Genomic DNA, 131,672 nt, shown 5'->3' on the forward strand with positions numbered 1-131,672 from the left:
GGGAAGAAGCCAGAAATGCCTCCCCTACACTTCACATCACTCTCAGTCCCTGAGTAAGGCAAGTCATCAGGCCAGTAATCCTTTCAAGAATCCCACAGATCTGCAGAATGCCTCAAGAGTACCTCACAAACCCTTGAGTCAAATGCCTTCTTGAAATCAACATAGGGTGCAAATGGCCCTTGTTGAAACTCGGGTCAAAGTTCCTTAAGGATGCAAAATACTAGGGCATAAACCGGTATTGCTCAGGTCTATGAAACTTTAGCAGATGAGATAAAATTTGCATCATCAGCAGATGAGTGAGACCTTGCCTAGCACATGAGTAGTTCATGTAATACTAATAGTAGTTATTGCAGTCCTGTCGTTGCCCTTTCCCCTCCCAGATAGGGACAACCAGCCCCCTCTTCCAGTCAAGACGAATGGCACCGGACTGCCATATGGCAGACAGCACCACATGCAACCCATGGATCATGGCTTCACTCCCGGCTTTCAGCATCTCCACAGTGATATTACACACCCCAGCTGCATTTCCACACTTCAGCTTCCTCACAGCCTACTGTTGGATCAGCAGCCACCATCTGCAACCCAGCCAGAGGGAGGTGTTCCCTTGGGGGCTAAGCTGTGTGCAACTGCCCAAAGTACTTGGTCCAACGAGCCCGGTACACAGTTGCATCTGATACGTACTATGTAACCATCAGACGTTTGGATAGTATTCATCTGAGAAGTAGACTTGGAACGGAGCTTTTTCAGAGCTCGGAAGTCAAGTCATTTGCATTTAGACAACCCTTGACATCCACGGTCAGAACTCTGACATATCTCTCCTTATCCCTTCTCAGAAGAGTTCTAGTCCTGTATTGCTCTGAGTTCCCAGCCAGCCTGGCAGCACAACTCTCCTCTATATTCTCCAATGGGTCCCTTGAGGCAACTTCACTTCTAAACTTTGGAGGCTCTCCAGTGCACTCCTTGGTAGCAACTCGTGTTGTCACAACGTGGCGACCACGAATCGCTCGTGTGCCAGCAGCCTTAGGCCACTCAGCGGGGGCTGAAAAATCCCCACATGTGGCATGAGGCGGGGTGTGAACCCACTTTGTCCTGGATGTGGCACCATCACGCTGTCCACTCAGCCACTGCCTTCCCAACTGCATACTCCTAAGCACATGCCTGGTCCTTCAGTTTTTCAAGATGGAATGCTGGAGGGTTGCATCTTGAGAATTTCTTGGACCTGATGTGTATCCTCAGTTTTGTAAAAAGTCTGGTCGGTCACACAAAACTCAACACAGGAAAGCCCTATAGTTCTGGAGGATCCTCCAACAAGTACTAACAAGGATGTCCTCGATCTCCTTTGTCATACTACCACCAATGCTATACCAAGTTCAGTGGAAAGCCTCATGTCTGCGGAACCAGGAACTAACAATGCTCTGCCTTCTGGACTTAACAAAGTTCAAAAAGAAAGAACTGTTTACCTTTCTGGTGCCAGAGTCATGGAGACCAACACATAACTCATAGCCAGCTCCCTCTGTGCCAGCACATGCATTGAAGTCATCCATGACAATGAGTGTGTTATGCAGGGGGCATTGGTCGGCTACAGAGTCGAGCTTGGGATAGAACATCTCCTCAAGTTCATGCATTTTGGTTGGGATATACACTGCATTAAGGAGATATGAAGCCTAAGGTATGCTTCAACCTGCCCAGCATCATATGCTTTTCAACCGGAGTAATCCCAACAACACAGAACTGCATTCAGTAAAAAAATGGAGACGTGGTGTCTTAACAGGTAGGCAGTGGTTGAGTGGTTAGCGTGTTGGGCTCACATTCACCACGCCATGGACAACATCATTTCGAATCCCTAGGCTGCCACCTGGGATTTTTCAGTCACCACTGAGTGGCCTAAGACTACCCACATGCTGTCCAGAAGACCACCCATCAACCCGGACTCTAGAAGAAACCGTCCAGTGAATCAAGAATGAGTTCCGGGGGGCAGCATGAGCCAATCATAACTGGCGCCACTATAAAAGAAATTGCCTGTGCCATGACGGGCTTGGGCCAACCATCTGGCCCCTGAAGAAAGCCTACCGGCGCTATAGGCGGGGATGTAAAAAAAAAAATAATGATAAAAAAAAAAATTAGGGCATGAGCAGATGCAGCACTACACACTAAGCCAAGACTTTATTGAAAAATGTAAGTAATTGCTGTGTGGTGCTATGCACAGGCCTCTTATATAATATCCATTTTATTATCATTATTATTATTATTGTATGTGGTGAGGATGTCGAGGTTACCAGAAGTTTCACATACCTTGGTAGCATAGTGCATAGCAATGGTGGGTCTTGCCAGGAAGTCACTAAATGGATTAGCCTGGCTCATGGTGTTATGAACTCACTCAGCACCAGTATATGACTTTGTCGATATCTGTGTAGGTGGACAGAGACTTAAATCTTTAACCTGTGTGCTTTAGTACTGCCATTTATGTCCAAACATGTTTAGTGTTGCAGGGTCAGTATGGCTTGACATGTGGCAATCCTCCAAACAGTGTACCTCAGGCAATATTTGACATAGGGTGTATGACTCATGCATACAGCAGAATACCAAGGGAGGTGGTGCTCTGGTGTCTAAGATGGAGAGGAATGCCTGGGAGACTCATTGATGTAGTGAAGGATATGTACAGAGTCAAGAACAGTAGTGAACACAATATATGGTGACAGAAGAGTGTGGAATCGAGGTGGAGTTACATCAAGGATCAGCACTTAGTCTGTTCCTGTTTGTAGTGGTAATGAATGATCTAAGCAAGATGACTGCAAGAGAAGATACCTGGGATTAGCCTGAGATGAGAATGTTGCGATGGTAGACAACCTGGTGTTAATGGCATGCTTAGGAGAAGACCTACAAAGAAGAATATCAGAGTGGCAGGAGTGCTTGGAGACGGGAGGCCTGAAAGTAAATGAGAGGAAGGCAGAAACGATAGTTAGCAGTAAGAAAGGAGGAGAGCAAATTGCAATAAAGGATAGACATGGAAGACGGATAATCAAGGTAGATAAATTCAAGTATCTTGAAGTGATGGTGGACTGCACAGGAAGAACAGAATTGGAAGTGAGAAGTAAGAGCAGGATGGGAAAAATGGAGAGAAGTCAGCAGTGTGATTTACAACAAAAAGATGCCACTAAAGATACAAGTAAAAATTCATACAGCTATAGTAAGATCAGTGCTGCTGTATGGGACAGAAGCCTGGGCAATGAGGAATGAGGAGGAAAGGACAGAGATGAGAATGCTGCGATGGCTGATGGGAGTGTCACTGAGAGGAAGGAGTAACGACATCAGAATGGAGGCAGAAGTTAACCCTCTCGCGCACCGTATGTTTCCAATAAGTTTCTGTTTCACTCATCATGCATTTCTAAAGCCCGACTGGCCTTTTTTTGCCGCCGCGATACTCCACATTCCCGGACGTATTTTACCCTCACAGATATATCGTACCCCAATAAATTTGGTATCAATGGCTTCATAAAGACTTGTACTAGAACATGCACAAATAAAAATAGAGGAAAATATATATGTATAAACAATACAAACTTGTTTCAAGTCTCCGTATAAAGTATTGTAGACAATAAATCCTAAGTACCAACTCTTCCCCACTCGCTAGCTCGAAATTTTGTGGGCCAACTTTTTTAGCCGAATATATGTTTCGAAGCTGAATTTAGTGAGGATTCTTATGGTATCCTCAACATACACCTATTAGTTCCCGAGTTACCCCGAGAAAACTGTATTCTTTTCCTTTCCCGTCAGAGTAGGCTAACAGTTAAAAATCGCTCAAAGCTCCTCATCTACGCTTCTTAGAAAGGTTGCCATATGTTACCATTAAGAAACTTATCCCAACAAATGGAGCTCCCATATTTGATGCACTTTCACAGAAAACTTAAGTTTTAATAATTTTTTAACTTTTATGACGCGTTTCGTGTCATTGTGCGCCAGGACCTTTTACCCTTTGATGACGCTAAACGCGTCATCGTGCGCGAGAGGGTTAAGTGTCAATTATGGAGAAAGCAAGAGAGGCATGCTTGAGGTGGTATGGCCATGTGACCAGGATGGAGGAGGTTAACCATGTAAAGATGACATGGAGGAGTCAGGTGGAGGGAAGGAGAATGAGAGGAAGACAGGGTCAACAGGTGGAGAGATGAATTTGAGAGACATGAGGCAGTTGTGTCTGAAGGAAGAGGATGCAGAAGACAGAAGCTATTGGCGACAACATATAAAATACAGCCACCGATTAATTATTAATTAAAAGAAAGAAAAAGTAAGTATAAATTCATGCTGCAACCAGCTATCCAGTAGCACAGGACAACGGATACAAGATCTATAGGCACCAACGAACAAAAAAGGCATCCACACTCACACACAAATATTTGTTTTCCATGGTAAACACAGACTTCATACTTCATAAATAAACTCTTTTATATTAATACAGTTTAGATGCAAATTGTCTGATGTTTATTTTAGGCTTTCGTGAAATGGGAGATTTTTCTCTCAAGTAGACAGCAGGAGTCAGGGCTGGATGCCAGTTGTCATGAAAAGGTTTATTTTGTAACCAAAAATACCCAGTAACAATGATTGCATGAAAAATACTACTACGCCAGCACTCTCCTTTTCATGGGTCCTGAGGTATATAATAATGGGCCGTGACTTTCTGTTGCATCATTCAGCCTGAAAGAGAGGCAGCAGGAATGTACGTGTGCTGTGATGGCTCCAAAATTTGTGCCATTAACACGTAATCATACTCAAAGTTGTTGCTGTGCATGTGATTGCAAAATGAAAATATAAATCTCCTGATGGACACAGTGAAGTCTGTTGAGGACCGTAGGACAATGGGCAAGAAGAAAAGGCTGAAGCGACGCATTTGGGTTTGCCCCTGGTTGCCCCACAGGACATTTTAATATTTTAAATGGCCGAAATGGAGCAAGAGGACTCCACATCCAGCAAGAAAAATTAGCTGGCCAACACTGCCAAGTGGTTGGCGGACGGTCGCCGTCTAAAAATATTTAGTCTTGTTCCATGCTGCCAGCATCCCGATAATGTGTTAGCCAATATTTCTGAGCCGACAGTCGTCACGAACATCCTTCATTAGACGAAGACAGTCATCACGACAGTCCCTCATTAATTATTCTTAAGTAGTCGGCACTGACAAATGTGCTGACATGAAACTGTCAAAATTTTAAAAATGGCCCCGACAGTCATCACAACTGTCTCAGGACAAGCCAAGATTGTCGGGGACTGCCTTGATGATTGTCCCCGACCTCCCTCGGACCTCAACCAGAAATGACTGTTGGTCCAGATCCTTGATGACTCTTGTCGAGGGAGTTTAGAATGGAATATTTTTTCGCACTAACCCTTACAACCACACACTCCCCTCCCGACATCTGCTCAGCATCAGGCAACCGTTTCTAGACCTCTTTCAGGATATGTGCAACCCTTTCACATTAACATCCAAGACCTCATGTACCTTAGAGTCGTGGGTTGTTGTGGCCCAGAGTCGGCACAGTGTGAATAGGGGTTTAGTGGTGTTGCTAAGGGTTGGGAAGGTGGAATGTGTCGCTGATGCCTGTCATCACCATCACCATGGACACTCCCAGGCCCCAAAATAACCCAGCCTGCCTGCCCTGCTGCTGGGGAAGGTCAGCTCAGGTGACAGTACAGTGTTGGAGCTCTGTCACTCAGGTTAAACAAGATGCACGCCACCCCCATCTTGGCTGTGTGGTTGTTCCCACAGAAACACCAGCTGGGCAGCAACCACCATCTCCTTTGGCTCGCCAGCCAAACACTTAGCACCTCAACGCTAAGCTGGTAACCTGAGTGACCTCTTGATACCACTCCACCTGCATCCCACCATCAGCTGTCACCTGACCCAGCAACTGACCTGAAGACCGCCCTTGCCCCTCTCCTGGCACCACCACACTGCACTCAACCTCCCCCCCACCACCACACACACACACACACACCCCAAGCACCATCCCCAACCCTCCCACAGATTTGTCAGACTCCCATTCCCCTTTTTGTACTTTTTTTTATTACGAATTTGCATTCAAATGTATCTGTAAATTGTATATTTTCAGCCTTACAGCTGCCAAACCTCAGTAAACCCTATATTATTATTATTATTATTATTATTATTATTATCAAAGAGTTGAGGACCCAGTAGTTCAACTTCAAATTAAATAATACTGTGTTACTCTACTGCCCCTACCTTCAAAACAGGAGGTGGGATTCAGAGAGAGATGGCAGCCAGAGGGTCAGTCATATAATAAAATACATATTGCCACAATTCCTATCAATGAACAATTTATTTTTACAGTTTATACAATTGCTTTAATATATATGTATATATAACTTTGGTAAAAGACTATCACAACTTTAAGGAACTTTCTAATATTATACACACAATCAATTCAAGCACTAATTTGGAAAAGTTTTATACACAAAAATCTGTGATAAAGCAGCAATTGATTTCACTACATACATCAGTAGCTATATATATATATATATATATATATATATATATATATATATATATATATATATATATATATATATATATATATATATATATATATATATATATATATATATATATATATATATATATATATATATATATATATATATATATATATATATATATATATATATATACACACACACAGTAAACCCTCAGATTAACAGACCCGCTTATAACGGACAGGGTCAGATGGTCAGAAATCCACAGGGGCCCACTGAGAATAGTTTTTGAACCACCTGCCCCTGGTAACTACAATAGCTTCTGCTGGCCACCTGACCCCCATCCCTTTATCTGCTGCCCCATCCTTCGGTTACCGTAGTCTTTTTTAGCTCACCTGATGAAGTATTTTCCTCTTCGTAGTCTCCATTCAAATGAAGAACGTATTTATACCACAAGAAAGTTTTATGCATTAATCCAGGATGTAAATGTAATAGGAAATACCCAAGTGTTTGTGAGTGTCGGTACTGACACAAATTAAGGGGGTTGAGGGGGGCTAGGCCCCCAGTTAGTTAGGTTAGGTTAAGTTAGGTTTGGTTAGTTAATTTATTCGGCATGTGGTGGGGCGTGGAAATACGCAGCGCAGGACAGGACATGGAGGCAGCGTGCATGGTCCAATTCGCGGGTTGGTGTTTCAAGAAATACCTCCTTGCAGAGTAAGTCACTCTGATGTCCATCACGCATGCGCACTGTGGGAATATACGGCAGGAAAACATTAATTTGCCTGGTTTTGTTCTAGTTTGTCCACTTGTGATCTTTGTGAGCGGTGAGTGAAATGTATAAACTGTAAGCAAGTTGAACATCTCTCTCTGCGAGTTATTTTGTGGCTGTAGCTACGGGCTGCGGCGGGTGTAACACAGGCATTAAAGTTACTTGTTTAATGATTTGTGACAGAAACAGTTAACAGATTATTTCATAACCCCAAAAACTACCAAAAAATAAAAAGTTTCTTCTGCAAGTGTGAGATCGGTGCACTTGTAAAATTTTACCCATGCCTATAACAATACGCCCCCACCCCGCAGAGCCCCACTGCCAACCTGGCAGCCTCAGTGCCTTACAGTCTCTCTCTCTCTCTCTCTCTCTCTCTCTCTCTCTCTCTCTCTCTATATATATATATATATACAGTAAAACCCCGATTATCCGAAAGCGGATTATCCGAAAAACCGGATTATCTGAAATTGATCTGGATAATGCAATTAAAAAATTTTTTTTTTTCTATACTAAAACGTTATAAAACATCAAAAATAAATAAAAGTAACTACATATGTACTATATTAACACATTTAAAATTGATAAGAACAGTTAAAATGAATATGCTTTCTAATACGTATTGCCGAAATAGCTTGTAACGAATAGATCAATGTATTAGACAAAAAACATTAAACAAACTCTCAACAACACCATGTCCGCACCTTCGCCCCAGCAAGGACGTAGGTGCGGCGAACGAACAAACTACTGCACGACTACTCTCACACCGTACTCTCAAGACAACGACACAAACACGACTCCCCTCTCCACTCCATGCCACATTCCCCTTCCAACATACGAGTTGCGCGATAATATGAGTCATCATACTGTGTCTCCACCTGCACGATGCATCAAGGTCACACTTGCAAGCTTGCACAACCATTCACAATCGCACTCTGCAACATTCACAATTCAGATCTGCAACGCTCACAAGTATCAACATACACTGGTCCAGACAAGGAGACACACAGACAAACATACAATAAAACATTTACATCACATGTTTTAAGCGTACTACTTTGTTTAGCGTAGCGTGTGTTTGTTTGGTTTCATTGTTTACATCATCAGTCGGCGGCGATCAAAATGGCGGCCATAAATCCGGATTATCCGAAAAATCGGCTTATCCGAAAGAGGCTTCCCCCCTTCCATTTCGGATAATCGGGGTTTTACTGTATATACTGTACCCTCCCCAGTTTCGCGCTATCTGAGTTTCGCGATCCTCGAGTTTCACGCTTAGTCCTAAATTCTTACCATCCCGACTTTCGTGCATTATCACCCCAAGTTCCGCGCTGCTCTGACACGTACGGGTCGCATCTATTTACCATCGGCGTCACGCGCACTGCCTTAAAAAAGTAGTGTCATATTGGCCATTGGCAGTGAGACTCCCAACGAATCACAAGCGTGTTTTCAGAACTGTCAGCCAATCATAAGGCAGCCACCTTCAACTGCGGCTTCAACACGACATGTTCTCTCTTCCCATTTTCTTCCTTTTTCCAAGGTACGTATTTTGAGATAACAAGGGAGCAAAGGGGGAAAAAAAGTCAGCTTCTCCAGGGGTCGGTATAAATAAGCATCTTTTCAGTGTTTACAATACCCCAAAATTTCGTGATCCTCGAGTTTAGCACTATACTTTCAAAACAAAGCAAGTGCAAAGCTCGGGAGGGTACTGTATGTATGTATGTATGTATGTATGTATGTATGTATATATATATATATATATATATATATATATATATATATATATATATATATATATATATATATATATATATATATATATATATATATATATATATATATACATACATACATACATATACATACAGTAAACCCCCGTGATATCATGGTTCAGTTTTCGTGATCCCGGTATTTCGCGTTTTTTTTCTCTAAGACCTATTGATTTTGATATCGTGTATATTTCCGACATTTTGCGGCATTCCGCAGCATTGTTTATGAGTTTAAATCTCGTGTGTCACGATAGAATGGTCGTATGTACCGATTCAGCCAATCAGACCGTCGGTATTGTTTTCTCAGCCGCTGATTGGCTGTTGTGTTCTAGAAGCATCTCGCTGTTTCGCATCTCGCAGGGAGAGAAGCTGTTCACCTTGTTCTGTCTCAGTTCCACATGTCTCCCTACAGTGTACAGTGTGTTTCTATTGTTTTAAAAGTGTGTTTAAAGACCTTAAAATGCTTTTAAAAGTACCGTAAAAGTTATAAAAACATGCCTAGGGTGTATTTAAATAGTTTCTATTTCGCGGATTTTCACTTATCACAGGTGGGTCTGGAACGTAACCCCTGCGATGGAGGGGGGATTACTGTATATATATATATATATATATATATATATATATATATATATATATATATATATATATATATATATATATATATATATATATATATATATATATATATATATACAGTGGACCCTTGACTTAACATGATTTCATTTAAAAATAGATTTCTGACACATTTTTTATACAACACAGTTACCTTCTATTTAAAGGTAAAGTTGGGTGCATAATATGCACCCAACATAATACACATAATATACAGCCACACACAGCTGTAGCATATGCACTTCATATGCTACAGCTGTGTGTGGCTGTGTTACTGATCTCTGAACCATTGAGCCTTTGAGCCTGTGGTAGGTAACAACCAATTACCCCGGGACACATACCAATATGAAATCCGGCATGACCACAGTTTACCTTCTCCAGGTTAGCATGAATTAAATTTGGAGCATAATAAAAACACTTTGTGTGGTGGTGAGACAAGTCAGTCAAATTGAAAACTGAAAAAAAAAAAGTGTTGAAAATGTAAAATAAACACAGTAACATGTGCAGTGACACCAACAAAGTCGTGCCAAGTGAGACTGAGTCCTTCCTGGCCCCTGATTGGCTACACATCAACACGGCCAATGATTGGGTGTGTCAGATTCTCGGTGAATGAGTCCCTCTTGGCCCTTCATTGAGTCTGGGCAAGAGCAGTGAAGTGTGGGGCAATCACCAATGGCCTGATTACGTGCTGGAGTTTCGATTCTCAGTTAAATACCCTCCTCGTTTTGGGCTTATGGCTGCATCTATGGGAACATTGGGACCTCACACACCATACACTCTATCCCCCTTGCTCAAGATGGGACAGTAACCTCTCCTGCAGTGGTAAATCTTTTTAGGCTGAACAAGGATTGAACCTCAGCCTGCCGGGATAGTCAGCTGAGCATGCTTTAATTGATTACATCACAGGCAGGTGTTTGTATTTTTCTAGTTCAAATTACCTAGTCGTGATGAGCAGAAAATGAGCTATGCTGTGGGGTCCGATGTGTATCTCAGTCAGTCAAACTCTGTCAATTAAGGCCATTCAACATCTCAGAGCATATATGTTGAAAACTATTTCTTTATACTTTTTGAGTGCCTTATTTTTTTTTTCATAGCCACTTATTTCCTTCTTATCCCATACAAATGGATCTTCTCTATCAATTTTGTCCAATTTTGTCTACTCTCATCACTACCCTAAATACTGCAATCATGTAACCTCGTCATTTTTCAAAGGATGGAAGCCCCAATTTTTCCAGTCATTCTTTGTGCAATAGATCCATCAGACCAGGGACCATCTTGGTTGCTTCTCTATATTCTTTCAATCATATTTATATAGTTTTTCTTGTTCAAATGGGATTAAATGCCAGTCTTATATTTATCAAGGCCATAATGACCTTTGTTCAGTTCATTGACATTTTTGTATATCAATAAATATATCTTTAGTAATAAGTGCCTCTTTTCAGCACCACATCAATGGATCACATTGGAATAACATCTCGATTTAGAACAAAATACATTAAGAATGAATTCTTTTGCTTCTTATATCATTTTAAATTGAGGTTATACTCTCATATATATATATATATATATATATATATATATATATATATATATAGATATATACATATATATATATATATATATATATATATATATATATATATATATATATATATATATCCTTGATTCAAAATTATATAGGAAGCATGATGTATATACCATAAAATATACATGTAGACTTGCTTTACGAGTGTTTAAATTTACGAGCAAAAAAATGCCTTGGTTTACGAGCAGTGACTTGGCATATGAGCATCCTGTTTGTACAAGTCAAAGACACGAGCGTGGGTTCACTTTGTTCACAGGGAAGCGAGAGCCCTGAGTGGAAAACAATGGGAATGGGGTCTCAGTCTGCAGTGTACACTCACAGAGGTAGCACTCAAGAACTAGCGTCCGCTTACATTTGTGCTCTAGTGTGCAATCTTTGTGTTTTCAGCACTTGTGTGCGTACGTTTTGGTTTGCAAGCAAAATTCCGGAATGAATTAAGCTCATAAACAAAGGAATGACTATATATATATATATATATATATATATATATATATATATATATATATATATATATATATATATATATATATATATATATATATATATATATATATATATATATATATATATATATATATATATATATATATATATATATATATATATATATATATATATATATATATATATATATATATATATATATATATATATATATATATATATATATATGCCTTAATCATAAAATTTATACATAGTCAAACAGGTCTGGCAGGAAGCCAGCTGGCCCCCTGTTCTGTCACATAGTTCTGATCCTTAACCCCTTCACTACGGCCGGGCGAAAACAGCGCCCCGCGCCGTATCCGAGATCGCCGCGCGCGCCAAATTTCAAATGTCGCTATTGAATCTAACAAGTTTTCAGCCATAAACTCAACATAATCATCATGTATTATATATGAAAACATGCAGAATTAAATGGTGCACATAAAGAAACTCACTATGGCTGGGCCAAAACAGCGCTCCACACCGTATCTGGGATTGCCACGCACACCAAATATCAAATGTCACTATTGAATATAACAAGCTTTCAGCCATAAACTCAACATAATCATCACGTATTATATATGAAAACATGAAGAATTAAATGGTACACGTAAAGAAACTCACTACGGCCGGGCGAAAACAGAGCTCCACATTGTACCCATGATCGCCGCGCACACCAAACTTCAAATGTTGCTATTGAATATAACAAGTTTTCAGCCATAAACTCAACATAATCATCATGTATTATATATGAAAACATGCAGAATTAAATGGTGCACATAAAGAAGCATAAATTAATTGATAATTTATGTAAGCATAAATATAAAGATAAAATAACTCGTATATTGGGTAAAGCATGCCAGGATACAGCATGCGCGTCGTCAGATATGGTATGGGGCACGCAAGTACACAGTATATGCATCCTCATGTTGAAGGGGTTAAGAAATGACCCCACAGTTGAGCTAACAATCAGATCAATGTATTGCTCTGAAAAATATATGTATATGTATAACTACATAAAATATATTCTATTAACTTTCATCTCAAACCATACACCAGCTTGTGACTTGCACATTAAATATTTAAAAAAAAATATATATAAGCCAGACAAACTACTTTCCTTCAGTCCTGACTCCCATTGCCGGCACTACCATACCCACTCCTAACCCGGAGTAACAGACGATAAAATCTTACAAAATACAAAGTGATCACAGTATTCATATGAATATTAGTATTACTGCATATTTTACACTATGAAAGATATCAAAATATATACCTTGTTCTGAAGAAGCAATATTAATGGATTGTAAAGTTAAACTTTCAAGTATATAAATATATCCATGGGGTAAGCAGTAATTTGTACTCTATGTCAACGATTGCTGGTCCCTTCAAAATTAGAGGCAATACAATAATATCATACTATAGTGTTAGTTGGGGATCAGTATCATGTTCACAACACACCCATTCTTAAGTTGCTATCAAGGGAAGTCCTCTGGCAGGATGATGTATGCTATACACAGAGTATGTTTGACCTAACTGGAATGTAGCAAACAATTCAGTAAACATGTCCCATACCAGTGTGGTGTATCAAAGCTTAAAAAGGTACAACTTAACAAAACCTACATGTTGAGTACCTGTTAACTCTCCAAGGACCCGTTAGGATTGAGCGTACCAACATAGGATGGTGGAGTCCCCTCTGGTGAGTCATGGGTGACTGGGGTGCTGGAGAGGATGGGCCCTACTGGTCTCTGCCCTGAAGACTGAGAACTGCTAAGGAGGCCTGGGCTGTCTGCATACTCATGGTCTGCCTGGGCGTGCCACACTGGGATCTCATCACGGTACATTCTTCGCTGCAGCACTATTTTTGTTCGCTGTCCCACCCCTTCAAAGTAGGTCACCTCCTGCCAATACAGACATTTGGGCTCTATAGTGGCTGCTGCAGTTAACCTTACCATCACCATCTGGATCCTAAGCAACTTAATTTAATAAAACCTAATCCAAGCCTAGCTTTATTACTGCCAACACAGAGCTGGGGTATACAGAATCTTCCTCCACTTACAAACTGATTCGGTTCTGGGCAGTTGTTTGTAAGTCCAACATAAATACACACACAGGATTGTACAGTACGTGTGAACATTGAGTAACATTGAAGTGTCCACAGTGTATACATATACATGAATGCAGGAAAAATACTTACTGTACACTAGTAAACAAAACGTGTTATAAATAAAATGTTTAGAATAATGATTGATGTACAAATGGGTGATGTTCACCATCTTTTCACTTTGCTCTGCTTTCATTATTTGTGTCCACTTTTGTTTCCATTGTGATGGCCTGGCACTTCTTAGCACCACCACCACTGCTTTTGCATTTAAAACTAGGCATATTGGGGGTATAATAATCACAAAGTTATACCTTAACATTCACAGATTTTATATCCATGTTTACAAATATCAATGGGGCAACCCCTGAGTGGGGTTCCGATTGCTGCGAATGGAAGTGGTGAGGATGAAAAGTCAGAGTGGAGAACAGCCACGAGTGGAGTGCTACAGGGCTCGGTGCTGACACCATTTATGTTTTAATATGCATTAATGATATGCAGGAAAGTGTCAAGCTATATAAGTATGTTTGCAGATGATGCCAAACTCCTAAGAAGTATAAAGGAAAAAGAAGATTGTGAAAGGCTACAAAATGATTTAATGAAATACATGAATGGAGTAAGCAGTGGGATATGGAATTCAATACAAAGAAATGTCATACAGTGAGAATGGGAAAGAGTAAGAACAGACCCATGGCAACATATAAGATGGGTGAGATAGATATAGATGCAGTAAACAATGAAATGAACCTTGGAGTGATTGTTCAAGATACATTGACCATTTATAAACACATAAATGGAACATTTGGAGACACATATAATTTGTTGCAAAACATTAGAATGGCATTTCATCATATGGATAAGGATATGATGAAAAAATCATAACAGCAATGATAAGATCAAGATTGGAATATGCAGCATTGGTTTGGTCCCCCACAGGAAAAAAAGATATACGGAAGCTGGAAAGGATACAGAGGATAGCAACCCAAATGGTACCAGAGCTAATGAGTGCCATATGAGAACAGATTGGAGGAATGGAATTGACGACACTTGAGGAGAAGAGACCAAGAGGAGACTTAACAGCTTTGTATATGTGGGGTGGTGGCGAGGTGTGCCGTGAGCCGTGAGCACTTTGGCTGGCCACAAAAGTGTTAAAGAAAACCTGCAGATACTCTAATATCCACGGGCTACCCTGCACCTATTTAAATACATGGATGTTATGGCTTGACTGTAATTCATTTCCACACATCAGGTGAATTTTCCATTATGTGTAGTTATGTATATGATATGACCAGTACTAATTTGAATACTGCAAATAAACTGGCAAACACACACTATCTGCTCAAGTCTTACTTCATTCTGGAAGACAGATGCAAGCTGCTGAATAGTGCGATGGTCAGATAAGCTGCCGTGGATGATTGATATGTCCTCCTTCTTCAGCATGACAAGAGTGCGGATAGTGTCTTCATCTGAAACATACAAACATGTCCTTTTTGAGTGGCTGAGTTTTTTTTTTTACTCATTATGAAGGAAATGGATGCTGTATGCTGGATATGAAACAGTAATGTGATTAAAGAGAGCAGGTATGCAGGTTAAAAGGAAGAAAGAAAAGAAAAAAAGGAAAGAAGGAAAAGAAAGGGATGTAAAGAAGATAGAGATGAAGGAAGGAAGGAATGAAAGGGAAGGAAGTAAAGAAAAAATAGGAAGGGAGAGAAGGGTGGAAGGTATGGAGGAAGGAGTATGACTTACCTCCATCAGCATCCTGCAGTACTGTGTGGTTGTACTCCATGCGGAAGGTGAAGGCCTCCAGGATGAAGGCCACCACCACAGACATCACCACCATCATCACCAAGTAGAAGATCATAAAGTACAGCCTCGACCACTCACTTGTAACAGCCACATATCCTATCGTCAACAAAACACAAAATAAAAATGTTTACAAGAGGATATTTGTATTCCATCATGTGTCATAAGAGTTGAATAAAAGGGCAGTATAGCCCCTACAATTCATAAGATTAGGGTTAGGGACTGGGTGGATCCTCCTCAACTGTCTCTTTGGCTAGAGCACTTGCTGAAATGGTCACATTTTAATAATGATAATATTAATAACATTAATAATTATAACAACAAAATAAAAAAAGACTAAATAGTCACTATAGTGTAATGTATATGAGTATCATGAGGAGCAGAAGTCCTGACTGTGTTCATGCACTTGAGCACACTATGATCAGCTGGGGCAGCAGCAGGGAAAAAAATACTGCCTTTCACTTCTCCTCACTGTGATGAAACAAAACACACAGGAAGCTAGTTGTTTCTGCATAATGATGAAGTAGGATTCAAGTAATCAATGACACTTTTAATGTATGTATTGGATCAGTAGTTTTTATGAATTCAAGGTGGAACACATGATGGTTTGAGCATAAATGCCTGCGTGTCAGACCCACCTGGGCTTTAGGGCTTAATTAATGGCAGCTTTAGATTTGTGAGCCTACAATATTATAGTATTATCATTATGCAGTAAAAAAATTCAACTTTTCAATATCACAAAATTTTGAGTGACTGCTGCCCCACAAATATACTTTCATCTATGTTTGGGAGACACTTGTTCCTGTTCTCCAGCCTCCTCTGGCTGTGTATGTGGTCCATTTTCATTGATGGACCATAAGGTAAGGTGTCCAATAAGTATGCAACGGTCCAATACGTATGCATCAGGCATTTAAAAATATTTCCACAAAATGTGACAACACTTTAAATTTCAAACTGTCTCATACTAATCCTTAACCCATAAACTGCTACTGGGCTGTGGCAAGCTATCCTTATGGTGCGGCAGTGTTAAAAAAAGGTCGTGATTACAGTATCGATTAAGAAAGCATTCAAGTGTCTTAGGAGGATGACACTGCATCTGCATGCAATATAAAGGTGTAGTAGGTCTCTTTATTTTCGAAGAATTGCTTTCCAGAGTTGTATTTCGGCACGAATGGAAGCTCCTCTGTCAGCGTGGGAGGGAGGGGAAGAGGATAGGGAGGGATGGATGGGAGGGACTAGTTGCCATGGAGATGGGAGAGACAGCAGCGTTGTCAACGGCAGCAACACAAGTGGCGGTGTGGTAATTCATGTCATGCAAACGCGCGCGCGTGTGTGTGTGTGTGTGTGTGTGTGTGTGTGTGTGTGTGTGTGTGTAAAGACACACACAACACATATATATACACATATATATATATATATATATATATATATATATATATATATATATATATATATATATATATATATATATATATATAAAAGTCATTTATAAGTGGCGAAAATGAAAAACGTAAATTAATACCAACGAACCTAATAAACGCAGGTATATATTTTCTATTGTGTATGTTGTGTGCACGTTGTCTGTAGGTGTATAGCAAACTTGGTGCTGGACTGCGAGGCACTGAAGCTGCTAGGTTGGCAGTGGAGTCCTGCGAGGGGGCTGTATTGTTATGGGAATGGGCAAAATTTTACAAGTGCTCCAATCTCGAACTGGTAGACAAACCTCTTTTTTTTTTTCTTTTTTTTCTTTTTTTCGGTGTGTTACGAAATAATCCAATAACTGTTTCTGTTACATATCATTAAATGATCGACTTTTCAATGCCTGTTGTACACCCGTTGCAGCCCGCAGCTGCAGCCGCAAAATAACTCGCAGAGAAAGATGTTCAACATGCTTACTGTTCCTATGTTTCACTCACTGCTCACAAAGATCACAAGTGGACAAACTAGAACAAAACCAGACATATTAGTGTTTTTCCTGCCGTGTATTCCCCCAGTGTGCATGCGTGGTGGAAAGCAGAGCGACTTATTTCTGTGAGGAGATATTTCTCGCGACACCGACCCGCGAATTGTACCATGCACACCGCCGCAATGTCCCGTCCTGCACTGTATATTTCCGCGCCCCACACCGACTGCCAAATAAATTTACTAACCAAACATAACTAACCCTAACCTACCTAACTGGGGGATTACCCCCCTCTACCCCCTAAAGCTGTGTCAGTACCGACACACAAACACTTGGCTATTTTCAATATACATTTACGTCCTGGATTGATGCATACGACCTTCTTGTGGTATAAATACATTCTTCATTTGAATAGAAACCATGAGAAGGAAAATATTTCATCAGGTGGGCTGAAAAAGACTACGGTAACCGAAGAATGGGGCAGCAGATAAAGGCAGGGGGGCGAGGTGGCTAGCTGACGCTATTGTAGTTACCGGAAGCGGGTGGTTCAAAAACTATTCTCGGTCGGTCCTCGTGGATTTCTGACCATATGACCTTGTCCGTTATATCCGAAATCCGTTATTAGCGGGTCCGTTATACCGAGGGTTTACTGTGTATATGTATATATCTATATCTATATCTATATCTACATATTTCAAACTTGAATGTGCTTCAATGTTTGATGAACACATATGTAAAGTAAGAATGTTAAAAGTTAAGTGCAAAATGGAGAAACATGTACTTGTAAATATCAAATAATAATCTATCTCCTCAATATCTCGTCAATATTATCCATATATTGTTTGTGTTTATGGATCAAACAAGTTAAACAGTTTTATGAAGGTCTGTTTTACCTCACTGATCCCTGTCTACTAAGGAAACGCAGCGTGTCTTGCATGTGTTGTCAGGTTTGGTGCACAACCGTCCACAAGTTTGTTTAGGAGCAAGCATTAAGTCTTAATTTTCTTCCTGACTGGTGTTGTTTTATATGAAGTAGAGGTAAGTACTACGGTTATACACTGTTACTTTAGAAAAGAGTTGCCGTTGTTGCTGTAAAAGTGATCGCCACCTTGTTTACGTTTGCGAAGAGGTTTGCAGTTTAATTTAAGTGCCATTGCTGCACTAAAACTTCACTAGCCAGTGACCCAAAGCTGAACCTTGACCTTATAAGACACAGGGTGATTTTAAGGGACATTTTTTTGGGGAAAAAAATGCGTCTTATAAGCCATCAAATACAGTACTTTCTTCTTTCATTCTTAGCCTACGTAATTGATCCATATCAAAGTAAATACTTTCCTCTTCCATGCTTAGCCTACAACACTGATCCATATCAAAGAAATAAACCGTATTTTGCGGCGTATAACATGCTCCAGCCTAAGACTACCCACATGTTGTCCTGAAGACCACCCATCAACCCGGACTCTAGAGGAAATTGTCCAAGTGAATCAAGAAGGAGTTCTGGGGGACAGCATGAGCCAAGAAAAGATGGCGCCACTATAAACGCTTGCGCCACAACAGGCTGGGGCCGACCATCAGGCCCCACTACGAAGGCCTACCGGCGGCATAGGCGAAGACGAAAAAAAAATAAATAAATAAATTAAAAAATACCGCGCACCATAAACTTTAAGACAACAATTTTGGAGAAAAAAAAATTCAGTGCTTAAAATGCTCAGAAATATGTACTCGTACAGTTAAATGGCGATAGGCTTTTCCCTAGTTCTCTTCTACATACTTCCTTCCTTTCTTCTCCCTCTCCATCCCAATATTTTTCTCCTTCTCATTTCTTTCTTCTTTTCCTTTCCCCTCCCTCACAGTTTTTCTCTTTTAATCTCTTTCCCTCTCACTCACATCTTTTTCTCTCTTTCCTCACCTTTACTCTCTCTCTCTCTCTCTCTCTCTCTCTCTCTCTCTCTCTCTCTCTCTCTCTCTCTCTCTCTCTCTCTCTCTCTCTCTCTCTCTCTCTTCTTTTCCCATCCCATTTCCTCCACTCATTCCCTTGTTTCCTCCTTTCTCACACTCTCTTATCTATAGCCTTATCTCTCACTCTCTTCCTCCTTCCCCATTAGATTATATGAACACACACACACACACACACACACACACACAGAAGGGGAAATGAGATGGGTGTGGGGAGGGAGGGGCAGAAGGGAGAGTCAGGTCATGTCCTGACCCAAGCCCTGACCTGACTCTCTGCCCCTCCCTCCCCACACTGTTCTCCTTTCTCCTTGTTTTCATCCTCTCTATCTCTCCCTGTTTCCTCCACTCCTTTTCCTTGTTCTCCCTTCTTACATCCTCTATCTGTATTTTTCATCACTCACTCTGTCCCTCTGCTCCTTCCTTTCCCCTTCCCTGTATTTACCTAGTTGTGATATAAAGGAAGTGAGCTACACTCATATGAGAATAGCACAGAGAAGTTTTGTGGCACCCTAGGAGTCACGCCACAAAAAACGGTACTTTCTTCTTTCATGCTTAGCCTACGACATTAATCCATATAAAAGAAAATGTTTTCTTGATAAGCCAATATAATTTCCATCCATATGAAATAGATTGAGTGATAAAAAAATAACCAGGTACTTTCTTTCTGGCACGGAGGGAGGCATTCATCATTCATGTCATTAGAAAGGGATGCAGTGCTTGCCTCATCTTCTCCCATGACTGACTGACAGCGACTGCGGGACAGTGCGGGTTCCTGGGCTGAGCGGCGCGTGACTCATTATTGTGTGCGAGAGGCTGTGTTACCAACGTACAGAACGCCTCCCTTCCGAATTCCAAACAAATTGTTATTTTCCTCATCTGCTTTTTTTATGCCTGAACTTTGATGTTATTGTGTTTGTAACTATATTTACAATGTAACAGAGAAGAGACAGTGAGTAGGATCGTGATTTCAGTGACCGAATAAGCTTCCCATACAAATGTCTTTATCACTCTTGACAGATGACAAACTAATGACAGGATCTGCAGGACTAAGATGAAAAATGAAACATGAAATGCTGTGCTAACCAGATAAAAAGGATTCGAGGGTGTACAAGGCTCAACAATTTTACAGAAGCAATGTAGAAATCGTGCTTCCAAAAAGTGTACAGCATGTTCCTGAAGAAGCCGCCTGAGAAGCGTACAGCTGTTTACGGGTTAAGCATTCCTCTTAAATATAAACAAGTTTGATATTTAAAATGTTGTCACATTCTGTGGATACATTTCTAAATGCCTGATGCATATGTACTGGGCTGGTGCATACCTATTGGACACTTTCCCTTAATAAACATCATAATTATGAGATAACGTCTAAGGTTAAGGAAGAATTTCTAATCATTGCTTACAAATTGACCACCAGATGAGTAGTACAAGGCCTCACCTTCCATGATAATGAACCAGTTATTGACAACAGTGAGCTCAAAGAGGGTAACACCAGCCATGAATATATTATCAAAGTTGTTGAGGAAGTAGTAGTCCAGGTAGAGAGTGGTGTTGTCATCCTTGTAGAACTGTTCCACGGTGGTGTTCCTGAGGGTGACAAAGGGGGCTTTGCATTAGTGTTCACGAATCTGTATATATCATTTCCACTAATATTCATATCAGGGGAATAAATTGTACAGGTAACTCTCGATTTACGCGAGTATTGCGTTCTTGAGTCGAAGAATCAAAAAAAAAAAAAATCAAACAACAAGAGTAGGTTTATGTCGAAAAAAATACCGTTATTTTTTTTTTATTTAGCGCACCCTTTTTCGAAAAAATGCCTGAAAGGTTAATGTAGATCTATTATCAATTTAAGGTCAGGCAGTGAGAGAGAGAGAGAGAGAGAGAGAGAGAGAGAGAGAGAGAGAGAGAGAGAGAGAGAGAGAGAGAGAGAGAGAGAGAGAGAGAGAGAGAGAGAGAATATCCATATCATCAAAGAGATACACCATCAGCACTCAGTCTCAGCCTCACTGTCAGGTGAGGAAGAAGGTGACAGGGACACCATGTACGGCTAAGGTTGGTGGTAGCTCTGCAGTGCCCACTGTACCTGATGTTGCAAATTTTGGCACCGTAAGTACCGGTACCCCGGTTAGTCATGGCGCGAGATGAACTTGTATTGTTGTTGTGCGTGCGCATGAAGTGTGAAGAACTGCTGTGAGCTGGAAGGTGGCGCTAAAGTATTGCATCAGACATCTATGGACCCCCAGTTAAATCATCACGCATAAGAAAAAAAAAAAAAATAAATTGTATTTGCCAGCATAAAAGAAAGCCCTGGATTCTTAGTAGGAATCACCTATAAATAAAGGGTTATCTTAAATCATTCAATCAATAGGGGCATATGTTGAGGAGCATGTCAGCTATCAACACGCCTGTCATCTATCAACTTGCCACAAACTCTGTGGGTGTCCAAGTGGCCTCTTCAATATGGTGAGGTATCTGTGTCATACTAAAATTAACCTACCATAAAAGGAAACAGGCTTGCAGCTATTTTCTGTGGTTTGTCATCTTCAGAAAATTGTTGTGAATAACTAATCTATTTTTCCTGAAGGCTGTTATATTATATTTCGGAGAAAGACGGGAGGCGAGTGTTGTGTACAGCAGAATTATTTCATGTATAGCTGATGAGTGATGCTATTTATATTTTATGGTGCTTTATGCATGTATATATCACCCTTTCCTTAGGAATGGTCAAATCCTCAGCAGGCAGAACATGGGTGTTTGGAGTGGTGTTGTGAAAACTCCTTTGCGGCAGTATTTGTGCAATTGACAGAGGCAGGTTGCCTCACCAACCATACAATTGCATACCCAAGGGTTCCTCTGAGCAAGACTCCATGCATAAGTAAGTCTATCATAAGTAACTCATGGCAGGTTCCATCCACTTACTCGAGCCGGACTCAGGTGGGTGCCTTCTTATTCTCCTTCACACAGGATTGTCTCTTACAAATATAACCTGATGAGTACATTTGACCTCTGGGTATTGTGTCATATACCCATATAGTCATAGCTGGTGTTTACAGACTATGCAAGTAACAGGCCCCAATTCAGCATCATAGAGTAACTGCCAATTTGACACAAACATATCAATTTGCCCCTTGAAGTAAAAATTTTAGTGTCTATATCTCACAACCAAATGGTAGGACAGGGAGCACAAATAATATGAAGATCCTGATCTTGGTCCAGCTATACAGTGCAATGTCGTTTCTTTATTAAAACTGCAAAAATCAAGAGTTTTTTTTTTTTTTTTTTTTTTTTTAAAGTTGTTGCTTATTGCGCCGGTAGGCATCTTCCTGGTGGGGCCTGATGGTCGGCCCAAGGCTTCTTCCAGGTGGGGCCTGATGGTCGGCCCAGCCCGTTCTGGCGCAGGCGAGTGTTTATAGTGGCGCCATCTTGCAGTGGCTCATGCTGCCCCCCGGAACTCGTTCTTGATTCGCTTGGACAGCTTCCTCTAGAGTCCGGGTTGATGGGTGGTCTTCAGGACAGCATGTGGGTAGTTTTAAGCCACTCAGCAGTGACTGAAAAATCCGAGTGGTAGCGTGGGGATTCGAACCCGCGTCGTCCATCACGCGGTGAATGTGGGCCCAGTACGCTACCAGTTCGGCCACCGCCTACCTAACTGTATTACTGTATTCTTTAGCATGCACAAGAAAATATTTGTAACTAATGAATGATACTGCTAAAGGGAATAATAGGATACTTACACACAGCAGTTTTTCATGTCATACTTTGAGAAGAGCTCCATGCCCACCACAGCAAAGAAATAGTAAGTGATGATGATGATGATGACTGCTGAGGTGATGCGGGGCAGAAGGAGGACCAGTGTTTGGAAGACATCACGGTACCTCTGTCTTACCTTAAACAGCCGTAGAAGCCTGTAGGTTCAAGGTGATAATATTTAGTATGGATCATACAAAATCATAGGGAAACAGTGAGAAGAATAGAAGAAGAAAAGAAGAGAAAGTATAAAGAAAAATGTCACAGAGTAGCAGCATAAGAACAAGGGAGAATAAAAAAGGAGCAAAAGAAAACACAAGGGAAAAATATGAAAGTAATAAACATGGAAGTGAACCACAAAAGGACATTATTGCAAAGGCAATACTTTCCAAACTACCACAACAACCTTAAAAAAAAAATATATATATATATATATATATATATATATATATCTATATATATATATATATATATATATATATATATATATATATATATATATATATATATATATATATATATATATATATATATATATATATATATATATATATATATATATATATATATATATATATATATATATATATATATATATATATATATATATATATATATATATATATATATATATATATATATATATATATATATATATATATATATATATATATATATATATATATATATATATATATATATATATATATATATATATATATATATATATATATATATATATATAAAGCTTATATATCTTTAAGTCCCAATCAACAAATGCAAATCCTTAACTTTGATTCTGCATTTGTAAACTCCAATGCAACACAACACAAAGAATGTTATGGTTGAGTTAATAGCATTAAAAATATTAAAGTTTTGATTTCACAGGACGTGATCATAATTTATTATTCTGCCAGCTTGTTTTGCTTTGACCATTTATATAACATTACTCAGCCACATGTTTACATGTTTATTAGGCTTCACCAAATGTTTTGTACTAAATATACTGATAGGTACTGAGTATTCTTTTTACTTCTTTTTTTTCTCAATGCATTGAGAAAAATAAGAAGCTTTCATTTGTCTTGTACTATTCCAATGATTTAGCATAAGGCTCCATTCCTTTGCCTGAAAATATAAATGAATCTTCAACACACCTCATAGGCCTCAGGATGACAACATAGAAGAAAGAGTCGGCAAACGTCTCCGCCACAGTCCCCCCAATGGCCAGGATGGTGATGATAAAGTCAAACACGTTCCAACCAGAGCTGAAGTAATTCTGGATCCCAAGGCCAATGGTCTTGAGGAGTGCCTCCACGCCATACACTGTGAGGGAGATGAGGTTAGCACCAAGAATAGTGTCGGTAATACTGCAGAGGTTGCAAAAAATATCTTCATGTTCAACAACGAGGGAGTGAAAATGGAGAAGTAGTAAAACTTTCCTCAACCTCAACCACAGAGAGGAACTGAAAAGTAATCTAATGGGAGTAGATATAAAAATTCCCTTCCTTTCATACCCAAAAGTGCAGACAAGGAGCACAACAAGGAGTAGCAACAAAGGTATCTCTTATTACACCCACAAAGAGCATGTCATAAGATTAACGTGAGTTCTGATGAAAATTACATCCCTTTTATACCACAAATAGGAACAAAAGGGAAAAAAAGGAGGAAGCATGATATTTCCTCTATTCTACCCATAAATAGGAAGAATAAAAATAGGGTGGTTGCAAAAATTTCCTCCATTTCACCCACAAATAAGAACAAACATATCAAACGTAGCAGTGAATATGTCTACCTTTTCATGCCACAAAGAAAAACAGACAAGGAGCAAAACGTCACCTTTGTAAACAGGCCGCCTAAGACATTATTTTCTAACTTACAGGAAATCAGAAAAGAACTGTCATCATCTCATTTAGATTAAGGTTTAGGCAGAAATGAAAAGGCCAATTCTACAACACTTAAACCATGAATGACGAAGGCAATTATACAAAAAACTCGATGTAGACAAAAACCTGGAAATCGCTGAAAAATGACTTAGGCGATTGTTTTACGAGGGTGACGAAAAGAGAGGTAAGTAGCAATGAAAATGTCCACCTTTTCATGCCACAAATAGAAATAGGCAATGAACAAAAGAAACATACATACCAGTGAAAATGCCTGCTCTTTCATCCCACTAATGGAAACAGATAAAGAACGAAAGAGAGGAAGGTAACAGTGAAAACTCTCTCTTTTTCAGCCCACAAATAAATAAAGACAAGGAGCAGAAGAACAATTAATAGAGGTGATAATTTCCCCTTTCACTCTGGAATACGAAATGAACAGACCAAAACAGGAACAGAAAATATTCCTCAATAGTACCCCTCAAAAAGGAAGACAAAAGATGAGAATGAGAGGAAAGTGGAAGTGAAAATTGCTCTCTTTAACTCGGTAGCAGCTGGGATCATGTTTCTTAATGGTCCCTCAAGTGAGAAAAATGAGAAAAAATCATCACTCACACAAACCATTTCATAATATATATCAAAGCATTTGTAATCAGTTTATGTATCATCTATTTTGGGGGTTTATATGATGGCACAAATTTGGCCCGTCGCTGCTACATGGTGAAGCCACAAATTTGGCTCGTCGCTGCTATCGGGTTAACTCACAAAGAGGAACAAAGACCAAAAGAGAGCTAAACAAAAGTGAAACTCCCTCCTTTTCACCTCACAAGGAACAAATAAGTTGCAAAAGAAAGATAAACAAACTCACAGGCAACCACAGCTATCTGATCCCAGGTAACTTCCAGATCGTGGCTGACAGGAGTCTCAGTGGAGGAGAGAATAATAGTGCGCGTGATCAGCACCACTGCATTGAGGAAAATGACGAAATCTGTGAGGAGAAGAAAGGGAAGCTAATATAATATCATAAAATGTAAGCTCTGCATCACCTCACTTTCCAATTTTTCTTTCCCTTTACTCAATGTTCAGGACACTACAGTTAGGTGAGTTTGTCAATTTGCACACTATAATACTCCTTTTTTTGAGAAAGTTTAAGTCATGGAAGGGATCAGACTTCAAAAGAGATTTTCAGCATTTCCATTTGACTCAAATGAAAAATTATGGGCTTATATAAAACATTACAAAAAAACTTTCAATCTTAAAAGGACTCTGCATTACCAACATTCTAATGATCTATTAATACAGAAAGAGGGGAGTCAACTCACAAATAAAGACGTCAAACCACTTCCAAGTAACCAGGCTGCGAATGAGGTAGCAACAGCAGCGAATGGGACCCGGCAATTCATTGAACCAAGGGAGAGGTGGCTTCTGGGGTCTCCAATAGTACCCACAGATGTCATAAATGTTGTAGAATTCTGAGAGGCTGAGCAAGCCACTATTGGAGCGGTTTAGAGCCTTGAAGATGAGGTACGCATCCCTGTCACCTAAAGAAATGATAAGGTAGATGAGGCACAATAATCAGCCAGGCAAAAAACAGCAACATTTATTATTTTCCCAATAGGGAGATGGACCAAGTGATAATTAAAAGGTGTAAAAAAATTACTGCTCCACTGCAAAACAAAATAATCAGCCAGGCAAAAACTGCAGCATTTTTTATTTTCCCAATTGGGAGACTGACAAAGTGATAAATAAAAGGTACATGTATAGGGTGCAGGAGTATGTCAGGGAGAGAGGTGAAAGATCCTTGAGAAACCTTGAGCAGGCAAGGTGGGAGTGTCTGGATAGAGAGAGATGGAAACTCTTCTGCCGTGGCCATCCACTGGTGGGAGCTCCTAGGAACAGGTGTCAAAGATGGATGGATGAATGAATGAATGAATATATATATATATGAATATATATATATATATATTTATATATATATATATATATATCTATATATATATATATATATATATATATATATATATATATATATATATATATATATATATATATATATATATATATATATGTTTCCATTTAGTAAGCAAGTAAAAGTTTGCCCAATATTAAGCGATATTATTTTAGTTTCATAGGTGTTCTGATACTTTTCCAGCCATTTTACTTTATATTTAGATTGGTCCTGGTGTGTCTCCTTGAAAAATCTGAACCCTTTCCAAACCTCTAAGCATGGAAACCAAAACACACACACTGCAGGCAGGGAGACAGACTGGGGGCTGCTGGGGCCTTTCTCAATTATCCATTGCCAAGACTAGGCATTAGTACAGGTGAATAGACAGCAGACGTGCGTAAAATGTCATTGATTATACTTCATTACAGAGTTTCTGTAATCAAAATCATGATCCATTACTTAAGCCATCTCTTTCAAGCAATCATAATTGTTACTGATTACTTTAACACTGCAATCGTAATCATAATTTCCTTCAAGAATACAAGTCTGATTACAAATTTCTGGGAAACAGGTGTTTGTTTAGCTACACAAATATTCATGAAGCAGATTATGTGTTTTAGTAATATACACACATCATCATCAATACAAAAAGAAAACCGAAATGACAGGTCCTCACTGGGAAGCCTCCGTATGACACACATATTGAAAGTGTGAGTTGCTGAACAGCCTCCTTCCCTCCACGTGTAAATCCAAGTGTTACTGACGGGTACAGGCAGTTTCAACTACTGATTCACTTACAGTTTTGCAACCATTCCTGTTCTAGTATCACTGTAATTTAATTTTCTTTTTAATATAACTAATATTTCTTATGGAATAAATACTTTATCAAAGTAAGCATTGCTATAAATTAAAATAGGTAATAATTTATGAGGTAATGGAACCTTCTCTTTCTGCCTTCTGACGGGGGTGAACAGGTCACCAGGCGCTGCACTGATGGTGCTGGTGCTTGGCATCATCAGGTGTGGCTTGGCATATTTAATTTTCTTCATGAGTATTATATTAGGAATTTTTTTCAACCTTGAATTTGAAAAACCTTGATTTCTTTAATGTTATTTTAATATAATTCTGAGCAGGTTCTTTTTATTCAAAGAAATTTATTCCATATGCTAGACTTTGATATACTTAGGTTAGAATATTACCTGGGCAGATCTCAGGTGGCATAATGAAATAATGAGATGGTTAGGGACAAAGTTTAAATCAATAACTGCTAATTAGCATAAACAAAGCAACAACTTAATGACTTTAACACAGATCACTTTTTCCTGAGCATAGCAATCAATCAATGGGGGCATACGCCGGGGGACACGTTGCCTTACCCACCCTCTCCTGAGTACAAGTTGCCACAACTTAACACAACAATCTTCTTTATGCAGGCAGTTTCCATTAAAATTATTTGAAAATAAGATAATATTAGTCCTAGGAAATTGTTACTTCAATGGCTGTTAACAAATATATTATGTTAAAAAGATATTACAGGTAGTCCTCGAGTTTGGACGGGGTTTGGGACTGACAGGCCGGGACTGAGATCTTTCTTTTGATCAAAACAGGTATTATTAAAAGTGGAGAGAGAAAGATGATCTTACTGTGTACTTGTGAGAAATATACCCACCTGTGCCAGGTCTAAAGAACCTCAGGAGACCTCGAAAGTGTCTAAAAGGGATGTGGGAGGGCTGGGAGCAGGTCACCAGGAGGCGGAAGGCATACTGGCATGCCCTGCGTTTGTGCACTAGCAGCTTGCGGAACTTCTCCTTCTCAATGTCACTGAATACGACAAACACCACAGCAAGCATCTGTGAGGTGGTGGTGATGGTGAGAGCTGACAACATCGGTAGAACTGGTGGTTATAGTGGATTGTAATAATGGTGATGGTGACTACATGAAGTGAGAGGCCGACAAAACGGTGAGGGTGGCATTGGTGGTTATAGCACGGGCACAAAAACACAGGTGGTTGTGGTAAAGTTGTGATGGTTAGGCGTGATCAGCAATGACAGTAATGGTGACGGTACAGGCTTCTTAAATCAACCATTTCTGCAATGTTTTCACTGGTCAAGCCACAGGTGCATTCAACTAACTGATATCAAAAGGACTGATAAAACTGTAGCTTGCAACATTTACCCTCTGTTAGCATAACTAAAACAAAGTTACTAGGACACATTTCATAAGCTACTCAAAATTCTGACATTCATGGCAATTCCTTGAGACAATGCACAGCATAGATGTTTCTAGAGCAATGACTGGATAAAAGCAAAAGCGGTCTCTCTCTCTCTCTCTCTCTCTCTCTCTCTCTCTCTCTCTCTCTCTCTCTCTCTCTCTCTCTCTCTCTCTCTCTATATATATATATATATATATATATAAAAAAAAAAAATTCCGAATCAAGACTTAAAAGCTCACACGTGTTGCTTTCACCGACCCACACATCTAGTCTCCACACTCAAACAATCCATGCTTAATCTTGAGGCACTCCATATGAACACCAAAACTTTGCCCAGTCCCACACACACAAAAGCATCATAAACCAGTAACATAAGAAAGGATAAAGGCAATAATAAGAGTGGACAGGTGAGTGGATAAGCCCCATAACAAATAAATAAAAAATAACAGTTCCCTACTTACTCTTTGTCACCCTAACCTCCCTCAGGACTTTAACACATTATTTAGAAGGTCCCTCAGCCTGCAAAGAGGAAGGCAAGGATCTTATCTGTAATCATTTTTTTCTCTTTATGATATGTAGGAAGCAAAGAAAAATGGTAAGTATTGGTTGTACTAAAAATAGTGTGTGTATTTACCTAGTTGTAATTTTACAGGGCCTGGGCTTACGCTCGTGTGGTCCCATCTCCATATCTATACTTGTCCAGTTTTTCCTTAAAGTTGTGCACACTTTTTGCCGATACTACATCCTCACTTAGTCTGTTCCAAGCCTCTATGCTTCTTTGCAGGAAGCTATATTTTTTTTGTCTCTCAGACATCTTCCTTTTCTCAATTTTTTACTGTGTCCTCGTGTGTTGCTGGTGTTTCTTACTTCTCTTAGTAACAACTCCTTGTTATCTACTTCTTCCATTTTATTCCATAATTTATAAATTTGTATTAGGTCTCCCCTTTCTCTTCTTTGTTCCAATGTTGGCAGGTTCATTTCCTTTAACCTTTCTTCATATGACAGTTACTCCAGTTCTGGAACCATCTTCGTTGCCATCTTTTGTATTCTTTCTATTTTTTTCACACGTTTCTTATGGGGAGACCACACAGTTTCCGCATACTCCAACTTTGGTCTGATCATAGTGGTAATCATCTTTTTCATCATATCCTTATCCATGTAGTGGAATGCTATTCCTATATTTCTTACCATTCTATATGTATCTCCGAATATCCTATTTACATGACTCTCTGACTGTTGATTATCTTGTATTATCACTCCCAGATCTCTCTTCTTGAACTTTTAATATTTCTCCATCTCCCATTCTGTGTCCATTTTGGTCTCCCCTCACTCTTTCCCATTTCCATTATATGACATTTCTTCACATTAAACTCCATCTCCCATTTCTTACTCCAATCCCAAATCTTATTTAGGTCCTCTTACAAAATTTCAGTCATTACTATTTCTTATGTGTCTCAGCAATTTTGCATCGTCTGCAAGCAAAGTTATGTAACTATTTACTTTCTCCAGCATATCATTCATATATACATACTAGGAAAAGTATTGGTGCCAGTACCAATCCTTGAGGCACTCCACTATCTACATTTCTCCATTTCAACTTCATGTCCTTTACCACTGTTCTCATTTCTCTTCCCTTTAACCCCTTCAACACGAGGATGCACATACTGCGTCCTTGCGTGCCCCGTACCATATCTGAGGACACGCATGCTGCGTCCTGGCTCGCTTTAGCCAATATACGAGTTATTTTATCTCTATATTTATGCTTACATCTCAAAATTATCAATTAATTTATGTTTCCTTATGTGCATCATTTAATTCTGCATGTTTTCATATATAATACATGATGATTATGTTGAGTTTATGGCCCAAGACTTGTCATATTCAATAGCGACATTTGAAATTTGGCGAGTGCGGCAATCCCGGATATTGCGTGGGGCGCTGTTTTGGCCCAGCCGTAGTGAGTTTCTTTATGTGCACCATTTAATTCTGCATGTTCTCATATATAATACATGATGATTATGTTGAGTTTATGGCTGAAAACTTGTTATATTCAATAGCGACGTTTGAAATTTGGCGTGTGTGGTGATCCCGGATACGGCGCGGAGCGCTGTTTTGGCCCGGCCATAGTGAAGTGGTTAAGTAACTTTCAATCCAATATTCATTTTCCCTTTCAATCCTCTCTATTTTCCAGCTCCCATAATAGTCTTGTATGTAGAACTTTGTTGAAAGCCTCTTGCAAGTCCAAATACACGCAGTCTACCCATTCATCCCTCCTCTGTGTTGTGTCCGTCACTCGAGTAAAAGCTCAGTAAGTTTGTTACACATGAACACCCTTGTCTAAAGTCATACTGTTTTTCTGTATTTATATTATGTTCTAGAAATTTTGTCCATTGTTTCTTTATCACTTTTTCACATACAGTATTTTACAAACTATACTGGTCAATGATAATGGTCTATAGTTTAGAGGTTCTTCCTTTTTCCCGCTTTTATATATAGGGACCACCTCAGCCCTTCGCCATTCCTTAGGTACTTTACCAGTTAATACTGAGCACTTTATGATATCATATACCGGTCCAGCCAGCTGATTTCTGCATTCTTTCAAAATAAAACCTGAAACTCCATCCGGTCCTATTGCTTTTCTCTCTTCCAGCTCCTCCATAATTTTATATATCTCTTCTTTAGTTACTATTACTTCCTCCATTTGAACATTTATCTTATCATCTTGTGGTTCATTAAATAATGATTCTTTTGTAAAAACTTGTTGAAACCTCTTGTCTAGTAGCTCAGTCATGTCTTTAGGATCTTCAATTATCTTATTCCCATCTTTCAGTCTTTCTATTTTTCCTTTAGTTTGATTTTTCCATTTATAAATCTATACAACTTAGGTTCCTCCTTACACTTTTCAACAGTATCCTTTTCGTAACCTTTCTCTTCTTCCCTCCTTATTTTCACATATTCAATTCTTGCTATCTTAAAGTCTTCTTTATTCCTTTGGTTCTTATTTCTTTTCATTTTTTTACACGCTTTGTCCCTATGCTCTTATTGAAGGTCCATAGGTAACTGGAATAATAAACAGTGAAAATGTAGTGCCGGGACGTAGTATTAAGTATGGGTAAGTAATGTTAAGTTAATGTAAGTAGCATTTAAGTTAATGTAAGAATTATTAGTAACATTGAATTATTATTGCGTGATGCTCACACCCCCGAGACAGACGGACAGACAGACAGACATACATGTTGACGCCTGCAGGAAGTAGGTGATCGGTTCCATACGAGATAATGGGCATAATTTTAATACAAGATAGTAACTTCTAGTTAGAATTTTTCACCTTGCTATTCAGGGGAACCATTATACCAATATCATGCGACGAGTAAAGTACCGTAGACGGTTGTTGCAAGGTTGAACAAATCAGGGTTCAAATTAAATCTGGGGAGGGATGTGAACCGCGGGCAGCGGCTGCGTAGGGAACCCCACCCAGCAAACACTAACAGACACGCCTTGGCTCTTCCCCTGGACAGGTGCGTCTCCCTGAGGTGAAGTAATTCCTGTTCATATTTATAGATATATTTTCTCATTATTGTATTTGTGCGGTGCAAACACTAACAGACACGCCTTGGCTCTTCCCCCGGACAGGAAAGTGAGTGGAGATAAAGGGTCTGTCACGTGCGTCTCTCGGGTGTGTTCGGTCAGATACACGTATTGACTACGTAGGGTGTTTAGCCCACGGAGTAGTAGGACTGTGCAGTATTTCTCTTTAATGGGTGTTTAGCCCACGGAGTAGTAGGGCTGTGCAGTATTTCTCTTTAACGAGGATGTAACCTCCTGGTTCGTCCCCTTTGTCTGCTGGTTAGGCTGTATTATACCAAGGATATAGGAGATTGTAAGAAGATTGTTTATGCCCATGTGAGCACCAGTGAACTATTTTTCGTGCCACGTTTGTGAATAATATCACCCTCGCTAGGTGAAGGAGACTGTAAACCCGTGTAACATCCAAACAAGCCTAACGCCCATTATTGTATTCTGGTGAATGAGTTAAGAGGATCAAGGGATTAATTCGGCCATTATTGACTACTGTAATTAAGTCTTCAACGCTACCAAAAGGATATTTTTCTTGCCTGATGTAATTAGTTCAACGCTACCACAAGTGAAGGAAGAATAAAGGTCTTAAATCAATGATTGTGAATATCTTCTGACCAACTATTTAGGAGAAATAGGGAAAAACAGATCTTCGAGGATTTGTAGGAGCCTTGCCCAGGAAAACCGTATATCTGTGTGGAAAAGTTTTGTCGATTTGTGTATTCCCTTTGTTTACAAGGCAGTTTCAGTATGTAACTCCCATAACTAGCAGTGGTTCCCTATTAACATTAGTTCATCACAAATAATAAAACCGATCATGTAAAAAGTCCAGGCTTTGGGGGCTAGAAAAATATGCATTTTTCCCACTTTTGCAGGGGTTCTGCATCCCTAACCCCTATGATTGTGGAGGGTCATCTGTAGATCTGAGCAGTTATAAAACCAAGATCAATTCACTTACGAGGTTCATGATGAAGTAAAGGCTGATGGCCAGGAAAACTATGAAGAAGGCAGCACTGCCACGGTGCTGGGCATAGGCTGGCATCATCACATCTGGAAAGCTAAAAAGAAAAGTAACTTTGAGACAGGGTCATTGTTACAAGTGGGTTTGGGTGGCTTTAGCCCAAACTTTTTTGTCTAGGACTGAATATCTATCTACATCTCTGTTACCCTACTCTCTTACTCAACTTCCCTCAAAAGGGTCACCATGGCAGCAGCTTCTCCAGCTCTCTTTGTTCCAGCACTCCTTAGGACACTTATAATTCGCCAACCAACTTTCCTTAATACTCGTCTACTCTGTTGATCCAACTCAGTAGAGGTCTCCTCCTAACATCCCCTCCCACAATCCAGCCCTTACGCAACTCTTAACAGTCATCCTAATTAATTTTCATTAAAGGTCCAAACTATCAAAGAGAACCATGCTTCACTCATTCAACCACTTTCAACCACTCTGCAATCCACACCCTCAGCTATTACCCCAAATACCAAACCTCCTATACAGTATATTCTTTCATTGATTTATTCATTTCATCCTGACACACAGCTTGCACCTCTCAGAAAGCTCATTTCCACTCCGTGTATTCATGATTGCTGGGCTACATTCCATGTCCATATCACTAATGCATGTGAAAGAACTGAGACAATAATCCTGTTTCTCATAACTTCTTTACCCCCATGCTCACATTTCTCCCTTTGATTACTCTCTCTAAATCACCTATTACCTGTCTACCCTTCACTGCTCTGTCCCTTGACCTTCCCCTTCATGCTTACACAGAAACGTCCTTAACCTCTTCAATCTAGTGATGTATCTATACATCATACTATAATTAGACTACCAGAATAGCAAACGAGCTTGTAGTTGTTTTCTGGGATTTGTCATCTTCTGAAAATTGTTGTGAATAACTAATCTACTTATGATGAAGCCTGTTATAATATATTTTGGAGAAAGAAGGGAGGTGAGTGTTACGTGGCTGCACTTCTACATTTATCAGTTGTGGCTTTGCCAATCTTTGGGCTAACCCGTCCCCTGAATGTCTAGCAATGTCCCTGCTGTGAGATTTGTTCAAGTACAAAATAATCTAACTACATGTTACATCCCAACTGTCCTCACCCCAAAAAAGGGGAGCTGATATTTTTTACCTTCAAGACAATCTCATTACATCTTCACTGCTGGAAATCTAGAAAAAAGGATATTTGGATATTTATTCACCTTCTATAAACTCACGTGCAGCTTGCCTGTTTTGACTTAATATATATAAGGTGGTATCCATGAACCAAACAGATTTGGTAGAGTAAGTTCACTAATTTCATGCACCATCCCAATAAGTACTCATAACAGGGAAAAAAAAAAAAAAAAAAAAAAAAAAAAACTGAAAAACCAGTTATAAAATAACTAATAATCAAGATACACACCATTTATTAACAAATGTGCTTCAGGTGTAAGAAAAACCTGCCCTCGCTCGCTGGCCAGGATTTGTGCTCACTACTTATCACTGCACACTACTGCATTCAGTGGTTGGTAGCAGCCCTTGTCTCACCCTGCATACCACCTCCCCCACTATGCCAGAACACAAATGATCACAATAATTGAATGACACACTGAGACTGATTTTCCTGTGTCTGCAGCCATGGAGGAAGGGAGTGTGCTATCAGGTACCTTTATCCACATCCTCTATGAGTACACTAAGCCTTTGTATGAGGCACTGTTGAATACCAGTAAATCTAGGATGAGTGCGAACAATGACAGGAGTAGGTGGTGATGCATGCTGTGTGGTGGCACAAGGTGTGTGGGGTGAGGTGCAAGATCCAGGCCCAGGTGAACTGCACCAGCACAAACAAACACTGACACTTCCTGTTTGCTTCATTACAGTGGTCAGAAAGCATTATACAATGTTATGTTTTAATTAGAATTTTTTTTAAAGAAATAATCAAGGAACTTCACAGAGAAAGTCTGGAAGTAGGTCTGAAGATGAATATGAAGAAAGCAAAGGTGATGTTTGTCTGGTCAGGGCAGTCAAGGTAGTGCTCTGCTACTGGTAACATGTAACCCAGTACAACCAGCCGCATGGTTGGGTAGTCGGCAACTAAACCGGCGACCCCACAGGTTTTGTTGGAATAGTGCAGCAGGCCATCAAGGAAAAGGAGGTATACAAGAAATGGCAGAAGACAATGGAGGAGGAAGATAGTAGAGAGGTGTTTAAAGAAAAGAAGAAAAAGGCAAGAAAAGAGGTAGTGGAGGCAAAAGAGAAAGCAACAGAAGAGCAGGTGAGGGAGAGAAAAGGGAGAAATAAAAAAAATGAGATGTTTAAAATTGCAAAACAAATGAAAAGAGAGAGATGTAGTTGGGGCAAAGTTTGTAAAAAAGGAAAGAGGAAACATCTTGGTGGAAAAAGAAAAGACATTGGAAAGATGGACTAAATATTTTAGTGAACTGTTAAATGAGGAAAATGAATACAGGTAACTCTCGATTTACACGAGTTTGGTTTACGTGTTTTTTAAATAACACGGGGTCCAGAATCCAAATAAATGTTTAATTTACAAGTTTTTTTCCCTTATACGAGATATTTTAAGGAGTGGCCATCAGATGTCTCACGCAACTGGACTCACACGGTACAGCGGCCACACAGCTGAGCTCAGTTTTTCCCGCGCACCACTTGAACAACAATACAATACCCACGCTACTCAACAATAGGGGTGGGCAGGTACCGGTACCAGTACCGGTACTAATGGTACCAGCTATACGGTACGTACGGTACCGGTACCAGTACTAGCCAGTCGCTCATGGTGTCTCTCATTTCTTCCTCACATGAGTGAGGCTGAGACTGAGTGCCTAAGTGGATATCTCGGTGATGTGGATACTCTCTCTCTCTCTCTCTCTCTCTCTCTCTCTCTCTCTCTCTCTGTCCACTGAATGAAGTGAATATTTATTTTTCGATAGAAACCTACGTCTTGTTTGATTTACATTGTTTTTGATTTATGCGACCTCTTCAAGGACACAATACTCACGTAAATCAAGAGTTACCTGTATACGTAAAATGAAACTGAAAAAGTAGAAGGCCCACAAGAAAAAATTATGGAAGAGGAAGTAAAAGAAGCACTTAAGGAAATGAAAAATGGTAGAGCAGCAGGACCTTCAGGGCTAACAGTAGATTTAATAAAAGCAGCAGGAAAGGAAGGAGTGGTGGAATTAACAAGAGTGTTAAACGATGTATTAACCCCTCCAGGACCAGCAGCGGTGGTAATCTGTTCCTCGCTCGGTAAAGTGGCTGTAGCCGCCTCTGGTCCTAAAAGGGGTTAAAAAAGGGAGGGATACCAGAAGACTGGAAAGGAAGCTACACTATACCCATTTTTAAAGGGAAAGGAGATGCTTTGAAATGTGGTAACTGTAGGGGGATAAGGTTGCTGGAGCATGGCATGAAGGTATATGAAAAAGTCCTGGAGAAGAGGCTGAGAAGGATAATAAGAATTGATAAATGTCAGTTTGGCTTTTGCCCCGGGAGATCAACAATTGAAGCAATATATACTATGAGAGGGCTTCAGGAAAGGTTTATGGAGAAGAGGAGGAGATTGCATCATATTTTTGTAGATCTAGAGAAGGCATTTGACAGAGTACCAAGGGAAATTATAAGATGGGCATTGAGAAGGCAAAGAGTACCAGAAAGATTGGTTGCATCGGTGATGGGACTATATGAAGGAACAAAATCGAGAATGTAAACAGTGGTGGGAACATCAGAGGAGTTCGAAATTGGAGTGTGGGTTCACCAGGGATCTGCCCTTAGCCCGCTCCTGTTTATAACAGTAATGGAGGAGGCAAAAAAGGAAGCGAGAGAAGAGGCACCATGGGAGCTGCTGTATGCAGATGACTTGGTAGTAAATGCAGAGACAGAAGAAGTGAAAGAAAAGTTTAATAAATGGAAGGACGGCATGAAGGAGAGAGGTTTGAAAATTAATATTGAAAAAACAAAGTACATGGTGACTGGAAAACAAGCAAGAGAAAAGATTAAATCGGGAAAATATCCATGTGGATGCTGTGAGCAGGGAGTAGGTGTAAATTCAGTCTTGTGCACATGTTGCAGGCAGTGGTGCCACCTTAGATGCTCAGGCCTCAGAAATGTAAGAGGAGTGCAGAATTTTACATGCCCAGCTTGCATAAGGAGACAGCAAGGACAAGAAACTGAGAGGGATGAACTAGAGGTGAATGGAGGAAAGCTGGATGAGGTAGAACATTTCTGTTATTTGGGAGATGTTCTGGACTGTGAGGCGGGAGTGGGGAGGACAGCGAGAGCGAGAGTAGCGGCAGCGTGGTTAAAGTGGAGGGAGGTGGCTAGTCTACTCGTGAATTGTAGCATCCCTCTAAAGAGTAAACATGGTAAATATGGCAACATCATGAAAAGCAAATGCCACTTATCCTGGAAGAAAAAGACGTGCAATCAGCGTGCATCCTGCCACTCCTAACATACAGGCCAAGAACTTGGCACTACAAGAGAGATTTAGAAAGCTAAAAAGACCACAAAGCAGCAAGCAGAGAAAAATACCGAGTAAAGCAGAGCAAATATTATGGATTAGGTGACAAATAAAGACTAAAGGAAGGAAAAAATAGACTTGGGCAGGCCATATCATGTTTATAAGTGATAACAAATGGACAACGAAAATCAGAGACTGGCAACCCAGAAAATGTAGATGTCATAGATGTCGTAGGTAAGTATAAATAGGTAAACACACACACACACACACACACACACACACACACACACACACACACACAGTGCTATGGAATAGACTGGAGGAGGAGGTGGTTTGTACGAGAAACATTTATGATTTTAAGGAAAAATTGGATAAGAGTGGATATGGAGACGGGACAGCGCGAGCACAGCTCTTTTCCCGTATGTCACAACTAGGTAAATACACACACACACACACACACACACACACACACATTAACAGATTTAACTGTGATTCTGATTCTGTTCAATAAGGCACAGGGCACCAGGGTCGGTGCGTAACACATAACACTACGGTCCTGGAAAATTGTTCTCATTAAGCGATCCCACCAGGAACACAATACTTGCTTAAACTGAGAGGTACCTGAACTTATAGTTAGGAGATGCATTTCCGAGCGTATAGTACCTGTGTACACATGTTCGGCTCGATGAAGTTTCATTCGGAACTTTGGGAACATACTCTAGGGATCCAGAATTTACGCTTATCCAGCACCTTTGAGTTCCCATGGTCGCTGGTTACTTGGGGTTTTACTGTATAGCACTTATAAATGGAGTGAGTCTTAAATGACTGGGTGTCTTCAATGCCGGTGCATCCACAATGGCGGTGTGTCTTTGACGGTGGTGTGTCTTTGACCCCAGCAAAGATGGTAGTTTCAGCTGAAGATGCTGATGATAATGGATAATGATATTTGAAAACGCCATAGGGTGAGTGAGTCAGTGACCGTGGTGCTGAGCGGAGGTGTTGAATCAAGGGCTGTGAAGGTGCAGGAGGAGCTGGGATCAGCTATTGACACGCTTAAATGTGCTGAGCATGCTGAATCCAGCTGGGCTGAGGTGGCAAAGAGAGGCAAGAAAGTCAAGAAGAATCTCTTAGTTGTAAAAGCTTCTACCCAGGAAAAGAAAGCAACAGACATGAAGGATGAAGTCTCCCAGGCATTGAATGGCATTCAAATAACTGACTCAAGATTTACAAACAGAGGTAACATTGTCATGAACTTTGATAATGAGAACACAAGGGCTGAGGCTGCTCAAAAACTGGAGTCTGTTGAGCAAATTAGTACCAAGAGTGTTGGAAAGATGAAACCAAAGATCATGATATGCAATGTGCATAAAGAGGCCAAGGAAAAGATAAAGGAGACCATTTAGACCGCAATGAGTTCTTACACACAATTGAGGATGTCGAGAATAAGATTGAGCTGATTTTCAGTAAGCCTGCAGCTGGTGGCACAATGCACTACATAATGAGGTGTGACCCAACTGTGAGAGAGCTGATTCACAAGAATCACAAGTTAAAATTAGAATGGGGAATATACACAGTGAGAGACAGATACCATGCAATTATATGCTATCATTGTCAGAGATATGGCCATCTTGAGGCCAACTGTACTGCCAAGACCAATGGAGACGCCCCAAATTGTTTCAAATGCACTGGCAATCATAAATCACAGGAGTGCACCATGGCTGAGAAGAAATGCATAAATTGTGTGAGGTACAAGAAGCCTGAAATCAACCACTCAGCGAATGACCAGTGTTGTGTGGTTCTCCAGACTGAAATTGAGAGAATTCGTAACATGACCGATCATGGCTATTAATTAGTGTCTGTACTCAAAGATAAATTGTGTGTGATGAATGTTCAGTGTGCTGGAAATAATTGTTGGATATTTAATTGTGATACTATAATGAAAATAGCAGACATGAACACTGAACTAATTGTTATATGTGATATTATTCGTGAAAGAAATTAAGACACTCACTAACTACGATGTTTGAGAATAAGTGCATCGAAGACTATTATTGAGGCTAACGTTGAAATTGTTGACGGCCCTCGAAGAGCACTGCATCAGCGGCAGAGCAGGGCCTGAAACCTCATCAACGGTAAACGATAAACGGTAATGATGTAAATCACCTTATATTGGGAAATTCATCAACACTGCCCATGCACTGGGAGGATGACAATTATCCTCTACTCCAAAGCACATGGGTTAATCTTGCATTGTGACATTTTTTTTGCCTCAGCTAAACTTTTTATTGTTATTTTTTCTGATATGAGTACTGACTGTCATGATGTGTACAAATTGGCAAACATACCCTATCTCCTCTGTGGTCAAAACTCTTATGGTGCAATGGCTTACTTGGCAGTGGTGAGGAGGACATAGAGGGATACAAAGGACTGGCGAAAGGTGGAGAAATAAGGGTCCTTCTGGTTGGGGCTGAAGAGGTAGAACCCGAGGGTAGCAAAAATTATCAGGATGAAGAACAGGATGGTTAGCACTTCCAGAATGGGAGGCACTGACTGTAGGATCTGCCGTAGGAACCTGGAAACCATGGGATCGAGTAATAATATAAATGGAGATGATTGCTTCTCCTGGTTAATCAACTAACATTACCTGATCTCTGCTTTGGATCCTATCACAGGAAGGCACCTTGGATCTGCCATAGTAATCTGGAAACCATGGGAAGAGGCAATAATACAGCTTAACCCCTTCCCAGCAGAGGTTCTATATATAGACTCTTCATAAGTGGGGCTATTTGGCAGTACGTGTATATGTAGAGCTTCACCCTCATGTGACTACGCTAGTTTGTAAAAAGATTTATATATAAACACTCTTCTTATTCACACAATTATTCATATAATTTGGTATTTGGCATCTTAGGGTTGCTCCTTTAATTGGGAACCGCTTTAATTTGTCAGTCATCCTCTGAGCATTATTACCTAAAGATGCAGCTTTGACTTGAGGAAATGAATACTTCAGATACATAAAAAATAAAAAAATAAAATAAAAAAAAATAAATGGAGAAAGGGAGGGAAACCACAACCAGGTTACAAGTCCTTTGCATTGCCACAGCAATGAGTATGAGAGACTGACTCTTTCACATGCATATACATATTATAACTCATTTATGGCAAGAATTATAGAAAACATCTTTATAGAGATTCATATGTAGCTTTCACTTTGCAACAGGGTCTATATATGTAGTGCGGCAACTAAGCCTGATGAACAAGCCTCCCATAACCCACTTAGCCAGTGGGGTACCTCTTTGGCCGACTCGATAGGGAGTGGCTCTCTCGTCACGCTGGTCGCGGGTTCAATCCCAGGCAGCTGGCGAATACCCTCTCCTGGTCTTGATTAATTTCTCGTGTGTTTTGATACACGCAGAGGTCGTGTTGGATAATAGAAAAAGAGAAAATACAGCTCTTGGGGCATGACATATATAGATGTCAGTCTGCAATGAGTCAAGTGTGGGAAAACTACAGTATACATATTCATATGGACTACTTGCAGCAGTATATATATATATTATATATATATATATATATATATATATATATATATATATATATATATATATATATATATATATATATATATATATATATATATATATATATATATATATATATATACAGTCGTCCCTCAAATGGTACGGTTTGGTATAGTACAGTTTCGGTTTTATACGGATTGTCATGGAAGAATTTTTGTAATATTTTTAAATTTCCCGCTCATCGCACCAAGTAGCCATGGCGTGAGTGGCATCACTGTTCAGCCAAAACACCTGCTGACAGCACTCGTAAGCATTCGAGAAAGATGTTCACCTTGCAGAAGAATTCAGATTTAGGAGAAGTTACGTTTTGGGATAAGTTACATTGCGGTAGGGAGAGCACACCACGTGAATGAGAGCAGTGTTCGCTGTAACAATCATAGTGTAAAAGAAATTCTTGCTGCAGTAACTGCCAGTGCTCCAAGAGCGCTGCAGAGTGGAGATAAAGGCCGTGCTTTTAAGCCTCGTCGTTGCTATGGTAACGGCGTCTCACTTGCACCAAAATGGCATACGCTGATTTTCCTGGCGACATTTAACATGCATTCTAGCTGTCCTGGCTGATGAACTCCTTACAACAGAAGATGAAAAGGAAGCTGCAGTGGTTATGGTGGCACAGAGAGGTGAAATGCAATGGAAACACTTATATGTGTTTGTTTGGGCCGCCACATTTGCCGATGACGTCATCACAACACGAAGACGCTCCACCTCTCAAGGCCGGGAGCCAGCAGACGTGCCGAGTTGGCAACTCGTGCTGCCGTGTCACGCATTTGAGAGCACTCGGGACGTTTTGAGAGTCACGATTCCCTCTCTCAAACGCAGCCCAGGAGTGTTTCTAGGGGGGCACTAATTTTATATGGATTTTCGAATAGTACGGGGGTCCTGGGTCCCTAACCCCCATACTATTTGAGGGATGACTGTATTTTATTTGATGGTACACCTTTCCTCCCTCCTGCCAGGGTGGGGTTAATGGGAATTATTACTCCCAACTTTATCAGCTAACACCACCTCATTCCTGTGGTTCCTACTAAAGGGAACCACTACTCACCTAGGATGTACTATAGGAACCTGTAAGTCTTGGGGAAGGAGAATTATATAATGAAACACACACCTTGGTAAGGGGATGAGTGCCACCAGCACCAAGCCACAGTTGCCAACACGGCATAATTGAGCATGGTTTCCTTTCTCCTAGAGAGCATCACTTTTTTCCCTTCTGTAAATCTACATAAGGTCTAGTAAACAGTTAAACAGTCAACATGCAGTTGGTTCCAAAAACACTTACAGTTGCATGTAATCCAATCTTTAATGCTTCCTTTCTTGAATGAAAAAAATGTCACTTATGCCCTTACTGCACCAGAAGTCTCAAATAAAAATAATTACTCTAGGTTCATCAGCTAACACCCCGTCATTCCTGCTTTGCAAGGATGACAACGCTGGAGTTAAACATTGATCATTGTTTTTGAGCAAATCTTTTCTGATATTATTCTGTTCTCTTCACAGAAGCAGCAATTTGTGGGCAGTTCTTTTTGTGTGTTTGCCTATGCTCAGGCTTTAGTCTCTATTAACATAAAAAAAAGCACTCACCTGCGTACTCCCCCAAGGTATCTGCTGTCCACCAGGAAGATTGGGCGAAGGGCTCGGGTTACACGAAAGTGCGTCTTGTTCTTTATTATTACAACTATGGCATCAATGAGCATCACAATCCAAGTTACCAGCTGCAATGGAAGTTAATGATACACTGAGCCAGAAGAAAAGTTAAGACCCAAATAGCCACTTTAGCTGAAGATGAGCTATAGTTTGGTGAGCAGCACAATTCAAGTGATCATCTACAATGGAAGCTAAAGTCCATTCACATTCACCCTGCAATTTACTTTCACTTTTCTTTTCTTTTTCAACTATCAGTAGATGACTTAAAAGGTATTTCTTTGTATGATTGCATAGGCAGAATAATTTTGCACCTGATTTCTTAACACAGGTTACAGAATGATATAACATAGGAATTGGCAACAAAAAGGAGCACAAATCCACACCTTAACAACAGATCGCTTGTGGGTGAGAAAGGTGCGTGGTCCCAGCCAGCGCAACTGCATCACAATGGAAATGCCGATCAGGAACAGTCCAAAGAGCTCAACAGAGGCATGAACTCCTACTGGAACCCCCTGGATGAGGAAAAAGACAGGGATGGAGAGAGGAAACATTTTTTTTCAAACTAATCTGGAAACACTAAAGCAGTTCCTTAATTATTCCAAAGCAAAGGATCCTGCCATGTGGGACTAGAGATGGGAAGGAGGCCATCATGGAGACTTGCTTAAAGAGACCACTGGGGTTGGCACTGTAGGGTTGGCAAGGCGATGAGCCCCTTTGGCATATGCCCCTACTGAGTGACTCGAAGGTCAATGTATTTCTCTTTTATTTGAACTTAGGTAATGAATTATTTTATTTATAAGAATACACATAAACAAGTTATTTAACCTGGTAGCAGCGGGGATCATGTTTCTTAATGGTCCCTCCAAGCGAGAAAAATGAGAAAAAAATCACCCCTCACACAAACCGTTTCATAATATATATCAAAGCATTTGTGATCAGATTATGTATCATCTATTTTGGGGGGTGTATATCATGGCACAAGTTTGGCCAGTCACTGCTACACGGTAAAGCCACAAATCTGGCCTGTCACTGCTACACGGTAAAGACACAAATTTGGCCAGTCACTGCTACACGGTAAAGCCACAAATTTGGCCCATCGCTGCTACACGGTAAAGCCACAAATTTGGCCTGTCACTGCTACACGGTAAAGCCACAAATTTGGCCCGTCGCTGCTGCCAGGTTAAATACTCTTAGACGTATGATTATAATAATTGTCTGACACTAATTTTTTTCATTTATCAGACTTTGATTGATTTTTTAACTCTACCCCTTAAATGTGGCTCAAGTTATACCATTCCCACCTCAAGGCACAATAGATGCATGTAGAGGAGACCCTCCATTTAGTACATCTCCTTAAGGATCTTATAATGTGAGACCTAAATTTAGGACACATTTTCCATATGACACAGTTACCTTCCCTACGATGCAACTTATATTAAGGCCATAATTAAAAAAAACACTTCATGTGGTAGTGAGGCCAGTCAGTCAAACAAATAAACAAGTGATGAAAATGTAGAATAAACAAAATAACATACACAAAGCCCAAGCGTGCATCAGGCAAGAGACTGAATCCCTAAATGAATTGGGAGCATGACCGTGGCACCAGCTTCTTGGTGACTCAATCTTTCTTTCCTGAAGACTTATTGGCAGATGGCTAGTAGTGGAGTGGATAATAGCAGATTTTCACCCATATCGTGCAACTGATGATACAAGCACTAAATTTGGCACAATGGTAGACCTCTGCATACTTGTTAATTTTGCCCGATTAGCCATGGGAAAATCCAAGATGGCGGCCATTTGGTCAAGGATGTAATGCACCAATTTTCATCATCTTGGTGTTGACCTCTATGGTTTGTGGTGTGGCAATTTCATTATTGCCAATCAATTTACCATGCAAGCAATATTTGTTGTGCTTTTTCCCACAGAGTGGTGAAAAGATCAACACTCGACCCTGAAATGGCAGGAGATGCACATTCTCTCAAGAAAAACTGGCAAACCAACTGGTCTAAGTGTTGCCTTTGTCAACAGGACAAGAATGAAAATCTCATCTCACCGAAGTCAAATCCCGCATCACTATCCGATGACGGTTACAGTCACTGGCGTAGAATATCCCCAGGTTTTATTCCCTCAACCAGATGCCTATGAATTTCGACCCAGTCAGACCGGATGATGGCAACGGGATTGAAAGTACACTGAGAGGAAGAGGTGCACACTATCACAACACCTGCAAACTCCAGTTCAATACCAGCAGGTTGCAGAGAGCTGAGAAACACCCGACACAAGACACAAGAGAGAAAGAGGACAAACTAAACTGACCAGATTTTAAACCTGGGTCATGTAAAGTGGATTGCCACATGTCACCACAGCCCCCAAATTACTCAAATTAAGGGTCACGCAGGTTGGACAACACTGGCCTGTGTGACCCAATGACACTAAACAAGCTTTAGCATAAAGAGACGTACTAAAGTCTGCAGTTGACACTGGCCTTGAGCTGACTCCCTTACTGATACAAAGTACCACCTAGTCCCAAATAATTTCCATTAAAATAACTCCATTATGACTGAATTCCATTTAACAGGAATTTTTTGGTACCTGTCTCACATCAAATAGAGGGCCGACTGCACACTGAACACTTGTGTAAGAGTCAGCCCCATCCAAGTCTTTGATATGTTAGATGAGGAATAAATTGAGCCTCCTATGAAGGCTGCATTCATGTAGAAGTCAACCTCTAAACTTTCCCTAAAAATAATTGATAAATCTGGCTTTAATACAAGAGTGTGAAGTACCTTTATCAAACATTACAGATCATGAATGGCAATTTGATAAAATTAAAAACTTACCGGAAAAACAGCAGGCTGCTCAATGGTGGCAAGGGAGAGGAGGAGCAGGGCAGCAAACAAATCAAGTGAATAGAACCAGTGGTTGTGAGTCACTAAGTACGCAGGCAGGGCAGCACGGTCCCTGGGGTGGCTGTTGAACTTGTCATTGTTCTCTCCCTCCTGTTAACACAGCATCATAAAATAGTATTATTGGCTGGTTCTTTCACTTTGCTTTCTGTGATTTCCCTCCCTTTTATGACTCACTGCAGTGGGTACAAGATGAGTATATTCAGGCTCAAGGAGATTATTTTTTTTTACAGCTAAGGAGACAGTTCAAGGGCATATAAAAAAAATAAACAAAAAAGCCCGCTACTCACTCCTCCCGAACAGAGGTCAAAGGAGTGTCCAAAACAAGAGGTCAATTTCAGGAGGAGAGGTGTCCTGATACCCTCCTCTTGAAAGAGTTCAAGTCGTAGGCAGGAGGAAATACAGATGAAAGAAGGTTGTTCCAGAGTTTACCAGCGTGAGGGATGAAGGAGTGAAGATGCTGGTTGACTCTTGCATAAGGGGTTTGGACAGTATAGGGATGAGCATGAGTAGAAAGTCGTGTGCAGCGGGGCCGTGGGAGGAGGGTAGGCATGCAGTTAGCAAGTTCAGAAGGGCAGTCAGCATGAAAATATTGATAGGAGATAGAAAAAGCGGCAACATGGCGGCGGAATTTGAGAGGTAAAAAGACTATCAGTATGAGGAGGAGAGCTGATGAGATGAAGAGCCTTTGACTCCACTCTGCCAAGGAGAGCTGTGTGAGTAGACCCCTCCCCACACATGAGATGCATACTCCATACGAGGGCAGACAAGGCCCCTGTAAATGGATAGCAGCTGTGCGGGGGATAAGAACTGGCGGAGACGGTACAGAACGCCCAGCCTCGAGGAAGCTGATTTAGTAAGAGATGAGATATGAAGTTTCCAGTTGAGATTTTGAGTTAAGGATGGACCGAGGATGTTTAGTGTTGAGGAAGGTGATAGCTGAGTGTTGTCAAAGAATAGTGGATAGGTGTTTGGAAGATTGTGTCGAGTAGACAGGTGGAGAAACTGTGTTTTTGAGGCGTTGAAGGACACCAGGTTCCTCTTGCCCCAATCGGAAATAATAGTAAGGTCTGAGGCTAAGCATTCTGTTGCCTCCAGCCTTGAATCATTAAGTTCCTGTATGGTGGGTCTTCTATTAAAAGAAGTTGAGTAATGCAGAGTGGAGTCACTGGCGTAAGAATGGATAGGACAGTTCGTTTTGGAAAGAAGATCATCAATGAACAACAGAGAGTGGGAGATAGGACAGAACCCTGTGGGACACCACTGTTAATAGGTTTAGGGGAAGAACAGTGACCGTCTACCACGGCAGAAATAGAACGGTGAGAAAGGAAACTGGAGATAAAGGTACAGAGAGAAGGATAGAAACCGTAGGAGGGTAGTTTGGAAAGCAAAGATTTGTGCCAGACCCTATCAAAAGCTTTTGATATGTCCAGCGCAATAGCAAAGGTTTCACCGAAACGGCTAAGAGAGGATGACCAAGAGTCAGTTAGGAAGGCAAGGAGATCACCAGTAGAACGCCCCTTGCGGAACCCATACTGGCGATCAGATAGAAGGTCAGAAGTGGAAAGGTGCTTTTGAATCTTCCAGTTAAGGATTGATTCAAAAGCTTTAGATAGACAAGAAAGTAGAGCTACAGGACGGTAGTTTGAGGGATTGGAACGGTCACCCTTCTTAGGCACAGGCTGTATGAAGGCATACTTCCAGCAGGAAGGAAAGGTAGATGTTGACAGGCAGAGGCGAAAGAGTTTGACCAGGCAGGGTGACAGCACGGAGGCACAGTTTCTAAGGACAATAGGAGGCACTCCATCAGGTCCATAAGCCTTCTGAGGATTGAGGCCAGAGAGGGCATAGAAAACATCATTTTGAAGAATCTTTATAACAGGCATAAAAGAGTCAGAGGGGGGATGAGTAGGAGGAATATGCCCAGAATCGTCCAGAGTGGAGTTTTTAGAAAAAGTTTGAGAGGAGAGTTCAGCCTTAGAGATAGATGAGACGGCAGTGTTGCCGTCAGGACTGAGGAGTGGAGGGAAAGATGAAGAAGTGAAGTTGGAGATGTTTTTGGCTAGATGCCAGAAGTCACAGGAAGAATTAGAGAAAGCAAGGTTTTGGCATTTTCTATTAATGAAAGAGTTTTTGGTTAGTCGGAGAATAGATTTGGCACGATTCCGGGCAGAAATGTAATGTTCGTAGTTAGCATTAATTTGAAGGCTCTGGTACCTTTTGTGAGCTGCCTCTCTATCATTGACAGCACGAGAACAAGCGTGATTAAACCAAGGCTTTTTAGCGTGAGGAGTAGAGAAAGTACATGGAATGTATGCCTCCATTCCAGAGACAATCACCTCTGTGATGCGCTGAGCACACACAGAGGGGTCTCCATCCTGGAAGCAGTAATCATTCCACAGGAAATCGGAGAAGTACATCCTCAGGTCGTCCCACCGAGCTGAAGCAAAATGCCAGAAGCATCGCCTCTTCGGTGGGTCAAGAGGGTGTACAGGAGCGATAGGACAGGATACAGAAATAAGATTGTGATCAGAGGAGCCCAACGGAGAGAACAGTTTGACAGAATAAGCAGAAGGGTTTGAGGTAAGGAAAAGGTCTAGAATGTTGGGCCTGTCTCCAAGACGGTCAGGAATACGTGTAGGGTGCTGGACCAACTGCTCTAGGTCGTTGAAGATAGCAAAGTTGTAGGCTTGTTCACCAGGCTGGTCAGTGAAAGAGGATGAAAGCCAAAGCTGGTGGTGAACATTGAAATCTCCTAGGATGGAGATTTCAGCGAAGGGAGAGTGGGTCAAGATGTGCTCCACTTTAGAGTTCAAATAGTCAAAGAATTTTACATAGTTAGTAGAGTTAGGTGAGAGGTAAACAGCACGGATGTATTTAGTAATAGAATGACAATGAAGTCTTAGCCAGACGGTGGAAAATTCTGAAGAATCAAGGTCGTGGGCACGAGAGCAAGTGATGTTGTTGCGCACGTAGGCGCAAAATCCAGCTTTGGATTGAAATTTAGGATAGAGATAGTAGGAGGGAACAGAGTAGAGATTGCTGTCAGTAGCCTCAGAAACCTGTGTTTCGGTGAGGAAGAGATAGGCAAAAACTGGTTTATATTTAAAAATAGGGCACTGGATAAATGGAACAAATTGAGATGTGCAGTTAGTGAAATACGATTAAATGCTTCAAATGTATGCTACACAGATTTATGGATGAGTAAGGCATATTTTGAAAGGACAGGCTTTTTATAAGGATGGTCTTTCCATAAGGGCACATAAGGGAACTATGTGAGAGTTTTTGTGTTGGTGTGGACTCACAACAGGGGTGTGTGATGGCACCATGGCTGTTCAATGTGTATATGGATGGATGGATTTGAAAAACAAAGCTAGGGGAGAAGAGTTAGGCCCAAGACTGAAAGTGAGAGGTATGGAGCAGTCTTTGGTGATGGGTCTTTTTGTAGATGATAGTGTTGTTTGAAAGTAAATACTGGCAGGAGTAAAGTCATGGTATAGGAGAAGTCAAGAGAGCAGACTATTGATTTTGCAAAGCTATAGAGTTAAGCCAGACAGCATGGCAGATTGTTAAGATCTAGACTGGGAAAGAGATGATGGAGATGTGATTGGGTCTATTTATTTATTTATTTATTTTATTTTATTTATTTTACTTTATTTATTTATTTATTTTTATTTATTTATTTATTTATTTATTTTTATTTTTTGCCTTGGGAACCAGTAGGCTTTCTTGGCAGTGCCTGATGGTTGGCCCCAGCCTGTTATGCCGCAGGCAGGTGTTAATAGAGGCCCCATCTTGCTTGGCTCATGCTGCCCTCTGAAACTCATCTTTGATCCTCTCTTTAGAGAGAATCTAGAGTCCGGGTTGATAGGTGGTCTTCAGGAAAGCATGTGGGTCATCTTAGGCCCCTCAGCAGTGACTGAAAAATCCCACCTGTGGCGGCAGGCAGGACTCAAACCAGAGTTCTCCTGGACGCAGCACCAGCACACTGCCTCTATGTAAGCATGGAGGGAAAGGTGAGGGAGGAGGCAGTGAAAGACTGACAGGTAATAGGTGCACTGGAGAGAAATATGAAAGGAAGAAGTGTGAGCATGGGGTTCAATAAGAGTATGAGAAATAGAATTATCCTCCAAGCTCTGTCATATACAGAAGACATGGACATGAAATGTAGCACAACAAGATGGATATGTGCAGTGGAAATGAGCAATTACATCATTATGGGATGAGGAAAGTAATGAAAATATGTCATGGTGTAACGTGGAAGGGACTGCATTGTGAAGTGGTTGAACTAGTGAAGCATGGTGCTCAAGGTTTGGATATGTGATGAGAATAAATGAGGATGACTTTGTAGAGATTTTATGGGGACAGGATTGAAAGAGTGGGTGTCACAGGAGATCGCCAGTGAAATGGATCAGTAGAGTGAATGAGTATTAGAGTTGGTAGGCAAGTTATTGAATATGCTGATAGGGAGTGCCACAACTGAGAAAGATGGAGATGTTTCTGCCATGGCCACCTCTTTGTGGGAACAGGGCATTGGAGATATAGACAGACAGACTTTTTCCTTATTAAAAAAATCCTTCATCCAATCTGAAATGGTACTTGGGGGCCTATGCTATAGATGTATGTGGCCTTGACACTCATCTCCATCGCACTGGCCCTTGAGCATGTGGTGGGTAAGAACCAAATACCCCACAACAAAGGGACAGTGTGACATCCGGTTACCACAGTTTACCTTCTCTAGGTTTCCCCAGGTACCAATTCATCGACCAGCCCAAAGGGAGTATGAAGAGCTGAATGAGCTGAACACTGAATGCCTGGGCTGGGATTTGAACCTGGACCCATAGATTCAACAGCTAGGCATGCTAATCATTTCACCAAGGAGTATAATAGTCTGGAACTATATTCCTTAAAATAATTTCGAAATTAGTCTTCAGATGAAGCAATACTGTATATCTTGGCAGTATATCTTGCTCCTACTATAAACATGTTGAGTGCCCTTATAGCTCTTTTACTGGTGAAGTGTAGTTCATGTTGGAAATTTGTTATGCCACAAAAACTGACCTATGCAGCATATTGTTTAAGGAAATTCTTTGCATTTAACAACTTAATATTAACACTGGACATTCTTATCCATCACAACAATTTATAAACATCTTCATTGCTATGAGACATAAAAATCAAGTAAGAAAGGATCTGTGCAGACTTCACATGAAAGTGAAGTAAAACCATGAGTCAACAAAAGAGCTACTACCTCCAAAAAGATGGCAGCCTCATGATAGTTCATAGCCCAGCTGCTAGCTATCGTATCTGGAGCGGTGTGCCCTTGACTCTGGTGCTGGGGGTAGGCACCCTCAGCCTCTGAGGGGATGTTTGTGATGGAATACTGGTTGAGAGTGTCATCTGTCCGTTCATCAGTGGAGTATGTGGAGGTGGAGGCTGTGCAGGAGGTGGAAGTGGAGGCTGCAATTGGGAGACAGAGGTAGTACATATAGGAGATACACATGAAATAGTTGAAGGGTTTCTTTTACGGTGAAGGAGTCATACTAAGGATTAGAAAAAGATGAAGAAATTGCTATCAACATGATAGCAAAACTGACTTCTGTTTTGACTGCCTTGACCTGCCCGTTGTGTTTTGTTTGCTGCCCTTGAGCTGTTTCTCCTACTGGAGAGAACAGAATAGATAGAAAAATACAGTTTTCCTCCATTTTCTCAATAACTACTGGTAGTATGAAAATTCCAATGATAGCGTTGGAATCCTCATAAAACTCCACTTTTATTGGCATATAAACCACAAAAAGTCAACTCAGGAAGTTTCGAGCTACGAGGTGGTGAACGTAAGCATTTCTTATTTATATTTAATCATTTGCTTTTTTCGGAGTCGGTAAACTTCACTATTTATTTGCATTTCTTGATATTTTTTTCTTTCATAAGGCAGAATAATCTCTTCCAAAACCAACGATATATAATAATGCCAGGAAAACATTACTCGTGGGTGAAATTGATAACATGAAAAAAATTTCGCCGCATGGTCAGGCCATTCTGCGAGGCCCCTTAGGGAGCCCCAGACGCATGTCGCAGTGGAAAGAGAAACTTATTAAACTTTTGGTGCGTGAAAGGGTTAATGCGTCCCATATCCCAAAATATATTTCCAATTTTTTTTTTTGTTATTTTATACAGAATAAAAGTAATTTTACTAACAAATAGCAATAACAAAAAATATAAAACACAAATCAATGTGTTATGGTTGTTACGGAGACTCCCACAACCGCTAACTACGCTTGAGGTGTAGGCTTTGCACCGGGGTTTAGCAGCCGCAGTTTCCCTATTCTTGAGATACCGAAACTATGTTCAACCATCAACATGAAGCTAACCCGACGTATCGTCCGAGATGGAGGGCGAACGGGAGGCAGTCACATCCAGGAGGGCATAGAAGCCGATGAGGCTCACACACTGTTCCTGCTGTTGCAAGCATAGTATCTGCCATTCCTGTTTTCTTCTTTCCAGCACCATCCCTTTTAACCATCTTTCTGGGAGACATTGCTAAAGCACAAAGAATGCACAATGTAGTGCTGAAAACACAAAGATCGCACACCAGAACACTTCTATCAGATCTTCCCACAGTCTTCGTCTTTCTAGTGAATGTAAGTTGAGATGTTTCAGTCTATCTTGATATGGGAAGTTCCTCAGTCCCTGAATCATCTTGGTCATCTTCCTCTGAACTGATTCTAGCAAATTGATATCCATTCTGTAGTGTGGGCACCAAAACTGGACAGCATAATCTAAGTGTGGCCTAACTAATGCTAAATAGAGTTGGAGGATGACCTCTGCACTTTTATTGGTTACCGTCCTGTTAATAAAGCCTAATACCCGTCAGCCCCTTTCCTCGCACTAATACATTGCTTCCTTAGTCTTAGGTCAGAGTTCACTAACACTCCCAAGTCCCTTTCACACTCTGATCTGCCTATCGCTGTGGAGTCTAAACTATACCTGTGTAATGGGTTGCATGTTCCTACACTTAGTACACTACACTTGGTCTTACCTAGACATCTTACCTAGACGGGTTCCACGAGAAGGGAACCCCACAAGTGCCAACACGCCAGCAGAATGCATATTTGTGTAATTACTCTTAACACTAAAACTATTAAGCCGCTGCTGGAATGTGTGTTGATTGCACTAAGTAAAGACTAGTTATAAAATATAATGACTTATATGTATATAAGTGAAATAAGTATTTATATTTATATTGCTGTAAGTAAAATAAAGTAATTTAGAGTTGATATGTTCTTTGACCAGAGTGTTTAGGAACTATAGTTAAAAATGAGATCATATGAAATTATATATGAGAATACATTGGTATTAGTATGTAGGGGTTAAAATTCGTATAGCCTTTGACCAAGGTACTCTGCTAGTTTTCTCTTAAATACAGTTAAGGATGTTGACAGGATAACTGTGTCTGGCAGGCTATTCCACAAAGCAATCACTCGGACTGAGAAGTATCGCCTACGTATTTCTGTGTTGCTGTGGGGTAGAAATATTCTGTGTGAATTTCCACGGGTTCTAGATGATGTCTGGAGGGAAAATAACTCAGAGGGTTGCACAGGAGAGAGGCCATTGAGAATCTTCCAGACCTTGACTATGTCAGCTCTAAGCAGTCTGCCATGCACAGAAAAGAGACCCAAGGCATCCAGTCGGGAGGCATAGTCAAGATGCGAAAGTCTAACAATCTCCTTGGTCCATTGTCGTTGGACTCTCTCAAGCATGTCAATATCACCTACATACCCTGTGTGCCATACAACTGAACAAAATTCCAGCACAGGACGGATATGAGAGGTGAGAAGAGATTTCATAAACTCAGGCTCACGGTTAACTGTGCTCTTAAGTAAATTCGACGAAATTCCTGCTGCTTTATTTGCAAGAGAGCGTATGTGGAGATGAAACTTCAATGAAGTATCAACTTGAACCCCTAAATCTGATGCAGACTGCACAAACTGTAAAGGATTTCCTCTAATATAGTAGTCAGAGTACGGGCCAAGATTTGGAGCAGATCCTCGGCAGAACCTAAGAACACGGGTTTTGTCCGAGTTGACCATGAGCCCCCACGATTCCGCACGTGACACCAGTAGGTCTACATCTCTCTGCACAGAAGCAATATCTAACAATGTAAGAGAAGGTGTAGTCTTATTTATCTTTTGGTATATTTTCAGATCATCAGCGAAAATTTTGTATTTACAGGTCAGACCGTGAGCCACAAAGTTAATATAAATGAGAAAAAGGGTTGGTCCAAGGACAGACCCTTGGGGAACTCCACTAGTTACATGCGTAGAATCACTCTCAGAACCCCCAACCACAACCCTCATTACTCTACCATTCAGAAATCCGTGTATCCAAGAGAGTAAGGGATCCCCTATACCGATGTGGGAGTGCTTACGGATCATAATGTAATGATTAACAAGGTCAAGCACTTTACTAAAGTCAAATAGTATAAGGTCGACCATATGCCCCTGATCAAGCCAGCAGGTGGCATCATCTTATGTTAGGAGCTGATCATCAACTGAGTGAGCCTTACGAAAGCCAAACTGATTAGAATCTAATAAGTTATTACTCACGAGAAAAGATGTCAGATTGTTCACAATAATACGCTCGAGACACTTGCAGGATACTGAAGTGAGACTTATTGGTCTGTAATTAAGAGGGGAAGAACGCACACCTTTCTTAAAGATGGGGACTACTTGGGAAGACTTTCAGACTGATGGGAGTTCACCAGTTTGGACTGACTAATGGAAGAGCCAGAGAAGGGGTGATGTTAAAGTTCATCTGCTATTTCTCTGACCAAGCTGACAGTTTGTTGAGGTCCTCCTGGAGTGCTCTAGCATCCTCCCCTGTCCTAATAGTGCGTCCTATTTTGGTGTCATCTGCAAATTTACCAATGTCACTAGTTATCCCATTGTCTATGTCATTGATGTAGATGATGAATAAAAGCAGAACTGAACTTTGAGGAACCCCACTGGTAACATTACCCCATTCTGATTTTTTACCGTTAATGGTAACCCTGTTTCCTGTCGCTAATCCACACCCTAATCCACTCATAAACCTTCCTTCCTATTCCATGAGCCCTGACTTTATTTAACAGTCTCTGGTGAGGTACCTTATCGAAGGTCTTACTAAAATCAAGATAAACTACATCGTAACTCTCATCATTGTCAGCTGCCTCGTATACTCTATTGTAAAAGGATAAAGATTAGTGAGGCACGACTTTCCTTTAATAAACCCATGCTGTGAGTCGTGAATTAAATTATGTCTGTCAATATGGTCCCTAATGCCTAAGTAAAGTAAGTAAAGTAAGTTACCGCATTGCGATCAGAAAAAAAATACATAAATTGAAAATATTTACCTCGCGCGAGATGGCTACCACAAATACACTCTTAGCCTAAGACCTATACTTACCTCGACTCGACCTGCTGCTGCCCCCCCTGGCGAGGCCGAGGCTGCCGAGGCTGCCTGGCCGCCCGCCCCTGCCCTGGCCCTGGGCCGCCTCCTCCTCCATGTTTATCAACACTGCGAGCACAGTGTTGACAACTCAGCAGAATTTCAGACAGCGCTAGATATTCCCAACAAGAGCAGGAAGCGCTAAAGTTATCCAGTGGCCTATATCCTTGAAAATTTGACGTATCAAATTATTTAAAACAAGTACGACTGACTACACTCACCATTATTCCAGGGCAGATCTCCTGTGCTGGGGTTGTGGTATTATGTAGTCTATGTGAGCTTTTTGGTTGTGGTTGTGATTTATACTTAATTTATCTCCCTTGTTGTGCTTTCCTTCCTACCATTGTATCTTTTTAGTTTCATGGTGCTACCCACACATGTATTAATAGTTGTATAATCACACTCTGTCCTGCCTGGGGGTTGGGATGGCATGTTCCTCCTTTCTCCCTTAATTGTTGTTTACCTGCAACAATAAACTATCAATCAATCAGTCACCATATCATGCTACTTCCACAGGCATCCATAGTTGCATAATCACACTATATGTACTGCCTGGGGGTTGGGATGGCATATGTTCCTCCCTTCTCCGGCCTTTGTTGTTTACTTGCAACAATAAACTATCAATCAATCAATCGTTTATAAATAACGTACATAATGAAGAGGTAAATCAAGCAATAAAAAGATTAAAAAATGTTGAAGTGTGGAAATGGATGGTCTAGATATATGTGAAGTGGCATGGGAGGGTTGGGGGGCGGTGCCAGCAGACTGGACAAAAGTATAATCCTTTGATAGAGAGAGTCCCGGGAACCTAAGATTTGGACGCCATTATTGGCCCTGTTTTCCCCGCGCTTTTCAAACGCTGGCACACGCTCTGTTTTGTATTTCTATTTCACAGCCATACGGGTCGTCCACTGTGTCAGACCTGCACACCTTCCTCTAACAGCCAGAAGGGAGCCAGCAGCCAGCGAACTCTGGGAAAATAAATAAGAGACAGTTTGTGCACATGTTTACATCAACAGGTGTCGCCAACCCACCATTACGCCCTTATACTTTACCATAATTTGGTCACCAGCCGTTGGAATGTGCCGTAAGAAGGTAACAGGAGATTGTTATTAGCCTTACGATCAGCCACTGTCTCAGTATATAAACACTCAGTAACCCACGTAGCCTGTGATATAGGCGCGTCAAGGCGGGCTGCTGACGACCTTGAGAAGCTGTACATCAGCTCTCCTCCTCTTACTGACAGCCTTCTACCTCACAAATTCCGCCGCCATGTTGCTCCTCTTTTTATCTTCTATCGATATTTTCATGCTGACTGCTCTTCTGAACTTGCTAACTGCATGCCTCCCCCCCTCCCGCGGCCGCGCTGAACACGATTTTCTACTCATGCTCATCCTAACAGACCCGTCACAATAGACATGGACAGCCTTAGTGTGAGAATAAGTGGTTAATTTGGACATAAAATGATCTTGTAAGACATGAGGAAACCAGGACTTCTTAGGGTTAGGTAACTTTTCAACGTCGATGCTAACATGATGAGGGTGCCAAGTGGGATAGGAAGGGGTGTACACAAGAGCTAGGCAAGGCTCTAGAATGCATGACGTAGACAATTAATTGTAAAGTCGGCGAAGATATGGTCGAACACGGACACCAGGGTTGGCGTGGATCTCCGTAAGGGTCTGCTGAATACTAATGGCGCCATGACTAAGCATTCTGCGCACAGAGCGGCAGGTAATTTCGTGTATTCTGGAAGCAATGCTTGGGAGTTCCAATTCAGCCCGCATGACTTGATCAATTTTTGCGGTTTTGGGGCAGCCTAGAATTATATGCATTGCCGCATTCTGTACAAGTTCCAGGGGCTTCAGCTGGGACGGGCTGCACAGGACTGTAGCAGCATAGTCTATTAAAGATCTAACAACAGAGATATAAAACATGCGAAGTACTGGAATTCCAACCCCAAGGCCCCTGTTTGCCAAGGTTCGCAGTGTGACGAGGCGAGGGAGACAGGCAGCTCGGTCATGTACTGGTTTCCTGAAGCTAATCTGTGCGCCTAAGTATTTGTAACTCTGTTTTGTTATAATTTCATAAACTCCCATGGCTTTTCTAACAAAAATAAACTATCCAGTAATGATGGGTTATTTCATTTGATTCAGCGTATGTATACTGATATCCGGGTCTGTGGCCTGTGACTGATTTTGGAAATATTATGGAACTAAGAAGTGTGAGCAATTAATTAAGATAGAGTAGGAGCATTGATAGGGACTGCAACAAGCTCCACGAAGGTGATGGTGGTGTGGCTGACTGGAAAGGGTGGAAAGGCTAACTGGTCGTTTTATTGTGCAGAGATAATGGAGGAAATGGTAAGTTAACCTTAATTTTTAAAGACTAGAGACGTCTCTCTCTCTCTCTCTCTCTCTCTCTCTCTCTCTCTCTCTCTCTCTCTCTCTCTCTCTCTCTCTCTCTCTCTCTCTCTAGCATGAAATATGTATAATCAGGAATATTATAAAATGGTATTTTTGCAAGTCAAAGTCCCTAAGGTACATGTTTCACAGCCATCAATATTTACATTATAATAATAATTCCACAAATTCATATGATAAAATATATAAGTATTGTAAATGAGATCACAAGAATAGCAAATAACCTTAATATCATACAAATCTTAGGTATTGAGACGCGCCAGTTTAGCCGGAGTTGACATTCATAAACTATGCAGGTAATAGGCCTTGAATCAGTCTTAGGGAGTAATTGCTGCTTGACAAAGTTATTCCAATGATATCTTATGATTCTGCATAGGTACTTATTACCAAAGGCATCACTGCACCTCTTCATGTCGCTATTCACTGTCCATGTCTCACAGCCGTAGAGATATAGATCACAAGCAACTTGAAGATCTTTGCCCTTATACACAGGTATCAACAATGCCATTTGTGCTCATGCTAAGTGAGTCCATAACACCGTAGGCCAAGGTAATCCGTCGTAAGACTTCTCTCTTTTTCTACACTGCACTACCAAAGTATGTACGTGAAATTTTCCAAGATATCAATGTCCTCGGCACATGCATTAATGGACAGTACTGTTATCTAGCTAGCCATGGTCCTGATGTTGTTAAAGATTTACCCCTAGTATTACTAGGGGAACGGGCCTTTGTCCAAAGACGAGGAAAAGATCGCTCCCCCTTGCACGAGGGAGCACGGGCCTTAGCCGACAGACCGACTCTATCGGCGATCGAAATCTAGCTGACCAAGTCGGTCTGTCGACGAGGACTGGCGTGTCTCTGATGGTCCTGTATAAATTCGGCTCTGACATCTGAATTTCCTGGGAGCCAAATCTTATCTAAGTTTCACCATATACTCATAGAAATTTAGCACTAAACTGTTTTTGTTAGGATAAATAGGTAACCTTAGGTTAAAAAGGTTTATGTTCTGATACAATATGTATTTTTATGAGGATATAACTTAGTAATATGTGGTTATACTGTAAATGTTAATTATGGTGTGGCACATGGGAACTGCATGGAATCATAGCTCATCAACCCAAACTTTATAGTCTTAAAGCAATGATTGCTTGTAATACCTATGCTTAGAAAACTGATAGGCTGAGAAAAAAAAGGAATTTTGATCGAAGTTAACCAGTAATAGGTTTGTCTCTCTACAGCATGACCTATTCTAAGTTCCTGGTAATAGTAGATAATTGGACTGCATCATTCTGAGGTTGTCCCACCTATTTTAACCAAAGCTGTGCCTCAACATTGTCTGGACAGTCGAAGCCTGAAAATGTGGACTCTGCCTCTTGCTTTTGCACTTTTGACCTTTATATAATTTTGAACAGGTGTGTAATACTAAATTTTCCTTAATTATGTGCAGTCATATTATCTAGAGCTCCCAAGCTATATGTTGCAATTTATATCTACACTATACCGTAGTCCGTATGCTACTATAATCTTAACAAACCTGACCTTCCATAACTAATATGAATCATGAAACTTCTCTCCAATAGTAACATTATGCTTAGGAGACAGTAAAATAAGATGGTCAAAATGTATGACAAAGAATACGCGCATCCAGACCTGTCCTCCCTCAGCCGATGGCTGGCTGACGTGGGGCTGTAACACACACTTCCTTCACCTAACAACCACTTGTGAAAAACTTGTACGTCTGCAGACTCTTGTAGACCTTCGTGTTGTTCATCTTGTAGTCGGGGTTGGGTAAAGAAACCAGAAAATAGCAGATGTCTGGTAGTGCCTCACTACTTGAACACATTTGTTCCTCTTCGATGGCGTATGAATCTTGATTAACACGTGTAGTTTTAATTTAGGTTCATATATCGCCCTGTCCACCACAAAACGTGAACATCAGTATCGAGAGTACTTCATTGGGGCTGAAAACTAAGGAAGTCCATAAGCAAGTCCGAGCGGGAGGGCTCACGGCCAACCACGTGGAGAGTTTGTTTACTAAAATGAGTAAATGACTACGAGATCACGTGATCGAAAACACTCTTTACCTAAAAGTAGTTTTCTTCCCTACTGTGAGCAATGCGAATGAATTGGCAAACATTATCTATACGTATGCGTCCGCCACTAACATACATGTACATATTCTCAGTTACCGGCACATAGGTTCAAGGTTTGACTAACCACTCAGTCATCAGGGAGTACTTTATAAGGGTTCAGAATCCCATTGGGGTCGAGTAGTTTCTTCATCTGTTTCATAAGCGTCACGGCACCTGCTGACTTGGAGTAGTGGATGGAGTTTCGCTTTAAGAACCCCAGACCGTGCTCGGCGCTTATGCTGCCGTTCACCTTCGATGTCCACTCATACAAGGCTGGTTCGATCTGCTTCAAGATATCCTACAAGAGACCAAACATCAAATTAACATAAATATATGCTCTGTGCACACGAACTATATCCATCAATTTTTATCCACCACAGGACAAACTGTTTTCCCTTCATTTTCCATTTTTCTCTGATCGTAAGAGTACTCCAACTTTCTCCAGCAAAGGCTCCAGTTTCACATTTCCACCTGGTTCTCTGTCTGTCCTGACTTCTACGATCCTTAATTGGGTTGCCACTCTGTTACTTTAGTTGTTCGTCAGTTCTGTCTTAAGTCCACGTCTTACTTTTAACTGCCATTCTATTTTTACTCTTAATTTGTTCTCTCGGCCATTATGTCCACTCACTTCTCTTCACACATCAAGGCACCGTCAGTCATAATTCTGTAGACATTTAAGGAGACGCAAACCATACTTCTCTGAAACTAAAACGGTTACAAGATGAGTCTTGATAAACAAATAAAGTTACATTCAATACACGAAGGCATTTCGGTAAATTAATTATCAAGATGACATTTATAGTAAAGGAGGGTGCATACGCCATAGCTGCGCGTGGCTGCGGTGCTCATCTCCGATCCGTTGTCCCTTTGAGCCTGTGGCAAGTCTCCTTGGCCTGTGGTGTGTAAAAACCGGTTACCTCGGGACACGGGCCAATGCGAAATCCGGGATTGCCACAGTTTACCTTCCCCAGGTTTCCCCAGGTATCCATTTACTGACCATCCCGAAAGGAAGGATGAACAGCTGGATGAGCTGCACGCCGATTGCTCGGGCTGGGATTCGAACCCGGGCCCGCGAAGTATATAGTAGCCAGGGACGCTGACCACTAGACCACGGAGGCGGACATTTATGAAGTCTACAAATTAATTTTCTCTGAGGCTAAAATTTCTTGTACTAAGACCATTCGGCAATGTGAAGCAATATGGAGAGCAAACAAAGTAAAATGGGAAGGATAGGATCCCCGACACAAACCATTCCTTGTCACACATTACAGGCTCTATGCGAGGAAATATAAGGCAGGGCATAAAGGACGCGAGACCATACCTCATCAAATTTCCTAGTGATAAGATTGAGGTGGAGGTTTCCGTCCCCGATATGTCCATAGCCACAGCAATGGATGACGTTAGTGTTAGGGCCTAGGAGCTCCCTCATGTCCTCCACCACCTTGTAGAAGTGGGTCAGAGGGATGGAGATGTCGTAACTGCAACATGATAAACGTTCAATGTTTACTGATGCTTTCACATTAACTAACTGTGTGTGATTAACTGGGTTCTAATGAGCTCTTATTTGCAACTGGTAATAGGGTTGTTGTTGTAACAGTAAAGCTTCATGTCAGGTCAAGAAAAATCTCGAGATGTAAACATACTGTGTGCCATTTCGAAAAACTGCAAGATTTTGGCTTGTGCTCACGGGTATGCAGTGGCAGTCTCAAATCGGTTCAATACGCTTAGAACCCCTGCGAACTCTGTAGCATTGTGTTATACCTTCAATTGTGAACCTTATCAGGCTACCCAGAATATTGATCGATTGATATATATCCCACTTTATCATTAAACAGTCTATCACTTCATGTAAATCCCTCAAAATATAGTCCTTTACTTTAACACCCATTGTACAGTCTTATGCCAACATCATACCCTTATTCTAAATGCTACTTAAATTCAGTGCATTTACACACACACACACACACACACACACACACACACACACACACTGAGTCACTAACAGGTAAAAGTAGCCATCGCATCTGAGGGCCTCAGGGATCCTCTCTCTCAGGCCCCAGATATGCAGCATCCTCGAGGACTCAGAGGCCACCGTGCCGTCAGCCACTATTCCTGACCCGAGAGCATCCTCCAGGAAAGTGTTCAGCTTCTCCTCGTCGTGTGTTCCATCTGAACCTGTGGACTTAGCATTAATTTTACAAGCTCTCCCTTCCTAGGCCGTTCACTTGACATCACTTCTACCAGTATCAGTCAGCTAGACCCCGTTCCCTACGAGCTATCTATGAACACTTCTGTAGATTAATGGATATACTTAACATATAAATTTTCTCTGTTACTATTAGTATGGAACAAGTAAGTACAGAAAAAGTTAACTGGAAGCGTGGAATTCAACAAATACATTTTTTATCCATTTTTTTTTCATAAACAAAGGCGAATGAAAAAGCGAAGAAAGCCTCCAGTTCTGGCACTCCCTCTCCTCACGATCAGTCCCTCGCCTGCCAGCTCCCTTTCATCAGTGCTCATACACTATCAATCTATTTTACTGATGGTCTCCCCTTAATACCCGCTCCTCATATCTCACCCTCGTACACTCACTTCATAGTCCTCATTTACTCTTATCGTAAGTCCAAACCATTTCAGAATGCCACACTGCACACATTCAAACACTTCACAATCCCCTTTCTTTGCTGTTACACCCACACCGAAACTTTCATACACATCCTCTTTACTTCCTCCACCCCATTGCCATACAACATGCTCTTCCTATAAGGCTCAAGCCATTAACAGAAATTACAAATCTTAATAAAACTGGTCATTTGAGTTCTACATATCTTTATCTAATGTGGTGACACTTATGAGCTAATGAAGTTTTTATGGTAACTTAAGAAAATTTCGAGTCACTATACATCCGAGACACAAACCTGAAGTCTCAATGAGCATATAATACTCATGCGAAGAAATCGGGACCTTCAGTTTCAAGTTTTTCTCCACAGCCTCAATAGACGATCTGTCGATTAATTCACAAGCGCTGAGGATCTCTCCCAGCTGCTTCTTGGCTGCCACGAAGGTCTCTAGCACATCGTCATACGTGTTGAGGCCCAGGAAGGCAAGATTTACAGCCTGTGGTCTAGGCGGACAGTTGATTGCAAGCTGGAAGGAGGGTTACGTTAGGCTTGGTTAGGCCTGGATGGGTTTTGGTTTATGCCCTCCTGCCCTTTCCAATGTACCATCTATACTACTCCACTTCCCCCCCCCCTACCCCTTTACTACGATGATACACCTTTCGATGTCAAAACTCAACCGTCAGCAATTCGATGACATACGTATGGATGTCATGGGGATCGACAGTGTTGTTTTGGCTCGCGTAGTCTCAGATAACATACGTGGACCGAGGTTCGAGTTGCACCGAAACACACTGGTCCTTCAACCATCGCCGAGTGGCGGAAGATTACCCACATGCTGCCCAGGTGATCAACCCAACTTCAGCGACTTTGTTCAAATGGTGCACCGGGGGGCAGTATGGACCAAGCCAGTCATATACCACAGCATCCGATACATAAAATATGCCTTTTTTTTTTTTTACGTCATGGCCCATTGCGCCGGTAGGCTTCTTCCCGGTGGATCCTGATGGTCGGTCCAAGGCTTCTTCCCGGTGGGGCCTGATGGTCGGCCCAGCCCGTTCTGGCGCAGGCGAGTGTTTATAGTGGCGCCATCTTGTATTGGCTCATGCTGCCCTCCCGGAGCTCATCTTTAATCCTAGAATCTAGAGTCCGGGTTGATAGGTGGTCTTCTGGACAGCATGTGGGTAGTTTTAAGCCACTCGGCGGCGGCTGAAAAATCCCAGCTTGGTGGCACCGGTCGGGGATTGAACTCGCGTCCTCCTGAACGCGGGGCCGTCTCGCTTTCCGTTCATCCACCGCCTCCCCACTGCGCCTGCGCCACTAACCGGCTGAGGTCGTCCTCAAAACAGTCTGCCGGCGCTAAAAGACCCCTTAAGGCAGCCTGCTGGCGCTACAGACGGCACGTAAAAACAAAAACAAAAAAAAAGGAATACTATGGGGTATAAGATGTCAAATTTGACTACGTCTTTGTGCCAGCGAATTTTGAACTATTCTTTTAGTTCTCGAAAATTACCTGTTTCTCTGGTACTTGTAATAATTACACTTCAATACAAGCGATACTATCGGAAATTTATGTATAAAATTTCCCCCCAGCAAATCATAGGTCATTAGGGAGGAATAATTCACTATTTGGTAAATTGCACTTCGGGTAAATAATAAAATCATTATAATTCAATTCAAATAAATTTGTGACCGTAAATCTTAAGTGGGAGAAACCATTACACCAGCGATTCCTGGTTGGTATAATGTCTGACGTGGCAATAAGTGACGCCAGCGTGTCATTACGAATCGATGCTTCACAGACGCTGACGACACGTACACTTGAGGCACAAAAACTCTCACTCGGATTTCAATCAGCGGCCCTTTAAAATCCTGCTTCCCGAGTTAATTTACCGTCTCGCTTTTCCACAACTTTTATGGTTATAATTTATATTGTACAAATGTATATACGTACTATGCTCAATGTAGCATAGATATACAATGCCCATGGGCCACAAGCACCTACAGGGCACTCAACCAGACGACTCTCATATCCACTACGCCTCACTCACTCCTTAACATCAGAGCTGAGTACATTGTATTGATTTCCCCGTGTGGTTTTCGGGCGATTAACATATCACCGAAATCCCTGTATAAATAGCGGATCAGTCATATAGGGAATTGATCTTTGAGACGCTCCACGCTGGTTCTACATCTGGACCAAGTGAGTATAGCCTACAGTTACTGAGTGGTAATTGGAGTTAGGGAGTGTTTATCTAACTTGAAGCGTGTCATTACGTATCTAACCAATTCATAATTCGTTCTGTGAAACTCCATTTATTTTCACAGATACTATAATCAATAAGTATGTAGTTGATCGCTCTCGTTTTATTTATATGGTTTATTCAGAGTTGCAAGCCAGCAGGTGTCACCACCGATTACGTCTTTGTTCCCACGAAGCTTGAACTATTCTTTAAATTATCGTAAATTACCTATGCTTCTCTAGGACTTGTAAACTTGAATACAATAAGTGATACTATTCTTAATAAAAATGTAGTTGATCACTCTCATGGTTTCATTTATTGGTAAACGAGACAAAATAAATTACTATTGGAAGCTTATCCTCATTTAAAGTCTTTCTTGCATGAAAGCACTGCCGAATCAAGCAGAATTAGACCTTTAAAAAATATATTCATATTACAATATTTGCTGAGTATCTGCTTTGGGTGTATCAGTCTCGCCTTTGACAAAATTTATCAGGAAACATTTTAGGGTGTTAATTATCTCGACAGAAACCATCCCAACACTAGGGCGATCAGGTAGCATCCAGTGTTTGGGTCTCCGTGAGGTCACTGGCTTCCGCCCCCAGCATGTTGCACTCCGCCCTCAACTGACTGCTGGTTGTTGTGTGGGGTGGATGCCTGCCGCTACAAGGAGGGTGGGCAGGTCAAAGGTGATGACGTTCAAGGCCAGGAGTTGAGGGCGGAGTGTAACACAATGGGAGCAGAAGTCAGTGACCCTCACGGAGATCCAAACAATGGATGCTACGGTTTCTGTCGAGATGCTAAACGCCCTAATGTTTCTTGATAAATTTCGTCGAAGGCGAGATCGACTGATACACCCAAAGCAGGTAACTCAGCGTATATTGTAATATACGTTCTTTTTAATTCAATTCTGCTTAATTTTAGAGGGCTTTCATGCAATAAAGATTGTTAATAAGGCGGGACTTGAACCTGGGTTCTCCAGGACACCTCGCCCGCACGCTGACCCACCACCACCACCTCCCCTAAGATTTAAGGTACGCGACACCAAGTAAAATTTTTTTTAAAAAACAGGCCACACCAATATCTACCTTAGTTACCATTCCGAGCGTTCCCTCCGAGCCGATGAAGAGGTGCTTGAGGTCATAGCCTGTGTTGTCTTTCTTCATCGTCTTCATGCAGTCGACCACTTCCCCCGAGGCCAGGACGGCTTCCACCCCCAGCACAGACCCGTGCAAGCTGCCGTACCGCAGCAGACGTAAGCCACCTGAGGTCAAGATTGCTCTTCATTAACGCGCTCATATCTCGTTTTCTACCTTACGATTTTTTTTTTTTACTAAACTTAAAACCTCTTGGGAAATAATTATTTTAATAGAAATGCTGCCGCGAGTTTTATAGAAAACATTAATAAATAATTTTTAAGATTCTCCGTCTGCTCAGACCCCCTTCTGGCCATCTTGGTGAAAAAGCATTCCATCCGTGGCATATCATGCAAGCAAAAACACATTACCTAACGAAATCAATGTCTCGGGCCCGGGTTCGAACAAGGCCACCTTGGTTCGAATCACGGCCCGGACAGTCGGCGTGCAGGTCACCCAGCTGTTTATCTTCCCTTTCCGGCTGGTCGATAAATGTGTACCAAGGGAAAGCTGGCGAAGGTAAGCTGTGGTAACCCGGATGTCGCACTGGCTCTGTAAAATGGGTTCTTTCCACCACAGGCTCAAGGGCCAATGCGACAGAGATGAGCACCGCGGCGACGCGCAGCTATCGTATGCCCCAAACTTTACCTTACTTAACCTTTGTCACATGACTGTCTTCATTCGAGTTGGCCGCTGCGGGATCAGCCCCGCCCCACACCTTGCCACGCACCCTCAACACCTCTCGCTTCCTCTCATTTGTCAGCTATTTACTACCTTTAAATTATTTTGATTAAATAATTGGATAATCCAATAAGGTCAGTGTTAAGATTGTTTCGTTTTTTTAGGATAAAGATTTTGTATAAATACCACGACACTTGACAACCTTGGAAATCCAACGTTGTCAAGTCGTCAATCTGTTATTATTGTTATGCCGGACGTGTTACTTGGGTTCCGTGTCGCCGTCAAGAGACTCCGTGGGAGGGAGATATGTAAACACTTTGCACAGCTTCTGTAGTTTAATATTCTTCCTTAGTAGTACACTTCACTTTGACTCTTCACTTACCACTAGCTAACTATGACTGGGACTGGCACTCTCTCGCCCTCTTCTCCTATATATATCCAGAACAGTACAGTCTAGAATGTTACAGTATATTTTAGATCATACAAGAACATGTAGCAAAAATATGTGCGAGTTGGCAACTCTTCCCGCCTGGTGCCTGGCGAACGGGGCCTTGCTCCCCGCCCCCCTGCTCGCTCCTCCCGGAGCTTTCTAGAGGCCCATGGACGCCGGGGGAAGCTTCCAGCACAACATTATCATAAAAACGAAACAATTATAACACTATGACATTATTGGATTATCCAATTATTTAATTAAATTAATTGAAAGGCAGTAAATAGCTGACACATGAGAGGAAGCGAGAGGTGTTGAGGGTGTGTGGCAGGGTGCGGGGCGGGGCTGACCCCGCAGAGGCCAACATTCCACCGGCCAGTTTCAAATGGAAGTACTATAATCGTGTCGTACAAGCAATAAGATTCACAACGAAAAATCCACATCCTAAATCCATTTTTTTCTGATCGGAGTTTTGAACGAAGTGTGAGGAGAAATTGACGACCTCACCCTAAAGAAACACCTAGAGTAACGTACCTGCATTTGTCGACACATTGCCTCCAATATGACAGCTGCCCTTTGCTCCGAGATCTAAGGGAATCATTAGCCCATATTCGCTGACGTGCTGGTCAAGGGTCTCCAGGACACACCCAGGCTGGCAGGTGACAACTCCCGACCACGTGTCTACATTTTCAATCTTATTCATAAGGTTCGTAGAGATGATGATTTCATCAAATACTGGAACGCCTCCTCCTGCCAGCCCAGTGTTGCCGCCTGTTGGGGTGAGATGAAGGATGACGGGTTAAAAAAGCTAATTTAAAGGGATTTGGTAACATTATTTTGCACAATAGTTACGTAGTTTGAAATTAATGAAAGTGGGTCAATGTGGATCAACTGCTATGTTTGTTTTTTAGATGTCGGCTTTATTTAAAGCCAACAAATTCAGATTTCATATAACAATCTAGTGAATAATATACCTCCCCTCTTCATCATTGACTCCACTTCCCAAAGAGGAAGAGAAGGGAGTTAATCAGGCCATGTGGCCCTTCAAAAAATTCTGATAACGTGTTCCAAGTAAAAACAGTTGAGAGGAGGTTCCCGTTCTTAACCCCAATAACCTTCTTGCCGTCTTTTAAAACACGCAGGGTGTAGACTGAGTAAGACACAGGGGACGTGTGTGGCCCTTTACTAGTGACGCCCTGGTACAAACTGAACTATAGGGGTGGGCAGCTAACGGTATCAGTACCGGTACTAACGGTACCAGCTAAACGGTACGGTACCGGTACCTGATTGCTTGGTACCGGTACCAGATTGCTCGGATTTATTTACTGGACTTATTGATAATTCTTCACGTCCGATTCTTTTTTAGGTTGCTACTAAATATTGTTATTGTTATTAGACTATGATCGAGTACATCCGTAATAACTATACATGCTATTTTTTATCGAAAAAATAAATATTCACTTCATTCAGAGAGAGAGAGAGAGAGAGAGAGAGAGAGAGAGAGAGAGAGAGAGAGAGAGAGAGATCACCACTCAGTGAGTGGATATCTCGGTGATATGGGTACTTGATCATAGTCTAATAACAATAACAATATTTATTAGTAACCTAAAAAAGAAAAAGAATCGAACATGAAGAATTATCCAGTAACTCCAATAATTAAATAAAATAATAAAATAATGGAAACGGGAGCTGTGATGGAAACGGAAAGCAGGACAAAATGGTGGGAACTTGGAGAGACGGTCAGCGAGGCAGTGACTCAGCGTCTCCACACAGGGCCCATACCGCGTGATACCACATGGAGGCGGGCGAGCGCCGAGCGTCACTAAGATCCAAACGGTACCGGTACTAGCGGCAATGCGCAGTGCCGAGTGATTATGACGCTTCCCGGCACCCAAGTGATCATGAGGCTTCGCGGTACCAGGTACCGCTACCGGGTACCGCGAAGAATCGATTCCTCGCGGTACCCGGTACCGGTACCTGGTACCGCGAAGCTTCATGATCACTCGGCACTGCGCATTGCCGCTAGTACCGGTACCGTTTGGATCTTAGTGACGCTCGGCGCTCGCCCGCCTCAATGTGGTATCACGCGGTATGGGCCCTGTATGGAGACGCTGAGTCACTGCCTCGCTGACCCACCATTTTGTCCTGCTTTCCGTTTCCATCACAGCTCCCGTTTCCATTATTTTATTACTTGATTTATTTATTGGAGTTACTGGATAATTCTTCATGTCCGATTCTTTTTCATTTTTAGGTTGCTAATAAATATTGTTATTGTTATTAGACTATGATCGAGTACATCCATAATAACTTAATATATACATGCTATTTTTTTTTCGAAAAAATAAATATTCACTTCATTCAGAGAGAGAGAGAGAGAGAGAGAGAGAGAGAGAGAGAGAGAGAGAGAGAGAGAGAGAGAGAGAGAGCTCTCTTTTCAGGAAATTTATTTGGGAATTTCATCAGAAGTCATAGAGATAAAAAAAAATACTCCTTCGGGTACCGGTACCGATACCGGTACTAACGGTACCTGAGTTTTCGGTACCGGTAATACCGGTACTCAAATTAACGGTACTTGCCCATCCCTACTGAACTACTGAAGTGGCGGGAACACGGCCCGCTGTTGCCACAACAATACCCAACATATCGTACACAGGGATATAGAGGTATTATTATTAGTAGTAGTAGTATCGTATTAGTATCAGTATTATCATATAATATCATTATTATGCTTCGTTCCATTTAGTGGTTCAGTTGTCACTGGTTCAACTCTCCTAGAACCCAGTAGACCACAGAACAAAGGCATTTTCCGCTCCTCCCTGTCTGATGTTAGTGCCTTCCATCCTGCTCCAGCAAAGATTCAAATTTGATCTCCCCACTTACTTTGCTGTTGAACCTGATGTCACGGCTGTTCGTAGGTTGCTGCTCTGCTGTTGCTCTGGTTGACCATCTGTTATTAGTTCTACTCATGATATGACTTGTCTATGACATGGCTGGCCATTCTTAATTGTCATTAAAATATCTTCAATTTTGGCCAGTCCCCTGCAGCACATTTTCTCTCCACCAAGCTTTTTTGTGTCCATTCCTTTTTGCTTTGCATCAACACGAATATTACACAAGGAACATCATACAACAGGCTGACACACACACACACACACACACACACACACACACACACACACACACACACACACACACACACACACACAAACACACACACACACACAAAGGTGAAAAATATAAACCTTAACTCACAACTTGCCTTGGGGACACACGGCAAGTCTGTGTTGGTTGCAGTGGGCCAGCAGGATGGTGGACACTTCCTCGGTGGTCTTGGGCTTGAGGAGGACAGAGGACGCCCCACGGACAGTTTCGAACCAGTCTGTGTTGTAGCCCTCCAGCTCGGCCTCCCCCAGGATGATACGATGTGGCCCCAGGAGGTCAGTGAAAAACTTAATATTGTCTTTGCTAACTTGGCCATACTCTCCTCTCTTCACCTGATACCTGAAAATGATGATGACAAAGGGTGAGAATTAAATATTGTCTTCTATCAACCCGCGTGGAGGTGTAAAATTTGATGTTTTTCCTACTGTGCAAATGGAGAAACAGAGGCATGAAGTCATTGAGAGTAAGGTAGATTAATTTCATGTCTGCTAACTGACTCAACACTTGCTACCTTGAATCACAAATAATGTACCGAACATAATCAGTGAAACGACATTGTCACACCTTCCACTACCCAAAGCTCACTGACTTTTTACCATAATTTGGAGACAATAAGCTAATGTATTGGCGAGTTGCAATCTCGGTGAATATCTAAATTCCTTCACGAAAAAGCGACGGCGTTGGGATACTTGTGATTAGCTTGTAGGCTACAGCTCTTTGTACGAAGAGGTTAAGTTCGTAAGACCGAGGGGTGTAGCACTTTGAATCATAAAGAATGTACATGATCAACGCCCTCAGACTACTGGTGTGGAATTCAATGTCTTTGCTAACATGGACAAATAAAAAGGCAGGTCAGTGATGGTGAGGTCGATGAAAAATTTATTGTTCTCCAAACTTTTATATACAGTCAAACCTCACCATTTGCGCATATATGGGCGGTCTGAAGGTGCGCAAATGGCGAATGCGCAAATGGCGAATTTAATAACCTATGGAGAAAAATACATATGGGTGGTCACGGCCCAACCCCCCCCCCCCTACCTGCAAAAAAAAAAAAAAAAAAAAGTCTGCTGGCAGGAAACACGTCATACTCACGGCCAATCTCTCGCTTTTTTCTTCCACTGTCCACCTTTTCAATCACTTCCACCTGTGCTATAGTTATCATCGGGTTCTTCCGGGGTTTAGGCTTCGATGACGCTGCGTGCAGCATGATGGTGGTGAAAAGGTGAGGCAGAAAACATCGAATAATCGCAGTCACCACGAGACGAGGAGAGGCGATCGGGTTATGGCGGGAAACGACATGTTGCGTGCTTTGGCAGTGTTCTTCACTGGCGGCAGAGGGCGCGCGGATGATAGACAGCTGTAGCTCGCCAACGGACGCCATTTTGCTGCCAGAACAGCTTGTACACGTCCTCAGAAGATCAGCGGACGCCATTTTGCTGCCAGAACAGCTAGTAAACGTCCTCAGAAGATCAGCGGACGCCATTTTGCTGCCAGAACAGCTAGTAAACGTCCTCAGAAGATCAGAAGACGCCATTGTGCTGCCAGAACAGCTAGTAAACGTCCTCAGAAGATCAGAAGACGCCATTGTGCTGCCAGAACAGCTAGTAAACGTCCTCAGAAGATCAGCGGACGCCATTTTGCTGCCAGAACAGCTAGTAAACGTCCTCAGAAGATCAGCGGACGCCATTTTGCTGCCAGAACAGCTAGTAAACGTCCTCAGAAGATCAGCGGACGCCATTGTGCTGCCAGAACAGCTAGTAAACGTCCTCAGAAGATCAGCGGACGCCATTTTGCTGCCAGAACAGCTAGTAAACGTCCTCAGAAGATCAGCGGACGCCATTTTGCTGCCAGAACAGCTAGTAAACGTCCTCAGAAGATCAGCGGACGCCATTTTGCTGCCAGAACAGCTAGTAATCGTCCTCAGAAGATCAGCGGACGCCATTTTGCTGCCAGAACAGCTAGTAAACGTCCTCAGAAGATCAGCGGACGCCATTTTGCTGCCAGAACAGCTAGTAAACGTCCTCAGAAGATCAGCGGACGCCATTTTGCTGCCAGAACAGCTAGTAAACGTCCTCAGATCAGCGGACGCCATTTTGCTGCCAGAACAGCTAGTAAACGTCCTCAGATCAGCGGACGCCATTGTGCTGCCAGAACAGCTAGTAAACGTCCTCAGATCAGCGGACGCCATTTTGCTGCCAGAACAGCTAGTAAACGTCCTCAGATCAGCGGACGCCATTTTGCTGCCAGAACAGCTAGTAAACGTCCTCAGATCAGCGGACGCCATTTTGCTGCCAGAACAGCTAGTAAACGTCCTCAGATCAGCGGACGCCATTTTGCTGCCAGAACAGCTAGTAAACGTCCTCAGATCAGCGGACGCCATTTTGCTGCCAGAACAGCTAGTAAACGTCCTCAGATCAGCGGACGCCATTTTGCTGCCAGAACAGCTAGTAAACGTCCTCAGATCAGCGGACGCCATTTTGCTGCCAGAACAGCTAGTAAACGTCCTCAGAAGATCAGCGGACGCCATTTTGCTGCCAGAACAGCTAGTAAACGTCCTCAAGATCAACGGACGCCATTTTGCTGCCAAAAACAGCTAGTAAACGTCCTTAGATCAGCGGACGCCATTTTGTTGCCAGAACAGCTAGTAAACGTACTTAGATCAGTGGACGCCATTTTGTTGCCAGAACAGCTAGTAAACGTTCTCAGAAGATCAACGGACGCCATTTTGCTGCCAGAACAGCTAGTAAACGTCCTCAGAAGACCAGCGGACGCCATTTTGATGCCAGTGAGACGCCGTTACTATAGCGGCGAGGTGCGGAAATGGCAAGACCACCTTCGCAAATGGTGGGATGATGGCCGCAAATTAATGCCGCGCAAATGGCGAGGGCGCAAATGGTGAGGTTTTACTGTACTTTCCTTTCTTCACCTGATACCTGCGGCTTAATTGACAGTACATGGAGTCAGTGGAAGACTTTGCATGGAAGTCTAGACACCACATACTGCCAGAAGTTATAGGACATGATGCTGACTGATAGACGATGTAAAGGACTGATAACTAAGGACTTACGTAGAGACTTACTGTTGAGACTGATGACTTGATGTAGACGGTTGATAACTTCCTATAGGGGCTGATAGACTTGATGTAGACGGTTGATAACTTCCTATAGGGGCTGATAGACTTGATGTGGAGGGTTGATAACTTCCTATAGGGGCTGATAGACTTGATGTGGAGGGTTGATAACTTCCTATAGGGGCTGATAGACTTGATGTGGAGGGTTGATAACTTCCTATAGGGGCTGATAGACTCGATGTGGAGGGTTGATAACTTCCTATAGGGGCTGATAGACTTGGTGTGGAGGGTTGATAACTTCCTATAGGGGCTGATAGACTTGATGTGGAGGGTTGATAACTTCCTATAGGGGCTGATAGACTTGATGTGGAGGGTTGATAACCCTCGGTCACCCCGCGCCTGTGCCTTCGCTACCTCGTTCTCCTCCAAGCCACGAGAACTCACCAACAAACTCCGGGGACAGGCGTACAAGGGAAGAAGGAGTCAACGCACCTGCCGTCCGCGGCAACGCACCTGCCGTCCGCGGCAACGCACCAGGCGCCAGCTACAAGCATCTCACAAGTCGCCACCTACGTGCAACTCACAAGGCGCCAGCTACAAGCATCTCACAAGTCGCCACCTACGTGCAACTCACAAGGCGCCAGCTACAAGCATCTCACAAGTCGCCACCTCCGTGCAACTCACAAGGCGCCAGCTACAAGCATCTCACAAGTCGCCACCTACGTGCAACTCACAAGGCGCCAGCTACAAGCATCTCACAAGTCGCCACCTCCGTGCAACTCACAAGGCGCCAGCTACAAGCATCTCACAAGTCGCCACCTACGTGCAACTCACAAGGCGCCAGCTACAGGCATCTCACAAGTCGCCACCTACGTGCAACTCACAAGGCGCCAGCTACAAGCATCTCACAAGTCGCCACCTACGTGCAACTCACCAGGCGCCAGCTACAAGCATCTCACAAGTCGCCACCTACGTGCAACTCACCAGGCGCCGGCTACAAAGCAACTCTACAGGCGTCCAGCCTCCAAGCCTCGAGCACACCAGCAGCAACTCTACAGGCGTCCAGCCTACAAGCCTACAGGCTACGGGCACCTCTACAGGCGTCCAGTCTACAAGCCTCGAGCACATCAGCTACAAGCAACTCTACAGGCGTCCAGCCTACAAGCCTCGAGCACACCAGCTTCAAGCAACTCTACAGGCGTCCAGCCTACAAGCCTCGAGCACACCAGCTTCAAGCAACTCTACAGGCGTCAAGCCTACAAGCCCCGAGCACACCCTTCGGCCTACGCAGCCGAACGCGAGGGCCACAATCTACAAGCCGCTCCCCCGCTTCAAGCCAGCACTGCTACGAACACTGCAAGCCACTCCACGATACGGCGGAAGTATTCACACCAGCAAGGAGGAGGCACGCCCCGCTGACCTTGGGACACCCCGCATGCCCCTCGCTCCGCAGCTGGCGGCACCACCGCCGCTGCCGGGAGCATCGGCCCAAACCTCTTCCGGCAAACAGTCAGCAAGGGTACCCGCGGCCATCTCCCGGTGACTGCAAGCTGTTCCCACTACCGTTTCTTGCTCGGCGTCTTCTCAAGAGGTTACCCACCCTAGTCGTCTTATCTGCCACAGCCGCCCATCTCTTACTATCACAAGGACGACGCGGCCATCATACGTCTGGCGGCAGTGTACCGGCTCCCGCAACCGCGGCCGCTCAAATTGCTGGGTCAGCAGTTTTTCAACCTCCATGGCGAGTCCTCCGATGTCAGCCCATCCCTCACCTCTCACCGCCGCTGTGGCCGCGGCCGAGGTTTCCTGACGCGCCTACAACGACTGCACGTCCCCCAGGGCATCACAAGCCGTCGCCCTCTCCACTACATCAGCTGATTAATCTTGGTATTTGTGGATATTCCATTCTTGTCCCAATTTGCCGACTCGGCTCATTTTCATTTTTATCCGTGCAGAGGCATGATTTTTTTTATTTCTGTGTTCCTAACACTGTTCTTCAGTCATAATTGTGAGAGTAACGTTCATTCCTATACGATATTGATTCTTTCTTATAGTTTGCTAGCGAGTCTATTGAGTATAGTGTGAGTTCCCTTATCAAAGTTAATCTTCATCAGTGTGCCCTGCCTCCGTTTTCTTTTCACCGCTCGAGAGAAAACGTGAGCTTCAATGGTATACTCACTTAACATACCACTTTGTTTATATAGTTATTCTTTCATTATACCCATATCATTAGGGCATTCCATTATAACCTTAACTTCTATTACGTTTATACAGGCACCTTGCTAGCCATTCTTTCTTGCCTTTTTAGGGTTTTCAATGCAAACTATTCATTCCTACACGTTCCGTTTATTGGTTCATATTTACAGCTATCAACATATGCTCCTCTTTTGTGAATGGTTTACACCATAGTATGAACAAAGACACTCTCGCTAAACTCGGCGACACCTTTAAACAGTTGGCTCGTCCTTCAAGTGAGGAGGAATTGGAGCAAGGTGCAAACACCGGTGATTTAAATGTGGTGAATTTGCGATCGGGGGCTACGTACTCTTCCCTCCCAAGGGATAGCGCCCCTTCACCTTCAGAATCGTCTGAATACTTAACCCCAACTCGGCCGAACACAATGCCTGTCGATCCACCTCCCCCTCCTCCTCCTGGGGCCCCACACCACTTCCCCCCGCCCCCGATTCGGGTCATTCCAACTCACGCCAGTATTCGACAATTCTCGGGAGGCGAGACCGATTTTTCGGCGCGACAGTTTTTAGATTTGTGTGAATCTGCCATCGTAAATTCCTCCATTACGGAAGATCATGATAAAATCGCTTTCATTCGGTCACGGTTACTTACAGGCTCTCGGGCACTGAATTTGATGCAGTCCTCAGCGTTCGCTTCGGGGGACATTGGTGTAAACTATGAGGTTTTTAAAGGGAATTTCATTAAAATCTTCGGGGGCGGGAGTAAACCAAGTATCGTTAGACAGATGGCACACACGGTTGAGTCCCTCCAAAAAAATTCCTCAACAAAGCCGATTTGGGACGCCATGATTGAGGCCAATCAGCTGGCGGTTGACTGTGTCAAGAGCCTGGAAGACGCGCTCTGGCTTCCAGGGGGCTGTATGCAAAAGCACCAGGTGAAGACAGCTTTCGAGTTGTTTTTTTACTTATTTCATATTTCAGAGAAGAACCGCCGTTCTGCCCTCCCTTTGGCCTTCAAACCGAGCGGGAAGTTGGTTGACTTCGTCTCAGAGTTAGAGGTCAAGGTTCAGGAACACCCTCACCATCAACCCCTCGCGACGGCAGCAGCATTGCAAGCACAAAGTAAGGCATCTCTCACCTGTAGTTTTTGCAAACTATCAGGACATTCTGAACATTCTTGTTTCGCGAAACGTAGGGAATCAACACATTCGAGACGGGGCTCAGATAGGAGGTCGGAAGGTTACAGGGGCAGGCATCATTCATCACACAGGAACCCTAGGCCAAACCATCAGCGGAAGGCTGCCTTTTGCCATATCCACGGGAATTGTTTTTATGATTCAGACAGTTGTTCTGCAATACAAAAGGCCAAGGAGGAACAGAAGTACAAGTCCTCAGGGGACAGTAAACCACACTCCTCTTCTCAGAATAAAAAGACATGACTTCGTGACAGCCCCGAGGCGTACATCCAAGTGTCCCTTAAGGAAAATACTAATTGGGAGCAACTTGACTCCGTCATTGCCGCCTTGGGACGGACAAGCATAATTGCCCTCCCTTGCAAGGTGGGCAACACTTCCCTCACCTTAGCGGTTGACACAGGTGCCACAGTCAATGTCATATCCGACTCCGCTTACAGGTCACTGCCACGACAAGCGAGTGGGGAAAATTGGCCGCTCCAAGAGAACGACCTGAATGTGATAGGCGTGACGGGCACCACTTTGGGAATCCTTGGGCGAATACCACTAACAGTCAGCTTACATGAAAAGTATGTCCCTTTCGAGATTTCTTTTATGTCTCTAGCAGGTTTGCTTTACATGTGGATGGGATCTTAGGATTGAACGCCATGAAAGACCTGCACATCGCCATAAACCCTGTAAGCAACGCGATCGTGTATCAAGGCCGACGCATACAGGGATGGTCAATCCATCGCCTCTGTCAACTGTAATCTCACCTCAGAGGTGGAAAATGACCAACCCACCACAGACTCAGGGGCTGCCACCGCCCAAGTGTCCCTCTTACGGTCAAACCACACGAAACCATTGCAGACTTGTGGCGGACAGTAACGGCAGTCGTAGAAGGTCCTCATATAGTTCCGGATCGTGCTGCAAAACTTGTTAAAATCCGTTTGCCTAACGCCCTCCGGCGGGCAGTGATGTGTATCGACGGAGTTCTCACGTACACCGCGTGACGGTGGAGGTAACTCTTGCAACAGTCAAGGAGGGAGGTTTTGCAGAGGCATTGGTAATAAACACGTCTGGATCCCTGTATCCTTAAAACACGGTGTTCGATTATGCCAGTGTCTAGTGTATGGGTGAAATGTCGCCCCAGAACCAGCTGAATACCCTTCAGCCCAAGTTTCAGGCATATCCTCGGCGTGTCAGGCTTCTCCCGAACAAGACACAGCTCATTTAGAGGCGTTCCTAAAAGTTGCACACTATTCCGAAATTAAGCCAACCTTAGTCCAGCTTCTGGAGCATTATCGGGGCGCTTGCTCTACCAGGCGAGCCGCTTGAGTTACGCAGTGTGCTGAACACCACATTAAGTTAAAACCCAATACAAATCCTGTATATATCAATGCGTACAAGCTCCCCACAGTCAGAGGGAGGTGGTGCAACAACTTATCTCTGAAATGTTAGAACAAGGTGTCATCAAAGAATCGAATTCCCGTGGAATTCGCCCTTGTTCCTGGTTCCAAAGAAAGACGGCTCTTATCGTCCTGTGATTGATTTCCGGCGTGTGAACACCGCGACCGTGGATGATCATTTTCCGCTTCCCGTTCTTAGAGATCTTCTGATGTGTCTCGGTAGAGGAAATAAAGTCTTTACGAGTCTTGATCTGGTCAGTGGCTACTGGCAACTGCCCATGGCCCCGAGTCACGTGAAATAACGGCTTTCAGCACGCCTCATGGCCACTATGAGTGGACGAGGATGCCGTTCGGGCTCAAAGGAGCTCCCTTGACCTTCCAAAGGACAATGAACAGTATTTTTGGTGACTTGCTGGGCAACTCTGTCTATGTGTATTTAGACGACATCATCATAGCAAGTAAAGACGTGCATGCACACATGGAAACACTAAAAGCAGTCCTACACAGACTTCAAGAGGTCGGATTAAAGCTCAAAATCACCAAATGTGAATTTTTAAAGCCTCGGATCAAGTTCTTGGGGCATGTCGTGGACGAATTCGGCATCCACACAGTGGACGACAAAATAAAGGCTATTGCCGAGTTCCCTCAGCCAACGTCTGCGGACAAGGTACGGTCTTTCTTGGGTGTCGCAGGTTATTACAGGCCTTTCATTTGGTTTCATTTGGTTGGTTGGTGCGTGGAGGTCACCTTGACATACGTGACCAATTGTAACAATTATTTTCCAACCTGTAACTCGCCACTCCTTCACGAGAGTCCGACTGACACACAACGACAGTCGCTCTCGCTCCGTCGCTTCTTGTACATAAAGGCTACGAATATAATTCGCCTTAAGGAAGCTGAAGTCTTAATCAACACCCTTTAAACGCCCCCCGACAAGACCGTTACAATAGGGGCTGATAGACTTGATGTAGACGGTTGATAATTTCCTATAGGGGCTGATAGACTTGGTGTGGAGGGTTGATAACTTCCTGTAGGGGCTGATAGACTTGATGTGGAGGGTTGATAACTTCCTATAGGGGCTGATAGACTTGATGTGGAGGGTTGATAACTTCCTATAGGGGCTGATAGACTTGATGTAGGCGGTTGATAACTTCCTATAGGGGCTGATAGACTTGATGTGGAGGGTTGATAACTTCCTATAGTGGTTGATGCACGATAAAGAGCAATCCATTCACAAACCTTTTAGATGTGAGCTCACACTTCCTATGGCATGATGACGTGTGTAAGAAGCTCCACCGGAGAGCGTTAGCTGTCGAGCCTGACGACACTCTGGTCGATCGTGAGGCCAGCAGGGTCAACAGGACTCGCCTTACTTCCTTCACTCCAAACATCAGAAACCTGAGAGATAGTGAACTAGACAGAATAATCCTTAAGGAATGGTATCTATGTAGGTTATGTAATGTTAGGTTATTTTTTTAAATATACACATAAAGGTGAATGGAAACACTTTTCTGGGCTGCTTGGCAAATAACTGCACGGCATTGATCGTATTCACCAAGCATTTATTAGTGAATACCCTAACCCAAAACGGAAATGAAATTATAGAAATCTACATAATCAAGGACCACATGCACGTACGGTGTGAGCCGTAGCAGAGGCAATGTCATGCTTAGTGCCTACTACTGGACAGTGGAGTGGACTAGAGTGGTCTAGAAGCATCACACGGTCAGCAAGCAAACCACCGAGACCATCTTTGGAACATGGGGGAGAGTGGGACACAGTGGGACAAAAAAGTAGCATTATAATTATTTTATTTGAAGTGAGATATTGGGCAAAACCGATCACCATTCAATATCAATAAGCACATGCAAAAGAAATGATCGAGTAACTTGGTTGAAAGATCTGTGGTCCGCAAGAAATCATATTTTTTTCCCCACTATGTCCCACTTTGGGGTACAGTGGAACAAAAACTGGGGCACACTGGGACATTACTAGTTTACATTTATGAAACCAAAATTGAAATAAAATTTGAGGTATGCACTTTGTCTCTTCGTTGTACTACAGGTTAATGACATGTATACTGTACGTGGCTTAGAGAGGATGGCCATAGTCACTGAACTTGATGGAAACCACATCCTGGGCATGTGAAGAGACGAATTTAATTGATTTCTGCTTTTTTTCAAAGAGGAAACTTTATAGTCTCTCTTATCATCTTTCCTCATTGTTACAAGGCCCACATGATATTTCTTGTGTGTATTGTCAAACTACAAAACTACAAACTACCCGAGCCGACCCTGCTCATCGGGTTGTTTGTAATGAGGCAATCCTGAGTGGAGGAGGTAAAGGGGTCGCCCACAGAGTTCGTGGATTGAGCAAGTCGATAGATCCTGCCAGTAGGCACATAGGATGAGAAGGGGGCCTGCATGGAGACTTGCCTGGAGGGACCCCCGGGCTTGGCGTCGTAGGGTGGCGAGGCGAAGAGTCCCCAGGCATATGCCCCCACTGACTGATTGATACCTACCTATAGCTATAGCCTAATATATAAAATATATACATGCAGTCTCATATACTATAATAGCTATATAATATTGAATATATAACCAATAAAAGCAATATTGCATAGTGTATAGTATAGTACTTATGATACATATCTCTACCACGTTACTTTAGGTCACAGCGAGACAGGGTCCCACTGTGCCACATTCTAGTGTCCCAAGGCGCCAGATGCAAAGGCCAAGGGCAAAGGCAAGTCAGTTACAAACAACCAGAAAAACACGTGGTACCTAATATGAGCTCCTCATCATGCCGACATAGTTGTCATACTTTGGCAATTATTATGTGAAAGTTTTGTGCGGTATATACATAATTATGATACTCCAATACTTACACAGAGAATATTTTTGTTTGTAGAAAGAAGGACCTCAAGCACAGAGGGCCTGGAGCAGCACACACCCCTTACCAGTGCCAGTAGAGGCACTCACTGGCGGGTGGTGAGTGACAGGAGTGGGTCGTGGGAGTATTAAGAGCAGAGGTACAGTCAGAAGTGTTGTCTACCCGTGTCTCTGACTTTTATTTACTAGTTAAGCTTCACTCATTAGGCCACGGCTTGCCTCTTGACTGTTCGTGCTCTCTGATTGGTCCTCCTCCTCCACTCTCTCTCTCTCTCTCTCTCTCTCTCTCTCTCTCTCTCTCTCTCTCTCTCTCTCTCTCTCTCTCTCTCTCTCTCTCTCTTCTACACACACACACACACACACACACACACACCACTACAGTAAAGGAAGCAGCTCAAGGGGCAAAATAAATGGGGAAAAAGTATGTCAATCACTGCTTCTACGTATAAAAGAAAGCATAGATGAGCGACCAAAAGAGAGGTCAGTTTCTGATATAGAGCTAGGTGTCTTGATACTCTCCCTTGAAAGAGGTCACGTCGTAAGCAGGAGAAAATACTGACAAAGGAAAGCTGTTTCAGGGTTTACCAGTGAAAGGGATGAAAGAACGAATTAAGATGCCGATTAACTCTTGCATAAGGGATTTGGACAGTATAAGGGTGAACTAGATACTGGACGTCGAAGCGGGGCCGCGGGATGGTGGAGATCGAGGCATGCATCAGTTAGCAAGTTCAGAAGAAAAGTCACCCTTAAAATGTTGATAGAAGATAGGAAGAGAGGCAAAAGTGCGGCGGAATTTAAGAGATAGAAGACAATCAGTGATGAGAGGAGGGGAGCTGATAGCACGAAGAGTCCAATAGAGTTGTGTGTGTGTGTGTGTGTGTGTGTGTGTGTGTGTGTGTGTGTGTGTGTGTGCAGCCCTCCCACACATAAGATGCATACTCCATAGAAGTGCGGACATGGCCCCTCCCCATATGGATAGCAGCGGAGGAGGGGGAAAAATCTGGTGGAGACGATACAAAACGCCCTAACTCGAGGAAGCGAGGAGATTTGAGGTTACCGGTTAAAATTTTGAGTTAAGGACAGACCGAAGATGTTTAGTGTAAAAGGTGACAGGTGAATGTTATCGAAGAATATAGGGGAGACTGCATGTGTCGAGTTGACGGATGAAGAAATTGAGTTTTTGAGGCGTTGAAGGACACCAAGTTCTTTTGCCCCATTCAGAAATGATAGTGTCATGATTTCATCATTCAGGGAGTGGCCTGTGGCCGCGGGAGTCCCCGCCATTTTGATTGAGAGAGCGGGAGTAGTCACAAGTCAGCTGGGAAAACTAGAAGGCGGGAGCAGCGAGCTTTTCAAATCAGATTCGTTAATACTGCCAAGGCTGAGCTATGTGTGGGATGCATGACCCACTATGACCAATTGCATGTGTTAGGTTATTAATAAATAACAATCCATAGCCGTTAGGGCGTTTTAGCGTAAGTGTTGCACAGAAAACGAGATGCCGTATGGCGAGAGCTGGCATCTTGACCGCGGAACCCGGCCTGAGCATTGTGGGACCGCCGCCATCTTTCCATCCATCTTCCGCCCAGACTCGGCCGCGAGTACATGTCCCTCGCCCCCTGCCACACCACGTTCTCCATCGTGGGGTTTTCCTGCCTTCTAGTATCCACAATTCCAGAGTGATTGTATACTCAGGTTAAGGGAAGCCGTGGGAGGAAGGAGGGCACGGCGCGTTGCAGTGAGGAACGAGGATTGAAGGAGGACTCCAGGCTCCAGACACGAGGTAGAAGGTGTGGCTTGGCTTCTCCCCACCTGCAGCTAAGTAATCTAATTCCTAGGATATTTTAAGCTAGCTAGCTAGGTTGCTGTGTGCTTGGATTGATTAATTATTCTTAATTTCCAGCGAGTTTCTTAGTTGTTTTCAATAAACTTAAGAGCAGGTTTATCTGGCTTTTGCTTACCCTATGAAAGATATGATTGGTCAGATATTTAAATAAATAAGGACTAGAGGGGCTGTGAGTCTGATAACTTAATTTTCAGTTATTTTATTTTATATTTTTTTATTGCTGGGAATTTACGGGATTTTCGGAAGTCCAGACCTTTCAAGAGCCCCACAGATAGCAAGGTCTGAGCTTAAACATTCTGCAGCGTTTCTTCACACAGCAAACTAAATGTATGAGGATATAGTAGAAAAAGGAAATATCTCGTGGCTTCGACCTCTCCGTATTATACTATAGCTATCGCTCCTAACACCCTCCTAGCTCCTCCTTATTCTTTTCATTCATTATCATCTTTCTCCTTGAAGTTCTCCTCCTCTTAAAATATTAGTCCTTCTCGTTCTCTTTCTCAATTAAGCCTTCGAATCTTCATCCTCATAATCTTCCTCTTCCTTCCTCTCGTCCCCCTCCATCCTCCCCGCCTTCCTCACCATTGTCATCCTGCTCACGCTGAAGAGAGATGGCCACCTCTTTATCTCTGCTGCTCTTGTTCTCTGCCTGGTGCTCTGACAGGACGGGGGCGACGTAGATATTGATGTAATTGAATGAAATGAGCGATAGCCTTTAGAGAAATTAGAAGTGGAGCATTTTAAGTATAGCGAGAATGACTTTAAATGCACGGGAAGGGAGCGATGTGGATATTGATGTGATTGCGTGGAATGAATGATATATTGAAACTGGAAGTAGGGTTAATTATAGCGAAAGTGGCTCCAATTTAATGCCCCAATATATGACAGGTGATGGAGCACTTATAGATAAAGGCATGAATGAATGAAATTAAGTGACTTGAAAGGGGTACCTGAAATATTTGATTACTAAGTGAGGGAAAAAAATGGTGCCGTATGATGGTTCCCGGCATATAATAGGAGCGGCATGTCGGATAGGTGGGTGCAGTGGCCTGAGGAGAGGCAGGGTATGAATGGAAAATAATTAAGAGTCAGAGAGGCTCGATTATAAATGGGACTTTAAAAAGTGGAAAAGCGAAGTAGAAGAAGCAATGAAATATGTAGAATATACTAAATAGGTGGAAGAATGACTCGGAACGAAAGAAGCCCAAAAAACATGAAGGTTTTTTTATGATGAAACTTTATGATGGATGAGAATGCGAGAAACCATGGAGGTTTGCAAGAAATTATAGATGCCGTGCTCAACTCGTCCAGTTCCAGCTGTGGCCGAGCTCTGGAGGACCAACAACGCTCCCCCGTTAATACCGAAAGACAGACTTTTTGCCTATATACCATTCTATTGTGGCATGCTGGGGTGTGGAAATAAACGATACAAGTTCCCCGATAAGTCATTCTACAGACTACCAGCTGTGGACATGAAACAGGAACTTAAGGGAGAGAAAATAACACGAGAATACTGAGGGCAGTCCCGGCAGTGGCTGGCCTTTGGACCGTATTGGCTATACAGGCAGCACCGCACGTGGCCACTCAGTGAACTGTCAAAGCAGTACTTTCCATAGAACTCAAGTTATGTACTAGAGTGCGTCTGAGGCTGCCTCCAGGATACAACCCCTTGGTGCCGCCACCGCTCTAAGCCAACGACTGCATACACTTTACTTCTACCTACCATGGAGAAAAACTGAAATCGGGTAAGAGTGAAGTGTGTGCAGTTATCGGCTTTGGGCCACGGCGGCATCATGGCCGTGTATCCCTGAGACAGCTTCAGACGCACTCTAATCTATAACTTGAACTCTATGGAAAATTCAGCGTGGAGTTGAGTGGCCGGGTTTATTGGGTCGGAAATCGGCAAACATAAAAGGCTGAGTACGATAATCTGGCAACGTTGCTCGGGGGGACCGATTTTTCCAGTGTTTTGGAGTGGGCCGAGTAGCGCATATAAACACAGGTCGGCGCATGCGCAGTAGAGGGGGGAACAGGGGGGAACGTTCAGTCTGCTGGCCGCACGTGGCGTTGCCTGTATAGCCAATACGGTCCATTAACCTGTCGACAGGTTAGCCAGCCACATGACAAGTCAACGAGTCTGCTATAAAAAGAGAACTATACTCTGGGTAGCGACTGCCCTCAGCATTCTGGTGATATCTTCTCTCATTTCAGTCCCTGTATCTTGTCCACAACTGATGGTCTGTAAAATGACTTATCTGGGAACTTGTTCCGTTATATCCACACCCCATCACTGGACAATAGGATAATATTTTGGTAAAAAGTCTGTGTTTTGGTTTCAACGGAGCAGCGTGATGTAATTTGTTGGTCCTCCAGCAGAGCTCTGCGAAGTAAAAGTAACCCCGTTGCGATGTGCGGACACTTATCTCTCATACGACACGGGAGTGGACGAAACGACTTAGAACATGTAATACTAGGATATGAAAAGTATAAAAAAGACAGAATGGAAATGATGCGGGGAATTCTGACTGAGATGGGATGCGAAATGAATGTAGTACTCGAGTGTACAAATGAGTTGCCGTTACAAAGTGAGAAACCTCTCGTCACCTGTGACATCAAGATCAAAATCGTAGCAGACAAGCCGACGACAAACTCGAACACTCCAGCAGAAAAAGAAGAAAACAAGTGTTAGCATCCTCCTCTGACGGGGCTCTGGAGGCCGTGGTCCACAGTCTGTCTAGCCCCTAAACCTGTAAAAACACTCCAGAAGAAGAAGCCGCCGCCTCCGTCATGTCGAGCAAGACGTGGTCTCTCTTCTGGGGCTCGAGCTTCGTGAAGGCGCCGCTGCAGAATGGCGTGGGCCGCTACGTGCAGCAGCTGCAGAGGATAACCTTCAAGTTCTGCAAGACACAGGGAGGCAGCAAGGGCATGAGGTGACACGCCGTACTCTTCTTCATAATATCCAAAATTTTAGTTTCCATTTGCTTTTTAGTGTTTGTTTCTTCTTCCTTGTCACTTGTTGTTGATGGGACGAAGTGTAGACTTTGTAACGGCACTTCTGTCACTGGTATTTTTCACCTGTGTTCTGCTCCTGTACCTATTTTAGTTTCTTTTTCTTGATTCACTTTTTTTTCAAATCCATGTCTGCTCATTGAGGAGACTCAGCTTGGGTCTGGATGAATTTTATGTTTTCCTTTGATGCCCTTTCATGGGTGTTGGATGTGGTAGGGGGTTCACCAGAAAAGGCAGGCACCGTCCGGGAATCGAACTCGGGACCTTCCGCTTGCCGGGCGGACATGCTAACCGTTACACCACGGTCGCCTCTCGGTGAGAACCCACACACCTCCCCCCTAAGGCTCCCCCCCCCGCGCAAGGCCAGTCCGGGGAGTGTGTATCACTGCTGGATCCTACTCACTGCACCATGTTGGATGTGGTAGGGGGTTCACCAGAAAAGGCAGGCACTGCCTGGGAATTGAACCCGGGACCTTCCACTTGCCGGGCGGACATGCTAACCGTTACACCACGGTCGCCTCTCGGTGAGAACCCACACACCTCCCCCTAAGGCCCCCCCCCGCAAGGCCAGTCCGGGGAGTGTGTATCGCTGCTGGATCCTACTCACTGCGCCATCTTGGATGTGGTAGGGGGTTCACCAGAAAAGGCAGGCACCGCCCGGGAATCGAACCAGGGACCTTCCGCTTGCCGGGCGGACGTGCTAACCGTTACACCACGGTCGCCTCTCGGTGAGAACCCACACAATGGGTCTCAATAATAATAACAATGGTGTCTCTTACTACTGCTTGTGAGAAGAGTTACCTTGTGAGAATGTTATACATGCCTGTCTTACAACCTGGGCAGTTGGGCGTGCTAACCGCTGCACCATGATCGGGGGCTTAAAGGACAGCAATTCAAAATGCACAAAATTCTCATGGAAATCTTACTTGAATCTAATGAAAAGTGGAAACAAAGAGGGAAGGATTACAAGAGCCAAGAATACTACCAAAACTTGATGAAGGGGACCTAGCATGGGGGGTTACAAATATATATTCTCCCACCTTTCAACTGCTCCACAGTGTCGGGGTTGGCGCCCCTGACTACGAATCTGTGGGCCTGGGTTAGAATCCCACCTTGGGCAGTTGGCGTTCAGCCCACCCAGCTGTTCATTCTTTCTTGCGCCACTTTCGTGATGGCCGATAAATGGGTGCTTAGGGGAACATGGGAAAGATGAACTGTGGTAACCTGGATGTTGTACTGGCCATGTGTCAGGTTAAGGTTTTTTTCCCACCACAGGCTTAACCCCTCCGCTGCGATTGCCACGGATTTCGCCTTCACTGGTATCCTGGTAACATATACTCCCAGGTCTTTCTCTGCCTCTGTGGTGGATAGTGGAGTGTTTCCCATGTGGTATTGGTATGCTGGAAATCCCCTCCCAAGGTGCATGACTTTACATTTTTCTTCATTGAATTGTAGCAGGCACTTTTTGCTCCACTCCTGTAGCTTCTTGTAGTAGGTCTGCATCTATGGGTCTAAGGGCCAATGGAAGGGAGATGAGCACCGAGGCCACGCGCAGCTGTTGCGTATGCATCCGACTTAGGTACTTTTACTTACAATGGCACTCTGTCTCCCTTGACTTTATGATGTTTGGCAGTTACCTGTTTTTAATGTTTAAGAGTATTATTTATGTTTGTGTGAGAGAATTCTGGAAAAATAAAAAAATACATGCCCTTGTTCTTTATAATTACCAAAGGAGTTAATCATAATCTCTTTTTTTCCATATTAAACCAACTTTGTCTTTACAGGGAATACATCGAGAAGGAGCTGATTGGGTTTGCAAGAGATAACCCCGGAGTTGTTGTTTACGTCAAGCCGCGCCGCCACCGTTCCTCATGCTTAAAGGCAGAGTATTGTAAGTATATGTGCCATGCTGCATCTGAACAGAGAAATGCACCAATAAACACCCTCCTGTTAACACATTAGGTATTGTTTATGTCCCTGCTCTTTAATTCTTCTTTATTGTCACTTGTTGTTGTTGTTGATGGAGTGAAGTATAGCCTTTGTAACAGCACTTCTGTCACTAGTATTTTTCACTATGGGTTATGCTCCTGTATATTAGTTGAACTCTCTCTTTCTGAATTCACTGTCTTTTTTTTCATATCCATATCTGCTAATCTAGGAGACTCTGTTTGGGGTTATATGAATTTTTTGTTTTCCCTTGATGCCCTTTCACATATTTCAATAATGATACAGTAAATGAGCACCACAAATTACTAAACATTCTGCATCATGTAATCCACAGTAATTTTTTGAACCACTAACTTTTTAGAAATTATTCCCTGACATCAATAACTTTTGCCAACAGTAGGTTTAGGACTGTGCTTTTATGCCTTTATAGATTCAGATCCTGTGTTTAGAGGATCTTCAGATTTTTGCACATACCAGACCTCACTCAGTAAAATTTTGGCATGTGCTGTGAACCTTTGAGAGCAATTTATAGCACATTAAAGTCTGACATATATTTAGTGAGCAATGATATTTAACTCTCACATGAATATCACTGATGATACTGGTGATAAGAATTGATAACTGCAACGATTACTGATTTTTTTGGCCTTTATAATCAGTGATAGTGAAAATATGATCCTGTTTTTAGTGAATGGAGGAGAAGAGTACATATCGACACACATGAACACCTGCGAGGATGTACAAAAGTGGGTGGAGTACCTGAGGGGCCGCTCGGGATACCCCACCGAGAGGCTGAGGAAGTACCAACACACCGACCACCCCTCCATCCAAGGACCCTGGACCCCCTGGACGCACCAACACCCCAGCCTCAACCTCAAGGACTACCCCTGTGTTAGTGGTCTTGCCATTTTATTTTTTCTAAAGGAGGCAACTCAAGTATATATTGCTGCCCCAACAGAGATGATAGTTGAAGTAATACATTCTGTTCAAAATTTCTCTGCTTTTATTCCTATTATTATTGCTGTTAAAAGTAATGTATCAACTCAGAGGCACCTATTACCCCCTAGTATCATTCCCATTTAAACCAAAGGGGATCATTATAGCTTTTAAATGTAAGGTATGAGCTCATAAACTACTTTTACTCTTTATTGTTATGCTCAATGACTAGCCCTGTGTTAGTGGTCTCATCACTTTTTTTTCTAAAGGATGCAGCTCAAGGGAAAAGAGAGAGAAAAAAAAAGATACAAAAAAATGCTGTTGTGCTGCTCCCATAGAGATGATGGTTGATGTAATCCACTCTTTTGGTTTCTTCTCTGCATCTATTACCAGAGCCATAGAATAGGAGAGCTTGCCCAACTTCATCATTTAGGGGAGCTTGGCCAACTTCATCAAATAGGAGAACTTGGCCAACTTCATCAAATAGGAGAGCTTGGCCAACTTCATCAAATAGGAGAGCTTGGCCAACTTCATCAAATAGGAGAGCTTGGCCAACTTCATCAAATAGGAGAGCTTGGCCAACTTCATCAAATAGGAGAGCTTGGTCAGCTTCATCAAATAGGAGCCAACTTCATCAAATAGGAGAGCTTGGCCAACTTCATCAAATAGGAGAGCTTGGCCAACTTCATCAAATAGGAGAGCTTGGCCAACTTCATCAAATAGGAGAGCTTGGTCAACTTCATCAAATAGGAGAGCTTGGCCAACTTCATCAAATAGGAGAGCAGCCAACTTCATCAAATAGGAGAGCTTGGCCAACTTCATCAAATAGGAGAGCTTGGTCAACTTCATCAAATAGGAGAACTTGACCAACTTCATCAAATAGGAGAGCTTGGCCAACTTCATCAAATAGGAGAGCTTGGCCAACTTCATCAAATAGGAGAGCTTGGTCAACTTCATCAAATAGGAGAACTTGACCAACTTCATCAAATAGGAGAGCTTGGCCAACTTCATCAAATAGGAGAGCTTGGTCAACTTCATCAAATAGGAGAGCTTGACCAACTTCATCAAATAGGAGAGCTTGGCCAACTTCATCAAATAGGAGAGCTTGGCCAACTTCATCAAATAGGAGAGCTTGGCCAACTTCATCAATAGGAGAGCTTGACCAACTTCATCAAATAGGAGAGCTTGGCCACCTTCATCAATAGGAGAGCTTGGGCAACTTCATCAAATAGGAGAGCTTGGCCAACTTCATCATATAGGGGAGCTTGGCCAATTTCATCAAATAGGAGAGCTTGGCCAACTTCATCAAATAGGAGAGCTTGACCAACTTCATCAAATAGGAGAGCTTGGCCAACTTCATCAAATAGGAGAACTTGACCAACTTCATCAAATAGGAGAGCTTGGCCAACTTCATCAAATAGGAGAACTTGACCAACTTCATCAAATAGGAGAGCTTGGCCAACTTCATCAAATAGGAGAGCTTGGCCAACTTCATCAAATAGGAGAGCTTGGCCACCTTCATCAAATAGGAGAGCTTGGCCAACTTCATCAAATAGGAGAACTTGACCAACTTCATCAAATAGGAGAGCTTGACCAACTTCATCAAATAGGAGAGCTTGGCCAACTTCATCAAATAGGAGAGCTTGACCAACTTCATCAAATAGGAGAGCTTGGCCAACTTATCAAATAGGAGAGCTTGACCAACTTCATCAAATAGGAGAGCTTGGCCAACTTATCAAATAGGAGAGCTTGACCAACTTCATCAAATAGGAGAGCTTGGCCAACTTCATCATATAGGGGAGCTTGGCCAATTTCATCAAATGGGAGAGCTTGACCAACTTCATCAAATAGGAGAGCTTGGCCAACTTCATCAAACAGGAAAGCTTGACCAACTTCATCAAATAGGAGAGCTTGGCCAACTTCATCAAATAGGAGAGCTTGACCAACTTCATCAAATAGGAGAGCTTGGGCAACTTCATCAAATAGGAGAGCTTGGCCAACTTCATCAATAGGAGAGCTTGGCCAACTTATCAAATAGGAGAGCTTGACCAACTTCATCAAATAGGAGAGCTTGGCCAACTTCATCAAATAGGAGAGCTTGGCCAACTTCATCAAATAGGAGAGCTTGACCAACTTCATCAAATAGGAGAGCTTGACCAACTTCATCAAATAGGAGAGCTTGGCCAACTTTATCAAATAGGAGAGCTTGGCACACTTCATCAAATAGGAGAGCTTGGCCAACTTCATCAAATAGGAGAACTTGACCAACTTCATCAAATAGGAGAGCTTGACCAACTTCATCAAATAGGAGAGCTTGGCCAACTTCATCAAATAGGAGAGCTTGGCCAACTTCATCAAATAGGAGAGCTTGGCCAACCTCATCAATAGGAGAGCTCGGCCAACTTCATCAAATAGGAGAGCTCGGCCAACTTCATCAAATAGGAGAACTTGGCCAACTTCATCAAACAGGAGAGCTTGACCAACTTCATCAAATAGGAGAACTTGACCAATTTCATCAAATAGGAGAGCTTGACCAACTTCATCAAATAGGAGAGCTTGGCCAACTTCATCAAATAGAAGAGCTTGGCCAACTTCATCAAATAGGAGAGCTTGACCAACTTCATCAAATAGGAGAACTTGGCCAACTTCATCAAATAGGAGAGCTTGACTAACTTCATCAAATAGGAGAATTTGACCAACTTCATCAAATAGGAGAGCTTGACCAACTTCATCAAATAGGAGAGCTTGGCCAACTTTATCAAATAGGAGAGCTTGGCCAACTTCATCAAATAGAAGAGCTTGGCCAACTTCATCAAATAGGAGAGCTTGACCAACTTCATCAAATAGGAGAACTTGGCCAACTTCATCAAATAGGAGAGCTTGACCAACCTCATCAAATAGGAGAGCTTGGCCAACTTCATCAAATAGGAGAGCTTGGCCAACTTCATCAAATAGGAGAGCTTGGCCAACTCCATCAAACAGGAAAGCTTGGCCAACTTCATCAATAGGAGAGCTTGGCCAACTTCATCAAATAGGAGAGCTTGGCCAACTTCATCAAATAGGAGAACTTGACCAACTTCATCAAATAGGAGAGCTTGGCCAACTTCATCAAATAGGAGAGCTTGGCCAACTTCATCAAATAGGAGAACTTGACCAGCTTCATCAAATAGGAGAGCTTGGCCAACTTCATCAAATAGGAGAGCTTGGCCAACTTCATCAAATAGGAGAGCTTGACCAACTTCATCAAATAGGAAAGCTTGGCCAACTTCATCAAATAGGAGAGCTTGGCCAACTTAATCAAATAGGAGAGCTTGGCCAACTCAATCAAATAGGAGAGCTTGACCAACTTCATCAAATAGGAGAGCTTGGCCAACTTCATCAAATAGGAGAGCTTGACCAACTTCATCAAATAGGGGAGCTTGACCAACTTCATCAATAGGAAAGCTTGACCAACTTCATCAAATAGGAGAACTTGACCAACTTCATCAAATAGGAGAACTTGACCAACTTCATCAAATAGGAGAGCTTGGCCAACTTCATCAAATATAGGAGAGCTTGGTCATCTTCAACAATAGGCTTTTTTTGTGCTCTAGATATCACCAGAATCTCATAGAAGTACCTTGAGCCCAAAAAACAGTGTTGTACCAGATTCAGTTTAAATTTCGATAGCTCTTTTAGTGTCAACATGGTGCCTGTGATAAGGGTGACCAAACTTACCTATTCTGACCCTCTCTATTACCTTTGTTACTGCTATTAAATGTGATGTATTAGCTCAAAGGTAGGGTAGCTGTTTCCCCCTTCTGCAATGACTTTTTAAACCAAGGGGGACTATTTTTGCTACTATAGGGGAATCAGTGGGTGACATGAGTGGAGGGTAGATGATGGATGGATGAAGGACAGGGTGGGGTGTAGATGTAATGTATCAGGTCAAAAACTGCATTTACCCCCTGACTTCTTTTTCTTCTGGTTTCATGTCTATTTTCCCTTATGGAGTTGGACGGGCTATGAGTCTCTCCCACTCGATGATCAACTTTCTTTTGTTTTCCTCCACACTGTCTCCAGGTCTTCCAAGAGGGCTTATTATTGCTATGAAGCATAATATATCAGCTCTGAGACTGCTTTTACCCCTCACTGTTATGCCCATTCAAACTACTGGACAAGGAGGTCAGATAAACTAGAGCCCAATGTGAAGGGATGTTCTCTTACCAGATGTAGGTTCTCCACTTGCCTTGTGTCAGTCTTCATTACTAATCTCTGGTTCTTACTGTTCCTGCTGCTGTTTTGAGTTCAATTTCAAGCTAAGATATTTTTACCCCTGCCTGTGTTTGTTCCTTTCTTTCATTTTTTATTCTTTCCTCTTTCCTTTCTTTACATACCCACTCTGCATATGTAGGAAAGAGGAAGTTTTTAGTCATTAAACTTCCCTTTGTTTGTTCCTTTCTTTTCTCTCCATTCATTTTTTCATTTGTCCTTCTTTCCTTTTTCCTTACCTATCTACCTACTTGTCTTCCTCCCTCCCTCCTCAACAGGTATACAGTACAAACATCTGTCTCTCATTGCAGGAAGAGTTATCAGCCACCCATCAGACAGACCAGACAGCCACACAAAAGTTGGTGGAGTTATTTGAACAACAGAAGCTGAGAGAAGGAGCAGAGAAGACCTCCACCACCTCCTCCTCCTCTTCATGATGCTTCCTGGCCTCTCCCTCACAAGCTTCCCCTTAAACTCACCTCTGTATATAGTGTTTTGTGTCATGACTGCATAAAGCTGTAGAATGAAAGAGTTGTTGTAATTCTCGTTTTTCTTGCCTTTCCCAGCTTATCACTCCTTCTTTCATTTTTGTTTTTATGTCCTTATTTTCCCTATTGTAGAACCTTTAGTTGGTTGAGTTCCTTCAGCGTTGAACTCGCTCACTCACGTTCTACACTAATGTGGGTCCAGTCCAGTCCAGTCCAGTAGTAGGCGTGGGATTGCCTTTGAAATGGCTCCCACTTATGACTTGTTCTTGATTGTTGATTGGCGTTGTTATTGCCACTGTGTACTGTGGATCAGCATCAGTATAAATATTGCGTAGCTCTTTTGGTGACAACACGGTGCCTGTGATAAGGGTGACCGAACACCTATTCCCTTGTACTGTGACCTGTAAAATGGCCTTGGTTATCAGCTGATCCATGTAAGCAAACTGCCTAAGTCACTTTTTTGCAATTTTCAGATTTTTGGCTAGAACAATTTTTTTTATCATGTGGTGCACCCACTGATATATTGCCTTTGTTATTCTAGGGTGTGTGTTCTAAAATTCACTTCACTTTTTTGCCCATGATATGAAAATTTAAAAATCGAGACTATTTTGCAAAAAGTAGAAAAATTACTTATTCAGTTTGCTTTTGAAGGTGTATTTTTTAAAGTGTTTTATTGAGTACAGACTAGTCATCAGTAGTTACATCAATGAAAACATCAAAATAAGGCCCAAACTGCAAGCAATATGGAAATACCCAGGAACAGCTATTCCCTAAGAGTTGAGAAATGTGTATCTTCCTTTGAACATACTCTTCCACTTGTGAGTGGGGACCATGTTTCTGGCAGCTCTCCTCCACCCTGCCTGATCATACCCAACATGCTCTGACAGCTGTAAATTTGGGCGGCTTTTCCGATACCCTACGCCCCTGTCCACCCAGCAGTGAATGGGTACCAGGTATTAATCGGGGGTTGTGTCCTGTCTCCTTGGATCTGTTCTCTTCTCCTATAATTCCTTTCCCTTCTGTCTCTCTCCGGCTTATGACCACAGATGTTGCGCCGACTAAACAAAACTTTCTACTTTTTCAGACAGCTGTTTTTCTATCTCTCCAATTCTCCTCCACTCTACTGACCCTTTTCACTGGTGGCCTCCCTTGATACCACCTCCTGCAATCCTCCTCTCATACACCCTTCACAAAGTCATCCTTGTTCACTCATTATCACACTCCCTTTCATAATTCTCTATAATGCTGTTTCTTATACATTACTTGACCTCCATCCTCTCACACTTCCTTTCACAATTCTCCATAGTGCTGTTTCTTATACATTCCTTGACCTTCATTCTCTCTCACTCCTTTCATACTGTTTCTTATACATTCCTTGACCTCCATCCTCTCACACTCCCTTTCATAATTCTCCATAATGCTGTTTCCTGTACTTGATCTCCATTCTCTCACACTTCATTTTTCCCAATGCATCAGTTATACCTGTCAACCTTTCACTGCGCTCTTTCCTTCATCATCCTCCAGGCTCTCATGCTTACAAGAGGAGGATGACTATCGGTGCAGAGGAGGATGACTAAAATGATTCAGGGGTTGAGAAACTTGCCATACGAGGAAAGACTCAAACAGTTAAACTTGCATTCTCTAGAAAGGCGAAGGGTGCGTGGAGACATGATCGAGGTTTATAAATGGATGAAGGGCTTTAATAAGGGAGACATTCATAAGGTTTTGTTGGTAAGAGAACCGGGTAGGACACGAAGTAACGGGTTTAAACTGGATAAATTCAGATTCAACAGGGACACAGGCAAAAATTGGTTTACTAACAGGGTGGTGGATGAGTGGAATGAAACAAGGCTAGTAAGTCATGTGGTGAGTGCCAATACAATTGTCACATTCAAAAATAGACTAGATAAATTCATGGACAGCGATATTAGGTGGGGTTAGATACACGGGAGCTTAGGGTCAAAGGAGCTGCCTCGTACAGGCCTACCGGCCTCTTGCAGACTCCTGCGTTCTTATGTTCTTATGTTCTTTATTATGGTGGATAGCTTTAGTTAGAGCGTTTGTCGGAGCATGATGGAACGCCTTGACAGACTGAGTAGTGGACAATGCTGGGTAAGACTTGACCTTCTGATGAGCATTTAAGCTTAAATTAATGACTGAGGACGATGATAATATGCGTCTGTAGCTCCAGGAAAGTGAAATAAATAAATAGATAAATAAAATAAACATTGAAAGTGAAAGGAGTAAAAAAACACTAATAAACTCGAATCTTTGTTAACTTTGTCTGATGCAAAAGCACGAGTTTGGTATTAGAATTGAAGGTAAAGTTGGGGGTATGGGCCGAGATTCGTACCCGGGCCCACGGATTCGTAGCTAGGCGCGCTAATCACTAGACCACGGAGTCGTCTGATTAATTAAAATTGGCGCCAAGAAATCAGTCTACGGTAACGTATATTTTTAAAGAAGTATAATTTCATAGGCTAAATCACAACTCCCAACGGTGAATTATATACAAGTAATCCTACATAAGAAATCATTATAGAAACAAAATCAAACGATAGACATCAAAATTATAGGCCCGTTCCCTCTTCCCGCGACCTCGTCCTTTGCCCTCATTAACAGAGATTGTTGTACTCAAAACTATATTTATCAGTTTCAGATCCAAAACTGTCATACCCACATAAAGAACCACATAGAGTTAAAATTATTGTAGAAACTGTTAACTACTGATGTTTTACACAACTGTTATGAGCCAGAAACCGGAAATATACGATGTGCTGAGTACGAAAATCTGGTAACGTTGCCTGAGCCTCTGTTGTAGGAATTAGCTCGCAGCGGCAAAATAACTCGCAGAGAAGGGTTCAGCCTGGTTACTTTTTTCCATACTTCACTCACCGCTATCGTTAACTTGTCCTGTTTTGGCTCCAATACGTGGCACTAACGTCAGAGCAACACTTTTAATCAAGAAATGGCTTTATAACAAACGAATAGGGCAGATTTTATAAAGAATTACCCCACGATGATGTTCACTCAGTTCTTGCTTGTTTAGTCTGTTGGTTTAGTGTGTTGTTGTCTTGCGGGTAATATCAACCGTCACTAAGATCACAAACTATAACAAAACCAGGCAGATTAATATGTTTTCCTGCTGTGTAGTCCCCAGCGCGCATGCGTGGTGGACAGCAGAGCGACTTATTTCTGTGGGGAGGTATTTCTCGCAGGCGCCTCCTTTCCTTTCCTTGAGGCCTCTCCCTCAGTGACGCAAGAGGACGGCGGCCACCCATCTCTTATTTCAGGTGAGTAAGACACGACCCAGCCACCCCACATGACCCAGACTCACGCAGGGCACTCATGAATAAACACACTGATAGTACCGAGGTAATGGGGGCGGAGAAACTCTGGGAAATGGGTGAAAATGGCATAGATATGTGAGGCATTTGACAGCTGGAGCAGGGCCCGAGCCGTGCCCACGTGTCCCCGGGCTGCGGGGCGGCGCCAGGGTCCCCAGGGCACCGCGGCGCCCCAGGGTGTCCTGTGGCCCCCGGGAGTGAGCAGGAGTGATAAGGTGGCCCGGGGAGGCTCAGAAGTGTCTGTGTGTGGAGTGAAAGTAAGGGCGGTCGGGGCGGGTGGCCTCTCGGGCACTGTGCTAAATTTGTCTGAAGGAACCCGAGTGTGTCGCGGTGTGCAGCATCCTGAAGGAACCAGAGTGTCTGATGTTGGAGAGGAGGTAGCCACCTCTTGGGAAGTTAATATTTACACTGGATTCTTTTTTTTATGTTCCCTGAAGGCAGTGCACTATTGAATGACTTCCAGAAAATAGAAGGGGAGGTCAAGGAGGGAAACCCACCCACTAGTGGGATTGAGGGGGAAAAGCCCCCATTAAGTAAGTGATGGCCATTCAATAAAGAGACTGAAACACTCGCCTACAAATAACGATAAATGGCAAGGCAGCTCTGAAACATAGGCCGGACTGAAAGGGGGTGAATGGGGCCGAAGTCCCCCCCATTAGGTAGGTTAAGTTAGGTTAGGTTATTTTATGTTTATTCTGTATGTGGTGTGGGCTGGTGGAAATATGCAGCACAGGACAGGATGGGAAGGGGCGGTTGCAGGGGTGGTCCACTACACTGGCCGGTGATAATGGGTGGAGCAGGGCGGCAGTGGGTGCACTCACCTCAGGTATTGAAAAGTCAATCATTTTGTGATTTCTGGAAAGTAAAACTATCTCCATAATAAAATACATCTTATTTTACCCTGAAATACATGATATGCCTCGTGCTACACCATTGGTGGTTATCACTGTCAGTCTGTGGGTGTACTTCTGGAATTTTACCATGGATAGTAATGTCACTGCTTAAATAGTAACCTATCATGGTAACAGTATTAGACCAGAAACAGTGGTGCTGCTCAGCTTCACAATGTCGTATACAGGTAATTCTAGATTTACGCGAGTATTGTATCCTTGAAGAGGCCGCGTAAATCAAAAACAATGTAAATCAAACAAGAGGTAGGTATCTATCAAAAAATAAATATTCACTTCATTCAGTGGAGAGAGAGAGAGAGTGAGAGAGAGTATCCATATCACCGAGATATCCACTCAGGCACTCAGTGTCAGCCTCACTCGTGTGAGGAAGAAATGAGGGACACCATGAGCGACTGGCTAGTATTGGTACCGGTACCGAGCAGTCTGGTACTGGCACCGTACCGTATAGCTGGTACCGGTACCTGCCCACCCTTATTGTTGAGTAGCGTGGGTTCTATATTGTTGTTCAAGTGGCGCGCGGGAAGAACTGAGCTCAGCTGTGTGGCTGCGGCGCCGTGTGAGTCCAGTTGCGTGAGACATATGGTGGCCACTCCATAAAATGTCGCATATAAGTGAAAAAACATGTAAACTAAACTTTTATTTGGATTTTGGACCCCGCATTATTTAAAAAATGCGTAAACCAAACTCGCGTATATCGAGTTACCTGTATAGGTATGTATTTTGTGATGGTCTTTTTTTAGATTTTTATTCAAGTTCTTTTCGTCATTCAATATTCGATACCTCATTAAAATTAACATATGGTAGTTATTTTCATATGCAAACTGTCCTGAAAAAAGTATGTCATTAAATACATGTTAACCTTCACTATTAAGAGTCCTACATAATAGGACTGCATCAATCTTATTTCCTCTACTTCCATCCTTCCCCTCAACATATTTAGTAAATTTTTATTTTGGTAGTGTAGGTTACTATCCCCTGGCCCAAAGCAGTTGGGGTTTGTTATTTTTTTATGATATTCTGTAGAACTCGGTTTTATACCTTAACTCATTCTAAAAATATATTTATTGATTTTGGATTGTTGAGGCTGAAGAGAAATATTCATTACTTAATATAGATTTACTGACATACAAAAATGTGGAAATATTGAGCAAAAATTCTTATGGACAAAAACACTTGAAGGTTGAAGCAGGGACTTTTGTGTATTTGAAACTGCCACACACTGTGTGCTGGTCAGCCTACCCCCTCCCCCTCCCAGGCTACTTCAGGATGTAATCACATCCCTGACAAAAGGAATTTCTTTAACAGATTCTGCTCTTATTTAAATTACCTAATTATGGCACTATTAAAGCTGAAAAGTGGGCAATAGTCTTTGTTGATCATTAGTTAACCTGCAAATATTATTGGTAGTAAGTCTTGATAGGGAATTTAACAAAGAGGATCCAACCCTAATATAAGCATTATTTATTATTTATTTCAGTTCTGCTCATAAAATTTACCTAATTATGGCACATGGCATTATTAAAACTGTTGGTGGATAATAAGTAGTCTATGATGATCATTAACTAACCCATGGATCTTGTTGATAAGTCTTTATAGGGAATTAAAAAAGAAGGTTCCATCTGTATTGATAATCCTTATGTATTGCAGTTGCTGCCTGCCACTTCCAGCACCTCACCAAGATGCCGCCCCGCAAGAAGCAAGATGACAACGAGAAGCAGACTCGTATTGCCATCGTCAACACAGAGAAATGCAAGCCCAAGCGATGCCGGCAGGAGTGCAAGAAGTCGTGCCCTGTGGTGCGCATGGGGAAGCTCTGCATTGAGGTGACGCCGAACGACAAATTGGCATCCATCAGTGAGGAGCTCTGCATTGGCTGCGGCATCTGCGTCAAGAAGTGCCCGTTCGAGGCCATCATGATCATCAACCTCCCAAGTAACCTGGAGAAGGAGACGGTCCACCGCTACAACAAGAACTCCTTCAAGCTCCACCGCCTGCCTGTGCCACGCCGAGGGGAAGTCCTGGGGCTGGTCGGCACAAATGGTATTGGCAAGTCCACTGCCCTCAAGATTCTCGCCGGTAAGCTCAAGCCTAACCTGGGGCAGTTCGCCGACCCACCAGACTGGACTGACATCCTGACCTACTTCCGCGGCAATGAACTCCAGAATTATTTCACGCGTATCTTAGAGGACGATCTGAAGGCAATCATCAAGCCGCAGTACGTCGACCAGATCCCCAAGGCAGTGAAGGGAGCTGTCAAGGACCTGCTAAACAAAAAGAACGACCTGGGAAATATGGAGGACATCCTTACTGCTCTTGACCTGCGTGCTGTCCTGGGGCGTAACATTGAGGATCTGTCTGGTGGGGAGCTCCAGCGCTTCGCCATCGCCATGGTGTGCATCCAGAATGCTAATATTTACATGTACGATGAACCGTCTTCGTACCTTGATGTAAAGCAGCGTCTGAATGCCTCCCGGGCTATACGTTCCATGGTGAGGGCCGACAACTATGTGGTTGTGGTGGAGCACGACCTGGCTGTCCTCGACTACCTCTCGGACTTCATCTGTTGCCTCTATGGCCAGCCAGGAGCTTACGGGGTGGTCACTGTGCCCTTCTCCGTGCGTGAGGGGATCAACGTGTTCCTCGATGGGTTTGTCCCGACAGAGAACCTGCGATTTAGGGAGGAATCGCTCACGTTCAAGGTCTCAGATCAGTTGAGCGAGGAGGAGATCAAGCGCATGTGTCGGTTCAAGTACCCATACATGACCAAGAAGATGGGGGACTTCCAGCTGACAGTGGAGGCCGGAAACTTCACTGACTCGGAGATCATGGTGCTGCTCGGAGAAAATGGGACTGGCAAGACGACCTTCATCAGGATGTTGGCCGGGCGGCTGGACCCTGATGAGGGCAAGTCAGAGCTGCCGGAGCTGCACATCTCCTACAAGCCGCAGAAGATCAGCCCCAAGAGCCAGTCAACCGTGCGGCAGCTCCTCCACGACAAGATTAGAGATGCGTACATCCATCCGCAGTTTGTGACGGACGTGATGAAGCCCATGAAGATTGAGGAGCTGATGGACCAGGAGGTGCAGCATCTATCTGGAGGTGAGCTGCAGCGAGTTGCCCTCACACTCTGTTTAGGAACGCCAGCGGAAGTCTACCTGGTTGATGAGCCCTCGGCGTACCTGGACTCCGAGCAGCGTCTAGCGGCCGCCAAGGTCATCAAGCGGTACATCATGCACGCCAAGAAGACGGCTTTTGTTGTAGAGCACGACTTCATCATGGCAACCTACCTGGCAGATCGTGTCATTGTGTTTGAGGGATTGCCGTCCATCAAAACCACCGCCAACACTCCCCAGACCCTCGTGTCTGGCATGAACAAGTTCCTGGAGATGCTGGGGATTACTTTCCGCCGTGACCCTAACAACTTCCGGCCGCGCATCAACAAAGATGCCAGCCAGAAGGACACCGAGCAGAAGAGTTCTGGCAACTACTTCTTCCTCGACATAGATGGGAAGGGGGAGGGTAAACAGAACTGAGGGTCGCCGTAGTGGTGTCTGGCGATATTTTTGAAGTGCAGCCCCGGCCCACGGCCATTAAATTTGAGCCACGCAGTGCTAAGCTAAAGTGGAGAAAGGAAGGTATGAAGGAAGGCAGTTGGGTGTGTGCGTGTGTGTGTTTTTCATGGTTCATGGTTCATCTCAAATTACCATCATTAGTCAGAGGAGGGAGAGAAGGCTTTCTGCTGCTGCTGCACCCTGCCCATCCCCCGTGGCCTCCCAATAGAATCAATAGATGTTATATATTGGCAAACTACTCTCATGTGTTTTAGTTGGTTAACTTAATTTTGCTAAGATCTCTAAACCTGGCACCAGTATTGTCAGGTGAATGGCTTCTAAATGTCCTTGTCATCCAGCTTTGCTAAAGCCCCAATGGGGAAGACTAGAAGAGTAACCTGTCATTATGTCCTTCACTTGTCTTGGTGTTGGGTGAGCTCTGCTGGCTCCCACCTTTGTCTCAGTGGCTTGAGGCGAAGGTGCTCTTTTAAATCAATTAGGGACCTGTATATTGGTAATGGTTTTTCAAGGGATCACTTCAGTATGACATACATATATATCTAGGTACAGTAGTTATTCAGTATTTGTTATTGTTGACATTTCTTTCAATTTATCCTGACAATCCATGTTTCAAGGTAGATCCTCTTCACTTTGCAATGATGTGCTGTCATTGTAGACAAATTATTTTTACCGTTTGCCTGTGGAAGCAAGTATAAGGTATGTAACAACACTGGCTCCACCAATGTTTTAAAGCAGAAATAATTATAGTATTTTGAGTACAATTGTAGGTTAGTCTTGGGAGCCACGGTATAGTGATGGGCAGGCCCCACGAGGGACACGCCAGGGCCTGGTGTCGCCGGCGGGCAGTAGCCCCTCTAAGCTGGGAAAGCATTAGGGCTGATTTGTTTTGGTACTTTTCACCTTGCATTCCAGACCCTCCCAATAGGTAGCAGTGCCACTCCTTCCTCTGGCTTCATCTCACTTCATCCATCTGTACCACCATTCCACAGCCTTGCATCCTGTTCTGTGTGTGAGGGATGTACCACTACTTAAGGCTCTGTACCCATTCCACGGCCTTCATCCTGTGCTGTGTGTAAAGGACATACCCCAACACAAAACTATCCATTCAGAAGGGATGAGTCAGTGAATAGCAGTCAAGAAAAGATGTCCCAAGATGTCAGCCACCAAAGTACACTTGCCTGCAAGGGCCTGTGACTTCTTTTAATAATGCCCTATGGCTTTAAGGTGGCTGGTTGGTTTGTTATAACTTTGCTATCTCTGCCTTACCTTGCTCAGCTGTGACCACCAAAGCTCAGCACATTGGGCACGGGGCAGTGATATCAATATACAGCAAAAGATTTAAAGTCTTACTTCGCAACAAGGTTTTGGTCCACAGCAGGTTTTGTGGTCAGTGTTTCCTGAGATCAGCCAACTTACCCTCAGGTGATATAAGGTTCGGGTGGTTTCAAGATCATTTCATATTGCTGACCTGAGAAGTCTGTTGGTCACCAAGATTACCTACATTTGTTACATGTTACTATTGGTTTTCCTATGAATGTGAATAACAATAACAAAACTTGAATCATACCTTGGATATTTTCATTGTCAAGAATATCTATTTTTGCCATTTCTCCTTGTGCTTCGATGTTTCCTAAGGGATGAAAAATTCCACAAATTTCTTTTGATAATTTTATTTACAAAAATCTTGGTAAATGTTAGACAGATCAAAAACACACATGAGCCATATTTAAGGGCTGTTTTCAACCTATTGCTGCAAAGTGTCCAGTAACAGCACTAAGATTCATCAAATAGTGCTGTTTTTTCCTTTCAGGGGGCTCAACAAACCTATAGAAAATGTTTTCAGGGCCTTACAGAAATGGGGCCCACAGTTTTTTATTGCTTGTACCTAGAACTGCCCCGGATATTACTGCCTGGTTTTCTAAATATATAAGTCATGAGCAATAATGGGAATGATTAGTCCTGCTTTACCCATTCTTCAAGGCGTGGTTAGTTGGATTAGTTGATTTTTTATATAACTTTTTGCAACAGTTTGTAGTGTGTCGACTTTGTGAAAATCAAATACATCCAACTCCATCCCCAAAATGGAATTAAAAAGCCAAACAAGCCACACAACTTCACAAATACTGATACGATGGTTAAGAAATTGTGTACATCAGCGAGGTACATGCTTGATTTCTTACCTCCCTTGCAGCACTATAATAATATGTGATATTCAAGGGACATTTTCAACCTACTAGTGCAATCTCTGTCCATTAGTCTCTCGGGGCAAAAGTTCCTACATATTTACAACATTAGAGTATGGAAATTTCTTGTCCCTCTTGAAGCACTACCTAATAATGTGCTCCTTGGGCCAGTCAAATATCTTGGGGAAGTTTTCAACCTCCTCTTCCGGCAAATGGTCAAGGCGCGTCGGTACTGGCCGCAGCTGGCGAATCTGAGCAGAAATGTTCTCCAGAATCTTGTCGGGCACCTGAAGGAAATGGCGAGATAAATGGTTAGTGTGGATTTATGAGGCGTAATCTCTTTTTGAGTAATTTCATAAGACAGGCTTGATCTACTTTGAACCAGCACACAGAGTAACATTAAAAACACAGAGAAAATACTTAAACATTACTGCATTTTATGTAATAGTATTTTTTACATGCTTATCAAGAATGTCAAGATAAACGGTTTGTGTAAATATACGAGATGTAATCTACTTTGAATTGGCACAAAATAACATTAGAAATAATAACAAAAATACAAGACGAATGAATTTTGCCATGTTGTATTTCTTGTATGCTTTTTAAACTGCTAGTATGTTAAAAAAAAAGTAAAATCTACTTCAAAACAGCACAAAACACTAAAAGTAATAGATGAACCACTAAAGAACTAAACTTCCTAAGTAGTATTTTTTGTATGCTTTTCAAAATGCTTCTATGTAAAAAAATCATTAAGCTGGCATACTGTATTTTAAACAGCACAAAATACAATTAAAAGTAATAGATAAAAGACTATACATAACTTAAACTTTCCATAGTATTTCTTATATGCTTTTCAATATGCTCATGAAAAAAAATCATTAAACAGGCATGATCTTTTATACAGCAAAAGTTTTAGTGTAATATAAAAATGGGAAGGAAGGGAATGTGCTGAGTTGTTGATCAAGTTATTCATTAATTTATCTAAGCTTTTTTTGTTATTTGCCTTCATTTCCTCTTTATGAATGTTAATTGGTATCTGTGTAGGAGAGGCCGGGCAGGTCCAATCATGTTTGCAATTTTCTTGGTTCTTTACTCAAGGAAAAGAAATCCTCCTTTTCATAACCTTACACCCTCCATGTAACAGCTCCCTGGCCACAGCTTTTATATTTACCTTATCATCAGGGAATATGTGGAGACGAGCCATTCTCCCGTGTCTCAGGAGGTTTTTGCTCATCTGGTTGTACACAGCTTTCCTCATAATCTGCAGGAAGTGAAAACAACTGTATAAGACTCGGAGGCTAATTAAAAGAAGAAATTATACAACAAGCACAATACTAATATTCATACTCTGAAGGGAATCTATCATCTCAAGGGTTCTGTGTTCCTGCATGGCTAGCAGTCACCCCAATCCCTGACCTGGAGTGGGTAGAGAGGAGCTTGTAACCCCTCCCTGTAGTGCATCTCACCAGCCAAGTACTTAACAATGAGTAGAGGCCAAGGCTTCAATTGTAACCCAGCCCCAAATTTGCTGGGAGGCCTGACCACATAGCCGGCCTCCTCAATGCCTCCTAAAACTGGTGTGAGCAAAGCTTGTGACCACTGCATTTCAAAAGGGGGAGGAGTAGCTTCAGGCATCTCCAGTCAACCACAGCCATTCACGGTCTGCACTCCTCCCTCTAAATGTTTCCTCTTAATAATAATAATAATAATTGATGAGCAAAATGTGAGGAGCGTCATGATGCCTCAACCTAAATGTATTATACTACTTTTGGCATAATTTTCTTTAGAAGTAGCATGTAGCCAGAATTTTCTTATGTATAGCACTTAATGTGTCCCCTCCACTATGAAAATAAGATAAACCTACTACATCAGATTCCATATTTACCATGGTTGGGTCAGTATCGTGCAACTGCCAGGCCAGTGTCCAAGAGGCACCCTTAGCGTACCCCGTGTGGTGGAAATACACCCTCTTCTCCCACTCCACCCCAGGCAGTGCAATGTCCCGGGAGTTGATCACCACCACATGATCACCGCTGTCATCTGTGCGGGAAGGGAGGCAGTGGCTCGTAATGGTGTCCGTGTGTTGAAAGAAATGTTATCTCTGCCCTGTGTGTTTCTAGGTTAGTTTACAATGTTTGTGTGTGAGGTGGTGACTTATTTGTTATGATGTATTATGTGAATATCTTTCTGTTTGATGTGTGTGTGTGTATGTGATGGGGAATTAAAATGTGCTATGATGAATAATTCTCTCTCTCTCTCTCTCTCTCTCTCTCTCTCTCTCTCTCTCTCTCTCTCTCTCTCTCTCTCTCTCTCTCTCTCTCTCTCTCTCTCTCTCTCTCTCTCTCTCCCCTCCTAATTAGGTTATCAGTTGTCTATGGAAGATTTAAGATGACAAAACTTTGTAAATGAATTTCTTTTAATCTATTTTTCATTAGGTTTAGCAAGGTTTGTTTCAAAATATGCATCAACGTTTTTTTAGTCAGGTTAGTTCAGGACACATTAGTAAATCTACCATAAATCGTCAAAACTGTACCTGATGATATATGAGCACAAGGCAAAAATTGATTATAAACTTGAGGCCACAATTTGAAGGCTGAAAAAAATTGTGATAAGAATGTAGGGTAATGTCAGATTTTTAAAACACTATATTAGTAGCATTCATAAGTTATGCAGCTAGTATGGTCATATAGTTCCATTTTGGGAACTGAGTTAGCTAGTGGCATTGGATTTTCACAGAAGTAGATATAGATATTATGAAATCAGTCATAATAAGTTAAATAAAAAATCAACGAAAGTAACTAACAATGCCTTGAAAAACTGGTCATGAAAGACAAATCAGCCACATTATTGTTGGTAGAGACTAATGACTTAAAACATCAAAACACAAGGATAAGGGAATCACGTCATACCGGTACTTACTCAGGGGGTGGTAGATGGGCTTGTGTGTCCCCTCCAGGTACGTCACAATTTTATCTGCCGAGGCAAAAGGGTTCTGCCACTTCCCGTCAAACAGGTACCACATGCGACCAAACGTAGCCCATTGCTGAAAAGAACATAATTTTTTTTCATCTGTATTTTCAAACTATATGGTTACTACAGAATCACCCAATAGTCCGGCTGGTCGCGGGCTCAATCCCTGGCATCAATTTTTTCTTCCACCTTATGAATCTGGATCAGTTTCTCATGTGTTCCCTGATAGAGGTCATGTGGATGTATGGGGAAGTGGAATTCGTTGGTATTACACTGACACCAGCATAACGGTTCAGTGCAAAGCGTATCACACATATTTATCAAAAACAATTATAATTAAATAATCTCACCAAACTAAATCTAACCTTCAGGCTTCTACATCTTTCCCCTCATTCTCCCACTCTTCCTCTCCCCCTCCCTCTTCCTGCACTTTTCCACTCATTCTTTCTTTCCCTCTCCCTACACTTTTCCCCTCATTATTACTCTTTTTCCTCCATCCCTCCTCTTTCTGTCCTTCTTTCCATTCCTCTCCCTCTCCTTCCTCCATCCCTCTCCCTACACCATTCCCCTCCCCTGAATCATCTTGGTCATCCTCCTCTGAACTGATTCTAGCAAGCTGATGTCCATTCTGTAGTGTGGGCACCAAAACTGGACAGCATAATCTAAGTGTGGCCTAACTAATGCTAAATAGAGTCTGAGGATGACCTCTGCACTCCTGTTGGTTACCGTCCTGTTAATAAAGCCTAATACCCTGTCAGCCCTATTCCTCGCACTAATACATTGCTTCCTTAGTTTTAGGTCAGAGTTCACTAACACTCCCAAATCCCTTTCACACTCTGATCTGCCTATCGCTGTGGAGTCTAAACTATACCCGTGTAATGGGTTGCATGTTCCTACACTCCCTCTCCTTCCTCCATCCCTCTCCCTACACCATTCCCCTCATTATTACTCTTCTTCCTCCATCCCTCTCCTCTTTCTGTCCTTCTTTCCGTTCCTCTCCCTCCATCCTCTCCCTTCCTCCATCCTCTCTTCTTCCTCCATCCCTCTCCTCTTTCTGTCCTTTCCATTCCTCTCCCTCTCCTTCCTTCCTCCCTCTCCATACACCATTCCCCTCTCTTCCTCTCCTTCCTCCATCCCTCTCCCTACACTATTCCCCTCATTCTTCCTCTCCCTCTCCTTTCCGCATCCCTTCCTTAAAAGCATTACTGTTAAAATAGATGGCTGGCTCACCTGGACCCGCTTTGCTGCCGACATAATTGCTTAAATAAGACTTTTTGTTCCCAGCGTGCCGGCCAGGCGGTGGTGGTGGTGGTGGTGTGTTTACATGTGACGTCACGGTGTTTAGAGCAGGGATCACTATTCTTTTTTTTTTTTTTTTTTTGTGTGTGTGTGTAAAGAAAGCAATTAAAGTAGAAAAGGAAAAAAAAATCTCGCTAAGTACTGCTCCTATATGAAAAAAGAAATAGAGTGACCAGACATCCATCCCTTTCCCTCTCACTCCTCACTCTTCCTTCATCCTTCTCTCTCTTTCTCACCCTCTCCCTCTATTCCCCCCCTCACTCTTTACCTTTCCCTTTCTCTCCCTCAATCCCCCTCTTTGGGGGCTCCCGTGGGCAAACCTAAGGGGAACAAAAACCATAGCAGTGTAGGGCAGCAGGAACAGAAGGGGAGGGAGGCAAGGGAGCAGGGGAGGCGTCTGGGAAAGACTAGAAGGCAGGTCAGGGGACTACAATTTTATAGCCAAGGGAAGGAGTAATTAAATACCCAAGGAAAGGTGGGGGAGTAGGATTATATATAAAACGGGACTCTGGCTTAACTTTTGAGGAACTGGATGTGGGTAACAGCGAGGCAAGCGAGGATATTCTAGCAGTGAAAATAGAGTACAAGAGTAGGATAGAGCACCTAATCATAGTAGTGTGCTACATGACAATGGAAGGGACGGGTGCAAGGGTAGAGAACGAAAGGAAGTATGAGAGGGTAGGGAGGGTAATAGCAGAAAACAGACAGGACCAAGTAATTGTCATGGGAGACATGAATGGACATATTGGTATCCCAGGAGAGGAGATAAATAGAAACGGGACATTGTTATTAGAGTTTGTGGAGGAGTGTGACTCAGAAATATTAAATTTAACCATAGCGGAGGGAAGGGTAGCCTGGGCAGAAAGGGGAAGGGAGTCAGCTATAGATTATATCCTTGTAAACGAGAAGGCTAGGAGGATGGTTAGGGATATGGGTATTATTCTATCCAATTTTGGCTAAGGGGCCATTGAGACTGCGGGGAATGCGGTGGTAAACATGAAATGCGTCGTAAATGCATAGTTCTTGCGTTATGGGGGGTTGAAAAATACCCTAGATGTAGGGAAATTCCTTACACTTACTTAGATGAAGGGAAATTTCATACATTCCGGGATTTATTACAACGTACGGAAACCACGCAATTTCACTCACTCCATACCAAAGGAGGGTTCGAGGGAGGCGAAGCCCCCCGTTACAGTATTAAGGTCATAATGAAGCATCTAAACGGTAAGTAATTTACGTCATAAGAATCTTGCAACCGTCATATACGACTATGTATTCACTTACTGGTAGCACGTACGAACGCGTGAAGCAGGTTTGGTAACACGTTTGACCGCGTGAATTAAGTAAGTTCGAACGCAGGTTACTTGTGTTCGAAAATTTTCCATTCGAGTTCAGGTTATTGGTTTTTCTCTAATGTTTGTTAGTTGGATCGTTATTCTCAAGTAGCCAATATTCTTTTTTTTCCTGAGGACACGTCTGTTGTATTCAACCAATAGCGATGCTCCGTGTAGGTGCGGACATACGTGGCGTGTTATAGTGTTTGGTGGTTGGTGGGTCAGTATCAGCAAGGATTCTTTATGATCAGCTTGTTCCCTCACTGAGTATGCCTTGATCAAAAAAGCGTACAAAGACGACAAAGAAGCTCTGAAAATTCTTCGCGATCACGGGGTTCTACCTCGTCACATTGTGTGCGTAACTTGTGGACGTGGCTGCATATATCGTGAAGACAGAAAACAGTGGCGGTGCACAGGCTCATATGTGGTTCCTAAAACCAAGAAACGGCGGCTATGTAATTTTTCTACCAGTGACTATAAAGGCACATTTCTGGAAAACAAACTAAAACCCTGGAAAATAGTGTGTCTCGTCAAGCTATGGGTTAGAAAGCATTTTTCACACGGACAATACCAGCAAATTTAGAAATCTCAAGACAGACGGCCGTGGACTGGAAAAGTTTCTGCAGCGAGGTGACGGAATTTTGGTTTTCTAATCTGCAACCTATCGGTGGACGGGACAAGGTCGTAGAAATTGACGAAACTTTGATTGTGAAAAAAAATATGAGCGGGGCCGAGTGTTGAGCCAAACATGGCTATTTGGTGCAATGGAACGTGATTAAAAAAGTGTGTGGTAGTTCCTCTAACAGAGCCATTGAGTGGAAAACGTGACTGCTACACTCATACCTATTATAAAGAAAAAAGTTCGCCACGGGTCGGTCATTATAAGTGACTGCTGGAAAGCATATTCAAATTTATCGAAAGAAGGATATACACACAGTAATAAATCATTCAGAAAACTTTGTTGACCCAGCAGATTCAGAGGTGCACACACAAAACACTGAGCGGCTCTGGAGGGACGTCAAGGAGTGGGTCAAGCGCCCTGGCATTCGGCCAGCCTTCCTGCGCCAGTACTTGGGGCGATACCTTTTTCTTCGAAATTGTGAGGGAGGCACTGAACTACATCAGTTTTTCCGTGAAGCGGCTCGAGGGCTATACCCACCACAGTCCGAAAGAACACTCCAGCAGCGGAGTGGTGGAGCGCCTGTCCCGTCATTTAGTGGCGAAGCTTCTTCGGAGGAGGATGGGTCTGGTGAAGCCGTCGGACCATCTTGGCGGCGACAGTAATGTAAGTAATAGCTAATGTCTACCGCCACCCAGTATTAGGTCACGTCCGGCACAGTCAGACCCGCCTCTGCTCACCTAGGCTCCCTCGACGAGTCCTTCGCCTTGTAGCTGATGATGGGCATGGCGCGCGTCAGGTGGAGGGGCCGCAGGTGCAGACACACGCTCACCTGTACCCGCCATGAGGAAGACAGCATTAGGGACGTGCCATGAGGGAGGGAAGTGGGGGGTCAGTGTTATTGAGGGCACCCTTGTAATGTTGAAGTTTTTAAGTTGGTTGAGGGGATAAATAAGTGTGATTCAGATGAAGTACTTATATAGACAAACAAACAAACATGGAAGAACAAGCAGCACCGGTCATTGATTGGATAGAGTGCAATCCATAGCGCCTGTAGGTTTACTTCTAGGGCCTGGTTGAAGGCCCCAGCCACTTAGTGGCGTGGGCAAATTATATTTCAAGTTACTGCTGTGATATATGACTTACTTGGCTCATGCTGCCCCAAGTGGTTCCCTTGACTCAAGATGCTGAAATTTAATTGAAGATCAGCAGAACCATGCAATGGGAGAGTTGCCAAACCATCACAGGCGCCATGTTGTTATCCAATGAGCCGCGAGAAACTCAAACTGGTGCTGATACATTGTTTTTATGTGCTTAGGTACTTCTTCGAGATCCTGACGATACCTAGAGGATATAAAAACCCACAATTGTATCCGCGTCAATTTGAATTCCGCGCCGCTTTTCAGGTAGCAACATGCCGCCTGTGATGAAGTAGGCCAGACTCTCCTATTCCGTGGCTCTGCTCACACCCTGCATACATTACCTGCTCGAGGGTGGGCAGGACGGTGGCCCCGGAGTGCAGGAGGCTGCCTGTGGTGGCGTAGGCGCCGGTCTGAAGCCTCACCCCAGCCAGGTCCTCCCCCACCCCTGCAAAGGAGAGAGAGAGAGAGAGAGTAGAACGTGTATATAACTGACTTGGTTATTTGGTTTTATATTGATGATTGTCCCGAAACTTACACACACACACACACACACAGAGGTCGTCCTTCATGGTCGTTATTAGGTTAAAGTGGAGTCCGATTTTCTAACCTTCAAGTATCAAAATTAACTCGCAGACAATTACATTTATGCCCTGGACGTGACGCCAGAAGATAGGTTTAGTATCTTTTTTTCGCGCTTAAGTTTGTGCCCATTAATATTAGCTCGGGTGAAGCGGCAATTGCACGAGTTTAATGAGAGGTGTGACGCTGAACTTCCTGCCTGGTGATGTCCTGCAGGTATTGAGCAAAGTGGTCTGGTGTCGTCTTCTACACACACACACACACACACACATCGAAACATTACATGTAATATGTCACTTTTTTTATTTCAAGGTCGTGAGGTTCAAAGCGTCGAAGCTTCGGAGATCACAGTAAAGCAGTGAATCTGATGCGACACAACAACTGAACGAGAGAGAGAGAGAGAGAGAGAGAGAGAGAGAGAACTACCTATACATGAAAGGTATACAGAAAGAGCCATTCATCCATTATATTATTTCTGACGGTTTCTGGTGACGGTTAATTGCGCTAGGCGATTGTTTTATTAATTCATTTATCCATCTATTAATTTATTTGATGATGGTGTTATTCATTTGCTATCAGTTATATTATTCTATCCTAATTTCAGTTACATTTCTTTCTTGTTCCAAGTCCCGACGAAGGTGTTCAGCGGGCGGGCGGCGGTGGGTCGGGGGCCACATGGGGACTGCCGCAAGTATGCCGTCGAACCCAAGCCTTCAACTCAGGGCAGGGAGCGATGGGCTGAACCAAGGGCTGAACCCCCACTGAGCCCTTAATGTGACCCCCCACCTACCACCTCCACGCACCACCACCACCTCCACGGTGCGAAGGTTAGCTACAGTTCTCTTTCTCGGCGTTGCGTTACTTTTTCAGTGCCAATTCATTTTTCAGCAGGAGTCGAGCGTGTTCACCATTAATCATATAAGGAGACGAGGCGGCGCAGTTTGGGCATGCGCGTGTGTTGACCGTGGTACGTACAGACAGCTTTAAGGCCCATGCTGCCCCCGCGAAGCCCCTGTCGACGCAAATAGCAAAGTAAAGGTGATTGGGTAATACGGGGATGACTTTGCATCGCGCGTTGAGCAGGGGAAAACCTCGATAGATCTTGACGCACTTGTGATCAGCTGGTTTTCACGCCGCGTATGATAGACTAATATGGTCGAGGGATTGTTAAGAAGCTGAAATATTAATAGAGGGTTTCGTTTTAGTTCACGTTAGGATTCAGTTGATGTTGGGAGTGGAGAAATGAGTCGTATTTTCACCACACACACACACACACACTTACCTGCACTGACCGACAGCATCATAACAATACACAACATTGCTCGCCGCGCCTGTGAACAAGGAAAGTCATTAGTCTCTCTCTCTCTCTCTCTCTCTCTCTCTCTCTCTCTCTCTCTCTCTCTCTCTCTCTTTAACGTAGACAAGTCCCAGGGCCTTCAAGTTCTAACAATGAATAAGAAGTTCGATTACGAAATGCGCGGCGTTAAACTCTAAAGCGTTCAATGCGTTAAGGACTTGGGGGTCAAAATCGCGTCAAACCTCAAATTCTCACAGCAATGCATCGATGCAGCAAATAAAGCGAACAGAATGTTAGGATTCATTAAAATAATTTTTTTATTCAAGAATAAAGATGTAATACTTCCACTCTACGATAGTTTAGTCAGACCCCACTTGGAATATGCGGTACAGTTTTGGTCTCCCCACCATGCAAAGGACATTGCTAAATTAGAAGGTGTTCAGCGTCGGGCAACAAAAATGATCCCTTCCTTGCGCAACAAATCTTACGAAGAAAGGCTATCCACCCTTAACATGTTCTCTCTTGAGAAACGTCGCCTCCGAGGAAAACTGATCGAATGTTTTAAAATACTTAATGGTTTCACGAATGTAGACAGATCAACATTGTTTATGATCGATGACACTTTGCGTACGAGGAACAATGGCGTAAAACTCAAATGTAGACAAGTAAATTCAGACTGCACCAAATTTTTCTTCACCAACGTTGTAGTGCGAGAATGGAATAAGCTCCCACCGTCATTGGTCCAGTGTAACACGATTGACTCCTTCAAAAACGAGCTCGACCGTCACTTCCTTCAACTTAATATTAACTAGAGTTGAAATGCAACGTTTTGGAGCCATCTGATTAATGTACAATCACTTAGGTTTAAGGACAGACCACCTAGTCTGGACCATGGGGTCTGTGTGGTCTGATTTTCTATGTAAATCTATGTAAATCATCGTAACTTGTTTAACGGGTCATCCACACATCACCACCTGCTTGTAACATCTCAGTTCTACCTACATATCCTCACTGCCTCGTGTGCACATTCTCCCGCCAACCGCGCACCTTCTGGCAGCTTATCTATCGGCCACCCCACGTCACATCTCTCTTGGTTATTGTTTGCAGGCAGAGTTTGTCCTTGTTGTACCCTCGCGCCCTTAGGATAGTGTATAGCCGTCACCAGTAGTAAGGAGAGCCAACATCTTTCTGCTTGTTTGCTTGTCAACCTCTCAGTCTCCCGCTTTGATGATTGCTTAGGTCGCTGTCTGTCTCTCGGTTTGTCATTTTGTCGCTGTTTCTCTGTCTTTCTCTGTCTCTGTGTATTTCACCCCCACACACACCAACACACCGAATCCCACACATACCTACACCCACACACGCAGGTCGGTTGTCTTCTTTGTATAGCTTAACCCGTCCGCTGCGATTGGAACGGATTTCGCCTACACTGGTAGCCTAATTACATATGCTCCCAGGGCTTTATGTGCCTCTGTGGTGGGTAGTGGAGTGTTTCCCATGTGGTACTGGTATGCTGGATTTCCCCTCCCAAGATTCATGACCTCACATTTTTCTTCGTTAATTGGAGCAGCCACTTTTTGTTCCACTCCTGTAGCTTGGTGATGTCTTCTTGTAGGAAATCCACATCCAATGCTTTAAAACATTCCCACGCCGGCTTCGCACAACACCGAGACAATCTTCTCTAACTTACTCTATTCACACCCACTGCACGAGGTCAACAAAATTCGGAATGGCCTCTCAAATTCACATGGCATTACGTCTAGGAGTATATTTTATGAGCCTGGGTTTATAGTCGCCGGGTATATCACCAACCCTTCCACTATCCACAAGTCCATTCTCAGTCCCTTCCGCTATCCACCATTCCCTTCCCTATCCATTCTCCTATCCACCAGTCCCATTACGTATACCCATCCTCTCTCAACCAGTCCCATTACCAATCCTTCCCCTCTCCACCAGTCCCATTACCAACCCTTCCCCTCTCCATCAGTCCCATTAGCAATTCTTCCCCTATCCACCAGTCCCATTACCAACCCTTCCCCTCTCCACCACTCCCATCACCAACCCTTCCCCTATTCACAGTCCCATTACCAATCATTCCCCTCTCCACCAGTCCCATTACCAATCATTCCCCTCTCCACCAGTCCCATTACCAACCCTTCCCCTCTCCACCAGTCCCATTACCAACCCTTCCCCTATACACCAGTCCCATTACCAACCCTTCCCCTCTCCACCAGTCCCATTACCAATCCTTCAGCTAACCACCAGTCCCATTCCCAACCATTCCCCTATTCACCAGTCCCATTACCAATCATTCCCCTCTCCACCAGTCCCATTACTAACACTTCCCCTATACACCAGTCCCATTACCAACCCTTCCCATATCCACCAGTCCCATTACCCACCCTTCCCCTATACACCAGTCCCATTACCAACGCTTCCCATATCCACCAGTCCCATTACCAACCCTTCCCCTCTCCACCAGTCCCATTACCAACTCTTCCCCTCTCCACCAGTCCCATTACCAATCCTTCCCCTATCCACCAGTCTCATTACCAATCCTTCCCCTATCCACCAGTCCCATTAACAACCCTTCCCCTATCCACCAGTCCCATTACCAATCCTTCCCCTATCCACCATTCCCCTTATCAATTTTTCCCATCTCCACCACTCCCATTACCAATCCTTCCCCTATCCACCAATCCCATTACCAACCCTTCCCCTCTCCACTAGTCCCATTACCAACTCTTCCCCTATCCACCAGTCCCATTACCAACTCTTCCCCTATCCACCAGTCCCATTACCAATCCTTCCCCTCTCCACCAGTCCCATTACCGACCCTTTCCCTCTCCACCAGTCCCATTACCGACCCTTTCCCTCTCCACCAGTCCCATTACCGACCCTTTCCCTCTCCACCAGTCCCATTACCAACCCTTCCCCTCTCCACCAGTCCCATTACCAACCCTTCTCCTCTCCACCAGTCCCATTACCAATCCTTCCCCTATCCACCAGTCCCATTACCAATCCTTCCCCTATCCACCAGTCCCATTACCAACCCTTCCCCTCTCCACCAGTCCCATTACCAACCCCGCCCCTATCCACCAGTCCCATTACCTATCCTTCCCCTATGAACCAGTCCCATTACCAACCCTTCCTCTCTCCACCCGTCCCATTACCAATCCTTCCTCTATCTACCAGACCAATTATTAACCCTTTCCCTATCCACCAGTCCCATTACCAACCCTTTCCCTATTCACCAGTCCCATTACCAATCTTTTCTCTCTCCACCAGTCCCATTACCAACCCTTCCACTCTCCACCAGTCCCATTACCAACCCTTCCCCTATCCACCAGTCCCATTACCAACCCTTCCCCTCTCCACCAGTCCCATAACCAATCCTTCCCCTCTCCACCAGTCCCAATACCAACCCTTCCCTCCACCAGTCCCATTACCAACCCTTCCCTCTCCACCAGTCCCATTACCTACCCTTTCCCTATGCACCAGTCCCATTACCAATCCTTCCCCTCTCCACCAGTCCCATTACCAAACCTTACCCTCTCCACCAGTCCCATTACCAACCCTTCCCTCTCCACCAGTCCCATTACCAACCCTTCCCTCCACCAGTCCCATTACCAACCCTTCCCCTCTCCACCAGTCCCATTACCAACCCTTCCCCTCTCCACCAGTCCCATTACCAACCTTTCCCCTCTCCACCAGTCCCATTACCAACCCTTACCCTCTCCACCAGTCCCATTACCAATCCTTACCCTCTCCACCAGTCCCATTACCAACCCTTCCCCTCTCCACCAGTCCCATTACCAACCCTTTCCCTCTCCACCAGTCCCATTACCAATCCTTCCCCTCTCCACCAGTCCCATTACCAACCCTTCCCCTCTCCACCAGTCCCATTACCAACCCTTCCCCTCTCCACCAGTCCCATTACCAACCCTTCCCCTCTCCACCAGTCCCATTACCAACCCTTCCCCTCTCCACCAGTCCCATTACCAACCCTTCCCCTCTCCACCAGTCCCATTACCAACCCTTCCCCTATCCACCAGTCCCATTACCAACCCTTCCCCTCTCCACCAGTCCCATTACCAACCCTTCCCCTCTCCACCAGTCCCATTACCAACCCTTCCCCTCTCCACCAGTCCAATTACCAACCCTTCCCCTATCCACCAGTCCCATTACCAACCCTTCCCCTCTCCACCAGTCCCATTACCAACCCTTCCCCTCTCCACCCGTCCCATTACCAATCCTTCCCCTATCCACCAGTTCCATTACCAACCTTTTCTCTCTCCACCAGTCCCATTACTAACCCTTCCACTCTCCACCTGTCCAATTACCAACTCTTCCCCTATCCACCAGTCCCATTACCAACTCTTCCCCTATCCACCTGTCCCATTACTAACCCTTCCACTCTCCACCAGTCCCATTACCAACCCTTCCCCTATCCACCAGTCCCATTACCAACCCTTCCCCTATCCACCAGTCCCATTACCAACTCTTCCCATTTTCACCAGTCCCATTACCAATCCTTCCCCTATCCACCAGTCCCATTACCAATCCATCCTTATCCACCAGTCCCATTACCAACCCTTCCCCTATCCACCAGTCCCATTACCAATCTTTCCCCTCTCTTCCAGTCCTATTACCAATCCTTCCCCCTCTCCACCAGTCGTATTACCAATCCTTCCCCTATCCACCAGTCCCATTACCAATCCTTCCCCTATCCACCAGTCCCATTACCAATCTTTCCCCTCTCTTCCACCAGTCCCATTACCAATCCTTCCCCTATCCACCAGTCCCATTACCAATCCTTCCCCTCTCCACCAGTCCCATTACCAACCCGTCCCCTCTCCACCAGTCCCATTACCAACCCTTCCCCTATCCACCAGTCCCATTACCAATCCTTCCCCTCTCCACCAGTCCCATTACCAACTCGTCCCCTCTCCACCAGTCCCATTACCAATCCTTCCCCTATCCACCAGTCCCATTACCAATCCTTCCCCTCTCCACCAGTCCCATTACCAACTCGTCCCCTCTCCACCAGTCCCATTACCAACCCTTCCCCTATCCACCAGTCCCATTACCAATCCTTCCCCTCTCCACCAGTCCCATTACCAACTCGTCCCCTATCCAACAGTAAGGTTGAGTGCATTTTAGTAAATATAAAGCGAAAACGAATTCTTAAGCCACCACCATCCTCACTTTATGTTTTCTTTGTCAGTCTGTTCGTATCGGTTTCTCTATCTTCCTTGAAAATACACTTATGCTATTTTTTTTTTGTCAGATGTTAGGTTGAGTGATTTTGTATAACTGTAAAGCGACAATGAGTAGTACAGAACATACCCTGATCCTCGAGTCTAATATCCTTACGTCCTTTACTTTTCCTCCCGCCTCGAAAGGTTGTTATATGTTGCTTTTTATTGTAAGGTTAAATGTTTTGAGTAAGTAAGAGTAGGCAACGAGTAAGACATACCAGCCCAGAATACCTAGTCCACCCTCGCCTCTGTTTTCCATTAGGTTCTTCTGCCTCAAAAGAGTACTGTTATGATCAGTCTTGTTGTCAATAGTAATGTTTAAGATAAGGTTTAATAAGGCTTTGAGTACAGATCAACGAGGACAGACCGGCCCCGAATACCCAGTCCATCCTCTCCTCTTTTTCCTCCCGCCTCCAAAGTCTATATGCTCCTTCTTATTGTCCGTGGTAAAGGTGAAGGAATTTGAATAACTAAAGGTAGGCAACGAGTACAGCCCACCCTTGAATTTCATCTCATTCCCTAGAAATTCCCATCCTTCACCTTCTCATCTCATTCCTGCATGCACTTAGCTTTCTTTTCCTATTCTTCCTTTTTCCTGATTTCGTCTCCCAGTTTAATGTTTTCTTTATCCCTGACATCCTACTCTTCCCTCTTCCCTTCTCTGTTATTTTACACTTCTTTTCTTCTGTTCCTCCTCTCTCCCTCGTTTCAGAGTCCAGTATCCCAAACGCTTGTCACCATTTATGTCTCCTCTTCCTCTCTCTCTACTCATCTTCATCTCCCTGCAACTCCTGTCCTGAACTCTACTCTAGTCCCTTCTCATCTCCTCCCCACCTTGTCTTGCATTCCTTCTGTCTGTACTTCCACTTGCCTACTTAATTTCAGTTCATAACCCGCCACGTTTCCTCCTTTCCCATTGCCTTTAGACCTCAACTTTATTTCTCCGTTATTATTATTATTATTTTTTTTTACAGCAGAGGAAACAGCTTTAGGGCAAAAAAAAAAGAAACAATAATGAAAAAAAAAAAACGCTACTCACTGCTCCTATAAAAAACGTTCAGAGGAGTGGCCGAAAGATAGGTCATTTTCGGGGGGAGAGGTGTCCTGATACCCTCCTCTTGAAAGAGTCCCCAACCCTGTATCTTGTCTATCCTTCCACTTAATTACCACTTGCTTCTTACCTGCTTATCACTCTCATTCCATTACCCGCCCCCGGTTTGCTCCTTTCTCACCGCCTCCAAACCTCAACTTAAGCTCTCAGTGTCTTGTTTTAATTCCCAAACCCGGCATCCTCTCTGTCTTTCTTTTCACTTACCAACCAATCACTTACAGTTTTCGGTTCTTTAAATGTCATCACTTTCCTCCTTTAACAACAGGATCGTAACATTTTTCTGAAACGAGTTGTGGTTTTCCTTCTTTATTGGTTCCCTAAGTTGATATAGTACACAGGTATTCATTTATTTATTGTCACCATCGTAATCATAAACCGTTCAAATGATCCTGTCAAAAAATACTAAATCTGTCAAAAAATACTAAATCTGTCAAAAAATACTAAATCTGTCAAAAAATACTAAATCTGTCAAAAAATACTAAATCTGTCAAAAAATACTAAATCTGTCAAAAAATACTAAATCTGTCAAAAAATGCTGAACCTGTCAAAAAATGCTGAACCTGTCAAAAAATGCTGAACCTGTCAAAAAATGCTGAACCTGTCAAAAAATGCTGAACCTGTCAAAAAATGCTGAACCTGTCAAAAAATGCTGAACCTGTCAAAAAATGCTGAACCTGTCAAAAAATGCTGAACCTGTCAAAAAATGCTGAACCTGTCAAAAAATGCTGAACCTGTCAAAAAATGCTGAACCTGTCAAAAAATGCTGAACCTGTCAAAAAATGCTGAACCTGTCAAAAAATGCTGAACCTGTCAAAAAATGCTGAACCTGTCAAAAAATGCTGAACCTGTCAAAAAATGCTGAACCTGTACTAAAATGTGAACCTGTCAAAAAATGCTGAACCTGTCAAAAAATGCTGAACCTGTCCAAAAATGCTGAACCTGTCCAAAAATGCTGAACCTGTCCAAAAATGCTGAACCTGTCCAAAAATGCTGAACCTGTCCAAAAATGCTGAACCTGTCCAAAAATGCTGAACCTGTCAAAAAAATGCTGAACCTGTCAAAAAAATGCTGAACCTGTCATTGAGTTAATCCTCTTTTATCTCTGACCCTAATTTGGGTTAGGTATTTATTAGTTTGGTTCCTTGCCTTTCTTCCTTTTTTATTCTCTTTTCTTCTGTCCTTTCCTTCCTTCTTTCATTTATTTTTTCCTTCTTTCTTTTCTTCCTTCCTTCCTTCCTTCCTGCCTGCCTGCCTTCTTTTTCTTTTCTTATGTTTTCTCTTTTATTATTTCGTTCTTTCTTTTCTTTATTTCTCTTAGCAAAGGCTCATCTTGAATTTCACCCCGCACGGAGAATGTATCGATGCATACAGAGCCATCTAGTTGGTCATGGGCGAACTGAAGATACCTCATAATAAACTCTTAATTTACGCAGAGTTGAATACATATAAACATGTTACTCTGGCACTGATGTAAGTCCTAACGTGTTTTCTATATTGTCTGTCTGGTTGGCCATTGTATTCGTCTATTTTTTTCCTTGGCTTATGTCGCTGCGCCATTCGTGTGTTTCTTGGGTTCGTGAGTAAAGCCACTCGCAGCTTCCTTGTGGCCAGAAGCTACTGCGTCCCCTGATTTGTTCTTGCTCTTGTTCTTCTTCAGTTCCTCCTTGATAACGTCTGCCAGAATTTTGAATCCCTTAGAAAGAGAAGAAAAAAAATGTGTGATACGATGTGTGTGATTCTTTTTTTTCATTCTCTGTTTCTCACCCTGTCTGCCTCTGCCTGTCTCTCTGTCTCTGTCTTTGTCTCTATCTGTTTCTCTGTCTCTGCTTCTCTGTTTCTGTCTCTGTGTCTCTCTCTCTGTGCATCTCTCTGTATCTATTTTTTTTTTTACAGCAAAGGAGACAGCTCAAGGGGAAAAAAAGGTAAACAATAATGAAAAACAAGTGTTAATAGCACAAAAACTGTGCTAGATTGGCGTCGCATGACCCTCCAACACACCCCCAACAATTTATATTATGCAACTAGGGGTCTAAAATGGAAAATGATGAAAAGTAAAGATGGCACCACTATAAACACTTGCGTGCGCCACAACGGGCTGAGGCCGACCATCAGGCCATACTATGAAGGCCTACCGGCGCCACAGGCCAAGACGTAAAAAAAAAAAAGCTGACTTTGTTTATAATGCCATGTTGTAGGGTTCATCGGGGCTAACAAATGTTATTATACAATGTCATGTTTACAATGCATGGGTAAGCCAGGAAAACAACTTGAGGAGAACAATAACAAGAAGAAGGACAATCTGTTGATCGGCGCCTGCGATGCCGATAAAACCCCCGCTATTCGCTGCTCCTACAAAAAGCTCAGAGGAGTGGCTGAAAGATAGGTCAATTTCGGGAGGAGCGGTGTCCTGATACCCTCCTCTTGAAAGAGTTCAAGTCGTAGGCAGGAGGAAATACAGATGAAGGAAGATTGTTCCAGAGTTTACCTTCGTGAGGGATGAAAGAGTGAAGATGCTGGTTAACTCTTGCGTGAGGGATTTGGACAGTAAAGGGATGAGCCTGAGTAGAAAGTTGTATGCGGTGAGGCCGCGGGAGGGGGGGAAGCATGCAGTTAGCAAGTTCAGAAGAGCAGTCAGCATGAAAATATCGATAGAAGATAGAAAGAGAGGCAACATCGCGGCGGAATTTAAGAGGTAGAAGACTATCAGTAAGAGGAGGAGAGCTGATGAGACGAAGAGCCTTAGACTCCACTCTGTCCAAGAGAGCTGTGTGAGTGGAGCCCCCCACACATGAGATGCATACTCCATACGAGGGCGGGCAAGGCCTCTGTATATGGATAGCAACTGTGTGGTGGAGAAGAACTGGCGGAGACGATACAGAACGCCCAACCTCGAGGAAGCTGATTTAGTGAGAGAAGAGATGTGAAGTTTCCAGTTAAGATTTTGAGTTAAGGATAGACTGAGGATGTTTAGTGTTGAAGAAGGTGACAGCTGAGTGTTGCTGAAGAATAGGGGATAGGTGTTTGGAAGATTGTGTCGAGTTGATAGGTGGAGAAATTGGGTTTTTGAGGCATTGAAGGACACAAGGTTCCTTTTACCCCAATCGGAAATGATAGCAAGGTCTGAGGTTAAGCGTTCTGCAGCCTCCAGTCTGGAGTCTTGTAATTCCTGTTGAGAGGGTCTTCTGTTAAAAGAAGTTGAATAAGGCAGATTGGAATTGTCAGCGTATGAGTGGATAGGACAGTTTGTTATGGAAAGATCATTGATGAATAACAGGAAGAGAGTGGATGATAGGACAGAGCCCTGTGGGACACCACTGTTGATAGGTTTAGGGGAAGAACAGTGACCGTCTACCACCGCAGAAATAGTACGGCCGGAAAGGAAACTGGAGATAAAGGAACAGAGAAAGGGATAGAATCCGAAAAAGGCAATTTAGAAAGCAAACCTGTATACCTGTATATCTATCGTTAACTACCTGTATCTTTCTATCTATTTTTTTTACATCAAAGGAGGTAGCTCAAGGGGAAAAAACAAATGAAAACCAAAAAGGCACGCTAAGCACTGCTCCTATCTATTTGTCTATCTACCTATCCATCGATCTATCTGGCTCACCCTGTCTGCCTTATCCGGCGTGGCGAGGGAGTAGCACGCCCTGATGTACGGGCTGGGCTGGGCGCTGTCCCACAGGCAGGCGCTTCCCGGCAAGAGAATCAGATCCCTCTTCTCGCATTCCAGTTCTATGATGTGCTTCGTGTCCTCCAGCCCGAGAACCTGTGAGAGAATTATTATGATCAGTGTTAGTATTAGCATTAGTATCAACTTATCAATGTCAACAAGAGAAAGATGGAATTAGATAGCAGGCTAGATGTTGGAACTATTGTTGATCGGGTCGTATAGATTAGTTATGCTTTAGATGTAGCCTGATATGCCGTAGAAACAGTTAAAGGACATTCTCGAGTTCAATAACATGTCAGAGTTAATAGATTTGGAAAAAGATCGTTGTGAATGCCTCGACGTAGACTGAAAGCTTGAATGACTGCTGGTCGGGGACTCCTACTCTAATAATGCATTTAAATTTTTAACAGAAACAGAAGCAGCTCAAAGAGAAAGAAAAAAAAGAAAAAAGCCCGCTATAGCCGCTGCTCCTGTAAAAGAAAATAGAGTTGAGTGGCCAAAAGAGAGAATCAGTTTCATAATATGGAGAGACGTCTTGATACTATAAATACCATAAGACTAAGCTATAAATAATGTAAGGATGTTATCTGGACACTTAGAAGACAATAATGTTTGCTAATATAGAAACGGTCATTACCCTGACACTGAATAAATGCTGGAAGATATGCCAATCATGTTAGGTAAGAAGATAAGGAGGAGGAAGATGCGAGTCAGCCAAGATAAGTTTGCTCAGCATCAGTAAAAATGTCTTTGATGGCGAAACACTTGAGATAGGGAAAGCAGCGTCCTTGGTAGATGAAGCAAGAATTAATACACTAGTTACCATTGTGAAATATTACGTGGTGGGTTCAAAGAGTTTTAAAAAGTATTGGAACCTGTTTTTTTGTATACATAAGAGGCAGCTGAAGGGCAAAAACAAAACAAAAAACGCAAAGAACCGACCCTACAAACAAATGGGACAAGAGAAATTTCGGCAGATGATCAGTTTAGTTCATGAAAAAGGAAATACTACGTGTGTGTACGTGTGCGTGTGAGTGCTGAACAACCTTCTCTGGTGTTGATTGAGACACAAAGAAGGAATGGAGAGTGAGGACACGGGAGAGCCTATGATGTGCTAACACAGAGAGAACGGAGAGTAATGACAGGGAGAGTTTAGATTGGCTTGTTTGCTCAACTTAGAATATCCGATGAACTGAACTGAAGATGAAATGAAAGGAGAAATCTGTAGTTTGCCGTACACAGCTTTCACACATGCAATATCTCAGAGTATCTTCGACCCCTTCAATAATCTTACGTGTTCCTTAATCCTCACCTTCAGCCACAAGAACATGCCGTCGCCCGCCTTCCACTCGCAAAGACCTGAAAGAAAGGAAAAAGCCATCATCGTGTAGTGGAAGAAAATGCAGATGGGAAAAATAATTAATACTGAAGGAAGAAAATGAGAACGGTAATCCTATATAACTAAAGCTCAGTCTGTTTGCTCTCATACTATTATTCAAAGGTAAATTAAATCAAATTCACTAGTTTTTATCGGAAGAAAATGGAGTTGATAAAATAATTAGGACGAAAGAAAGGAAACTAACGAGACAGCGTATAGTCACAGAGAACCAACCTCGGTTTGTTTTGCTCTTTTATAATGATTTCAAGCTAAATAAATGTCGCGTTATTATTTTCCCATACTCATGTTTTCTTCTTGCTCGACACTCTCAATTTGAAGGACCTTATCTTAATCTTAACGTTATCCGCCTTTTCCTGAATTCTCTGCTTCTTATATAGGTCGAGGATCTTAAGTTTCTCATTCATGTTCGCAGCCGCTTCTTGAGTCGTGGTTCTTCTTCCTACCTGCTTGGCTGCCTCTGGCCTTGTTAGCATCATATTTTTTTACTTAATCTACATTCGGCCTATAACGCCTGTAGACTTTCTCGGTGGGTCTCCTTGGTCGGCCCTAGCCAATATAGCGGCGCAGGCAAGTGTTTTAAAGTGGCGCCATTCTTGCTTGGCTCATGCTGACCCCCAGAGCTCCACTTGATCCTCTTGAGAGAATTTTGCTAGAGTCATCAGGACAGCATGTGGGTAGTCTAAGGCCGTTTAGCGATGAGTGGAAGTTGTCAGCTTGTAGCGGCGGGCGGGACTGTTAAACCTTGGTCTCCGGAACCCCTCGCGGCCACGCTGACCTGTTAACCGCCGCCTCTCCGTGGTCAACACTCCAACCCAAAGAGAGAAGTTGGACTGTGGACTAACCTGTGAGATGTTTGTCGGCCGCTTGAAGGACCATGTCTCGCTTCTTCCTATAAGTCTCAGTTCCTTTGCTCGTGAACTTCATGAAGCCTTCGTAGCCCCAGTGGCGGAGGAGCTCGCTCAGAATCGCCTGTGGCATAGATTGATAGATAGATGAATAGATTGATAGGTAATGATACGGAGAGACATCATTTCTGTTTCATCATTGCATCATTATCAGAACATTATCACACTCGGCACCTTCATCTGTCTTCCTATTGTACATCTGCATTACCATAGATATCCCCCCCCACCCCCACCCTCTGTACCGAATAATATGTAACGCCCCTCTACAATAAACCTCATTGCCAATCCTGATCCGTACCTGGGACACACAACAAGGAGAGCCTATCATGATGGCTTGAAGCGCCTGTATTTTATCGGTGAAGGGCTTGTCTGCGGTGATGTAGCCGAGACGCAGGCCGGGACCCACTGACTTGGAGAAGCTGTCGATGCGAAGAACCCGCCCCTCGGTGTCCAGGCTGAGGAAGGTTGGTGGTGCCTGCTGAGGAGCGAATGAAGTAGTTAAATAAGATGAAGTAGTCGAAGTAGAAGTAGAAGTAGTCGAAGAAGAAGTCGAAGTTGAAGAAGAGGAAGCCGAAGAAGTTGAAGAAGCAGTCAAAGAAGTAGTCAAGGAAAAACCCAAGGAAGAAGAAATCGGAAAAGAAGTTGAAATTGAAGAACTCACAGATGAAGAAATTGAAGAAGTCGAAGAAGAAATTGTAAAAGAGGAAGCCGAAGAAAAAGCCAGAGAAGATGATGATGAAAAAGAAGGCGAGGAAGAAAAAGCCGAAGAAGTTGAAGCAAAAGAAGACGAAGAAGCCGAAGAAGTTGAAGAAGAGGAAGACGAAGAAGCAGAAGTCGAAAAAGAAGAAGAAGAGGAACACGAACTCGAACACTAAAAAGAAAACGACGAACACAAAGTAAACAAAGAAGAATAAAGAAATGGATATGCAACAGTCATTTTAATGGTCTAGGCAAACAGTCATGAACCACATCCTTCCCTTCCCTCAGTCACCTCTGCCCCGAAGTAGATGAAGTAGTAGGGGTCGTCCTCGGCGATGAGAAGGTCGTACTTGCACACCACGTCGTAAATCTCTCGTCGTCTCTTCTCGCTCATCGTAATGCCTGTTGGGTTGTCACCGTTGGGGATGACGTACAGCAGCTGAAACACAGGGATTGGACACCTCTTTTATCGTTCATTCTTACTCTTGTGACCTTCCCTATCAGTATGTCCCTTACCTATCTCCCCTGCATCTATACCCCTTTACATTCTCTCTCTCTAGTTCTCTCTTTGTTTATCTGTCCACCTATCTATCTTCTATTCCTTATCCAGTATAACATCAGAATATAAAGATACCGGTACCAGGAACCAGTTAGATAGCTCCTGCAACCTATATCTTAGCACCCCCTATCATTCTTATCTATTAACTAATTCACTTTTCTTGAAGGTGTCTAAGTTTTGCACTCACCACATGGCTGCAAAACGCTGTTCCACTCCTCCACTATTCTGTTAGTATACGAATTCTTGCTACTCTCTATCAAATCAGAAGTTATCTAAGCCCAATGCTATGTGTTCTAACCTCTGCTCTTTCAACACCAGAATCTTTTTAGCACCACCCTTGTCACAGCCCTTCATTCTCTTATAAACTTCAATCGAGTCACCACACACTCTTCGCCTTTCCAGAGAATAGACGTTTAAAGCCATTCATGTTGGGTATATTTCTCAACCAATGAATCTGTAAGTATTTCCATTGCCTTTTCTTTCCTTCCTCATTCTGCAACCTCCCTCCATCTCTAGCCTTTCAATCTGCAATTCTTCCTATTCCTTCCGCATTCATTCCCTATCCTGTAATCTCACTTCATCCCTCTCTCCCCTTCCCCCTTCATCCCACTCTTCCCTTCCCCATTTATCCCTCTATTCCCTTCCTCCCTCCTCCCTCTATTCCCTTCCTCCTTCCTCCTTCTCTTTCCTTCCCCCTTCTATACCACACCTTGCGGCGGGCAGCGGGGGTCTTGCTCAGCGCCTCCGCCAGCAGGTCAGCCCGCAAGCCCTCGCTGTCGTTGGGGACGGACACCACCTTCACATCCGTTGGCCTGAGCTGTGGAGACAAAAGCCTGTATTTTGGAACGTATCGGCACCTCGGAACTGCCGCACCAGACTGTGAGTAGATAAGCTTAAAACATTGCTTCTCCCTGTGCAAGTGTCGCTATCCTGAACCTTTATGTTGACTCACAGTGTCCAGGATGGTTGGGTAGGTACTCTCCTGCACGAACACGTAGTCTCCGGACTCGACGAAGGTTTGCAGGATGAGGTTGGCGGAGTGAGCGGCCCCTCCAGTCACGATGAGGCCCCTCTCGTCCATGTGTGGCGGGTTGAACAGCTTCGTGGCCATGTCTCGCAGCTGTGTGACAAGCTCGTGTAATCTGCGCCAAAGATCGAAGAAGAATTAGTAGCAGCACAGGTCTGATATAACGCTGTCTAGCTTCGTCCTTTTACCTGAGAAATCATATGAATCGAGAAAGATGCGTAAAGGATTGAGTTTGAAGCTTTGGAGTCTAGTCTTCTGGTTTGCGAAGTTGTGGAGTTTGTGTCCGAAGAAGTTTTCATAAAGAGAATTGCGACAGGCCAGGATTTGAATTTTTTTTGGGGGAAGGCAGTTTCTTTCGTAGGGTTGACTTTTATATACTTATCTTTCCACGTGTGTTTCCACTAAAATAACACATTCAGCATTCATATACGCTCCAAAGTGAAGAACCTCTGAGGGGACTAATGAGTTTTACGGGGGGGGGCAAGCCGGGCCTGATAAACTTTAGTATTTTAAGGATTTGAAGAAGGATTTAATGTTTTATGGTCAAGCCTTTCAAAATACTTTACGAAGTCGCGAAATCGATGTATGTCTGATAAAGAAGAAAAATCAATATCAACAGAAAAGCAACAAGCGATGTCACACTTCATCTTGACCAGAAAAGAAATGTACAAATAATGTAAGACAGGTACAGTAAACCTACCCGGCAATCGCTCCGTACTGCATCGCCACCTCCATCTGTCTCGGGGAGATGTGCAGAACCTCCCCGCTGTGCAGCGTGACCGTGGCCTCTTTGAAGGGGAAGTTAGCCGGGCAAGGCAAGCCGTTCGCGAGATTGACGCTTCGTTGAAGTTTTTCAGACGGCAGCCCTGCAATGTAGTAGTGGTGGTGGTGGTTATTGTCTGGCAAATCTTAAGTGGCGGCTCTGACATAACCCGCTAGACCCTACTGCCACGTCTCCAACTGACCTCGCACACCATGCCCCCCCCCCTCTCTCTCTCTCTCTCTCGCTCTCTCTCTCGCTCTCTCTCTCTCTCTCTCTCTCTCTCTCTCTCTCTCTCTCTCTCTCTCTCTCTCTCTCTCTCTCTCTCTCTCTCTCTCTCTCTCTCTCTCTCTCTCTCTCTCTCTCTCTCTCTCTCTCTCTCTCTTTTTTGAAACCTTGAAAGCCACTCATTGATTGGGGACTTACAACATGGCTTCCGAAACAAAAGATCCTGCCTATCAAACCTATTAACCTTTTATAACGACCTCTTCACTGTTTATGACGTAACCAAATCACTGGACGTAGTCTATCTTGATTTCCAGAAAGCGTTTGATAAAGTCCCGCATCATAAATTACTTTACAAATTAAAGCAAATAGGTATTGACGGTCAAGTAAACCAATGGATCGCGAATTGGTTGAGCAACAGACAACAAAGAGTAGTGATTGACGGATTTAACTCAGTGGGCGCCTGTCACTAGTGGCGTCCTCAGGGCTCGGTTCTTGGCACAGTGCTCTTCATTATTTACATCAACGACGTGGATGTTGGACTCAATAACCGCATTAGTAAATTTGCAGACGACACAAAGATTGGTAACTCTGTTCTCACTGACGAAGACAGGCAAAGCCTCCAAGAGGATTTGCACAAAATTTCAGCTTGGTCGGATAGATGGGAGATGCCCTTTAACGTAGACAAGTGCCAGGTCCTTCAAGTTGGAACGAGGAATAAGAAGTTCGAATACGAAATGCGCGGCGTTAAACTCAAAAGCGTTCAATGCGTCTAAGACTTGGGGGTCATTATAGCGTCAAACCTCAAATTATCACAGCAATGCATCGATGCAGCAAATAAAGCGAACAGAATGTTGGGCTTCATTAAAAGAAACCTTGTATTCAAGAATAAAGATGTAATACTCCCGCTCTACAATAGTTTAGTCAGACCCCACTTGGAATATGCGGTACAGTTTTGGTCCCCCTACCATGCAAAGGATATTGCTAAATTAGAAGGTGTTCAGCGTCGGGCAACGAAAATGATCCCTTCCTTGCGCAACAAATCCTACGAAGAAAGGCTTTCTACCCTTAACATGTTCTCTCTTGAGAAACGTCGCCTCCGAGGAAAACTGATCGAATGTTTTAAAATACTTAATGGTTTCACGAATGTAGACAGATCAACATTGTTTATGATCGATGACACTCTGCGCACGAGGAACAATGGCGTAAAACTCAGATGTAGACAAGTAAATTCAGACTGCACCAAATTTTTCTTCACCAACGTTGTAGTGCGAGAATGGAATAAGCTTCCACCATCAGTGGTCCAGTGTAACACGATTGACTCCTTCAAAAATAAGCTCGACCGTCGCTTCCTTCAACTTAATATCAACTAGAGTAGAAATGCAACGTTTTGGAGTCTTCTGATTAATGTAAAATCACTTAAGTTTAAGGACAGACCACCAAGTCTGGACCATGGGGTCTGTGTGGTCTGGTTTTCTATGTAAATCTATGTAAATCTCTCTCTCTCTCTCTCTCTCTCTCTCTCTCTCTCTCTCTCTCTCTCTCTCTCTCTCTCTCTCTCTCTCTCTCTCTCTCTCTCTCTCTCTCTCTCTCTGTGTGCGTATGTGTGTGTGTGTGTGTGTGTGTGTGTGTGTGTGTGTGTGCGAGATAAGTGGGGGTGTACTCTCATTCGGGGAGTATGGTGCACGACAATGCATAATATTAATAATAAACCTCTTTAAAAAATGCGCCAAGACTCTTCACCCCTTGGGTGGTGTGGAAATAAGGTCAAAGTGTAATATTTTAATGTTCTTAGCGACCACTCGATCCTTCCCCACTCCCTGGCCATCCCCAGCGGAACCTCACCATTCACCTGGATGACTCGCATCAAAATTTGCTTGACGGTCCTGGCATTCCATATACAGGTACAGTCTACATATTTTATCATAATTATGCCATATGGCTGATATTGTATGGCAGATGGCAGACACACCAAAAAATGGCAGAAATGCGATAGTTAAATCATACTTTGGGGTTCGCGGGTTTAGCCTTTGTAACGGCACCCTTTGGCTACCCGCCGCGGCAGGGACCAGACCACCACCCCGGGAGGCGGGACACAACCCCTGCCTAACACCCGGTACCCACTCGCTGCTGGGTGGACAGGGGCACGGGTGTAAGGAGACAGCCCATCTGTCTCTGCTCCGCCCGGGAATCGAACCCAGGACATAGCACCAGTGTCTACCGACCTGTCTACATCAGAGCCGCCACTTTAGATTTGCCGGACTATAGTAGTGTGACAAGATGGGGAATCAAGGATCGCAGACAACTAACCCTGTCTCTGATCTTTTGTACTCACTCAGACGGACGAGGTAAGGGTGCTCTCTTCGCCGGGAGTCCGCGTTGAAGAACTTGGCGTGGTTCATCATTTTGTGGCTGCCTTCCCGGACGTCTGACTGAAAGATGTCGACGTGTTAACAGGTCAGGTGGTGCGACTACTATATAAGAGCATATGCAAACCCCTCACGCCCCGGTCTCTTAACCATTCCAATGCTTTATAAGTCTCCAAGGGGAAGAGAAACACCACAACTCACAATTATTAACAGACTTCCGAGACTCGAATCTATTCGAAAGCGTTAACAGAGACATTTCACCTGTTTCTATAAATAGTAACATAAGAAACCATGTATCATAGGAAACGCCGAGGCGCCAGCTAAAATTACCCTGTCACATGAAAGGAACCCGCTGTGTTCATTCTGAGAAGCTACTGAAAATAATTATATTAACATCCGAGATCAATGTGAAAGCAGTGTCGGACAAAGCCATGGCGAGGGAGGGCAAGGTCGGTATTGTCAAAAGCTTTCAGCTCTCACAACAACTATTTCCAAAGGCCGAAAAAGAGTGTT

The 131,672-nt window shown here is 43.2% G+C and overlaps 6 protein-coding genes and 1 non-coding gene across 17 annotated transcripts in view; 2 read left to right on the plus strand and 5 right to left on the minus strand.

Annotated features, from left to right (window-relative positions):
• Window positions 1-11,856: 11,856 nt before the first annotated feature.
• On the minus strand, window positions 11,857-56,009 carry LOC127001937 (two pore channel protein 1-like). Of its 2 annotated transcripts, XM_050867197.1 has the most exons (16): window positions 55,845-56,009; window positions 51,652-51,860; window positions 46,335-46,493; window positions 43,878-44,006; window positions 43,432-43,562; window positions 40,662-40,844; window positions 33,771-33,870; window positions 28,694-28,874; window positions 26,399-26,617; window positions 25,945-26,064; window positions 24,354-24,522; window positions 23,187-23,357; window positions 20,888-21,036; window positions 15,537-15,692; window positions 15,141-15,256; window positions 11,857-13,590 (listed from the first exon to the last, which is right to left on the minus strand). In XM_050867197.1, exons 1-16 carry the CDS (start codon window positions 55,942-55,944, stop codon window positions 13,327-13,329), a joined length of 2,556 nt encoding a protein of 851 aa, XP_050723154.1. In that variant the 5' UTR covers window positions 55,945-56,009; the 3' UTR covers window positions 11,857-13,326. The 2 variants fall into 2 exon arrangements, with proteins under 2 accessions (XP_050723154.1, XP_050723156.1); XM_050867199.1 differs by lacking the exon at window positions 40,662-40,844.
• Window positions 56,010-59,123: 3,114 nt separating this feature from the next.
• LOC127001938 (D-2-hydroxyglutarate dehydrogenase, mitochondrial-like) lies at window positions 59,124-81,697 on the minus strand. Of its 4 annotated transcripts, none has more exons than XM_050867201.1 (9): window positions 80,192-80,972; window positions 79,793-79,951; window positions 70,808-71,049; window positions 68,083-68,319; window positions 66,399-66,565; window positions 63,359-63,587; window positions 62,441-62,612; window positions 61,759-61,915; window positions 59,124-60,735 (listed from the first exon to the last, which is right to left on the minus strand). In XM_050867201.1, the coding sequence occupies exons 1-9, from the start codon at window positions 80,218-80,220 to the stop codon at window positions 60,526-60,528; spliced, it is 1,602 nt and encodes a 533-aa protein (XP_050723158.1). In that variant the 5' UTR covers window positions 80,221-80,972; the 3' UTR covers window positions 59,124-60,525. The 4 variants fall into 4 exon arrangements, with proteins under 4 accessions (XP_050723158.1, XP_050723160.1, XP_050723157.1 ...); XM_050867200.1 differs by having other exon boundaries at window positions 59,143-60,735; window positions 66,390-66,565; window positions 80,192-80,966; XM_050867202.1 differs by lacking the exon at window positions 80,192-80,972 and adding an exon at window positions 81,441-81,697 and having other exon boundaries at window positions 59,146-60,735; window positions 66,390-66,565.
• Window positions 81,698-85,797: 4,100 nt separating this feature from the next.
• On the plus strand, window positions 85,798-93,974 carry LOC127001939 (39S ribosomal protein L43, mitochondrial-like). The gene is made up of 4 exons (XM_050867204.1): window positions 85,798-86,220; window positions 88,084-88,190; window positions 88,935-89,137; window positions 93,745-93,974. Exons 1-4 carry the CDS (start codon window positions 86,078-86,080, stop codon window positions 93,868-93,870), a joined length of 579 nt encoding a protein of 192 aa, XP_050723161.1. The 5' UTR covers window positions 85,798-86,077; the 3' UTR covers window positions 93,871-93,974.
• Window positions 86,948-87,022, minus strand: Trnaa-ggc (transfer RNA alanine (anticodon GGC)). The gene has a single exon. It is a non-coding gene; the product is annotated as a tRNA-Ala (tRNA).
• Window positions 93,975-97,076: 3,102 nt separating the features above from the next.
• Window positions 97,077-103,317, plus strand: LOC127001940 (protein Pixie-like). Of its 3 annotated transcripts, none has more exons than XM_050867206.1 (2): window positions 97,077-97,214; window positions 99,827-103,317. In XM_050867206.1, the coding sequence occupies exon 2, from the start codon at window positions 99,859-99,861 to the stop codon at window positions 101,710-101,712; it is 1,854 nt and encodes a 617-aa protein (XP_050723163.1). In that variant the 5' UTR covers window positions 97,077-97,214; window positions 99,827-99,858; the 3' UTR covers window positions 101,713-103,317. The 3 variants fall into 3 exon arrangements, with proteins under 3 accessions (XP_050723163.1, XP_050723164.1, XP_050723162.1); XM_050867207.1 differs by lacking the exon at window positions 97,077-97,214 and adding an exon at window positions 97,506-97,525; XM_050867205.1 differs by lacking the exon at window positions 97,077-97,214 and adding an exon at window positions 97,773-97,927.
• Window positions 103,318-103,405: 88 nt separating this feature from the next.
• On the minus strand, window positions 103,406-111,657 carry LOC127001942 (39S ribosomal protein L13, mitochondrial-like). Of its 2 annotated transcripts, XM_050867209.1 has the most exons (6): window positions 111,640-111,657; window positions 110,897-110,988; window positions 106,854-106,977; window positions 105,820-105,974; window positions 105,106-105,195; window positions 103,406-104,221 (listed from the first exon to the last, which is right to left on the minus strand). In XM_050867209.1, exons 3-6 carry the CDS (start codon window positions 106,954-106,956, stop codon window positions 104,078-104,080), a joined length of 492 nt encoding a protein of 163 aa, XP_050723166.1. In that variant the 5' UTR covers window positions 106,957-106,977; window positions 110,897-110,988; window positions 111,640-111,657; the 3' UTR covers window positions 103,406-104,077. The 2 variants fall into 2 exon arrangements, with proteins under 2 accessions (XP_050723166.1, XP_050723165.1); XM_050867208.1 differs by lacking the exons at window positions 110,897-110,988; window positions 111,640-111,657 and adding an exon at window positions 108,135-108,271.
• Window positions 111,658-121,065: 9,408 nt separating this feature from the next.
• LOC127001943 (kynurenine/alpha-aminoadipate aminotransferase, mitochondrial-like) overlaps window positions 121,066-131,672 on the minus strand; it is a 10,772-nt gene continuing 165 nt past the window's right edge. Inside the window, exons 1-11 of one of the 4 annotated variants that reach the window (XM_050867212.1) lie at window positions 131,640-131,658; window positions 131,126-131,222; window positions 128,506-128,671; window positions 127,731-127,920; window positions 127,488-127,595; window positions 126,512-126,658; window positions 125,819-125,998; window positions 125,458-125,584; window positions 124,529-124,575; window positions 123,154-123,312; window positions 121,066-121,236 (exon numbers count right to left, since the gene is read on the minus strand). In XM_050867212.1, the coding sequence (XP_050723169.1) occupies window positions 121,084-121,236; window positions 123,154-123,312; window positions 124,529-124,575; window positions 125,458-125,584; window positions 125,819-125,998; window positions 126,512-126,658; window positions 127,488-127,595; window positions 127,731-127,920; window positions 128,506-128,671; window positions 131,126-131,195 (1,347 nt within the window). In that variant the 5' untranslated portion in view covers window positions 131,196-131,222; window positions 131,640-131,658 and the 3' untranslated portion in view covers window positions 121,066-121,083. Of the gene's footprint in view, window positions 121,237-123,153; window positions 123,313-124,528; window positions 124,576-125,457; window positions 125,585-125,818; window positions 125,999-126,511; window positions 126,659-127,487; window positions 127,596-127,730; window positions 128,077-128,505; window positions 128,672-131,125; window positions 131,223-131,639; window positions 131,659-131,672 lie in introns of those variants that run through there. The other 3 variants (XM_050867213.1, XM_050867210.1, XM_050867214.1) reach the window with 3 other exon arrangements.

Source organism: Eriocheir sinensis, chromosome 22 (genome assembly GCF_024679095.1).
Source record: "Eriocheir sinensis breed Jianghai 21 chromosome 22, ASM2467909v1, whole genome shotgun sequence".
Taxonomy (NCBI): Eukaryota; Metazoa; Arthropoda; class Malacostraca; order Decapoda; family Varunidae; genus Eriocheir; species Eriocheir sinensis.

Coding starts and splice junctions, on each gene's coding strand:
- LOC127001938 (XM_050867200.1), bottom strand. CDS start 80,220: ATGACATTGCCTCTGCTACGGCTCACACC. Junction 71,050..79,792: donor TGTGAGCTCACATCTAAAAG/GTTTGTGAATGG, acceptor CATCATTTTCAG/GTATCAGGTGAAGAGAGGAG. Junction 61,916..62,440: donor TGCGATGGCTACTTTTACCT/GTTAGTGACTCA, acceptor ATCATGTTGCAG/TTACGACATCTCCATCCCTC.
- LOC127001937 (XM_050867197.1), bottom strand. CDS start 55,944: ATGGAGGAGGAGGCGGCCCAGGGCCAGGGCAGGGGCGGGCGGCCAGGC. Junction 44,007..46,334: donor AGCAGCCTGCTGTTTTTCCG/GTAAGTTTTTAA, acceptor TTCCTCATCCAG/GGGGTTCCAGTAGGAGTTCA. Junction 15,257..15,536: donor ACTGCAGGATGCTGATGGAG/GTAAGTCATACT, acceptor TGTATGTTTCAG/ATGAAGACACTATCCGCACT.
- LOC127001939 (XM_050867204.1), top strand. CDS start 86,078: ATGTCGAGCAAGACGTGGTCTCTCTTCTGGGGCTCGAGCTTCGTGAAG. Junction 88,191..88,934: donor ATGCTTAAAGGCAGAGTATT/GTAAGTATATGT, acceptor TCCTGTTTTTAG/TGAATGGAGGAGAAGAGTAC. Junction 89,138..93,744: donor ACCTCAAGGACTACCCCTGT/GTTAGTGGTCTT, acceptor CTCTCATTGCAG/GAAGAGTTATCAGCCACCCA.
- LOC127001940 (XM_050867205.1), top strand. CDS start 97,903: ATGGGGCCGAAGTCCCCCCCATTAG. Junction 97,928..99,826: donor GCCGAAGTCCCCCCCATTAG/GTAGGTTAAGTT, acceptor TATGTATTGCAG/TTGCTGCCTGCCACTTCCAG.
- LOC127001942 (XM_050867208.1), bottom strand. CDS start 108,158: ATGTCGGCAGCAAAGCGGGTCCAG. Junction 105,975..106,853: donor GCCCATCTACCACCCCCTGA/GTAAGTACCGGT, acceptor CTTCCCGCACAG/ATGACAGCGGTGATCATGTG. Junction 104,222..105,105: donor ACATATTCCCTGATGATAAG/GTAAATATAAAA, acceptor CATTTCCTTCAG/GTGCCCGACAAGATTCTGGA.